Here is a 144,179-nt window from a genome sequence, read left to right on the forward strand (position 1 = left end):
TTCAATTTGTTCCATTTTCGTCGCATTTGTGACGAAATACGATAAATTTCATCACAAATGCGACGACATTTATCGCAACTGCGTTGTCGCATCTGCGACAGGAGCAATTTTTGTCGTAGATGTGATGAAATTCGTCGCAGATGCGACATGAGCAACTATCGATGAAAACAAAAGTGGAGGAAATCGGAAATGAGGGATTCAACGAGAAAACATTCAACTAACCAACTGCATACTTGAATAAAGTGTATGTAAAATGAAGAAATAATACTTACATTAACTTGAATAATGTATGAATATGTTTAAATATTGGGTTGAATTATTGAATTTTATTGTAAGAATTTGAAAGAAATGAAAAGGACAAGGAGGTTGGGGTGTTGGGCTTTTTGGAGACTAATATATATAGGCCCAACTGAAGTGATCCAACTAAAATTTTTGGAGATGATTAGGGTTTTGGATGGTTAGGGTTTTGGACAGTTAGAGTTTCAGACGGTTAGGGTTTCATGAGGAGTATATATGTAACCTTTTTCTCTTTAATCCGCATCTCTTTCATTATAGTAAATATCATGGTTCGGTAGTGCCCCCAGAGGTAGTCATTCATATTGAATGGCGAACTGGGTAAACAATTCTTGTGTGTTTGCTTATTTTTCGTTTATCGTAATTTCAATTATGCCTAACATGGGGGGAGGTTATGGTATTTTTGTCCAAAATGGATGAAAATGTCTAATTTGGTAAAATGGAAGCAAAGTGGGTCAAATATGTTGATAGACCCTTCAGTTGGTCTAGATTTGTAATTTGCCCTATAATGAATGAGTTGCACGTGAGTAAAACTCATAAACAAAATAAACAAATTCTTCACGAGTAGTTCACAAACGATTAATTTCTTTAATGGGCTGAGCTCGAATAGAATTTTAAGCTCGAAGCTTGGCTCGAACTCATTAATTTTTTTCGTTGAAATCAGAAACAAACCAAAACTCGACGGTCGGACTACAACCTAAGTATAGTAGTTACTAGTTAGTGTGATAGCTTTTTTTTCTTTGAGAAATTAAATAACACATTTATTTACATAGCAATAGTTTGGTTATACTTTATCAAATCTTGTATAAATGTATAATTGAAGTTTATGTCATTTCTAATGATCACATAAAAATTTACCTAAAAAGAAAAAGGTTTAATATATCACTAGTCGAAAACCCGTGCGATGCACGGGATATGAAACTTTTATATAATTTAGATAAATAAATTGACATATTATATAATATTAAATTAATAATTAATATGTTAAATTAATTTTATTAATTAGAATCATTATGCTCAACATTTGAGTATTTGAAAAGATTCAAACAATAATAGTTTTTAATTAATATTTTCCAACAACTTATCCTATGACCATGTTTCATTTTCATCTCTTAAAAACTCTTGAAATACTAACAATTTTGTACAAACCACAACAGGGTAAATTACACTCATGGCCACTGAACTTTACCTATTTTCACATTATGGTCACTTAACTTCATTTTTTCCCGGTATGGCCACTGAACTTTACACTTTTTAATACAGGTGGCCACTTAAATTTAACTAACTTCTCAAAATGACCGTTAACAATCCTTAACGACCTCAAAATAAAAATATTCAAGAATTAAAGTTGTTCAGAATGACATTTACCATGAAACCACATTTTTTATTTTCGAAAATCACATTTTTTAGAGCTTTCTCTAAAAATTCACTTTCTCTCTCCTAACCAAACAACACCCAAATGACATCAAAATGAAAATTTTCAAGAATTAAAGTTCCTTAGAATATCATTAACGCTTTGGATTTTTTATTTTTAGCCGTCAACAGTCGTTTTGAGACGTTAAGTGGCCACCGATGTTAAAAAGTGTAAAGTTCAGTGGCCATACCGGGAAGAAATGAAGTTCAGTGGTCATAATGTGAAAATGGGTAAAGCTCAGTGGCCATGGGTGTAATTTACCCAACCACAATATAATAGTTAAAAACTATATAAGTCAATGTTGCAAAAACAATTATCTCAATATCCCATAATTAATATACATTTTTAGGATTTTGAGCATCAAAATTTATTTTTATTTACTTTCATTTTGAATTCGTATCTAGCATAATCCAAATTCTTCAAGAATAAACATCTTATCAAGTGTATTAGACGTTTACCATCTCTTTGTCTATAGAACTGAGAAAAAATAACTTCTTGATAATAATAATAATAATAATAATAATAATAATAATAATAATAATAATAAAAAAAAAATAAAACATAATTTATAATTAAAATAAACTCCATTGTAAGTATAATATTTCAATACCTCTTTAATATTTTATTCAATACGTCTCCAACTTTAATAAACAATTATTGTGTGAAATTTTATATCTATTTGTACCAAAATGCATAAAAATAAAAAATACAATCTATTTCAGTTAGATAAACTCAAACTAAAAATATGAGTGGATTTCAACAGGTTCCGGATTAGAAAAATTAACCTAACTTCAATTAAAGCTAAACATTGAGTTCATATAAAGCTGAAAATCTAAATTTTAGTTAGAGTTAATAATCGAAACGATAACATCTAGCAATATATACTAAAAAAGAATGTAAATATACAAAAATTTTATTTTAATCATTTTGAAAAAAAAAAGACAAATACAAAAGAAAACATGGATAAGGCAGCAAGAGGTATGGAACATGGGTAACGACAAAAATGAAATTTCATCTCTGAAAGATGAAACTATAACAACTATTGTTTAATAAAAATAAAACAACAACACAATTGAGAATAAAAATAACTACAACATATGAAAAAAACGAATAATTACCTTGATAAACATAAGAATTTTTTATAATTTTTGACACTTTGTATTTCCCAATTTTAGTTGTCTACGCATCTTCTATTTCTATCAGATTTCTTCAATTGGAGATATTAGTTTGAAAAAAAAGACAAATAAAAAAGAAAACATGGATAAGGTAGAGAGGTATGGAACCTGAGTAACGACAAAAATGGATTTGAAAGATAAAACTATAACAACTATTGTTCAATAAAAATAGAATAACAATATACAACATATGAAAAAAATCGAATAATTACCTTCAGAAATATAATACTATCTATCATGGCCAATAAATATAATGGTGGAATACCATCTATCATGCTTTATATAGAATTTTATTTGTGACTTTTGGATTTTCTTTGCTTTGTGTTTATTCATCTTCTTGTAACTCTTACTTTCTTTTATTATTTTAATTAATGTGATAGTAATTGTTTAATATATTATAAATATAAATTTGTTATTTTTAATTAATTAAATCTTTTTAATTTGATTTTTTCCTACGTCGACAACTCATCAAAAAAGCCTTTAAAATACTTCTCATTATTTCTCTCTGCTTCCGCTATTATATATAGTATAAATTTGATATCTTAATTTGTTAAAAAGCTTAATTGGTCCTCTAAATTTTTAAAGTGTTTCGATAGCTCATCAACTTACTTAAAATGTCACGGCAACCTCCCGAACTTACTTAAAATATAATAAACTAATCACTCGATTGCAAAACTAATCACTCGATTAATTTCCTTTTCTCGCAAACTCATTTGATTCAATGATCCAGATAAATAAACGATAGATAATTGATAAATCATAAATTGATAAAATACGATAACTTTTCTATATTTTATAAAATATAATAATATAATGGATAAAGTGCAAAAATACCATCAAAGTTTATAGACATAAGTAATTTTACCCTTAACGTCTAAAATATAGCATTTTTACTCCTAATGTTGGCAGCGAAGAGTAATTTTACTCTAACGTTGGCAAGTTGGGTCAATTTCAAACATTATTATAAATTACATTTATTTTGCACCAATTGCACGTAAGTTGATTCTAAAAAAATTCATATTTTTTTTTGTGATTTAATAATAGAATTTGAAATTAATATTTTTAAATCCAGAGAAATATTTGAATTATTTTTGTGCAACTCGTACAAAATATAGTACATTTTTAAAAAAAAATTAAAATTTTTCATGTTTAATCATATGTTTGTGATCTGTTACTAATGAGTAATAAAATCATCATGCTCTTCATATGTGGTGATATTTTGAAACATATTAAATTTATTTATCACATATATTTTTCTTATATGAAATAATTAATTAGATTATAAAAATAAAAACAAATCCTTAAAATAAAATTTTTGTTGTTGATGCATTGGCAAAGTTTGGAGTCTATTCCTCCGTGATCAATTGGTGGCCTCCAGCTCCTGCTTTTTGCCACATGTTTATCAATGATGACATTTGTAGTATTTCACAATTGCGTTTTTCTTGACTTTTCCTATCTTTTCTCCTTCCCCCCTTCTTTTGTTTGTTCTCCTTCTTCTCTTGTTCAATTACTCACTTTTTTTTCCTTTATTTATATATTGAGAGTTTGCCAGTTCTTGGACCATGAGTGCTCACCCCACCCAAGTTCTGTCTCGTCCCAATTGCTATCAAATTTTTTTTTATTAAATTTAAGTGTTAAAATATCGTCACGTGTCAATAAGTTAACAATTTTGTTGAGTCTATCTAAATTGGATAAAATTTTAAAAATTTGGATAGATTAAGGACCAAATAATAAGTTAAGATCTAAATGATAAAATTTTGTATAGATGGAGCCTAAATAGAAATTTGAGACATAAAAATACAGGTGACTTTAATTTCAAGCACCACCTTATTTTACCACTTAACCTTGTATATATATATTTCATCAAAAAAAAAAAAACCTTTTATATATATATATATATATAATACTCTCTTCCCTCATGTGAGAATGGTCTTTATATGTTTTTTTTTTAAATTTACGCACAATGCATTTACATTAAAGAAGAAAGAAAAATTTTCACCAGATCCGAATGTGATTCGAACCCATGACCTCCCTAGTCATAGGTAAACTCTCAACCACTAGGCTAAGAGCTTCACCACAAGAATGATCTTTATATGAGAACAATACTAATAGTATATATATATATATATATATAGGGGTGAGATCCAGCGTGACAAGGGCTTAAGTTGTGACAAGGAGCTTATTGTATGACATAACAAAACTACGTAGTTTTGATGATAATTAAAAAGAGCAAGGTGGCAAATTGGTAAATAAAATGAAAGAGAGGATAGAGAAAATTGTTTTATTTCTTTTCTTTAAAATACATTTTCCCGACATCTCTAACATCGTTTTTCGAAAATTTTTATACTATTAGACTCGTCTAAATTAGACGGTCATTTTAAGATCCCTGAAGCTCAAGTAAAAAAATTTCCGGTGAACGGAATCCGGGTGGGCGTTTTCCGGCGAGAAAAAAAGTGCCCAGAAAATTCTTAAAAAATTCCAGAAAATGTAAAACATTATTCTAAGAAACTTTAATTCTTGGGTCAAAATAGAATTTCTTACGGTTTAATCCCAATAAAATATTTTCCTTAATTTTATCCATTTTACATGCTTCAACAATTTGTTGGGACTATACCGTAAGAAATGCCGCTTTGACCCAAGAATTAAAGTTTCTTAGAATAATGTTTTACATTTTCTGGAATTGTTTGAGAATTTTCTGGGCACTTTGTTTCTCACCAAAAAACGCCCACCCGGATTCCGTTCACCGGAATTTTTTTTAGTTGAGCTTCAGGGGTCTTAAAATGACCGTCTAATTTAGACGAGTCTAATAGTATAAAAAATTTCGAAAAACAAGGTTAGAAATGTCGGGAAAATGTATTTTAAAGAAAAGAAATAAAACATTTTTCTGTTGGAACAATGCAAGTATTATGTTGGAACAAATGGTACACTGATTTGGAACAATGTAAGTAGGACAAAAAAACGTGCCCCCAAAAAATTATTAAAAAATTCGAAAACATGTAAAACATCATTTTAAGAAACTTTAATTCTTGGCTCAAAGCGAAATTCCTTACAGTTTTGACCCAATAAATTGTTGAAGCATGTAAAATTGATAAAATTAAGGAACAAATTTTATTGGGACTAAACTGTAAGAAATCCCGCTTCGATCCAAGAATTAAAGTTTCTTAGAATAATGTTTTACATTTTTTGGAATTTTTTAAGAATTTTCTGGGCACTTTTTTTCTTGCCAGAAAACGCCCACTCGGATTCCGTTCACCGGAATTTTTTTTACTTGAGCTTCAGGGATCTTAAAATGACTGTTTAATTTAGACGAGTCTAATAGTATAAAATTTTTCGAAAAACGAGGTTAGAAATGTCAGAAAAATATATTTTAAAGAAAAGAAATAAAACAATTTTCTGTTGGAACAATATAAGTATTATGTTAGAACAAATGGTACATTGATTTGGAACAACGTAAGTAGGACAAAAAAACGTGTCCAGAAAATTATCAAAAAATTCCAAAACATGTAAAACATTATTTTAAGAAACTTTAATTCTTGGCTCAAAGCGAGATTCCTTACAGTTTTTACCCAACAAATTGTTGAAGCATGTAAAATGGATAAAATTAAGGAAAAAGTTTTACGGGACTAAACCGTAAGAAATATCGCTTCGACCCAAGAATTAAAGTTTCTTAGAATAATGTTTTACATGTTCTGGAATTTTTTGAGAATTTTCTAGACACTTTTTTTCTTGCCGGAAAACGCCCACCCGGATTCCGTTCACCGGAATTTTTTTTACTTGAGATTCATGGATCTTAAAATGACCGTTTAATTAAGACGAGTCCAACGGTATAAAAAATTTTGAAAAACGAGGTTGGAAAAGTCGGGAAAATACATTTTAAAGAAAAAAAATAAAACAATTTTCCTTTTCCTTTTATTTACAAATTTGCCACTCCTTTTGGTTAATTACAAAATTGGTCCTTGTCACACAATAAGGCTTGCCTCTCCAGAGATCAGGTGTGACACATCTCTTATGGTGTGACAAGCCTTATTATGTGACAATGACCAATTTTGTAATTAACCAGTGGAAGGTGGCAAATTTGTAAATAAAAGGAAAGAGAAAATTGTTTTATTTTTTTTCTTTAAAATGCATTTTTCCAACTTTTCCAACCTCGTTTTTCAAAAAATTTTATACCGTTGGACTCGTCTTAATTAAACGGTCATTTTAAGATCCATGAAGCTCAAGTAAAAAAAATTCCGGTGAACGGAATCCGGGTGGGCGTTTTTCGGCAAGAAACAAAGTGTCCAGAAAATTCTCAAAAAATTCCAAACAATCTAAAACATTATTCTAAGAAACTTTAATTCTTGGGTCGAAATTAGATTTCTTACGGTTTAGTCCCAATAAAATGTTTTCCATAATTTTATCAATTTTACACGCTTCAACAATTTGTTAGGTAAAAAATATAAGGAATCTCGCTTTAAGCCAAGAATTAAAGTTTTTTAAAATAATGTTTTATATGTTTTGGAATTTTTTGATAATTTTCTGGACACGTTTTTTGTCATACTTACGTTGTTCCAAATCAGTGTACCATTTGTTCCAACATAATACTTATATTGTTCCAACAGAAAATTGTTTTATTTCTTTTCTTTAAAATATATTTTTCTGATATTTCTAACCTCGTTTTTCGAAATTTTTTATACTATTAGACTCGTCTAAATTAGACAGTCATTTTAAGATCCCTGAAGCTCAAGTAAAAAAAATTCCGGTGAACGGAATCCGAGTGGGCGTTTTCTGGCAAGAAAAAAAGTGCCCAGAAAATTCCTAAAAATGTAAAACATTATTCTAAGAAACTTTAATTCTTGGGTCGAAGCGGGATTTCTTACGGTTTAGTCCCAATAAAACGTATTCCTTAATTTTATCCATTTAAATGCTTCAACAATTTATTGGGCCAAAACTGTAAGGAATTTCGCTTTGAGCCAAGAATTAAAGTTTCTTAAAATGATGTTTTACATGTTTTTGAATTTTTTGATAATTTTCTGGACACGTTTTTTTTCCTACTTACATTGTTCCAAATCCGTGTACCATTTGTTCCAAATCAGTGTACCATTTGTTCCAACATAATACTTGTATTGTTCCAACAGAAAAATGTTTTATTTCTTTTATTTAAAATACTTTTTTCCGAAATTTCTAACCTTGGTTTTCAAATTTTTTTATACTATTAGACTCGTCTAAATTAGACGGTTATTTTAAGATCCCTGAATTTCAAGTAAAAAAATTCCGATTAACGGAATCCGGATGGGCGTTTTCTGGCGAGAAATAAAGTGCCCAGAAAATTCTTAAAAAATTCCAGAACATATAAAACATTATTCTAAGAAACTTTAATTCTTGGGTCGAAGCGGGATTTTTTACGGTAAAGTCCCAACAAATTGTTGAAGCATGTAAAATGGATGAAATTAAGGAAAACGTTTTATTAGGACTAAATCGTAAGAAATACCGTTTTGACCCAAGAATTAAAGTTTCTTACAATAATGTTTTACATTTTCTGGAATTTTTGGAGAATTTTCTGGGTACTTTTTTTCTCACTGAAAAACGCCCACCCGGATTCCGTTCACCGGAATTTTTTTTACTTGAGCTTCATGGATTTTAAGATGACCGTTTAATTAAGACTAGTCCAACGGTATAAATTTTTTTGAAAAACGAGATTGGAAAAGTTGGGAAAATGCATTTTAAAGAAAAAAATAAAACAATTTTCTCTATCCTATCTTTCATTTTATTTACCAATTTGCCACCTTGCCCTTTTTAATTATCACCAAAACTACGTAGTTTTGTTATGTCACACAATAAGCTCATTGTCATAACTTAAACCCTTGTCACGCTGGATCTTACCCATATATATATATAATGACACTTTGTTATTTTTAAAAAACATCTATCGATCACCAACATCGCTCCTATGCACGTTCAGTTATTCGTTACCATTGATAAGTTGAAAGAGGCGGATTGGTCTTTGATCATTTTTTGATTTTTTTGAGAAATGAGAAACCGGTAAGGAGGTTGCGTGGACTTTTGATAGTTTATTTGTCCCTCACTTAGTCAATTTCATGCAATTTTAGTATCTTTTTAGTAATATTTAGGTTAATATATCAAGAGCTTGTCCTTAAAATTTAATTGGCATTTTAAACTTACAAAGTATACTTTCAATTTGTTTAAAATAATTCATTTGTCACTTGAATTTGTATTGGCCTCTTGAACTTGCTTGTAATGGTCTATTTATCTCCTAAACTTGTTTAAAGTGATATATATTTCAATTTGTCTATAAAAAATCAAAACTTAAAAATTAAAAACGTAATACGTAATTCTAAATCTTTAAAGATAAGGGATAAAGTGCAAAAATACTCATAACATTTATAGTCAGGAGCAATTTTACTCATATCTTCTAAAATGGTGCAATTTTACCCATAAAGTTACAAATTGAGTCAATTTGAAAAATAATTCATTAAATTGTTTTCTCGGTCATGGATCTTGTCATCTACACTTCACACGAGCGTCATTTTATCACTAATTAGTAACAGTTCATAAATATTATTAGACGTGAAAAAAATTAAAATAATATACTATCTTTTGTATGAGCATGATAAAAAAAATCAAATATTTCACCGAATTTGTAAATATTAACCTCCAATTTCATTAATATATCACAAAAAATATGATTTTTTTTTAAATCAACGGATATGCATTGATGTAGAATAAGAAATAAAATATTTTTTATTTTATAATAATGCCTAAAAAATTGACTCAACTTATCAATGTTATGAGTAAAATTATTGTTGGCAACTAACGTTAAGATTAAAACCGCATCTTTTTCGATATTAAGGATAAAATTACTTGTGATGATAAATGTTATAAATATTTTTACACTATATCGCTTAAAATAAATTATTTGGACAGGAAAATAAGTCAAAGGAAAATAAGTGGTAAGTCAATGGAAAATGAATGAAGAAATAATTTCAAAAGGATAAAACATTTTCCCCAAAACATACACGTTTAGAGAAAAATGGAGAAAACGTTAAAAAATGTAAAAATACAAAAATATGAAACACGAAAAAACATGAATAACGTAAAAATGTTACAAAACATGAGAATATGAAAAAAAACCCGCAAAAAACATGAAAATGTGAACAAACGTGAAAAACACAAAAACACACAAAAAAAACAAAGACTTGAGAAAGCACAAAACATGAACAACGCGAAAAAGTGAGAAAATACGAATTATACAAAAACGTGAAAAATACCAAAAACACGAAAACGTGAAAAAATACGAAAAATGCTAAAACACAAAAACGTGACAATAAGTAAAAAACGCGATAAACATGAAAAGACAAAAAATGCAAGCAAAACACAAAAACATGAAAAAACGAAAAAGCAACAAAATACGAAAAATAAAAAACGTGAAAAAAAGAAAATGTGAAAAAGGAAAAAACCGAAAAACTAAACGTGAAAAAACAAAAAAATGAAGAAAAAATGCAAAAAATACAATAACGTTAATAACACGAAAAAATGTACAAAAAATACCGAAAATGTGAAAATGTGAAAAAACGTTTTCCGTGGTTTTAACATTAATTTTTTTTCACATTTTCGTGGTTTTTCACTTTTTTTTCCATGTTTTCATGTTTTTAATATATTTTTTTACTTTTCGTGATTTTCGCATTTTTACATTTTTTGTGTTTTTAACAAATGTCAATTTATTTGTGTGTTTTCACGTTTTTAGTGGTTGGAAAATATTTTTCAGTGTTGTTGCCAAACACAGGAAAATATTTTATTTTCTTCCATAAAATTTTCAAGAACACAATATTTTCCTCCAAAACGGACCTTAATTATAATATTTTAAACAAAGTTTAAGAATACACCTGTAATTGCTTCAAAAAAAGAATACACCTGTAAATTCACAAAATCAATCGAGGACAACTGAATTGATGTATTAAAAAAAAAAAAAAATCGATTGAAGCACCGCCTTAGGATAAAATTCCACATGGTCAGGTAACTTTAATTTCCAGCACCGCCCCTTTTTTTTACCGACTCAAAACATATATATATTTCACCGCTACGCCCATATTTTTACAGAGTTACCATCGTCAACCTCAGCCATTTAGAAGAAGAAGATAATGGAGCAGCCACCGTCTAAGAAAAGGAAGTTGTCCACATATATTAATATTAATGTTGCAGGTACTAATGTTGAATGAATAGTTTGATATAAAGAGGATTATGGAGATAGAAAGAGATAAGTAATATCACAATTAATGGTTTGAATCACCTTGGTGATTATGGCTCAGAGGCCTTGTATTTATAGTGAGCCAATAGTAGTTTGTATAGGAATACAATACACAAGTATAATCGTATTAGAACTCTACCTAGCTAGGGTTATAGACAAATTGAAACTCTAACTAGATAAGAATCTATTTACAGAGATAATAGGAACATTATCTCTAACACCCCCCTCAAGCCGATGGCGGGCACGAACAAAGAGGTGAGAGCGTAGCATCGTGAAGCGAGCCGGAGCTAGCGGCTTGGTGAGTATGTCTGCAACCTGATCATCAGTGGGAATAAATCTGACACTGAGAAAACCTCTGTGAACTTGTTCACGAAGAAAATGATAATCTAGCTCAATGTGCTTTGTACGGGCATGGATCCGAGAGAAGAGATTTGAACCATAGGAGTTCTTCTATGGCATTTGCCACTGCCTTGTATTCACTTTCTGTCGAGGATCTGGCTATTGTGGGTTGCTTGCGGGTCTGCCACGATACAATGCTGGCTCCAAGGTAAACACAGAAGGCACCCGTGGATCGTCGATCATCAGGACACCCTCCCCAATCACTATCTGAGTAACAATGGATGTGCTGTATTGGTTTGCTGGACATGACTATGCCAAAGTCTGATGTGCCCTGAATATAGCGTAAGACCCTCTTAACTCCTTTCCAGTGCTCATCAGTCGGACAGTGCAGAAACTGACATAATTTATTAACTGCAAATGCAATGTCAGGACGAGTGAATGTTAAGTATTGAAGTGCTCCCATAATGCTTCGATATTCATCTCCAGAGGTTAAGCTGGTGCCTAGCTCCTTTGAAAGTGTTGGCGTGGTGGCCATGGGCGTTAGTGTGGGCTTGGAGTCAATCATCTTCACTCTATCTAGGATGTCAGCCACATACTTGGCCTGACACATGTGAATGCCATCCTTCTCATATCTGATCTCAATACCGAGAAAGTATTCTGCCTTGCCAAGATTGCGAATGGGAAACTCATGTTCAATGGCTGCAATAGTGTTGGTGATGTGTGCAGGATGATTACCTGTTATGAGTATATCATCAACATAGCACAGAATGTAAGTCTTTTCAGTGTCGGTGCGTCTGATGAACAGAGAGTTGTCAGCCTGTGACATTTTGTACCCAAGGGAGAGGAGGAATGTGCGAAGGCGTGTGAACCATTCTCGCGGTGCTTGCTTTAATCCATAAAGACTCTTTTTCAGAAGACAGACATGATCTGGTCGGTCACTGTCCCGAAAACCCTGCGGTTGCTCCATATATATTGTCTCTGATAAGTTTCCATGAAGAAATGCATTAGAGACATCCAGCTGATTGATGAACCAGTTGTTTGCTGCTGTAATGGCAAATACAGACCTAATGGTTGTAGCTTTGATTACTGGACTGAATGTTTCTTTGTAGTCAATCCCAGCTTTTTGAGTGAATCCCCGTACTACCAAGCGGGCTTTGTGACGATCAATGGTTCCATCAGACTTCTTCTTTGTACGAAAGAGCCACCTGGAGGTGATGACATGCTGATCATGTGGTCTCGGTACAAGTTGCCATGTGCCATTGTCCAGAAGAGCTTGAATCTCTTCAGACATTGCTGTACGCCATTCGGGTTGTTTGTTGGCTTTACTGAAGCATGTGGGATCCACTGTGCCATTTGGATGTGTAGCTAAAAGTCCCTCAAACCTTCCTCTTGACTGAAGAGACGACTGTCGAAGTTGCATATAATGTTGTCGTGGACCAATCAGCGGTGCATTGCGAGGCCTAGGCCTTTCAGTTGGAATAGGAGCAGGTGGTGCAGTTTCAGGAGGAGGAGAATCTGTTTGTGGCATGATGTTCTCTTCATGAGGTACTGCATTCTGTATTTCTGGTGTGGTGATGTTCACAGCATCAACTGGTGTGCCAGGATCATTTTGAGGAACAGGTGTTGATGCAGCATTGACCACTGGTGATAAACATTGACGTGAAGCTAAAGGAGCAGTGTTTGGCTTCAGAGTCAGGGGGAGTAATTGGGGTACCAGGATGAGGTCCAGAGTGGACAGGTGTGATGGGTTGGGAGCATGGAACTAAGTTAGAAGTAGATAATATAGGATTGGGATTAGAGAAATTACCTGGATACGGGCTGAGTAAAGATGGTAGTTGACACGATGTGCTTACCCCCGAGTTGCTAGATGAAGGTGATGATGCAGTGTCTGCTGATGCAGGAAATACTTCTTCATTGTGCTGCACAAATTTGCAGATGTATATGCGTCCGGTGGCATACTCAAGACAGATATCCCCAGAATGATTTTCTGATGGACCAAGGTAGACACATAGCTTGGAGCGAAAATCAAATTGTGCTGATTGTATGGACGAAGAAGAGGATAGATACCACTGCCAAAAATGTGTAAGGCCTTATAGGCAGGCTGTTTCTTGTAGAACAAGAAATAGGGTGAATTGTTGTTCAGGATTTTGGTGGGTAAGTAGTTGATTAGCCTAATGCTATGTGTCATGGCATAGTTCCAGAATTTTAGAGGTAAAGATGCATTGATTAGCAAAGTAAGGCAGGTGTCAACGACATGTCTAATTTTTCTCTCAGCTATACCGTTTTGTGCATGAGTGTGAGGGCATGCAATTTTGTGTATAATGCCATGTCGTTTGAAAAAAGGTTGTAGTTTTTGAAACTCTCCCCCAAGATCAGAGTAAATATTCTTAACCCTTGCACTATACTGATTAGAGATCATGGCATAAAAATCACAGAAGGTTGAGAAAACATCACTCTTATTCTTTAAACAGAAAACCCATCCAAATCTAGTGAATTCATCAATGATTATTAAAAAATAACGGTGGCCAAGACAAGAAGCAACTGGAGCTGGCCCCCAAACATCCAGATGTAAGTTCTAAAAAATAAATGTGCTAGAGCGACTAATAGAGGGTAAAGGGCTTCTAGCAAGCTTGCCTAATGGACAAAAAGAACAATTGCTAACTGGTTTTGAAGAGGATAGATTGTTTCCTTTGAGAACTGAGCTGACTGTCTGATTCTGACAATGTCCAAGCTGTGCATGCCACCTTTCAAAAGACACCTTCTCTCCAACTAGCGCCTCCTTCAGGGTGGGTGTAAGCACATAAAGCCCATCTTTACTCGGGCCCCGTAACAGGATTTCCCTAGTTGTTTGGTCCTTCACAAGAAAATGTTAGGCCAAAATTCAAAGAAACATGAGTTGTCACGGGTAAATTTTTGAACAGATAATAAAGATTTGGTAAGCTTGGGAACAAGTAGGGCATCATTAATTTTCAAATTATTGATATTTGAATTTCCAAAGTGAGAAATTTGCAAACCTTGACCATTGCCAAACTGAACTGTATCATATCCTGGATATGGCTGCATTTGATGAAGTTGAGTCGGATTTGCCGTCATGTGATTGGTTGCTCCTGTGTCTGGATACCACGGCTGATTAGGACCCATGAATGGATTTGATGGTTGTTGCCATGCCATGTGCGCTTGTGGTCCAGGATTGTAGTGTGCTCTTGAATTGTTCTTTGGTCTTTTGCACTTGTCAGCCCAGTGGCTTGGATCACCACAATTGTAGCACTTGCCACTTCTTCTCTTCTTCGGATTCTGCTTCTTTGATTGATTTATTTCTGATAGGGGTCAAAAACCCCTATCTTTGGGTACGGTTTTAGGACGGGTTTTAGAGTTATTTGGTTAATAAGCGAGCAATTCTCGCATTTAAATGCTTTTGTGTGAGTTAGTTAGGAATTGGAAACGTTCTATTTACTTTTCGTCGTTTAGGCTCGTTTTGTGATCAATTTAGGCAAATACGGCCGAAATAGCATGCATATTAGAATTCCGTTATCTTTTGAAGCTAATTGGTCCGTCAAAAGTCGCACCAAACGAAGCGTTTGCTCAAAATAAGCGATTGACGGATCAATTTGGCTTTTGGACTAATGTTTTCCGGAGTTTTTATGCGTGTGCAGGTGTAAGTTCGGACGAAAAAGGGCATAGAACTCATCAAGCTTGAATCGAGCACGCTTCGGGTGAAAACGCTCGGCGAGCAGGGCCCCACGGGCCATTTCTGCTCGCCGAGCAGGCCCCTGGTGGCCTGCTCGACGAGCAGGCTATGCCTGCTCGGCGCGAGCAGCCTTCCCTGCTCGCCGAGCAGCCCTGCGGGAATTGGTCAAAAAGACCAATTCCGCCCCCACGAAGCCACGTTCGGCCCCATGTCTTCCTACACCAACTAGGACACGAAAATAGGTCAAAACGAGGCCCGAGATGCGTCTATAAATAGGATTTTTTCATTGTAATTAGATATCTTTCGTTTTTGTAAATTATTTTAGCTTTCCCCTTGTAATTCCTCTCCATCTTCTCCATCTTCCTCAACCTGCATTGAAGCTCCTTCAAAGCTTTCTACCGAGGAATTACCAAGGTCCGTCCTTAAGATTAAGTCGCCGGCTGCAGAGTAAACAGGTTCCCTGAAAGGGATTTTTGTATCTCCTTTTATCTTTCCTTGTTTGTACTCTTTGATACAGTTGCCGAACTTGACTTATTGTATCTTGTGACAATTATCTTCGCCTTTAATAATAATTTAGCTCTTGTTTTGTTCTATGATTATTTGTCTAATCTCTGTCTTACGCTTTATTCAATTGGTTTAACTCATTCAAAAGTCCCAAAATCTAGTAGGCACATATTGCGAGCTGAATCTGACCTAGTCAGAGCCTAGGAGATTGACGACCTCTTAGTTGATTAAGCGCCAATTTACTGAGCCTTAGACCTAGTTTCGGCCTTAGGGAATCACGCGCTAGGAACCTCAGGAGGGTAAGTAGGGTTAATCGCCTTGAATACAAGTGACTCAGATTAGGTTTTTATTCAATAGACTTGATAATCTATCTTTATTATTATCGTTCATACCATATTCCTTCGAATAGTTTCATTAAAGATCAATTAGGGGTAGAGTAACTTAGTTAGGCGTAGAATAACTTAGATAATTTAGTTAGAATTAGATAACTTAGCTAGGATTAGTATAATTCAACCTAGGAGTAGATTAATTAAACAAACCAAACTCAAAACCCCCTAAGCCTAGATAACATCCGAGACCGAGTAGCTTGATACTTGCAGAAATAAATCCTGTGGACGATAACCTGGACTTAAACCAGAAATTTATTACTTGATAACGACGGGGTACACTTATCCCTTAGTGAGGTTTCGAAGAAACCGCATCAGTTTCCATGGTGGATACATTGGCCTCCCGATGTGTTGATACACCATCGGGCTGAAGCAGAGTTGTCTTTCTGGTTGATTGAATCATGCCCTCAACTATCTTCAAGCTGTGCAAAATCTCTTGATAGTTGATGTTTGTACTGCGCTGAGTTACAAGATTCTGGACAGTGGAGCGATACTCTTCTGCTAAACCCTTGTAAAGAACTGACGATAGTAGATGTCGAGGATAAGGATTCCCTGAGGCAGCCAGATCATCAAGGATGGATTTCACTTTTTGCATATACGCAGTGACAGACATTCCCCCTTGCTCAAGCTCATGCAGTCCGACTCCCATCTGAAACTGCTTGCTGCCTGTAATAAGCCCGTAGGCATCCTTAAGGCTAGCCAAATATCATATGAGTATTTGAGATATGTAATCTCAGAAAACACCTCTTTGGTGATTGAATTTAGGAGCAAAGTCCTAACCACATTTTCTACATCATCCCATTGAACAAACGATGGATTTATGATTAAATCCGCAGCTGATGTCACAAAACCTGATCTAGGAATAAATTTGGGTGGAGGTGGTGTTGAACTAAGAATGTGAGAAAGAAGATGATAGGTTTGAAGGGTAGATTCCATGGACATTCTCCATGCTTTGTAATTGTTCGGGGTTAATTTGATGTTAATGTTGATATTTGTGGGTGGTTGTCTTGGTTGTTCAACATGAGTGGGGTTCTGGATGGACAGGATTGTTTGTAGTGTGAGGGATGGAGGAGGAAATAAAATTGTGTCTAACATTGTTTGACGGTGCATCAACAGTATTATGAAACGAATTTGAGAAGAAAGATGGTGAGGGATCATGGGATAATTGAGTATTGTAACAAAACGGTGAAGTATGAGATTCAGAAATAACCTGATGTTTGTTACTGGCTTCAGCTGCCTGATACGCTGCTAGGGCAGCACGAACTGATGGAGAAAATAGAGTTGGAGGTGTCACGGATTGTTGCAATTGAATAGATGGCTGCTGAACCCGGATTTGTTGATTTTGCGGCAGCGGGACTGCTGCCTGGTATGCCGCAAGCGCGGCTAGCACCGCTGCATCGGCTGTGGAATTCGTTGGAGTCAAAAGAGGCGCGGCTTGCGCGTTGAGAACAGCGGTAGCAGGGATTGCGTTTGGCATGGCCGGCTGGTGCGGCGCGTTCTGCTGCTGCGTGCCGCAACGACTTGCCTCCTGGAATGCGGCAAGCGCATCGCGGACGGCCTGCGGCAGAAGATCGCCTATGGTCTGTTGCTGTTGCGCCGACTGCTAGGGCTGTTGCGCTTGCGTGGCCGCACCTTGCGTGTTGACAGCGGTCGCTGCGAGGGGCGCCTGCGACTGCGGCAGACGGTGCGATTGCGCCTGGTATGCGGCCAGCGCATCAAGAACCGCCTGAGGTAGCGATTCCGTTGCCTTCGGCATATGCGGCTGCGATGCTTGTGGCGGAGGATTTGTTGCCGCGAGGAACGACGATTCACCGGTTACAAACGGAGAGGTGAATCGCCAACCCGAGCTCGGTGCGATTAAACCGCCGGATACGTCGTTCATGGTTTGATCTGCGGCGGCAGAAAGGGCGGCGGCAGCGGCGGCTTTGTATTGGGAATAGGTTGGTGATTTAGGATGATCAGAGGATTCGGAGGATGCGGAAGTTGATACTACTGATACCATGTTGAATGAATAGTTTGATATAGAGAGGATTATGGAGATAGAGAGAGATAAGTAATAACACAATTAATGGTTTGAATCACCTTGGTGATTATGGCTCAGAGGCCTTGTATTTATAGTGAGCCAATAGTAGTTTGTATAGGAATACAATACACAAGTATAATCGTATTAGAACTCTACCTAGCTAGGGTTATAGACAAATTGAAACTCTAACTAGATAAGAATCTATTTACGGAGATAATAGGAACATTATCTCTAACAATTAATTCATTCAACCATCTTTATATATATCTCTCTATTTTATTTATCTTTTTACTTTTTTTTTCTTTAACCAATTTCTAATATGCTATTACGTCCTTTAATTATTAATTAATCTTGGTTCATCTTCTTTCAGACGAAGATCAATATCACGATGATCTCGCGATCGCTGTCGCGGTGGCGGAGGCTGAACGTGAGGCTATCAAACAATATATTCAGAAGATGATATCAAAGCTCTGATTTTGAATTTGGAGACAATGATTATTTAAAAACATTGCTGCTGCTGCCTAATTCAGAGGATGATTTAACACTGGCTGCGGCGGTGGCTGAGGCGGAGATGGTGGCGATGGCTGAGGCATTTTCGGAGTATGATACTGTTTTTTCAATCTTTAGGAAATAGATAATTATTGAATTGTGTTTCATTGCTATTCAATTTCTTTTTTTCTTTTTTGTTAATTTGTCGTTTTATTTAATTTTTATTCTAATTCTCCACTTGGTGTAAAAGATTAATACAATACGATTCCTTACATAATATTGAATTTTTTTTATTTATTTGATTCCATATTTAAAATATTTTTATTGTTTAATGGGATAAGACGTAAAAATACCTCTAACATTTACAACCATCAATAATTTTACCTTTAATATTGGCAGTTAAAAGCAATTTTACCCATAATGTTGATTAATTTGATAAATATGAGACATAATTATAAAACACAGATATTTAGTTTCTTATTCTGCACCAATCGCATAACTATTTTTTTCTAAAAAAGATTTCATATTTTTCGTGATTTAATAATATAATTGGAGATTGATATTTTTAAATTCGCTGCAATATTTGAATTATTTTTTAAAACTTGTACAAAATACAGTATATTTTTTAATTTTTTTTACGAGTAATCATTATATTTGTTACTAAATAGCGATAAAAAAAATGATACACTGCGATGACAAAATTCATCACCAATAAAACAGTTTGGTGTCAACAATGGAGGCTATGATGTAAAGGGGTTGTATCTAACCCTTACGGGGCGTTTGGTATTCTATTGGGATAGAGATAAGGATAAAGGTTGGGATATGGACAAGGATAAATAGTTGGGATAAGGATAAAAATATAATTCGAGAATTATTATTCAATGTTTGGTACGTGGGATAGGGATAAGGATAAAATAATACATTTTACTATTTTAACCTTATTTAAACTACATAACATTAATTTGAGGGATAAGATGGACTTTTCCATCCTATTAAAATCGCAGGAGCTTATCCCACCTCCTTATACCACCCCCTTTCTGGGTATAGGATTTGAGGGATAAGAGACTTATCCCTCGTGCAAACGAGACACTTTGCATATAGGTCCTGCATGTATCAGAGTTTGCTCATCCTAACTAATCTATATTTATCCCCATGCTATTGATCTTCTTCCAACTAGCTTGCATATTTCTTTCAGGGTCATTGGTCGTTTCCACGCAATAAACTACACAAGGATATGCATATATTTTGACTCATCGTGGAACAGTAAGTTCTGATAGATTGATTTTTTTGCCCAGGGTCTGTTAATGCATATTTGCTCCGAAAGGCAAGCATACTCTCTTTTAAGAGCTGATAGATGAGGGGACTGCATTCTGGGAGCTGCCCACTTATTAGAACAGCTATTTTGTATGTTGGAATTGTCACGGAAAGCATAACATTTTAACTGGTTGCTGGGGTTCCTTCATTGCTCTGTTTTTTTTGCTGTCTGCGCCTATAGGCTGTCCTGCTCTTTGCTTTTCCTGTTCTGCTGCTGGCTGGCTATGCTTTAGGGATGATGTTGAATTGAAACTGTTACTTTTCAGAATGTGGTGGAGCAGCTTGAATGCGCTTGATTTTGAGCTGTAATATTAGCCTTCTGCTTCATTGTATAAAGATGCATTTTCCTTTCTCTTGTATATCTATTCCAGTCAAACAGATAGTTTGTTCACATACTGCGTATATGGAGTGTAATTGAGGATCCCAAGTCGTTAAACTGGATATAACGATACTGAGTTCAAGTATATGTAAAATAAATAAATTAAAAAAATAATGTAGTAGAATTGGGACTGATTGTTTCCTACATGCTAAAAAATGTAGTAGAATTGTCCAAATTATTGATCAATGAAGATGATTTATGATATGAATCTTTGAATATCCCTTATAATTCGAGCAATATATATAGACTGTTTGATCTTGTGCTATTTTCTATATTGATTTTGATTTCAACTTTGACAAGTATGGAACTTATGAAACTCATAGGAATCTTCTTTTTGTCATTAACTTATGTAAAAATAGAGTTTTATATAAAACCTATAAATTTTACGTAAATCTTTTATTTTTACACATAATTTTTGTAATGTTAGACTAAATTTACGTAACCTTGTTATTTTAGGAGAAAAAATCCACAAACATTATGAAAATTAGAGTTTTACGTAAAACCTTTGAACTTTACGTAAAGATTTTATTTTTAGATATAATTTACGTATAGTTTGACCAAATTTACGTAACCTTTTTATCTTAGGATAAAAAAATTCACAAACCTTGTGAAAATAGAGTTTTATATAAAACCTATGAATTTTACGTAAATCTATTATTTTTAGACATAATTTACGTAAGGTTGACTAAATTTACGTAACCTTGTTATTTTAGGAGAAATAATCCACAAACATTATGAAAATTAGACTTTTATGTAAAACCTTTGAACTTCATGTAAATATTTTATTTTTAGATATAATTTACATATAGTTTGACTAAATTTACGTAACCTTTTTATTTTAGGAGCAAAAAATTCACAAACCTTGTGAAAGTAGAGTTTTACGTAAAACCTATATATTTTACGTAAATCTTTTATTTTTAGATATAATTTACGTATAGTTTTACCAAATTTACGTAACCTTTTTATTTTAGGATAAAAAAATTCACAAACCTTGTGAAAATAGAGTTTTACGTAAAACCTATGAATTTTACGTAAATATTTTATTTTTAGATATAATTTACGTATATTTTGACTAAATTTACGTAACCTTTTTATTTTAGGAGAAGAAAATTCACAAACCTTGTGAAAATAGAATTTTACGTAAAACCTATGAATTTTACGTAAATCTTTTATTTTTAGACATAATTTACGTAAGATTTGACTAAATTTACGTAACCCTTTTACTTTAGAAGAAAAAATCCACAAACCTTATGAAAAATAGAGTTTTACGTAAAACCTTTGAACTTTACTTAAATATTTTATTTTTAGATATAATTTACGTATAGTTTGATGAAATTTACGTAACCTTTTTATTTTAGGAGAAAAAAATTCACAAAGCTTGTGAAAATAGAGTTTTACGTAAAACCTATGAATTTTACGTAAATCTTTTATTTTTACACATAATTTACGTAATGTTTGACTAAATTTATGTAACCCTTTTACTTTAGGAGAAAAATCCACAAACATTGTGAAAATTAGACTTTTACGTAAAACCTTTGAAATTTACGTAAATATTTTATTTTTTGATATAATTTACATATAGGTTGACTAAATTTACGTAACCTTTTTATTTTAGGAGAAAAAAATTCACAAACCTTGTGAAAATTGAGTTTTACGTAAAACCTATGAATTTTACGTAAATCTCTTATTTTTATACATAATTTTTGAAATGTTTGTCTAAATTTACGTAACCTTATTATTTTAGGAGAAAAAATCCACAAACATTGTGAAAATTGGACTTTTACGTAAAACCTTTGAAATTTACGTAAATATTTTATTTTTAGATATAATTTACGTATAGGTTGACTAAATTTACGTAATCTTTTTATTTTAGGAGAAAAAAATCACAAACCTTGTGAAAGTAGAGTTTTACGTAAAACCTATATATTTTACGTAAATCTTTTATTTTTAGATATAATTTACGTATAGTTTTACCAAATTTACGTAACCTTTTTATTTTAGGATAAAAAAATTCACAAACCTTGTGAAAATAGAGTTTTACGTAAAACCTATGAATTTTACGTAAATATTTTATTTTTAGATATAATTTACATATATTTTGACTAAATTTACGTAACCTTTTTATTTTAGGAGAAGAAAATTCACAAAACTTGTGAAAATAGAATTTTACGTAAAACCTATGAATTTTACGTAAATCTTTTATTTTTAGACATAATTTACGTAATATTTGACTAAATTTACGTAACCCTTTTACTTTAGAAGAAAAAATCCACAAACCTTATGAAAAATAGAGTTTTACGTAAAACCTTTGAACTTTATTTAAATATTTTATTTTTAGATATAATTTACGTATAGTTTGATGAAATTTACGTAACCTTTTTATTTTAGGAGAAAAAAATTCACAAAGCTTGTGAAAATAGAGTTTTACGTAAAACCTATGAATTTTACGTAAATCTTTTATTTTTACACATAATTTACGTAATGTTTGACTAAATTTATGTAACCCTTTTACTTTAGGATAAAAATCCACAAACATTGTGAAAATTAGACTTTTACGTAAAACCTTTGAAATTTACGTAAATATTTTATTTTTTGATATAATTTACATATAGGTTGACTAAATTTACGTAACCTTTTTATTTTAGGAGAAAAAAATTCACAAACCTTGTGAAAATTGAGTTTTACGTAAAACCTATGAATTTTACGTAAATCTCTTATTTTTATACATAATTTTCGTAATGTTTGACTAAATTTACGTAACCTTATTATTTTAGGAGAAAAAATCCACAAACATTGTGAAAATTGGACTTTTACATAAAACCTTTGAACTTTACGTAAATATTTTATTTTTAGATATAATTTACGTATAGGTTGACTAAATTTACGTAACCTTTTAATTTTAGGAGAAAAAAATCACAAACCTTGTGAAATCTTTTATTTTTAGATATAATTTACGTATAGTTTTACCAAATTTACGTAACCTTTTTATTTTAGGATAAAAAAATTCACAAACCTTGTGAAAATAGAGTTTTACGTAAAACCTATGAATTTTACGTAAATATTTTATTTTTAGATATAATTTACGTATATTTTGACTAAATTTACGTAACCTTTTTATTTTAGGAGAAGAAAATTCACAAACCTTGTGAAAATAGAATTTTACGTAAAACCTATGAATTTTACGTAAATCTTTTATTTTTAGACATAATTTACGTAAGATTTGACTAAATTTACGTAACCCTTTTACTTTAGAAGAAAAAATCCACAAACCTTATGAAAAATAGAGTTTTACGTAAAACCTTTGAACTTTACTTAAATATTTTATTTTTAGATATAATTTACGTATAGTTTGATGAAATTTACGTAACCTTTTTATTTTAGGAGAAAAAAATTCACAAAGCTTGTGAAAATAGAGTTTTACGTAAAACCTATGAATTTTACGTAAATCTTTTATTTTTACACATAATTTACGTAATGTTTGACTAAATTTACGTAACCCTTTTACTTTAGGAGAAAAATGCACAAACATTGTGAAAATTAGACTTTTACGTAAAACCTTTGACATTTACGTAAATATTTTATTTTTTGATATAATTTACATATAGGTTGACTAAATTTACGTAACCTTTTTATTTTAGGAGAAAAAAATTCACAAACCTTGTGAAAATTGAGTTTTACGTAAAACCTATGAATTTTACGTAAATCTCTTATTTTTGTACATAATTTTCGTAATGTTTGACTAAATTTACGTAACCTTGTTATTTTAGGAGAAAAAATCCACAAACATTGTGAAAATTAGACTTTTACGTAAAACCTTTGAACTTTACGTAAATATTTTATTTTTAGATATAATTTACGTATAGTTTGACTAAATTTACGTAACCTTTTTATTTTAGGAGAAAAAAAATCACAAACCTTGTGAAAATAGAGTTTTACGTAAAACCTATATATTTTACGTAAATCTTTTATTTTTAGATATAATTTACGTATAGTTTTACCAAATTTACGTAACCTTTTTATTTTAGGATAAAAAAATTCACAAACCTTATGAAAATAGGGTTTTACGTAAAACCTATGAATTTTACGTAAATCTTTTATTTGTAGACATAATTTACGTAAGATTTGACTAAATTTACGTAACCCTTTTACTTTAGAAGAAAAAATCCACAAACCTTATTAAAAATAGAGTTTTACGTAAAACTTTTGAACTTTATGTAAATAGTTTATTTTTAGATATAATTTACGTATAGTTTGACTAAACTTACGTAACCTTTTTATTTTAGGAGAAAAAAATAAACAAACCTTGTGAAAATAGAGTTTTACGTAAAACCTATGAATTTTACGTAAATCTCTTATTTTTAGACATAATCTACGTAAGATTTGACTAAATTTGCGTGACCCTTTTACTTTAGGAGAAAAATCCACAAACATTATGAAAATTATAATTTTACGTAAAACCTTTGAACTTTACGTCAATATTTTATTTTTAGATATAATTTACGTATAGTTTGACCAAATTTACGTAACCTTTTTATTTTAGGAGAAAAAAATTCACAAAACTTGTGAAAATAGAGTTTTACGTAAAACCTATGAATTTTACGTAAATCTTTTATTTTTACACATAATTTTCGTAATGTTTGACTAAATTTACGTAACCTTGTTATTTTAGGAGAAAAAATCCACAAACATTGTGAAAATTAGAGTTTTACGTAAAACCTTTGAACTTTACGTAAAGATTTTATTTTTAGATATAATTTACGTATAGTTTGACCAAATTTACGTAACCTTTTTATTTTAGGATAAAAAAATTCACAAACCTCGTGAAAATAGAGTTTTATGTAAAACCTATGAATTTTACATAAATCTTTTATTTTTAGACATAATTTACGCAAGGTTTGACTAAATTTACGTAACCTTGTTATTTTAGGAGAAATAATCCACAAACATTGTGAAAATTAGACTTTTACGTAAAACCTTTGAACTTTACGTAAATATTTTTTTTAGATATAATTTACATATAGTTTGACTAAATTTACGTAATCTTTTTACTTTAGGAGAAAAAAATTCACAAACCTTGTGAAAGTAGAGTTTTACGTAAATTTTTTATTTTATCAGTCCTTATGTTAAATATCTAATATATTGTTTAGTTCTTGTATTTTAATAATATATTATTTACTTCTTATTTTTTATTTTGATCAACAGTTTTGTCAGTTAAATTTTTAAATTATTGAACAGATTAATCCTTCTAAAAGGAACTAACTGTTGAATAGAGCTAAAATTAAGAACTGAATAGTGTATTATTAAGATATAATGACTAAATAATGATTAGATTAAAATATAGAGACTCATATAACATTTACCTTGTAATTAATCTTTAAAATTTCCATAATTAAATATTACCTGCTATAGCAGGTTACTTTTTTTATTAATTTTAATTAACCTTATTTTTATTAACATATGTCCAATTATTATTGGTTACTAAAACAAAATATAATTACTTTTTTTTTCCAACATAGTAACCATAGAATTTACCATATATATATATATAATATTCTTTTTACATCATAAATATTTATAGACTTAATTTTTTAGGTCTCTTCCAGCTTTAAGCTCATGACCGGCCCTGCTTACTTTTAATGTTTTCGGTTAAGATAAATTTACTTTTATATTATAAAAAAAAAATTTAAAAAAGTTAGTTTGACTATACGGTGACCGTAGACTGCAAGGGGATAGAAATTTCTTTATACATACATAGAGGATAGGTCCTTAGAAGTAAATTTCAAATTTCAACTAAATCGATTAATAGAAACACTAGCATATGGATAAAGTTTCACTTGGGATAAAATTCCATATGGTATCAGGTTACTTTTATTTCAAACACCGACTGTTTTACCGACTCAACGCATATATATTTCACTACCCTACGCCCATATTTTTACAGAGTTACCATCGTCAACGGTAGGGAAAGGAAAGCAATTGAATTGAAAAAAATGGGAAGTTACATTGACAAAAGGACCTGATGAATAAAAGGGATTTGAAAAGGCTTTTACACAATTAGATTTTTATTCTTTACGTTTTCTTTCACAGATAGAATGAAGATGATAGGGGTATAAAGGACAATTAATTTATTGCTAAACAGAAATTTTAACAGTGTTAAAGAAGATCTGTTAGTGGTTAAAATTGGACCAAGTTACCAACGTTAGGTCCTTAATCGTACCATTTTTGACGTTAGGGGTATTATTGCTCTTGACTGTCAACGTTAGGGGTATTTTCGCACCTTATCCCTAATATTAATTATTAAATTTATATTTATATTTATATATTAAAGATTTATTTTAAATATAAATTTTGATTTTTCTTATTTAAAATATATATATTCTTTCTTAGGTTTGCTTAATCTGATTGGGTCCAGGTTTTGATATTTAAACCCGAGTCTAGTCCGAACAAAGCCCGCCTAGACTACCTGCATAATGAGTTTAGGCTGAGCATTTTTAGAGGAAAGCTCGCTTCACTTGGGCAATCCAACTTATCAAATGTATGGTCATGTGAATCCTAATAAGAACAAGGTTTATTATCTAAAATGTTTGATCGGGCCCTTGAATTTTCAAAGTGTCTCGATAGCCTCCTGAACTTGCATAAAATATTCAGTTAGCCACCTGAACTTGCGTAAAATGTAATCAATTAATTATTTGATTGCAGAAAAAGTAAGTTAAATGCGGAATATGTATTGCATACGTTTTTAAAAAAGTAAAACGATCAAAGTCGAGCTATGCGGTTCTAATATCAAAGAAGACAAATTTTATAGTTTAGCAAGTAAGAACTTCCATTTTAATCTATTTTATGAATTATGTAATAACAATCTAAGACGTGTACAATATATATGATAACTAGTGTGGAATTCTTGATCGGATTCCTTCCCTGTGGAGGGTGTCGTTGGGTTCGACGAGGGGAAGCTCCAATGCCAAAGTCAGTGTTTGTATTGAGAATAAACTATAATGACAAAGTAGGGTTTTAGGAATGTGTGTACCTCAATAGCTTGAGATGCAAGCTATTTATAGTCGTAGAGTTGTAACTCCTTGGTTACTGGAAAGCCTCCATTAATGCTCCATTAATGGCGGTTACAGATCTCATTCAAGCATCTCATTAATGGGCTATTAATGAGCTTTATCGGGAATTAACTCAGCCGTTTGGAGGGCGGATCGAGGTGTGATGGCGGGTCTCCCATAGGTTTGACTATGGGTGGCGTGTGGCGGAATCTACGGGATTCGCCACCTGGATGTCTTGCTCGATACGCCATGGCTTTCCGATTATCCTAATACGCTGTCGTTTTGGATAATTACCTTCTTAGTCCCGTGAATTACATTCAGATGTTATCAGAAGCCCCCCTAAATACCGAAAAAGCCCTTTAGGGCGTTTGATCTTCTAAGCGTGCTGTCGACAGGCGGCGCATTAATTGCTGCTCTGTTCCAGGCCATTTACCGATTGACAGGTGTCGGCGATGCTCTTCCCCAGGTAAATGGCGGCGTTTTAAATAAAAGTTTCTTCTCTCTCTTTCATTTCTCTTCTTTTGCTAAGGTTTTTTTAGGTTTTGTTTTTCTAGAGCCCTTTCCGTCGAGAAGCTCCTGAAGTTTTCACTTTCACATGTAAGTGGTCTTCTTCGTTCTTTATTTTACTAGATTTTTATGAGTTCTTCTTCCATTTCTACTCCCGACCTTCTAAGTTCTACTCCTATCTCCGAGCCTTCTTTTAGCTGGTCTTCTTCAGAGAGTTCTGACTCTAGTTCGTCTAGGAGCACTCGTAGTTGTAATTTGTTTGAATTACGTCGTAGGAATTATCGTTCTGGTCCAGTAACCCAGGTCCCCCATACTGTCCCGGCGTTAGATTGTAGGACACTTTCTGGGATGGAGGTTTCTCCTTCGACTCCTGTTGGGAAAAAGAAACCTCGTGCTGAGATTACCACATCTCGTATGAGTGCCGCGGATCTCGCTGCTTTGGCAGATCGATTTTCGTGGATTGCGAAGTATGAGGTTACGTTGGCGGATGTCCATCATCGACCCGCTAGTCCCCCTAAGGGATACCTTTCTGTGTACGCGAGTCACGTGGAAAGGGGGTTCCGCTGTAGGTGTCGCGGCCTAATCTCCCAGGCGGACCGGGGGGTGGACACCGTTGACGACAGATGATGTGATTGGCGCCAAAAACAACCAATCGCGGAATCAAGCTGCTCGGCAGGACCGAAGCCTGAAGTATGGAAGAGTCGCCACCCACGAATGGGAAAATGAACACCGATCCCTTGCGGGAGACCGGTGAGGGTTCGGGAAACTTAGGTATGAGCCGAGAAGGCTAGCTCCTTTCCGGAGAAAGGCTACTAGGCACCCCGACATCGCCCGGTTATGAACCACTGGCCTCCTACTTAGCGTGTTAGGCGATAACGGACTAATCGTATATTTCTTTAAGTTTAAAATTCATTTGAAACCCTTTTCTTTCTCGTTTTGAAAACCGTTTTGAGCATGTCATTGAAAGCCATTTTAGTAAAGAATCACCCATTTTGCATGAATTTAAAGCGTATAGGAGAGAGAGGGGGGTAGAAGAAAGAATTGATTTATTCTTAGTGTGATTTGTGCTTTAATTTACATATTAACTCTAAACTAAGCTCACTTCCCAAAAACGAGTTTATTTACACGGTTCGTACCTTAATCGCCGTTGGAACGATTTAGGTACGTTTCAAAACCCCGTTAATTTACAGGACGTCCACTTGAATCGCCGTTGGAATGACTCGAGTGTTTGAAAATGTGAAGTAAGAAGCTTTAACCGGAAAACATGATTAAGCATACAAGTCCATTTATTTTTGTACAAAACTATTTGGATAGGAAAGCGATTCAAAACTCTATTAATTACAATTAAAAGACGATTTTAATTACAAGGTTCGCTTAATCCGTCGTTGGAACGAATTAAGGTTTTAAAACATGACATTTGAGAAATCATTTGAAAACGATAAAGAAATAATAAAAAAAAACTTTTAATTACATTAGGAACCTCTAAAAAACCTTTAGTTTAAGTAATTAAGTTGAAATCTCGTTTTTATGGATTATTTCCCCTTTTTCACTCAATTTATTCCTCACTTAAACATAATCTCAATAATGAACCAATTAAACCAAAATTTACCAAATAAAACCCTTTTAAAATATATGCCCATAAATGTCCAAAGAATAAGAAAAAGAATATATACATATATATATATATATTTTTAGCTAAAAATAATGATATATCTATAGATTTAAAGAAAAACAAATAAAAGATACTATATGTATAATAATGAAAATAGGAAATACTAAATATAATACATTTTTTTTATCCTAGTTAAAGCTATGTGAAAATAATGGGCAAAACTCCTAAATAAAAAAAATAACATTTACCCCAAAATAGTTTCACCTAATAATAACTAATATAACCCAAATAACCCAAAAACTATATATATATATACAATAATAAATCAAAACAAATTAAACTTCAAACATGAAATAAATAGCTACATAATGCCTAATTAATAGTTATAGGACCCAAAATAATTTTCATAAATATATTACATAATTATATACTTATATATACAAGAATCAAATACCAAAAAGTTGAGAAAATGGGTTTAAAAAGGTGATTTTCGGATTCCAGCAGATTACCGACGGAAAATCCGTCGCCAATCTGCTGTTAGTGACAAAAAGTGGCAGAATATCAACATCAGTCCCTATACTTTCCAGATTTATTCAAAAACCTTAGATTAGATCTATTCTATCGTTTTGGACCTCCGAACTACCCAAATTGGATCATAGTCTATAACGGAGACTCCTAAAACAATGTTTTATTTTTAAAACGTTATTTAGAAATATTTTCAAAACTTATAATTACAACGTTTCTAATCCCGAACTACCTTTGAATCGGATCACGATTCCTATTGGGATGTTAAAACGAGGTTTTTTTTTATTTCAAAACAAAACCAAACGTTTATTTAATACAAGACGAAAATTAAATAAATAAGGAATAATAAATAAAACGTGATAAATAAATAACTAACTAAATAAATAAAAACTATACTATAAATAAATAAATGAATAAATAAATAAAGGAAATAAATAAAACGAGTCTAGTCCTCGGATAATACCTCAAGATCGGTATTGACAGCTCTGGTGTCGGTTGATTCCAATTATGATTTTTTGGTGTTTTTGGTAAAATATTTAACTTTGGAAAATTTGGATTTTTTTGGGGAAAAAAAATATTTTCTCCAAAAAATTGACTTTCTCTCTCTAAAATGTCTAGAGTGAGAAGCTCCAAAATTTTCTCCCCCCCAAATGCATGGGGATCCGTGCCTTTTATAGGCACGGATCCCAAGAAAGTTTGGGCGTCGCCCCACAAGAGTTGGGTGACGCCCAAATGAGTTGGGTGGACGCCCAACTCAAGTTGGGCCGACGCCCAACTCAAGTTGGGCGACGCCCAACTCAAGTTGGGCGACGCCCAACTCACGTTGGGCGATCGCCCAACGAAGGTTGGGCGTTCGCCCCACGGCCCTTGGGCGTTCGCCCAATGGCCGTTGGGCGTCCGTCCGACGTCGTTAGGCGTTCGCCCAATGAGTGCTGGGCATCCGTCCAACGAGCGTTGGGCGTTCGCCCGACGTCGTCGGGCATCGCCCGGCGGTGCCCAACGCGGCCGGGCGATCGTCGAACGGCGTTGATGGTGCGTCGGACCGTGCCTGACGCTCGACGGGAGATGCCCATCGTCCGACGTCCGATGCTCGGGACGTCGGACGGACGTTCGACGTGTCGCGCACCGTTGTTTACGGAGCGACGACCGTCGCCAGCAGCGTCGTTCGTCACCCGCCGGCCGTCGTTTGGCCTCCGAGATCCTTCTCTTACTGTCGTAACCGTGAACGTGCCTGGCCTCGCTCAGGAGATGCCGAATTTGTTAGCGGGGCTTTCAAGCACCGGCTCTCCGAGCTTTTCTCTTTATTTTTAAATTTTCTAATTAACGGAATCAACCGACTTGGCCGTTTATCGTGGGTTTTCGTCACAGGTCCTCCGACTCGGTGTCTACATCCGCCTTCCCCTACCTCGGGCTCTAGGGAACATCCTGGAGTTCTTTGATATCACTGTTAGGCAGCTACACCCAAATGGCTTGCTAGATATAGCTTCAGACTGCTTTCTGGCTTCAAACTTGGGGGTAACATGCACTCCTCGTGTCTTTAGATCCCTTCACAAACCTTCCAAACGTAAGACCGAATCCTTCTTCACGTTTGCGAAATTCCAAGGCTATTCGCCTTTCTGTGGTAAAATGTCAAACGTTCATCTTTGGGATGAAAAGTTTTTCTTCGTTAAGGTGAAGGAGGGCGAACCCCTTGGATTCCCTTTGAACTGGAACTTTAAACCGCAGCACATGACCGGGGATTTGCGTATTTTGACGGAGAGTGATGAAAGGGTGGGGAGTCTATTGAAGAGTATCAAGTCAGATTCCTAGACATACGCCGAGGCTTTAGAGTTCATGATGAACGACATCCCCTTGGTCCACCGATTAGGGGTTGCGATCACCTATATAGAGTACTCTCAACTTGATGAAGGTACTTTTGTTTATTCTTTGAACTTTGATTATTTTATTGTTCCCTTGTCAGGGGTTTATCTGAGGCGAGTCGCGCCCTTGTAGAGATACGTAGGAAGCAGAAGGAGGTAGAGGCCCAAGGAAATGCGCCGGCGATAGAGCTCAGTAAGGGTGATGGGAAACGCCCTTTGGAATTTGTTGCGGATACCCCCAACAAGAAGAAGAAGACTGTCAATGTCAGCGGTGAAAAGCTATTGGCGGGTGCCATGAGATCAGGAAAATCTCTGGCGAATCAGGATCAGGTATATTTTCCTTTGTTTCCTTAGGATTTATTTTGTTTGAGGTAGGTGGCCAGCCGTACCTCAAAATGCGAACCTTTGTGAAGGTTCTGGATGCTTTGTATTCCTTTTGGGGGAATTAAGCTACCTTGAGGGTTTGATCTGCTTCCTATCTTTGAGGTGGATCAATTTGCCATCAGGCATTAAAACTCCTCTTTTGAGACGAGTATTGAAGGATGTAAAGATCTCACGTCTGAGAAATGTTTTAATCCTGGCGGTGATCAGGGCTTGATCCGCCGTTGGGATTTTGTGGTTCTCCTATATTGGATAGAAGAAAGTAGTTATGCTTGTGATAGCATTTGCCTACTATGGGAATGCCTTGTGTTGCCTCCCTTTTTTGAATTTGTAATATTTATATTGCTGCAAAAAATACTTAAGAAACGTGCCTATTTTGTAAAGTGATCCACAAAATCGGCCATTCTTTCTGCGTTTATAGAGGAAACAGCTTCGGCTTCTACCTATTTTGTAAAGTGATCCACAGCTACGACAACGTATTTTCATTGCCTCTTGGTGGGGGAAAAAGGACCAACAATGTCGATACCCCAGGTGGCGAAAGGCCGTCCTTCAATGATGGGTTTTTGGAGGTGTTTAGCCACGTGAGATTCGTTTGCATGGACCTGACAATTATGACAAGTTTCCACCAATTTCTGTGCATCGAGTTCCGCCGTGGGCCAGTAAAAACCGGATAACCTGGATTTTTTCAAAATTGAGGCGGATGCTTCATGGGCCCCACAAGCACCTTCGTGTAGTTCTTTGAGGATCTCTTGCCCTTTGTTCGCCGTGACACATTTTAGCCAGGGATGACCAAAAGATTTCCTGTACAACTGATCATTTATTACGGAGAAGTATGCAGCTTTTCTTACCGTCCGTCTGGCTTCTTCTTTGTCTTGAGGCAAAGTCCCGTTTGCGAGATATTGTTGGATCGGGGACCTCCAATCTTCCTCGGCGGATGTAATAAGAGCAATTACTTCTGAGGCGAATGCCGGTCTGGAGTCGGAGTATGATACTGTTTTCCGTCTTTATAAAATAGATAGTACACGACTCTAAAATTAATTGGTATTCAATTTCTTTTTTCTTTTTTGTTAATTTCTCATTTTATTTAATTTTTATTCTAATTCTCGAGTTGTGGTTAAAGATAAATATTAGTATTCATTACATAGACAAATTTTGGTTTAATTCCATTTTTAAAAATATCCATATTGTTTAATATTTGTTTCCTTTTTTCTTATGCTCTTCAACCAAAATTTGCATTAAGTGTGATAGTTACAATTATTTAATATTTTAAAATGTTTAATTACCTTAAAATTACTAATTAAGGTTATTACTAATTAAGGTTAGTTTTAGTGGTTAAGGATTTTAAGTCGTTTAAACTAAGTGAATCTCGAGAGTCTTAATGTATGCCCAAAACTTAGAAGAGAATCTACCTAAAATACTTGACGAGTCTCGAACCGAATAATCGAAATTTTATAAAAAAAAAACTAAGTTAAAATTATTTTAAAATTACTAACTATTTATTTTTAGTAAACAATTATATAATTTAATATTTTTTAACACTTATAAAATACAATATTTAATTTTCAATTTTATCAATCACAACTTAGTTTTTGGAATAAGGTGTAAAACTATTTCTAACATTTACAGACATGGCCAATTTTATCCTTAACGTTGGCAACTAAAATCAATTTTATCCCTAGTGTTGACAAGTTGAGTAAATTTGAAAAATAATTCATCAAATTGTCATCTTGATCATAAATCATGTTAGCTACACTTTACATCACAGCTATTTTATCACTCATTAGTAACAAATCATAAACATATAATTAGATCTGAAAAAAATTAAAAGAAATATCTAGCGTTTTGTAGGAGGTGGAAAAAAATTCAAATATTTTATCGAATTAAAATTTTATTATTAAATCATAAAAAGCATGAAATCTTTTTTAGAACCAAATGATATGTAATTGGTGCAACATAAAGAATATTATATCTGTGTTTTATAACAATATCTGAAATTAACCCTGTGTAAAATTGCTTTTGGTTGTTATATAAAATTACAAAATTTTAAACGTTAGAGATAACATCTTATCCCTTAACTTTTTTTATAGAGAATATATAGCCTTAGTTAAATGATATTATAGCATGTAGCTAAACGGACTATGTTAAAGTTTTGATGAATATTTAATATATATAATTATTTTTTTATGACAATATTTATATCATTTCATTAAATGAAAGATATAAATAAAATAAGAAATATAACCTCAGTCAGTACAAGATTTATGAATGAAAGAAAAATACTACAAACAGCAAAGAAAATATAAAAAAGGTACAACTAACACAAACGAATGATAAACTATATATTTCTCGTAAATCTAAGTTTGTATAAAGCCAGTTACAATTCAATCTTCATCATTTAGTCATTCCGAATATTTGAATCTGAGTTTTGTTTTTATAACCACGTAGATCTAGTGAAAAAAATCAACCATTTTTGTTCTTGATAAATCCAAAAAAATATAAATAAAACAATTATAGCTGAAATGATAGACGCAATCAGTTGAAAAATAAAATTCGATGAAATATATGGATTTCAAACCAAGCGAAAATATAAAAAGGAAAAATGTGGAGATAAATTTCTTTTTCCTCCAATTAGATCTGATTAAAAGAAGAGGAGGAATTGTAGCGAGAAGAAGAAATAGATTAACATTAACACTAAATAGATTAACATTAACACTACTAAATAGAAGCTAACATATAGATTAGATAAGTTCTAAAAGTAAATTGTTAGTGTGCCCTAGTTCTTAGACATTGGTTCATGTATATTGTATTATGCTTTTGATTATTCTTGCATAGATACACTATTTGTGTTACATTAATAAAGGCATTAATCTAGTTCATTTATATCTTGTGCTATAATATGAATAGAGAATCCATTGATTGATAATCGTAAAACCATATCCCAAGTCTATTCTATCATGGGAATGATTAGGACCACAGACTTGCATATTCGACGACTGTATGGTAGTAATTGATACTAGCCATAGCACTTGATAAGTCAGTTGTGAATATGGGTACATGTTGTATACATGTGACTGGATCGATCCGCTCGAGAAAACTACATGGTGGTTGTGTCATTAGTTTTTCTTAAGTAGGTCTCTAACTGTCTTCAGACCAGATTTCATTATAATATCAATGTGGGATCCGGTTCACTTTGACATACGCCTAACAGGTCTGTAACAGGATGCTAAATACGGGTATGATTGGGTGAACAAGTGAACATGTTGGTATTGATATTGAAGTGATGGAATTACCACTCATGTAACAGTGAGATGATATCACAGGCCACTTGATAAGTGAGATTGATAAGTGTGTGGCCACACCCTGATAAGTAGTTTACTTATCGGATTCATTAATCTACTTAAGATCAAGAAATATCATAAACATCAGAGAGGATGACAGCCGCCGTGCCTCTAGTTTATAATATCGATATCAAATGGTAAAAGAAGTTAAGAGATAACTACAAGGTCTCTGCATCTTTAGAATGCTGAATCTCTGTCTTGGTTAGGGGCAGTAATGGTTTGCTAGAACCCACTTACTGTCTGTGGACCGTGAGCCCACTGCTAGCTAAGGACAGTCCCATAGGATCGTGCACATCGAACATCTGAGTTAGAACTTATAGAACGATACATTGGAGAGATGAAATTAATTAATTGGTTGACAGTAAAATGTCAAGGTAATTAATTGGTGGTTAATTAATTGATTAATTGGTACTTCGTATCAAGGTAATTGATTAATGGTTTTAAGTGTTGGGTATTTAATTGATTAATTAGTTTACGGGATGTAATTAATTAATTTGTAAATTAATGAAATTGCATTCAGTGAATAATTAATTAGATTAATACGTCAATTTATTAATTAGTGTTATTCATTTAATTGGGGTAATTAAATTTAATCTAATCACAACTAATTGCATAGAATAAATACTATTGGTATTTATTTATGTAATTAGATTAGGATTGGATTAGTTTTGTAATTAACCAATTAACCCTAAACCAATTAGGTTTAGGAATACACTATATATATAAATTAAAACACTAAACCCTAATTAACCTTATATACATTCGGCCACCATCCACCTAATTCAATTAGGAATTTCGGCACCTAATTCAATTAGGAATTTCGGCAGAAACATCAATTCCATTGAGAAAGTGGGATTTTGTTGGAAAATTACATAATCTCTCCAGTTCTTCTCCGTTCTTCGGCTAGCACCGGTTCTGGCTCAATAGATATTCGTGCACCTGACTACGGAGATCTTACTACTTTGTGGATTCTTCAGCCGTCTCTAGAAGAGACAGTCCGGGTAAGTTTTTATCCCTAAACGGATCCAAAAAGGTTTTATTCAATCAATGGTTAACGGACAAAGATCAAACTAAAAGGGGTTAGAAATAAATTTTGAACCGCAATTCCGCTGCGCCACAGTTGATTAACTGGCTTTAATCCCTAACATAAATTACATCCATGGCCACTGAACTTTATCATTTTAATATTAGAGTCATTAAATTTCAATTTATAGTAAATAATTAAAAGAAATTACATTTGAGAATAATATTGTCTTTTAAATAAAAAAATTATCAATTCCATTCTATGATACGGATTAAATCGATCTGAGAGTTTTAAATCGTAAACTCACAAAGATGTTCCAACTTCTCTAGCTAAACTAGAAGGAGTGAATCCCAATTCATGGACTAAATCCATAGGAATAGTGAAATCCTCATTGTTGAAGGTGAAAACCTTAACAAAGCTTCTTGAAGAAGAATTATATTTGATTGATAAAAAGTTGAAGCATTACAAAGATGAAGAGATGAATTTATATCATCTCAAAAACCCTAAATGCTAAATTACATAAAAGGGTAAAGAGCTTAGCTAATTAAAACATAAAGATAAGGGTAAATGGGGTAAAGGTAAGTGGAGGGGGTTGATTTGAAAGTGGGAAAGGAGCTGAGGGACCAAATGTGTAAATGACAAGGAAGCTGGAGTAAGGAGCAAGTTCCTGAAAAGTGAAAGTACGTGGGACGTGTCCAAAAGTACGCGGGACGTACTTTGGCTGATGAGGCCTTCTCTGGATCAGTAGCCATTATACGTGGGGCGTGCCCAGAAGTACGCGGGACGTACTTTGAGCTGTTGGACTCCCTCCGGATCATTTCTTCCTCTATGAGGAGCGTGCTTTCTCTCTACGCGGAGCGTGCTTGATCCACGCCTCGCGTGGATGACCTCTTGGGCTTTTCTTTGGCTCAAATCCTCAAGTACGCGGAGCGTGTACTAAACCACGCGGAGCGTGTCCCACTTGTTGTATGGCACAGTTTGGCCTCCTTGCTTGCTTGTTGCTCGTGCTTGATTCTTCCCCCGACTTCCCTCGTTCGGACTCGATCCTAGGGAAAGATGCCCCACATCATACACTCTCTCTCTTAAAAAGAACTTGACCCCAAGTTGCTTGCTATATATTGGTGAGACGTGTTCGTTGTGAATGAACCGAAGCCCTCAAATCGAACCAAAGTGTTGTTCGAGATGAATTCAAGAAATCCACTCCAAATATTACCGGACTCACCTTCTCCTCACGAGACTTTCCCCATACCTCAACAAGTGCTTCACCCCGGACTTCATCTTCCGTGGTGCTCATCTCCCAATCTCCACCAATATCGGATGTTCTACCAACATCAAATGGTATGTCTTGGCGAAGCTTGTCAAACCACTTCCCAATAACTGCTTGGGTGATCTTCCAACGCCCCTCATTTGGTTGAACGGACCACCCATGGATTCTCTTGATCTCCCCATCACGAACTTGAGGAATCAACACAATCATCTTCCGCTCTTGGCCTACTTCAAATGGAAAGTCCCGCTGACATGTATCAACCCAATTAGGCTCAATTCCACAAATGTTCTTCAAAACCCCAACATGGCCTTGAGTCGAATATGCCCGGACCTCAATATACCTCACGCCATCAACCCGGATGCTAGGCTCAACCTCCACTCGCTCATAGCCAACCTCAAGTGACATGTCCCGGCGCCATATATCAACCCAAATTGGAGCAATCCCTTGAGTACTCTTCACAACCCAAACATGATTTTGACTTGAATATGCCTAGACTTCGCTATCACTCATTCCACTAACTCGGCTATCATGCTCATTCTCTCCTTGCCCATGGCCCACATCAAACGGAATATCCCGACGACATTCGTCCACCCATATTATAGTGAGCCCAAGCACACACATAGTAGCTCTTCCCTCACCTTGGGTTAACACTCTCAGAACTTCAAGACTTGCCACGTTACTAACTTGGCTATCACTCTCCAAGCCTTGAATTCCGTCAACCTTCTCAACATCTCTCGGGCGACTATTCCCATTCATCAAAGACTTCATAAAACCCACTCTCTTCACCACAAGCTTACTTCTCATTGACTCCTCATAGGGTTGATGCTCCCTCAACAAGCACCACATATACCCCCACACATCCATGTCAAATAAGCACAAAACAATGAGTTCCGAGTTTACCAAGTCTTGACCTCCTTCCATCTTCTCTAGATTCCACGGGAAGCCATTCCCCTTCAATAAACAATCACCAAAGCCCCCAACAAGATCACCCCTCATGGGCCCATCATAGGGAACATTCTCCCTCAACACAAAGCTCACATTCCTCACAACAAGATCACCACTCATGGGTTCCTCATAGGAAAGATCCTCCCTCAACATAAAGCTCCCATTCCTCATGGCAAGATCACCCCTCATGGGCTCCTCATAGGGAAGGTTCTCCCTCAACATACACAACCAAGCTTCCAACACATATATTTCAACAAAGCACAAGAATAAATTCAGATTTTACCAAGTAAGAGACTTGATTCCTTTGCATGCAGCATGTGCTAGGCGTCTCGGTGCTATCAATAGGCTTCATAGAGCAACCTTCATCCTCCTCTCTAGAGCTCAACTCACCATATATAGAGCTAGGTGCACTATCTCCCGGATCCCATGCTATGTTACGTGGTAGCTTCCTCAAAGGTGGAAGCCCTTTAGGAAGCCCTTTAGGTGGCTCGTTGCAAGATATGTGCTTGTCACCCTCGGACATCGGCTCAACTTCCCTACGTTCAACTTTGCCCTTTCCCTTCTCAATCGCATTCTCTTCTTTAGTGTTAGCTTCATTAAGAGAAAGGCTAGGGAAACGATCCACCAAACCCAAGTCATTGCGAACCGACATTCCTCCCGTGCCACCAAGGCATCCATTCTCACTCAACTTCCCAGTTGGATAAGCTCTCAAGGTGGTCGTCCTCCTCTCCACCTCATTCTCCTCTTTGGATTTGATTTCATTAGGAGAGTGGCTAGCTAATTCCTCCATGGAACCCAAGTCAAGATGATTCAACGTCTCACCCGTTCCACCAATGCACCCATTCACATTCAACTCCCGAGTTGGACAATCTTCCAAAGTGGTCTCCATCTTCTTACTAGGAGAAATCTTCAAAGGTATAAGAACATATCGGATTCCACCTTTGCGTATGGTGTAGGTGTTGCTCCTTCCCGCATGTGAGGCATCACAATCAAATTGTCATGGCCTACCAAGTAGCACATCACAAGCATCCATCTCCACCACATCATACATAGCTTCATCCCCATAAGCTCCAATAGTGAAAGGAACCTTACACCAATGAGTAACTTGAAGCTTTTCCACCCCGTTGACCCAACCAAGGCGGTAAGGTCTAGGATGTGGCTCGAGAACCAACCCAAACTTGCTCATGGCGGACCGACTAATGATATTCACTTGGCTTCCTCCGTCGATCACCATCTCACACTTCTTCCCACGAACTAAGCATCGAGTTCTAAATAGTCGATGACGTTGGCTATGCTCCTCTTCACTAGGCATTGGCACCCTAGTCACCAAATACACATTGTGCTCATTGCCTTCATCATCAACTTCATAAGTGCCTTCATACTCAACACTTCCCGACTCATCTTCTCATTGGAACCGATTCTCATCATCACCATAAGCATCTTCATTTCGGTCCCAGTCTACATTTCCCGTCTCATAGTCATCTCGGAACCGATCTTCCTCATCATCATAAGCTTCTTCGCTTCGGTTCCACTCTACGTTTCCCAACTCATCATCATGATGGAATCTACCTCCATCATACCGATAGATATCTTCGTTGTAGTTCCGTTCAACATCCTCCAACTCATCATCACAATAGAATCTACCTTCATTATCTTCATACGGAGCCCTGTGTCGATCCCACTCAACACACCGACGCCCACTCTCATCATAGTAGACTCTATCTTCGTCTTCCTCATAAGCGGCTCCATATTGGTTCCACTCAATGCCTCGACGTTCATCCTCCCCATGGTAAACTCTACCATCTTCATCATAATCAAACTTATATGCACTATGACAAAGTTCACCATCCTCACAGATTTCATATTCGGAAGCGTGGTCTCTTTCTTCAACCTCATCCTCGAATTTGCCTTCATAATAATCACATTCCTCATTTCTTACTAGCTCATTATCGGTTTGGTTCTCCTCTTCATCAATCTCCTCTACTAACTCATCTTCTTCATGGTCATAATCAAATTCATTTCCCTCTTCATCCATGATCCGTCTTTTCCCATGACCTCTCGTTTCCTTCCACTTCTCTCCATGGTTCGAACCGACTAATTCACATGCCAAGTGTAGACACCGAGTCGGAGGACCTGTGATGAAAACCTGATTAATTGGTGGTTAATTAATTGATTAATTGGTACTTCGTATCAAGGTAATTGATTAATGGTTTTAAGTGTTGGGTATTTAATTGATTAATTAGTTTACGGGATGTAATTAATTAATTTGTAAATTAATGAAATTGCATTCAGTGAATAATTAATTAGATTAATACGTCAATTTATTAATTAGTGTTATTCATTTAATTGGGGTAATTAAATTTAATCTAATCACAACTAATTGCATAGAATAAATACTATTGGTATTTATTTATGTAATTAGATTAGGATTGGATTAGTTTTGTAATTAACCAATTAACCCTAAACCAATTAGGTTTAGGAATACACTATATATATAAATTAAAACACTAAACCCTAATTAACCTTATATACATTCGGCCACCATCCACCTAATTCAATTAGGAATTTCGGCACCTAATTCAATTAGGAATTTCGGCAGAAACATCAATTCCATTGAGAAAGTGGGATTTTGTTGGAAAATTACATAATCTCTCCAGTTCTTCTCCGTTCTTCGGCTAGCACCGGTTCTGGCTCAATAGATATTCGTGCACCTGACTACGGAGATCTTACTACTTTGTGGATTCTTCAGCCGTCTCTAGAAGAGACAGTCCGGGTAAGTTTTTATCCCTAAACGGATCCAAAAAGGTTTTATTCAATCAATGGTTAACGGACAAAGATCAAACTAAAAGGGGTTAGAAATAAATTTTGAACCGCAATTCCGCTGCGCCACAGTTGATTAACTGGCTTTAATCCCTAACATAAATTACATCCATGGCCACTGAACTTTATCATTTTAATATTAGAGTCATTAAATTTCAATTTATAGTAAATAATTAAAAGAAATTACATTTGAGAATAATATTGTCTTTTAAATAAAAAAATTATCAATTCCATTCTATGATACGGATTAAATCGATCTGAGAGTTTTAAATCGTAAACTCACAAAGATGTTCCAACTTCTCTAGCTAAACTAGAAGGAGTGAATCCCAATTCATGGACTAAATCCATAGGAATAGTGAAATCCTCATTGTTGAAGGTGAAAACCTTAACAAAGCTTCTTGAAGAAGAATTATATTTGATTGATAAAAAGTTGAAGCATTACAAAGATGAAGAGATGAATTTATATCATCTCAAAAACCCTAAATGCTAAATTACATAAAAGGGTAAAGAGCTTAGCTAATTAAAACATAAAGATAAGGGTAAATGGGGTAAAGGTAAGTGGAGGGGGTTGATTTGAAAGTGGGAAAGGAGCTGAGGGACCAAATGTGTAAATGACAAGGAAGCTGGAGTAAGGAGCAAGTTCCTGAAAAGTGAAAGTACGTGGGACGTGTCCAAAAGTACGCGGGACGTACTTTGGCTGATGAGGCCTTCTCTGGATCAGTAGCCATTATACGTGGGGCGTGCCCAGAAGTACGCGGGACGTACTTTGAGCTGTTGGACTCCCTCCGGATCATTTCTTCCTCTATGAGGAGCGTGCTTTCTCTCTACGCGGAGCGTGCTTGATCCACGCCTCGCGTGGATGACCTCTTGGGCTTTTCTTTGGCTCAAATCCTCAAGTACGCGGAGCGTGTACTAAACCACGCGGAGCGTGTCCCACTTGTTGTATGGCACAGTTTGGCCTCCTTGCTTGCTTGTTGCTCGTGCTTGATTCTTCCCCCGACTTCCCTCGTTCGGACTCGATCCTAGGGAAAGATGCCCCACATCATACACTCTCTCTCTTAAAAAGAACTTGACCCCAAGTTGCTTGCTATATATTGGTGAGACGTGTTCGTTGTGAATGAACCGAAGCCCTCAAATCGAACCAAAGTGTTGTTCGAGATGAATTCAAGAAATCCACTCCAAATATTACCGGACTCACCTTCTCCTCACGAGACTTTCCCCATACCTCAACAAGTGCTTCACCCCGGACTTCATCTTCCGTGGTGCTCATCTCCCAATCTCCACCAATATCGGATGTTCTACCAACATCAAATGGTATGTCTTGGCGAAGCTTGTCAAACCACTTCCCAATAACTGCTTGGGTGATCTTCCAACGCCCCTCATTTGGTTGAACGGACCACCCATGGATTCTCTTGATCTCCCCATCACGAACTTGAGGAATCAACACAATCATCTTCCGCTCTTGGCCTACTTCAAATGGAAAGTCCCGCTGACATGTATCAACCCAATTAGGCTCAATTCCACAAATGTTCTTCAAAACCCCAACATGGCCTTGAGTCGAATATGCCCGGACCTCAATATACCTCACGCCATCAACCCGGATGCTAGGCTCAACCTCCACTCGCTCATAGCCAACCTCAAGTGACATGTCCCGGCGCCATATATCAACCCAAATTGGAGCAATCCCTTGAGTACTCTTCACAACCCAAACATGATTTTGACTTGAATATGCCTAGACTTCGCTATCACTCATTCCACTAACTCGGCTATCATGCTCATTCTCTCCTTGCCCATGGCCCACATCAAACGGAATATCCCGACGACATTCGTCCACCCATATTATAGTGAACCCAAGCACACACATAGTAGCTCTTCCCTCACCTTGGGTTAACACTCTCAGAACTTCAAGACTTGCCACGTTACTAACTTGGCTATCACTCTCCAAGCCTTGAATTCCGTCAACCTTCTCAACATCTCTCGGGCGACTATTCCCATTCATCAAAGACTTCATAAAACCCACTCTCTTCACCACAAGCTTACTTCTCATTGACTCCTCATAGGGTTGATGCTCCCTCAACAAGCACCACATATACCCCCACACATCCATGTCAAATAAGCACAAAACAATGAGTTCCGAGTTTACCAAGTCTTGACCTCCTTCCATCTTCTCTAGATTCCACGGGAAGCCATTCCCCTTCAATAAACAATCACCAAAGCCCCCAACAAGATCACCCCTCATGGGCCCATCATAGGGAACATTCTCCCTCAACACAAAGCTCACATTCCTCACAACAAGATCACCACTCATGGGTTCCTCATAGGAAAGATCCTCCCTCAACATAAAGCTCCCATTCCTCATGGCAAGATCACCCCTCATGGGCTCCTCATAGGGAAGGTTCTCCCTCAACATACACAACCAAGCTTCCAACACATATATTTCAACAAAGCACAAGAATAAATTCAGATTTTACCAAGTAAGAGACTTGATTCCTTTGCATGCAGCATGTGCTAGGCGTCTCGGTGCTATCAATAGGCTTCATAGAGCAACCTTCATCCTCCTCTCTAGAGCTCAACTCACCATATATAGAGCTAGGTGCACTATCTCCCGGATCCCATGCTATGTTACGTGGTAGCTTCCTCAAAGGTGGAAGCCCTTTAGGAAGCCCTTTAGGTGGCTCGTTGCAAGATATGTGCTTGTCACCCTCGGACATCGGCTCAACTTCCCTACGTTCAACTTTGCCCTTTCCCTTCTCAATCGCATTCTCTTCTTTAGTGTTAGCTTCATTAAGAGAAAGGCTAGGGAAACGATCCACCAAACCCAAGTCATTGCGAACCGACATTCCTCCCGTGCCACCAAGGCATCCATTCTCACTCAACTTCCCAGTTGGATAAGCTCTCAAGGTGGTCGTCCTCCTCTCCACCTCATTCTCCTCTTTGGATTTGATTTCATTAGGAGAGTGGCTAGCTAATTCCTCCATGGAACCCAAGTCAAGATGATTCAACGTCTCACCCGTTCCACCAATGCACCCATTCACATTCAACTCCCGAGTTGGACAATCTTCCAAAGTGGTCTCCATCTTCTTACTAGGAGAAATCTTCAAAGGTATAAGAACATATCGGATTCCACCTTTGCGTATGGTGTAGGTGTTGCTCCTTCCCGCATGTGAGGCATCACAATCAAATTGTCATGGCCTACCAAGTAGCACATCACAAGCATCCATCTCCACCACATCATACATAGCTTCATCCCCATAAGCTCCAATAGTGAAAGGAACCTTACACCAATGAGTAACTTGAAGCTTTTCCACCCCGTTGACCCAACCAAGGCGGTAAGGTCTAGGATGTGGCTCGAGAACCAACCCAAACTTGCTCATGGCGGACCGACTAATGATATTCACTTGGCTTCCTCCGTCGATCACCATCTCACACTTCTTCCCACGAACTAAGCATCGAGTTCTAAATAGTCGATGACGTTGGCTATGCTCCTCTTCACTAGGCATTGGCACCCTAGTCACCAAATACACATTGTGCTCATTGCCTTCATCATCAACTTCATAAGTGCCTTCATACTCAACACTTCCCGACTCATCTTCTCATTGGAACCGATTCTCATCATCACCATAAGCATCTTCATTTCGGTCCCAGTCTACATTTCCCGTCTCATAGTCATCTCGGAACCGATCTTCCTCATCATCATAAGCTTCTTCGCTTCGGTTCCACTCTACGTTTCCCAACTCATCATCATGATGGAATCTACCTCCATCATACCGATAGATATCTTCGTTGTAGTTCCGTTCAACATCCTCCAACTCATCATCACAATAGAATCTACCTTCATTATCTTCATACGGAGCCCTGTGTCGATCCCACTCAACACACCGACGCCCACTCTCATCATAGTAGACTCTATCTTCGTCTTCCTCATAAGCGGCTCCATATTGGTTCCACTCAATGCCTCGACGTTCATCCTCCCCATGGTAAACTCTACCATCTTCATCATAATCAAACTTATATGCACTATGACAAAGTTCACCATCCTCACAGATTTCATATTCGGAAGCGTGGTCTCTTTCTTCAACCTCATCCTCGAATTTGCCTTCATAATAATCACATTCCTCATTTCTTACTAGCTCATTATCGGTTTGGTTCTCCTCTTCATCAATCTCCTCTACTAACTCATCTTCTTCATGGTCATAATCAAATTCATTTCCCTCTTCATCCATGATCCGTCTTTTCCCATGACCTCTCGTTTCCTTCCACTTCTCTCCATGGTTCGAACCGACTAATTCACGTGCCAAGTGTAGACACCGAGTCGGAGGACCTGTGATGAAAACCTGAAAACAAGACGGTTAAAGCGATTGATTCCGAAAGTTTCAAAAATAATAAAATAAATAAGTTACATTCGGTCGCTGTTGTCGATCGGATAGCTCGCGAATGCTTAACGGCACGGTGCGAGTGTTTAGCGGCGGCCGGCGCGCGTTCGACGTTTGTTGGACGCACGCATCCAACCATGCATGGTACGCGCTCGGTGTCCGAGCAAGACACTAGCTTGGCGGCACGGGACGCGCGCTCGTTGGCCACGAGGCGTGTGCGCCCGGCAGTGCGGAACACGCGTTCGGCGGTCACAACGCGTGAACGCCCGACGGCGCGGAGCGCGAGCCCGACGACATGAGACGCGCCCCGGCGGCCGTTGAGCGAGTGCCCGACCGCGTCGGGCAGAAGCCCAACGGTAGGCGGGCGCGAGCGCCCAACCGCGTCGGGCGGATGCCCAACGGCAGTTGGGCGCGCGCACCAACCGCGCATTGGGCGCTCGCCCAACGCTGTTGGGCGGTAGCCCAACGTAGTGTTGGGCGGCCGCCCAACAAGCCTTGGGCGGCCGCCCAACGGCTTTGGGCGACGCCCGATTTTACTCGGGCGTCGCCCATTGTTCCGGGACCCGTTTCCCTATAAAAAGGGGCACGGATCCCAATACAAAGGGATTTTTGGAGAGAGCTTTCTCACTCTAAACATTTTTAGAGAGAGAGAGTGAATTTTTTTGAGAAAAATATTTTTTTTCTCAAAAATTCCAAATTTCCTAAAGTTCAATTTTTACTAAATTTTCATTAAAAACGGAAGATCGTGGTTCGTGGAATCAATCGGCTTCGACTGTCAGATACCGAATTTAAGGTATTATCCGAGGACTATACTCTCTTTTATTTTATTTTATTTATCTTCTTCTCCTATTTATTTTTATGTTATAGTTTTTATTTATTTAGTTATTTATTTATGTTGTCACATTTTATTTAATTAGCGTATTTATTTAATTTTCATTTCGTGTTGAATAAAATTCAGTTTTGTTTTAAAATAAAAAACTTCGTTTTGATATCCCAATACGAACCGTGATCCGATAAAAAGGTAGTTCGGGTATCGAAAACGTTGTAATTACAAGTTTTAATTTAAAAGAAATTTCCGAATAATGATTTGAAATAAAAAACGTCGTTTAGGAACTTCCGTTTTCGACTATGATCCATTTTTGGTAGTTCGGAAATCCAAAACGATTGAATTAGATTTAATTTAAAGCTTTCGAATAAATCTGGAAAATATTGGAGTGCTGCTGTAATTTGTCATTTCTGTCACTAAATGCTGTTTACCGACGGATTTCCCGTCGGTAAATCTGCCAAAACGTAAAAGATGCCATTTCAGTCCCTTTTTCTTAACTTTTAAGCTTTTAATCCTTAATATATATATGTATAGTTATGTAATATATGTTTTCAAATTATTTTAGACTTTTAGTATATGTAATTATTTTAGAATATTTGTATGCTTTTTTATTATTATTCTATTTTATAATATAAGTATATGTATATATATGTCTTTCTTTTTATTCATTTGGGCTCTATTAGATTCTATTTTGAAGATTATTTACTTGGGTATTTTAGGAAATAATTAATATATATTAGTATATGTTATTTTTGATATTTAAAACTATAATAGATATGTATATATGTAGTTTTGGGATATTTGGATTATTTTAGTGGTTATTGAAGGAAATTATTTTTGGATGAATATTATTTTCTTAGTTATAGGATTTACTTACTATTTTCACATTTTTAAAGTATAGATATATTGTACCTACTATTTTTATATACATATAGTTTCTTTTGTATAAACTTTTATTTTCTTATTCTATTTTTTGATTTAAATGTATATATATATGCTAGAATTACTTTCTTTATTCCTTTGGACCATTCATGAGTCCATGTTTCAAATGGGCTTTATTTGAGTATGAGTCTTGGTTTAAATGAGTTTACTATTGCAAGTATAATAGGTAGGGAGTCCATTAAATAAGAGAGGAAAATAAATCACAAAAAGAGAGCTTTCAATATAATTATTTAAACTAATGGATTTTTAGAGTTTCCTAATGTAAGTAAATAGAGTTGTTTTTGTTAACATTTCAAATCATTTCTCAAAACACCACGTCTTAAAACCTTAGTCCGTTCCAACGGCGGATTAAGCGAACATTATAATTAAAATCGTTTTTTTTTTTGTGAATAATAGAGTTTTAGAATCATTTTCTTAAAGGATTTGTACAACATGAAATTGACTTGTATGTTTAACCACGTTTTCTCATTAAAAGGTTTTTATCCTAACGTTTTCAAACACTCGAGTCGTTCCAACGGCGATTCGGGTAAAACTTCATTAAACGGGGTTTTAAAACGCACCTAAATCGTTCCAACGATGATTAAGGTGCGAACCATGTAAATAAACTTGTTTTGGGGAAAATAAGTTAGTGTAGAATAAACACACAGCGTGACATGCAAATGAAGTTGTAAATAAATTACTTCTTTCTCCCCCTCCTCTGTGTATGTATAACATAAATGAGTGATTCTTTACTAGTATGGCTTTCCAATAATATATGCTCAAAACGGTTTCTGAAAAAAGAAAGAAAAGGGTTTCAAATGAATTTTAAACTTAAAGAAGTATACGATTAGTCCGTTATCGCCTAACATGCTGAGTAGGAGGCCGGTGGTTCATAACCGGGCGATGTCGGGGTGCCTAGTAGCCTTTCTCCGGAAAGGAGCTAGCCTTCTCGGCTCGTACCTAAGTTTCCCGAACCCACACCGGTCTCCCGCAAGGGATCGGTGTTCATTTTCCCATTCGTGGGTGGCGACTCTTCCATATCTCCGAGCTTCGGTCCTGCCGAGCAGCTTGATTCCACGATTGGTTGCTTTCGGCGCCAATCACCGCTTACGTCGCCATGAGGTTGTCCACCCCCCGGTCCGCCCGGGAGATTAGGCCGCGGCACCTCGTCTAACAAGTGGCGACTCTGTTGGGGAAGCGAGAAATTTGATTCCGGAAGGCGTGTATTAAGCCCTTAACGGGGACGGATCGTTTTACTTCTTTTCGTATGCATTCATGTGCATTATTGCAAACCCTTTGGGTAATTTCCACGAAACCTCTAGCGAGAGTCCATTCGTCGCTCGAAAGAGGCTAGCGTAAGTTCCCCCTTACAGTAAGGCGCCAGAGGGTCCCCATCCATTCGTTAGGGGCGAATCTGTGCGGTCCTGTGAGGTCCCGCGGTCAGCCGTGTCAGCATATAGTAGCCTTAGAAGTTTCCATAGGATCACCCGTTACTATTTTTGATGTGATAAATGAATCAGTTCGTGTTTTCAAACCGCCATGATACGTGTCTAATCCTAAAGTATGTAAAGAAAATGAGACGATGCGTTAATATATACTCATGAATCGACATACTAATTACCCTAAAACATCGAAACGATTTGAACTAAAGACGACTTAGTTATCTCGTATGAATGAACATGTGCGACTCGCCTTGTCCCTTTCAGTGTCCCGACGAAGGCACGTGTTCAGGAAATACGTTATGACGTAAGCACGTATTAGTATGAATCGGTTCGGTGTTAAGGATAGTTACATTTCGATACAAAAGACTATATTAACAGTAGCCGTTATTCACATTCTTTAGATAAATTGGGATAAAACGAGATCATGACGAAACAAAAACGAAGAACATTTCTGTTTCAAACGACCTTGTTGTAACGTGAAAAGTTTCGCACAAGTAGCCCATCCCTTCCGAATAAAAGACGAGCTCTTACGTTATGCCTTGTGTCATTCTTAAGAGAAATGGACGTGTCCGCAAAAGGTGACTAAGAAAATAAAAGGACAAAAATGAACTAAATGACCAAAATCATTCTGAATCTACGATATATGTTAATCCCACGAGTAGTTAAAGAAAATAAACCAATGTCGTTGAATACGTGCCTCGAACGAGTGTATACCCCATTTAAAATCTCGAAGCCGAATTAAGCCAAACCATATAATTGCGCCATATGGACGAGACTGCGGGTTTTGACTAACGACTCGATCATTTCGACCGTTACCAAAACTGCAAGAAATATGGCCCGATGTACGTGTTTGCTTAATTCGTGCCTAAAGGAAAGAGAACGGTAATATCCTCGCCTCGAATAAACATGCGATTCAACGAAACGTTGATTTTCTATAACCACACTGAGATGATATATCCCGTGGATTGGGAGGAACAAAGAGTTGTAATTAGCCGAAAGATTATCGTGCGCTCAAAATAAGACTCGCCGTCTTTTCACGTAGCAAAATGAGCAAACGAATCCTCGACGCTAAGAACAAACGCATTACGCGATGAGTCCGTTCCCTAAAATAAAATCCAAAAGTGATTCCATCACTAAATAAACACGTGGTTTTGTCTCTCGATAGATCCAAAAGACCCCGTTGTAATCCAAAAATCGAGACACAAACCCGCGCGAACAAAAGGGAACGAGTCATTGACAATAACGAACGATTGGACTAGAAGAATAACTCGTACCACGTCTAAAAACTGAGATGCGCTCAAAGGGAGTCAAAACCCGAACTAATGTGTCTCGCGAAAGGACAAAAGATGAGTTATTCTGAAAGGACAATCCAACTTGGTCGATTTCTTAGTCACCGAACGTGGATACGTCAAAACGAACTGTATTGTCTGATGGATGATTTAATTTCCCGCAATAATCGACGGCATCACGCGTCCCCTGGACCACAATGTGAGCCAAAAACCAAAATCCTAGGAAAGAGACCTAGACCAACGAGTGTGTGGAGGAATAAGGGTGGAAGAGAGATGTTGTGATACGTGTAAATAGAACTAACGTTTGTTTTTCTTATCTTATAATCGTAAATAAAGAAACGCACACACCACGAATCATGCATATACAATCATGCATACATACTAATGGATATCGTTCGCGTAGACGTCATCATTAAGCGGTTGTGGTTTCGCGAGAGTAATCGGCTTGTCAGACAGTTTGATCAGCTACGAGTAGACAGTTCAGAATCAGTAGTTGTGGCTTCTGAATCATCTTCGTCTGGGTATACTCAGTCTTCCGTCAGTATGTCTGCGACCGACGAGAAAGTGGCTGAATTGGAGAATTCTGTGAACAATATCAATGATCAGCTGGCCGCGATCTTGGCCCAGCTAGCTGAATTAGCACTGAAGGACAACAAGAGTGGTAGTAAGCGTGCTGAGAATGAGGTGAACGATGGTCCTCGCTTTGGGAATGAGGAGGATTATCAGGATTATATCCGAAAACAGTTAGAGAAAGAGAAAGCTAAGGAAGAGGAGTGGAAGCAACACATCACACAGGAAGTGCAGGACTTGCGTGGAGGAAGTTCCGGAAGTCAGGACTTCTATAACTTGAAGAATTGTTTGTCGGCAACAGCTTTGCCTTTGAAATTCCGGCTCCCTGACATGAAAAAAGTTCGATGGAACGGGAGATCCCACCGCTCACATGAATCAGTATGTTGCTGTGATGAAGCACACGATCATGACTGAGGATCAAGTCCTAGGGCTGTTTAACACCTACCTAGAGGGGGCTGCCCTCACATGGTTCCATGCATTGCCGATGGTGACAAAGTGGGATTGGAAGGAATTAGCGAAGTCATTCATCGCTCAGTATAGCTTTAACACCATGCTTGAGGTCACCTTGAAAGAGTTAGAGAGCACTAAGCAACAGGCTGGGGAATCCTTTTCCGATTTTATGAAAAGATGGAGGGCTAAGGCCGCAGTGATGAAACAAAAGCCGCTCGAGCAGGATCAGATCCGAATGGTGGTTGGCAACACGTTGCCGTATATCAAGAATGAGTTACGGTATATGCCATTTACTGATTTCAATCAGATATATAGTTGTGCCTTGATTGTTGAAGGGGATGGGGAGCCAAAGAAAGCTTATACCAAGTGGACGAAGTCTGGATATAGTGCCGGAGGGCCTAGTGCGAGTACGGAATCCGCAGCAGTGAAAGTGGTTGATCTTAATGCTATTGAAAAGAGGCGGTTCGCCAAGTTCGATCAGACCTACGCAAAAGTTTTTGAGCGTCTGCAGAAAAAAGGATTGTTGAAAGCCCTTACCCCGTATAACAAAGCTCAACCTACTCCGCAGATACAGGCTAGAGGGTATTGTGAATTCCATAGCAGTTATGGGCATACAATAGAGAATTGTGAGAGGCTGAAACACGAAATCCAAGATTTAATCGAAGAGAAGAAGATAGCTGATCCTTCGTCAGCGAACCCTTCCGTTAGGCGCAATCCATTGCCTAATCATAGGGTGAGCGTGATCGGAGCTGGTTTTACAGAAACTGTAGTGATGGAATCCTTTGAGGAAGATGTAGAGGAGTTGTTGGACTCCAACGAAAAGAATAATGTGGGAAATGGTCTGTATGTGTCCTTCCTTGGTGAAGAACAAGAGGATGAACCAATGGGAGAAGGATCGGATGGTGGAGCACCATATGACGAGGATAGCACCGAAGAGACAGGAGAAGGGTCGTCTCGAACTATTGTGCCGGAATTGGGTCTGTTTAGTGGAGGGGGAAATCCCGAGGTGCACTTGCGTGAATATATGCACGACATGTTTATTGAATCCTTCGGAGTAGATGAAATTGCCCAGTGGTTCCACCATTCGATGGTAGGCGAGCCTCTGGAATGGTTCCATTCATTACCAGGCTCTTGCAAGCATGATTGGGATCGGTTGTCGGATTTGTTTCTAGAAAAGTACCAGAGAGTTGAGGACAGGACTGCGGAGCGCTTCGCAATGTAGATTGGACCTATCAAGCGTCCGTTGCCTAGGGTTAGCAAGTATAACGGCAATAAGGACCCAATGGAGCACCTTCACTTCTACTTGTCGGCTATGGCGCCCTTGGGTTTTAAAGAGGAAGAGATCACTAGCTTGTTTTGCAATTCGTTGATGGGTGAACCGTTAATGTGGTATATGTCGTTGCCAATGTATGTTAAGACTGATTGGGCAGAAATGACGAAGAGATTTATCAAGGAGTATACAGTATGGATGCTAGCAGAGCAAACCCCTGATTCTCCGTCTTACCAAACACCTGATGCGGTGTTAGCAATGCCTAGGTATGGTGGATACCAGGATCCTGTGGAGCACGCGAGGTTATTCCGCAATCATATGTATGACGCCGGATTTCCGCAATGTGAGTTGCATGAACATTTTCCAGAAACCTTGATGGGTGAAGCCTTATTGTGGTATCAGGGTCTATCAGAGGAGGAGATGGGTCATTGGATACCACTCAGAAGTGCTTTTGTGTCAAGATATGAAATGTACATTCCGTGGACCAGGACAGGATTAGGCAATTCCCCGAGGAACCGTTTGTGGATTATGTTAGAAGGTGGAGGCACCGTTATGAGCAGTGTAATGAGACAATGAGCGATAAGGTGCAGCTTATGTGCATACAACGAGGTGCTATTCCGTTGGCCGCCAGAAGGATGAGCAGAGTGTCCCTCCGGGACTATGAAGAACTGATAGGTTGGGCCTTGTATGGATCGGCGGATCCATTTTACTTGAATCCGAATGTTCCTCACGTCATGGATTTAATGGTTGTGGACATTTGGGAGAGTTCCTCGGACGAGGAAGATGCCAATCGAAGGATCCCTATCAACATTTAGGATGAATCGGATGATGAGCCGAAAATTGCGGTAATGACGAGATCAGATCGTGTGGCCGAGGGAAAGGCCCCTATAGTAGAGACTGAGATAGGGGAAGGGTCGGCTCCTAAGCCCGATGACCAAGTTCTTGAGCAGTTGAAGAAGACACAAGCTAAGTCTACAGTCTGGGAAGTTCTATGCCATTCTAAGTACCATCGTGAGAACTTGATGAAAGAATTGCAGAATCTGGTTATTTCCACCGATACTGAGCCGACAGCGCTAGTAAGGGCAATTATGGCCCGAAAGAAGACTGAGATCACATTTACTGACGAGGATCTCCTAGAAGAGGGGAAGGCTCACAATAAGCCTTTGTATATCCGAGCAGAAATTAACGGAAAGAAGACTAGTTGCGTGATGGTCGATGATGGATCAGCCATTAATGTTTGTCCTTTGAAACTCTTGTCGAAGTTGGGAGTGGAGAGAGGAGACCTGATAGCCTCTGAAACTGTGATTAGAGCGTATGATGATAGCCGTAGGCACATTGAGGGAGTCTTCAAGGCCAAGTTGAAAGTAGGGCCACATGAAGAAGAAACTGAGTTCACCGTGCTGGATATACCGGTAACCTTTGCTGTACTATTGGGACGCCCTTGGTTCCATAAGCTGGGAGGTGTGCCCTCCACGCTCCACCAAATGATTAAATTCCCCTTCGGGGAGGAGATAGTGACAATCAGAGCTGAGAAATTGAGCTCGGTGGCAGCATTGGGAATTGAGCCTCAACTTTTCTCCGGATTCCAAGTCTCCGGGATTTATGAGTCCAGCATGACCACCGATGTGGTGAAGATGATGAAGGGAGGTTTCATCCCAGGAATGGTTTAGGAGCACACCATCAGGGGTTGCCAGAATTTCCGGATTTTAAGAGTCAGAAAACCCGGAGGGGTTTGGGATATGAGCAGGGAGGTCCGTCCAATGTGAGTGGTGAAGGAAAAGTGGGCCTAAGTAAGTACTTCGTGAACGAGGGGCATGGAAAGGCGTATTCAGGGACCCCCGAGGCATGGACTAGCACAGAAGGGAAGATTCTGCTGGGGTTCGAAATCTTCAATGATGTTGCCGACTGGGGCAAAGGAAAGGCGAGCTGCTTTGTCGAGGAGATTATGGTGCTAGACTTGAATGCCGAGGAGCAAGTCATCACTAAAGCAACTACGGGAGCGGTGGACGAGCCCAGTACCTCCAAGGTTCATGAGGAGCCCGAGAACCCTGATGATGAAAATTGTATTACTGCTTTGTTTGAATCAGATGATGTAATCACCCATGCTATAAATGAAATGAATTCTGATTTTGCTTACTTGCTTGATGTTGATCATGATCATTCCATGCATTCTCATTCATATAACATGCCTACATTTGAAATCAATACGATAGAAATGTCAACTTTCAATCTTGGTACGGATGAAAATCCTAAACTTATACAAATTGCTCAAGCATTAACTATTGAAGAGAGAAAAGAATTTGAGAGAATAATTAAAAAATACGAAATTGTATTCGCTTGGACATACGAAGACATGCCTGGAATTGATCAATCTATCGTAAATCACCGCATTCCAACTTACCCCGAAGCAAAGCCCGTAAAGCAGAAGCTCCGACGTATGAGACCAGAATGGGCAGATAAGATCAGAGAGGAGGTGAAGAAGCAGTTAGAAGCAGGATTCATCGAAGTGATCGATTATCCCCCTTGGGTCGCAAATGTGGTGCCAATCGCAAAAAAGGACGGCAAAGTGAGGATGTGCGTTGATTACAGAGATCTTAACAAGGCATGCCCCAAGGATGAGTTCGCATTGCCTCATATCGACGTATTGATCGACAGTGCAGTGTCAAGTGTATTACACACGAATGTGGATGGTTTCATGGGCTACATGCAAGTTCAGATGGCCGAAAAGCACAAAGCAAAAACCTCGTTCACAACTGAGTGGGGGACATACTGTTACAGAGTAATGCCGTTTGGGTTGAAAAATGCCGGGGCAACTTATCAGAGAATGGCCACAGCACTGTTCCATGATATGATACATAAGGAGGTAGAAGTCTATGTGGACGATATGATGGTCAAATCAGAGACAAGAGAAGGGAATTTTGCCACGCTCGAGAAGTTTTTGGCCCGAATTGCAGAATTCAAGCTAAGGTTAAACCCGGAGAAGTGCTTTTTCGGCGTTTCGTCGGGGAAAATCTTAGGCTATGTAATCGAAAATAAGGGAATCGAGGTAGATCCTGATAAAGTGAAGGCTATACAGGAGATGTCGGCGCCGAGAAATGAGAAGGAAGTGAGAGGGTTTCTGGGGCAGGTTCAGTATATAAGTCGGTTCATAGCAAGACTCACCGCAATCTGCGAGCCAATCTTTAAGTTGCTAAGGAAAGACCAACCCGCTATTTGGAATGATAAGTGTCAGCAAGCTTTGGAGAGCGTCCGGAGCTATTTGTCTAATCCGCCAGTGCTGAGACCGCCTAAACTGGGAAAGCCGCTTCTCCTCTACGTAGCAATTGAGGAGCGATCTATTGGGGCAATGTTGGCTCAAGAGGGAGACACCGGTGTGGAGCACGCGGTGTATTATTTGAGTAAGAAATTCCTGGAGTACGAGCTCAAGTACAACATGATCGAAAAGACATGTGTGGCAGTGGTATGGTTGACAAAGAAACTGCGGCACTATTTCCAATCGTATAAAGTGATCATTATTTCTCGGATAGACCCCGTGAAGTATCTATACCGAACTCCATCCTTGACGGGGAAGTTAGCCAGATGGTTGTTGCTTTTATCCGAGTTTGACATTGAATATGTGACGAAGAAGGTTATCAAAGGGAGGGCCGTGGCAGAATTTCTGGCCAACCAACCCCTGAATGCAGAGGAAGAAGAGATAAGTTATGATTTCCCCGATGAGTACTTGAACGCAATCGAAGTCATACCGTGGAAAATGTTCTTCGACGGAGCAGTTAATTCGAATGGAGCCGGAGTTAGAGTACTACTTATCTCACCAGAGGGAGAAAGGATCCCGATGGCCAAGAAGTTGTCGTTCCCTCTTACTAATAATATGGCCGAATATGAAGCGTGCACTTATGGCTTAGAGTCATTAGCAGCACTGGGAGCATCATATGTCGAAATTTGGGGTGATTCCAAGTTGATCATCGAACAGGCACAAGGAAACTGGGAAGTAAGGGAAGAAAGGCTACGTCCATATCTAGATCAGCTAGAAGGGTTGGCACAAAGATTCAAGGAATGTCGTTTCTATCATATTCCTCGAGCACAGAACCAGGCGGCGGATGCTTTGGCCACTTTGGTGTCAGTTTGGGACAACCCCCGGAACCTTGCTTCGAAGCCGTTGGTATTGAGAAGATCTCATAAACCGTGCTACGAAGACGTAATGCTGTTAGGGACAGATGAAAAACCGTGGTATTTCGATATCGTGAACTTCATGAAATATGGAACATATCTGGCAGAGTCAGAACCGAGGGATCAAGCTGTGATTAGAAGGCTAGCTCGTCAGTTCGTCATCCATAACGACTTGCTTTACAAAAGGCACATTGACGGATTACAATTAAGATGCTTGGATGCGGGAGAAGCCCGCGAGGCAATGGAATCAGTACATTCAGGAATTTGTGGAGCCCATATGGGGGGAGCAGTACTAGCTAAGAAAATTATTAGGCAAGGCTTCTATTGGCTCACCATGGAAAGAGATTGTAACGAGTATGCAAAGAAATGCCATGATTGTCAAATCCACGGCGATTGCAGTCATCTTCCGGCCATGGAACTACATGTGCTAGCACCTATTTGGCCATTTGCTGCTTGGGGCATTGACATCATCGGCGAAGTAAGACCTAACGCTTCAAATGGACATAAGTTTATTGTTGTCGCCATCGATTATTTCACCAAGTGGGTAGAAGCAGAGTCGTTTAGCAAACTGGGATCCAAGCAAATAAGAAAGTTTATTGAAAAACACTTGATCACCAGGTTCGGAGTGCCTCATCACATGATTACGGATAATGGGGTCCAGTTTCAGGGGGAAGTAAGGAATCTTTTCCGAGAATATGGCATTGAACATCACAGATCTTCTCCGTACCGTCCACAAGCTAATGGGGCAGTAGAAGCAGCTAATAAGAACCTTAAAAGGATTCTCGTAAAGACGGTGGAATCACATCGGAACTGGCATGAGCATCTCCCACTCGCGTTGTGGGCTTATCGCACGATAATTAAAACCTCGACTGGGGCAACGCCATTCTCCTTGGTATACAGAAAAGAAGCAGTCCTGCCGATTGAGATCGAAAAGCGATCGTTGAGAATCGCAGTGGAGGCAGAAATTCCCGAGGCAGAATGGGTGAAGATGCGATGTGAGCAGTTGGCTCTAGTTGACGAGAAAAGGATGGAAGCACTTTACCATGTACAATTATATCAAAGAAGGATGGCTCGGGCTTTCAATAAAAAAGTCAAGACCAGCCCTATCAAAGAAAGAGATTTGGTGCTGAAACAGATCCGTGTGATGCACACCGACCCGAGGGGGAAGTTCAGGCCTAACTGGGAAGGGCCATTCGTTGTGAAGAAGATACTAAGCAAAGGAGCAGTGAAGTTAACTATGGTGGACGGCATGGAATTCTCCGAACCTACCAACCTGGATAGGCTTAAGAAATACTTTTCGTAAAAAAAAAAAAAAAAAAAAAGAAAAATTCCCGATAGGTTGAAAACCCGCAAAGGGCGACCTATGCAACAATGAGGGAAATCCCAATGGGTGAAAACCCAAAAGGGCACTCATTTAAAAATTCCGGGATAGTAAAAGGAGAGGAGAAAAATCGCCGGGATCCGAAAACCGAAAGGCGGGTCCTGGTAACAATAGTTATGACTTGAGCAATTACAAACACAATGTATAAGAGACTAAGTATTTCTGTTGTTTGTAAATAAATAAAGGGCATGAATATATTTGACGAGAATGATTGGAATCATCATAATCTACTGAATGCATGGTAATATGAATCACGAGTTATACATTTCCTATCCTACTTTTCACAAAAAGCCTACCTACTATCCACCCCACTCCCTATACATCAGCTATACATCGGGGAAACTCTAATAAAAGCTACAAAGCAATAATGAAAGCTACAAAGTAATAATGAAAGCTACAAAGCAATACATAACGAGCCTAATACGGAGGGAAGTCCCAATAGTCCTCAAAATCTCTCAGGTGTGATGCCCGCTCCGCAGATAGTGCCTCCTCGGCAGCACGCGCTCTCTCATCAGAAACTCACGCTCTCTCATCAGAGGCGCGTGCTCTCTCATCAGCAGCTTGTGCTCTCTTCTCTGCAGCAAGGCGCCTGATCGACTCATCACGCGCCCTCTCCTCGACGGCAAGGCGACCCTCAGTCTCCCGTCGCATCATCCCTGACCAGTGGTCATTTCTCTCCTGATACACCTGACCAACCCGGGCGTCGGCCTCCTGCACCAACTCGCTCTGCCTCCGCTCGTGGGCATGCAGATCACTCTACAGAAAAAGAAGAAAAAAAAGAACAGATAAAAAGCAGCATAGGCAAAAACATAAATCATGCATACATGCATACATTCCACTACACTAAAGTAAAGTAATGATACATACCAGGTGATCGGTGCAGCGCAAGCTGAGGCGATCTCGTAGGTAACCAGACAGCCCCACGTAATCCGTACAAGTCTCCCTCGTGGTCAGAGAAGCGTATGAGGGATCAAATGGGACCCTCGAGGAGAAGATAGGAGGAGCCGCCTCGAATCCCGCATAAGCTGCCCCGGACTCGTCATAGCAAATCGTGGCATAATCTCTCCCGTAGTCTAGTAGGGGCACGCCTAGGGAAGACCTCTCCGGTCGGGCAGCGCTGGAGGACTCGCCGACGTAGTAGGGCTGCTCGCACACAGACGTCTGAGCTCGAGTACCGTCAAAGAAATCAGATAAATGGGCACTCCTCCAGGACCCCTCCTGTAAAAAAAACACAATAAAAACCCCTAAACATCTCATGAATGAAAGGTAAAATAAGAAGGGGGTGGAACCACTTACCGGGACCTCCTCCTGACCGAAGACTGCCGCGACAGCCTCCCTCGAAAATACATCTGCCACCGGATCCACCTCCATCGCTGCCGCCGGGGCATCCCTCGCGCTCAGCAGAGTAGATAAGTAAGGCTCACGGCCCCCGGCGTGAATCCACACCGCTCTACCAACAAACCGATGGGTCAAGTCCCGACGAACGGTCGATAAGGGCATGGTCCTCACTGCGAACATAGAGACGGGGATCTCACCCGGTGTCCAGTGAGCGTCCCTAACTCCAGTGATGCCTCGATCCCCTAAATACCATGCTCGCACGTAGGGGCCGGTGAGCACACACTGCTGCTCCTGGATCATCGATACATATGTATAATCGGGGCCGAAGTCGAGGTCGTCCCACCTGAACTTAATCTAAAAAATGCACAAAGAGAAAGTCAGAAAGACTCAAACAAAAACCGAGCATGATTAGGCAAAATCTACCTGTGTGAGGGTCAGCGAGTCGATCCAATCTAGGAGCCGTGGCACCATCCGACTCCTTTCGGCGCTCAAGTCAAAATCCCTCCATCGAGTCATGAAAGGCGGCCTCGGTACTCTCGGTCGAGATCGAGACCGGCTGGGAAGGATGTGCCTCTCATACGCCCACACCTGCGGTAAAAACAAGGACTAGGAGTGTGAAAAACGCGAAGAAGATAAGACGGGCGAGTTAAGAAGGCGTCACGTACCAGCAGAGCAAAGGTGTAACCACCGAAATCCTTGCACTTCCGGCAAGTCAGATCCAAAAACTTGTAGAGAAAGGCTAAGCCTGCCCCTGCCCAATCGTAGGAAGCCGCTGCATCCAAATCGCTGAGTGCCTGAATGAGACCCGCATGTACCTTTCCACCCTTCGTGCAGAAAATCATCTCACTCAGAGTATACACTAAGAAGCTGCGAACCGCCAAGTCGATATCGTCTGTCTCGCAGAAATCTCGCCGACTCAAGAGGCTCGTGGTGGAAATAAACTTCGCTGGAGTAGATTTGGCGCAAAGACGAACTCCCAGTCCAATCAAGGCAGCGAGCCTAGCAAGGTCGACCCGTGGTCGCATCATATCGAAATGGAAAGGAACGGGAGTGTTGCTCCCTCGCAACCCTGTCAGCAGTGAGAAATCTCGGGGCAAGATGGTCATCTCTCCAAAAGAAAGGTGGAAGGTGTGGGTCGAGTCAACCCACCACTCACATAAGGCCCGTAGGCCGAAACGATCGCATACCCCGTTGGTGCAGGGCAACGCTGCAATAAAAGGCTCGAAGCCCAACTCACGCACACGGGCTCTCGCTGCGGCACCCAGTCTGGCATACCACGAGTGAATCTCGACAGTGGTCCCCGAAATCTCAATAAACTAAAAAGGGACAAGACAAGAAAATTTAAATACAGCTCCTAAAACATGCAATTGATGAGAACGCGTTAAGTCTAGGTATTCTTTCATTATCTAACCTAGAGACATCCGGTCAGTTAGGACCAATTTTCTGTAAAAACCTCTCCTTTAGGGTCGTCCATGTAAGGTTTAGTCAATTCTTTAACCCACTCTCGTCTGCATAGACGAGGGACATAGATTAGGTTTACACTCACATGCATTAGTTAAGTTTGCACTATTCACGTTTTTTTACTATTCACGTGCACTATTCACGTTTTTACTATTCACGTGCATTAGTTAAGTTTTTACTATTCACGTGCACTATTCACATTTTACTATTCACGTGCACTATCCATGTCTTCACTATTCACGTTGTTTTTTACTGTTAGCATGCATAAATTCGCAGTGTCACTATTCACATGCATATAGCGCGCGTTCTTACAAAAATAAACAAGTGCTACTTGTAAATAAAGGAATTCATGTTTTCTAGCTAAAGTCCTCTAAGGCAGTCTAAGGGTTAGCATGCAAATCCTGTTCGAATAGGAATGTTAAAGCCTAGAGTTCGAATCAAATAAAAGTGAGAAATTACTTACCTCGTTGCAGCGTGTCCTGCTCAAATGCGTCGTAGGGTCGTGGAAGGTATCTACTCTATCCAGGTTTACGTAAACCTCGTCCATGCCTCTAGTGCCATCTCATTCATCCAAATCCATCCCGAGAATAATCCAAATCGAAGTCTAGAGAGAGAAAGAAGAGAGAGAAGGGGTGGGGTTGAAATGAAACCCCACCACCTTATATAGGAAGAGGGAATGACATTCCCGTAAATAGTGAAAAAGGTACGATTTGACATAAAGGTAAAAAGTAAATAATTAATTACTAGGTGCACAGACCTCCGTGGCAGTCCGTTTCAGCCTGCATTTCTCCCAGACAGCGACCAACATTGTCAAGATATGAACTCCAGAAAACAGTCAATTTTTACGGAACAGTGACACCAGTCAAAATACAGACAACAGTCAACAGAAAAATAATCGTTAGTCTATATCATTCCAGACTAAAATACATCCCCATTAAACCTCCGAGATGCTAGCTCCAGTAAGAAAATACAGATAACAGTGTTGTAGAAGAATCCAGAGACAATCCCCGCTTTTGAGCCATCTTACTCACGGTCGCAGACCGGAGTTGCTTTTGAGCCATCTGACTCACGGTCGTAGACCGGAGTTGCTTTTGAGCCATCTGACTCACGGTCGCAGACCGGAGTTGCTTTTGAGCCATCTGACTCACGGTCGTAGACCGGAGTTGCTTTTGAGCCATCTTACTCACGGTCGCAGACCGGAGTTGCTTTTGAGCCATCTGACTCACGGTCGTAGACCGGAGTTGCTTTTGAGCCATCTGACTCACGGTCGCAGACCGGAGTTGCTTTTGAGCCATCTGACTCACGGTCGTAGACCAGAGTTGCTTTTGAGCCATCTGACTCACGGTCGCAGACCGGAGTTGCTTTTGAGCCATCTGACTCAAGGTCGCAGACTTGAGTTGCTTTTGAGCCATTTTACCCGCGGTCGTGGACCAGGGTCGCTTTTGAGCCATCTTACTCTCGGTCGAAGACCAGAGTTGCTTTTGAGCCATCTTACTCTCGGTCGTTGACCAGAGTTGCTTTTGAGCCATCTTACTCAAGGTCGCAGACCTGAGTTGCTTTTGAGCCATTTTACCCGCGGTCGTGGACCAGGGTCGCTTTTGAGCCATCTTACTCTCGATCGTAGACCAGAGTTGCTTTTGAACCATCTTACTCAAGGTCGCAGACCTGAGTTGCTTTTGAGCCATCTGACTCACGATCGCAGACCGGAGTTGCTTTTGAGCCATCATCCTCGCAGTCGCAGACCAGGGTCGCTTTTGAGCCATCTTACTCGCGGTCGCAGACCTGAGTTGCTTTTGAGCCATCCCATTAACGGTCGTAGACCGAAATTGCTTTTGAGCCATTCTTACCCATAACCAACGTACGCTAGATTCCGAGAAAAGAACATTCATCGACGGCCACTCCAAAGGTGACGATGGAAGGAATCAGAGAACGACACCGGAGCGCGCAGCGCGAAGGTCAGGTATGCTCCCTCCTACTCTTTACGTGTCTTTTACTTTTATATGTTTTACATCGCATGTGTTATGTTAGCAAAAAACGTTTTCGAAACACACACATCACTGTCAAAATAGAAAAGTAGGGGCAACTGTAGACACCGAGTCGGAGGACCTGTGACGAAAACCTGAAAACAAGACGGTTAAAGCGATTGATTCCGAAAGTTTCAAAAATAATAAAATAAATAAGTTACATTCGGTCGCTGTTGTCGATCGGATAGCTCGCGAATGCTTAACGGCACGGTGCGAGTGTTTAGCGGCGGCCGGCGCGCGTTCGACGACGCAAGGCGCGCTCTCGACGTTTGTTGGACGCACGCATCCAACCATGCATGGTACGCGCTCGGTGTTCGAGCAAGACACGAGCTTGGCGGCACGGGACGCGCGCTCGTCGGCCACGAGGCGTGTGCGCCCGGCAGTGCGGAACACGCGTTCGGCGGTCACGACGCGTGAACGCCCGACGGCGCGGAGCGCGAGCTCGACGGCCGCGGGGCGTGCACGCCCGACGACGTGAGACGCGTCCCGGCAGCCGTTGAGCGAGTGCCCGACCGCATCGGGCGGAAGCCCAACGGTAGGCGGGCGCGAGCGCCCAACCGCGTCGGGCGGACGCCCAACGGCAGTTGGGCGCGTGCGCCCAACCGCCCAACAAGCCTTGGGCGGCCGCCCAACGGCTTTGGGCGACGCCCGATTTTACTCGGGCGTCGCCCATTGTTCCAGGACCCGTTTCCCTATAAAAAGGGGCACGGATCCCAATGCAAAGTGAGGGATTTTTGGAGAGAGCTTTCTCACTCTAAACATTTTTAGAGAGAGAGAGTGAATTTTTTTGAGAAAAATATTTTTTTTTCTCAAAAATTCCAAATTTCCTAAAGTTCAATTTTTACTAAATTTTCATTAAAAACGGAAGATCGTGGTTCGTGGAATCAATCGGCTTCGACTGTCAGATACCGAATTTAAGGTATTATCCGAGGACTAGACTCTCTTTTATTTTATTTTATTTATCTTCTTCTCCTATTTATTTTTATGTTATAGTTTTTATTTATTTAGTTATTTATTTATGTTGTCACATTTTATTTAATTAGCGTATTTATTTAATTTCCATTTCGTGTTGAATAAAATTCGGTTTTGTTTTAAAATAAAAAACTTCGTTTTGATATCCCAATACGAACCGTGATCCGATAAAAAGGTAGTTCGGGTATCGAAAACGTTGTAATTACAAGTTTTAATTTAAAAGAAATTTCCGAATAATGATTTGAAATAAAAAACGTCGTTTAGGAACTTCCGTTTTCGACTATGATCCATTTTTGGTAGTTCGGAAATCCAAAACGATTGAATTAGATTTAATTTAAAGCTTTCGAATAAATCTGGAAAATATTGGAGTGCTGCTGTAATTTGTCATTTCTGTCACTAAATGCTGTTTACCGACGGATTTCCCGTCGGTAAATCTGTCAAAACGTAAAAGATGCCATTTCAGTCCCTTTTTCTTAACTTTTAACCTTTTAATCCTTAATATATATATGTATAGTTATGTAATATATGTTTTTCAAATTATTTTAGACTTTTAGTATATGTAATTATTTTAGAATATTTGTATGCTTTTTTATTATTATTCTATTTTATAATATAAGTATATGTATATATATGTCTTTCTTTTTATTCATTTGGGCTCTATTAGATTCTATTTTGAAGATTATTTACTTGGGTATTTTAGGAAATAATTAATATATATTAGTATATGTTATTTTTTATATTTAAAACTATAATAGATATGTATATATGTAGTTTTGGGATATTTGGATTATTTTAGTGGTTATTGAAGGAAATTATTTTTGGATGAATATTATTTTCTTAGTTATAGGATTTACTTACTATTTTCACATTTTTAAAGTATAGATATATTGTACCTACTATTTTTATATACATATAGTTTCTTTTGTATAAACTTTTACTTTCTTATTCTATTTTTTGATTTAAATGTATATATATATGCTAGAATTACTTTCTTTATTCCTTTGGACCATTCATGGGTCCATGTTTCAAATGGGCTTTATTTGAGTATGAGTCTTGGTTTAAATGGGTTTACTATTGCAAGTATAATAGGTAGAGAGTCCATTAAATAAGAGAGGAAAATAAATCACAAAAAGAGAGCTTTCAATATAATTATTTAAACTAATGGATTTTTAGAGTTTCCTAATGTAAGTAAATAGAGTCGTTTTTGTTAACATTTCAAATCATTTCTCAAAACACCACGTCTTAAAACCTTAGTCCGTTCGAACGGCGGATTAAGCGAACATTATAATTAAAATCGTTTTTTTTGTGAATAATAGAGTTTTAGAATCATTTTCTTAAAGGATTTGTACAACATGAAATTGACTTGTATGTTTAACCACGTTTTCTCATTAAAAAGTTTTTATCCTAACGTTTTCAAACACTCGAGTCGTTCCAACGGCGATTCGGATAAAACTTCATCAAACGGGGTTTTAAAACGCACCTAAATCGTTCCAACGATGATTAAGGTGCGAACTATGTAAATAAACTCGTTTTGGGGAAAATAAGTTAGTGTAGAATAAAAACACAGCGTGACATGTAAATGAAGTTGTAAATAAATCACTTCTTTCTCCCCCTCCTCTGTGTATGTATAACATAAATGGGTGATTCTTTACTAGTATGGCTTTCCAATAATATATGCTCAAAACGGTTTCTGAAAAAAGAAAGAAAAGGGTTTCAAATGAATTTTAAACTTAAAGAAGTATACGATTAGTCCGTTATCGCCTAACATGCTGAGTAGGAGGCCGGTGGTTCATAACCGGGCGATGTCGGGGTGCCTAGTAGCCTTTCTCCGGAAAGGAGCTAGCCTTCTCGGCTCGTACCTAAGTTTCCCGAACCCACACCGGTCTCCCGCAAGGGATCGGTGTTCATTTTCCCATTCGTGGGTGGCGACTCTTCCATATCTCCGAGCTCCGGTCCTGCCGAGCAGCTTGATTCCACGATTGGTTGCTTTCGGCGCCAATCACCGCTTACGTCGCCATGAGGTTGTCCACCCCCCGGTCCGCCCGGGAGATTAGGCCGCGGCACATCGTCTAACACCAAGTCGCCCGACTCAAAATACATGCTACAACCCAACATGGTAGAACCACCAACATCTCTCCCATCTCCATAGCCATCAATCTCCACAGATAAATGAATTTCACCATGCTCCTCAAAGAGATTAACAAACCCAAACTCCTTCTCCCCCTCTTCAAGACAAATATCTTCAATGTCCCTAAGCATACATATGTGCCTATGCCTAAGGGGCATTTCATCAAACACTTGGGGAGTACCTTTCTCAACATGGGTTTTCTCAATATTACCACACACAAATTCAACCTTCCCCATGTTCTCACATACAAGCATCCCTTCCTCCTCATCCACACATACATTTAAATCCTCATTCACATATTCATTATCAACAACTCCACAATGAGAATTTAAATTGCTAATAACACCACAAACAACCAAATCCTCAATAAAAGTAGGCATACCCACAACTTCCACATCAAGAATTAAAAGCTTTGGATTTACCTTTTCCTTGTGCAATAAAGGACAGATTTGGGGTGAATCCTTAGGAGGCAAAATGGAAGTTGCTTCATCCTTTTTCTGTTGGGCTCGACGTTGTCGTCTTCTACTATTTCGGGTTCCCCTTTGGAGTCTTTCCATCTCTTCTTGCTCCAAGTTCTCTTTTGTCTTTCTCAACATCTCGGCATATTGGAGCACCATCTCTCGTGTCTCGGCTTCAAGACGTTCCTTTAAGGCTTGTGAATAACTCGGTTGAATCATTGTCGAAAGAAGTCTCCGTTCAAGGAAAACGATCGGCTCTGATACCAACTGATATGGATTAAATCGATCTGAGAGTTTTAAATCGTAAACTCACAAAGATGTTCCAACTTCTCTAGCTAAACTAGAAGGAGTGAATCCCAATTCATGGACTAAATCCATAGGAATAGTGAAATCCCCATTGTTGAAGGTGAAAACCTTAACAAACTTCTTGAAGAAGAATTATATTTGATTGATAAAAAGTTGAAGCATTACAAAGATGAAGAGATGAATTTATATCATCTCAAAAACCCTAAATGCTAAATTACATAAAAGGGTAAAGAGCTTAGCTAATTAAAACATAAAGATAAGGGTAAATGGGGTAAAGGTAAGTGGAGGGGGTTGATTTGAAAGTGGGAAAGGAGCTGAGGGACCAAATATGTAAATGACAAGGAAGCTGGAGTAAGGAGCAAGTTCCTGAAAAGTGAAAGTACGTGGGACGTGTCCAAAAGTACGCGGGACGTACTTTGGCTGATGAGGCCTTTTCTGGATCAGTAGCCATTATACGCGGGGCGTGCCCAGAAGTACGCGGGACGTACTTTGGCTGATGAGCCCTTCTCTGGATCAGTAGCCATTATACGCGGGGCGTGCCCAGAAGTACGCGGGACGTACTTTGAGCTGTTGGACTCCCTCCGGATCATTTCTTCCTCTATGAGGAGCGTGCTTTCTCTCTACGCGGAGCGTGCTTGATCCACGCCTCGCGTGGATGACCTCCTGGGCTTTTCTTTGGCTCAAATCCTCAAGTACGCGGAGCGTGTACTAAACCACGCGGAGCGTGCCCCACTTGTTGTATGGCACAGTTTGGCCTCCTTGCTTGCTTGTTGCTCGTGCTTGATTCTTCCCCCGACTTCCCTCGTTCGGACTCGATCCTAGGGAAAGATGCCCCGCATCATTCTACCAACCAAACATAGGAATAGTAATTCTATTCCGTGAACCAAATGGCACCTTAGGGTTATATCACACGAAAAAATCGCAGCCTCTATCTTCACCGCCTTCTCCTATCTTCAAAAAAATCGGAGCCTCCTCATTCATCTTTCACGAGATCCGGCATGCTCCCTCTTCCTTAGCTGGGATTCGCACCATCGAACGCCGCTCTCGTCTCCGTTCTCTTTCGTCGGTCTGTCCGTTGTCTGCCCACCGTAGCCGCCCCGGTCGAGGTAAGATTTTCATATTTATTTTTTCGATCTTTGTTGTTTTATTTAGTTAGATCATAAATATGTATTTTTTCTTTGTTGAGATCCATGATTTTAATTTGAATCCATGATTTTGGAGTTTTGATTTTGTTATTTGTTTAGATCTAGAATGTAATTAAAGTTTTTGATTTTGGGACCACCAGAAATCTCACGCAGCATTTCATCGCCTACGCTCTAATATCTGTTTTCAATTTTTCAAAATTTACCTTAAATGTAATTAACTAACATTAAACAAGCCTATTAAATACTAATGATTTCATGTACAACTGATCATTTATTACGGAGAAGTATGCAGCTTTTCTTACCGTCCGCCTGGCTTCTTCTTTGTCTTGAGGTAAAGTCCCGTTTGCGAGATATTGTTGGATCGGGGACCTCCAATCTTCCTCGGCGGATGTAATAAGAGCAATTACTTCTGAGGCGAATGCCGGTCTGGAGTCGGAGTATGATACTGTTTTCCGTCTTTATAAAATAGATAGTACACGACTCTAAAATTAATTGGTATTCAATTTCTTTTTTCTTTTTTGTTAATTTCTCATTTTATTTAATTTTTATTCTAATTCTCGAGTTGTGGTTAAAGATAAATATTAGTATTCATTACATAGACAAATTTTGGTTTAATTCCATTTTTAAAAATATCCATATTGTTTAATATTTGTTTCCTTTTTTCTTATGCTCTTCAACCAAAATTTGCATTAAGTGTGATAGTTACAATTATTTAATATTTTAAAATGTTTAATTACCTTAAAATTACTAATTAAGGTTATTACTAATTAAGGTTAGTTTCAGTGGTTAAGGATTTTAAGTCGTTTAAACTAAGTGAATCTCGAGAGTCTTAATGTATGCCCAAAACTTAGAAGAGAATCTACCTAAAATACTTGACGAGTCTCGAACCGAATAATCGAAATTTTATAAAAAAAAACTAAGTTAAAATTATTTTAAAATTACTAACTATTTATTTTTAGTAAACAATTATATAATTTAATATTTTTTAACACTTATAAAATACAATATTTAATTTTCAATTTTATCAATCACAACTTAGTTTTTGGAATAAGGTGTAAAACTATTTCTAACATTTACAGGCATGGCCAATTTTATCCTTAACGTTGGCAACTAAAATCAATTTTATCCCTAGTGTTGACAAGTTGAGTAAATTTGAAAAATAATTCATCAAATTATCATCTTGATCATAAATCATATTAGCTACACTTCACATCACAGTTATTTTATCACTAATTAGTAACAAATCATAAACATATAATTAGATCTGAAAAAAGTTAAAAGAAATATCTAGCGTTTTGTAGGAGGTGGAAAAAAATTCAAATATTTCGTCGAATTAAAATTTTATTATTAAATCATAAAAAGTATGAAATCTTTTTTAGAACCAAATGATATGTAATTGGTGCAACATAAAGAATATTATATTTGTGTTTTATAATAATATTTGAAATTAACCCTGCGTAAAATTGCTTTTGGTTGCTATATAAAATTACAAAATTTTAAACGTTAGAGATAACATCTTATCCCTTAACTTTTTTTTTTATAGAGAATATATAGCCTTAGTTAAATGATATTATAGCATGTAGCTAAACGGACTATGTTAAAGTTTTGATGAATATTTAATATATATAATTATTTTTTTATGAGAATATTTATATCATTTCATTAGATGAAAGATATAAATAAAATAAGAAATATAACCTCACTCAGTACAAGATTTATGAATGAAAGAAAAATACTACAAAGAGCAAAGAAAATCTAAAAAAGGTACAACTAACACAAACGTATGATAAACTATATATTTCTCGTAAATCTAAGTTTGTATAAAGCCAGTTACAATTCAATCTTCATCATTTAGTCATTCCAAATATTTGAATCTGAGTTTTGTTTTTATAACCACGTAGATCTAGTGAAAAAATCAACCGTTTTTGTTCTTGATAAATCCAAAAAAATATAAATAAACCAATTATAGCTGAAATAATTCTGATAGACGCAATCAGTTGAAAAATAAAATTCGATGAAATATATGGATTTCAAACCAAGCGAAAACATAAAAAGGAAAAATGTGGAGATAAATTTCTTTTTCCTCCAATTAAATCTGATTAAAAGAAGAGGAGGAGTTGTAGCGAGAAGAAGAAATAGATTAACATTAACACTAAATAGATTAACATTAACACTACTAAATAGAAGCTAACATATAGATTAGATAAGTTCTAAGAGTAAATTACATCCATGGCCATTGAACTTTATCATTTTAATATTAGAGTCATTAAATATCAATTTATAATAAATAATTAAAAGAAATTACATTTGAGAATAATATTGTCTTTTAGAATATCCATTCTACCAATCAAACATAGGAATAGTAATTCTATTCCGTGAACCAAACGGCACCTTAGGGTTATATCACACGAAAAAATCGCAGCCTCCATCTTCACCGCCTTCTCCTATCTTCAAAAAAATCGGAGCCTCCTCATTCATCTTTCACGAGATCCGGCATGCTCCCTCTTCCTTAGCTGGGATTCGCACCATCGAACGCCGCTCTCGTCTCCGTTCTCTTTCGTCGGTCTGTTGTCCGCCCACCGTAGCCGCCCCGATCGAGGTAAGATTTTAATATTTATTTTTTCGATCTTTGTTGTTTTATTTAGTTAGATCATAAATATGTATTTTTTCTTTGTTGAGATCCATGATTTTAATTTGAATCCATGATTTTGGAGTTTTGATTTTGTTATTTGTTTAGATCTAGAATGTAATTAAAGTTTTTGATTTTGGGACCACCAGAAATCTCACGCAGCATTTCATCGCCTACGCTCTAATATCTGTTTTCAATTTTTCAAAATTAACCTGTAATATTTGTTTCCTTTTTTCTTATGCTCATCTTGTAAATAGTGCGGTTAGCATATGGATAAGATAAGTAAAATTGGAAGCTCATCTCGTAATTTCCATATCATCCATATCCAACTCTATGTTCATCAAATTTCACTTAGGATAAAATTCCTACTTTACTTTAATTTAAAGCACCGACTTTTTTTACCGACTCAACATATATATATATTTCATTATTCTACGCCATAGTCATATTTTTACAGAGTTACCATCGTCATCCTCACTCAGTCATTTAGAAGAGAAGATAATGGAGCATCCACAATCTAGGAAAAGGAAGTTCTTCGCAGATATTAATATTGCAGGTAATTCAAACATATATATCTCTCAAATTCATTATTTTTTATATTTTTTTTCTTTAATCAACTTTTAACATGTTATTATATCCTTTAATTAATTATTAATCTTGGTTCATCTTCCTTCAGACGAAGATCAGTATCATGATGATCTAGCGATGGCCGTAGCGGTGGCGGAGGCTGAACGTGAGGCTATCAAACAATTTATTCAGAAGATGATATCAACCTCTGATTTTGAATTTGAAGACAATAATTATTTGAAAACATTGCTGCTGCCTAATTCAGAGGATGATTTAACAATGGCTTTGGCGGTGGCTGAGGCATTGATCGGAGTATGATATACTATTTTTCCATCTTTATGAAACAGATAGATACTGAGGCGGTGGCTCTAAAATTCAATTTCTCATTTTATTTCATTTTTATTCTATTTCTCGAGTTGTTGTAAAAGATTAATATTATTCATTACATAATAATATTGACAAATATTGGTTTAATTCCATTTTTAAAAACATCCATATTGTTTATTATTTGTTTCCTTTTTTCTTATGCTCTTCAAGCAAAATTTGCATTAAGTGTGATAGCTCCAATTATTTAATATTTTAAAATTTTTAATTAAGTTGAAATTACTAATTAATGTTAGTTTTAGTGGTTAAGGGTTTTAAGGGGTAGTTGGTATTTGGTTATCTATTTTTCGTCTTCTATTTGACTTTTCACTTTAAAAAAACAGAGTTTGAAATGTTTGATTAGACATCTGTTGTTTACCTTTTGCAGCTGAAAATAGCTTTTTACAAAAGCAAGAAATCTCTGTTTTTTGGAAAACCTGTTTGAGCAAACATCAAACACGAACAACAAACAACAATTAGCCAAACGGGTCCTAAGTCGTTTAAACTAGTGAATCTCGAATTCGAATCTTAGTGTATGCCAAAACTTGAAAAAGAATCTACCTAAAATATACTTGACGAGTCTCGAACCGAATAATCGAAAAATTTATCAAAAAAAAAAAACCAAGTTAAAATTATTTTAAAACTACTAATTATTTATTTTTAGTAAACAATTACATAATTTAAAAATTGATATTAGGTCCAATTCTGTAAAAACATACTCATTCCATGAGTGGGTTTAGAATCTATAAAAGTAGAACGGGTCGATCTAGTAGGCTAAACACGGGTAAGGGAAATTAAGATTAGGTCCAGGTTTATAAAAACCTGCATGTGCGGACTTGGAATTCATAAAAATAGGATGGATCAATTCAGTTCGGTTCACCATATTAATATTAATTATTAAATTTAAATTTAAATTTATATATTAAAGATTTATTTTAAATATAAATTTTGATTTTTCTTATTTAAAATATATATATTCTTTCTTAGGTTTGCTTAATCTGATTGGGTTCAGGCTTTGATATTTAAACCCGAGTCTAGTCCGAACAAAGCCCGCCTAGACTACCTGCATAATGAGTTTAGGCTGAGCATTTTTAGAGGAAAGCTCGTTTCACTTGGGCAATCCAACTTATCAAAAATGTATGGTCCTGTGAATCCTAATAAGAACAAGGTTTATTATCTAAAAAGTTTGATTGAGCCCTTGAATTTTCAAAGTGTCTCGATAGCCTCCTGAACTTGCATAAAATATTCAGTTAGCCCCTTGAACTTGCGTAAAATGTAATCAATTAATTATTTGATTGCAGAAAAAGTAAGTTAAATGCGGAATATGTATTGCATACGTTTTTAAAAAAGTAAAACGATCAAAGTCGAGCTATGCGGTTCTAATATCAAAGAAGACAAATTTTATAGTTTAGCAAGTAAGAACTTCTATTTTAATCTATTTTATGAATTATGTAATAACAATCTAAGACGTGTACAATATATATGATAACTAGTGTGGAATTCTTGATCGGATTCCTTCCCTGTGGGGGACGTCGTTGGGTTCGACGGGGGGAAACTCTGATGCCAAAGTCAGTGTTTGTATTGAGAATAAACCATAATGACAAAGTAGGGTTTTAGGAATGTGTGTACCTCAATAGTTTGGGATGCAAGCTATTTATAGTCGTAGAGTTGTAATTCATTGGTTACTGGAAAGCCTCCATTAATACTCCATTAATGGCGGTTACGGATCTCATTCAAGCATCTCATTAATGGGCTATTAATGAGCTTTATCGGGAATTAACTCAGCCGTTTGGAGGGCGGATCGAGGTGTGATGGTGGGTCTCCCATAGGTTTGACTATGGGTGGCGTGTGGCGGAATCTACGGGATTCGCCACCTGGATGTCTTGCTCGATACGCCATGGCTTTCCGATTGTCCTAATATGATGTCGTTTTGGATAATTACCTTCTTAGTCTCGTAAATTACATTCGGATGTTATCAGAAGCCCCCTTAAATGCCGAAAAAGCCCTTTAGGACGTTTGATCTTCTAAGCATGCTGTCGACAGGCGGCGCATTAATTGCTGCTCTGTTCCAGGCCATTTACCGATTGACAGGTGTCGGCGATGCTCTTCCCCAGGTAAATGGCGGCATTTTAAATAAATGTTTCTTCTCTCTCTCTTTCATTTCTCTTCTTTTGCTAAGGTTTTTTTTGGGTTTTGTTTTTCCAGAGCCCTTTCCGTCGAGAAGCTCCTGAAGTTTTTACTTTCACATGTAAGTGGTCTTCTTCGTTCTTTATTTTACTGGATTTTTATGAGTTCTTCTTCCATTTCTACTCCCGGCCTTCTAAGTTCTACTCCTATCTCTGAGCCTTCTTTTAGCTGGTCTTCTTCAGAGAGTTCTGACTCTAGTTCGTCTAGGAGCACTCCTAGTTGTAATTTGTTTGAATTATGTCGTAGGATTTATCGTTCTGGTCCAGTAACCCAGGTCCCCCATACTGTTCCGGCGTTAGATTGTAGGACACTTTCTGGGATGGAGGCTTCTCCTTCGACTCATGTTGGGAAAAAGAAACCTCGTGCTGAGATTATCGCATCTCGTATGAGTGCCGCGGATCTCGCTGCTTTGGCAGATCGATTTTCATGGATTGCGAAGTATGAGGTTACGTTGGCGGATGTCCATCATCGACCCGCTAGTCCCCCTAAGGGATACCTTTCTGTGTACGCGAGTCACGTGGAAAGGGGGTTCTGCCTTCCCCTACCTCGGGCTCTAGGGAACATCCTGGAGTTCTTTGATATCACTGTTAGCCAACTACACCCAAATGGCTGGCTAGATATAGCTTCGGACTGCTTTCTGGCTTCAAACTTGGGGGTAACCTGCACTCCTCGTGTCTTTAGATCCCTTCACAAACCTTCCAAACGTAAGACCGAATCATTCTTCACGTTTGCGAAATTCCAAGGCTATTCGCCTTTCTGTGGTAAAATGTCAAACGCTCATCTTTGGGATGAAAAGTTTTTCTTCGTTAAGGTGAAGGAGGGCGAACCCCTTGGATTCCCTTTGAACTGGAACTTTAAACCGCAGCACATGACCGGGGATCTGCGTATTTTGACGGAGAGTGTTGAAAGGGTGGTGAGTCTATTGAAGAGTATCAAGTCAGATTCCTGGACATACGCCGAGGCTTTAGAGTTCATGATGAACGACATCCCCTTGGTCCACCGATTAGGGGCTGCGATCACCTATATGGAGTACTCTCAACTTGATGAAGGTACTTTTGTTTCTTCTTTGAACTTTGATTATTTTGTTGTTCCCTTGTCAAGGGTTTATCTGAGGCGAGTCGCGCCCTTGTAGAGATACGTAAGAACCAGAAGGAGGTAGAGGCCCAAGGAAATACGCCGGCGATAGAGCTCAGTAAGAGTGATGGGAAACGCCCTTTGGAATTTGTTGCGGATCCCCCCAACAAGAAGAAGAAGACTGTCAATGTCGGCGGCGAAAAGCTGTTGGCGGGTGCCATGAGATCAGAAAAATCTCTGGCGAATCAGGATCTGGTATATTTTCCTTAGTTTCCTTAGGATTTATGTTGTTTGAGGTAGGTGGCCAGCCGTACCTCAAAATGCGAACCTTTGTGAAGGTTCTGGATGCTTTGTATTCCTTTTGGGGGGCGTCGTTGGGTTCGACAGGGGGAAGCTCCGATGCCAAAGTCAGTGTTTGTATTGAGAATAAACTATAATGACAAACTAAGGTTTTAGGAATGTGTGTACCTCAATAGCTTAGGATGCAAGCTATTTATAGTCGTAGAGTTGTAACTCCTTGGTTACTGGAAAGCCTCCATTAATGCTCCATTAATGGCGGTTACGGATCTCATTCAAGCATCTCATTAATGGGCTATTAATGAGCTTTATCGGGATTTAACTCAGCCGTTTGGAGGGCGGATCGAGGTGTGATGGCGGGTCTCCCATAGGTTTGACTATGGGTGGCGTGTGGCGGAATCTACGGGATTCGCCACCTGGATGTCTTGCTCGATACGTCATGGCTTTCCGATTATCCTAATACGCTGTCGTGTTGGATAATTACCTTCTTAGTCCCGTAAATTACATTCGGATGTTATCAATATATTCCTCATTTAACTTATTTTTTTACAACCAAGTGGTTAATTGATTACATTTTATGTAAGTTAAGGAGACTAATTGAACATTTTATGCAAGTTTAAAGGACTATCGAGACCTTTCGAAAATTTAGAGGAACAATCAAACTTTTTAAACAAATTCATTGTGCAGATGATGTATTAAGCCTAACAACAATAGACAAAGTCGGGAGAAAATCTGTTGTCCCCATATTAGTGTCCCCTTCCATGTCCCTCTCATAAAAAATGATCTCTTTTTATTGTATGGATCCCATAATTCATAAAACATATTATTTTAATTAAATAGAACCACTTTTTGTGAGAATGACATGTAAAAAAACACTATCAGATTTTCTCCCGACAAAGTCGGTCTCCTAATAATGGTAAAATAAAAGTCTTGAATATTGGTGTAAGGAGGATCCAGACAACCCTATTTTTCAACTCTTCCAGAATAATGGAATAGGAAATTACTAGACTATAATTATTTAAAAACATTGCTGCTGCCTAATTCAGAGGACGATTTAACACTAGCTTTGGCCGTGGCTGAGGCAGAGGCGGTTGCGGTTGCGGTGGCTGAGGCGGTGGCTGTGTCGGAGTATGATACTGTTTTCTGTCTTTATAAAACAAGACAGTACACGACTCTAAAATTAATTGGTATTCAATTTCTTTTTTCTTTTTTTGTTAATTTTTTATTAAGGTGCATTTGAAAATTCCTCTAGTATTTATTACATAGACAAATTTTGGTTTAATTTCATTTTTAAAAATATCCTTATTGTTTAATATTTGTTTCCTTTTTTCTTATGCTCTTCAACCAAAATTTGCATTAAGTGTGATAGTTACAATTATTTAATATTTTAAAATGTTTAATTACCTTAAAATTACTAATTAAGGTTATTACAAATTAAGGTTGGTTTCAGTGGTTAAGGGTTTTAAATCGTTTAAACTAAGTGAATCTCGAGAGTCTTAATGTATGCCCAAAACTTAGAAGAGAATCTACCTAAAATACTTGACGAGTCTCGAACCGAATAATCGAAAATTTTATCAAAAAAACTAAGTTAAAATTATTTTAAAATTACTAACTATTTATTTTTAGTAAACGATTATATAATTTAATATTTTTTAACACTTATAAAATACAATATTTAATTTTCAATTTTATCAACCAACAACTTAGTTTTTGGAATAAGGTGTAAAACTATTTCTAACATTTACAGGCATGACCAATTTTATCCTTAACGTTGGCAACTAAAATCAATTTTATCTCTAGTGTTGACAAGTTGAGTAAATTTGAAAAATAATTCATCAAATTGTCATCTTGATCATAAATCATGTTAGCTACACTTCACATCACAGTTATTTTATCACTCATTAGTAACAATTCACAAACATATAATTAGATCTGGAAAAAATTAAAAGAAATATCTAGCGTTTTGTAGGAGGTGGAAAAAAATTCTAATATTTCGTCGAATTAAAATTTTATTATTAAATCATAAAAAGTATGAAATATTTTTTTAGAACCAAATGATATGTAATTGGTGCAACCTAAAGATCCACCATGGATTATCTAGATAACTACCTCGGTATAGAGGTTCTCTTTAATCCAAAGGCCCCTTTTCATAATTCGCAATCGCGTATCCCGCAACCACAGATTGCTTCGATTTCATAGGATCCTTTGAGAAAGCCTAATTTGGCGGTGCAGGGCAGGTCATTTGCGAAGGTCCTTGCTGGGAATCTGGATCCGACTCCTTGCTCGTCTGTTGTGATTTCTGATATTGGCGGTCTTCGGTCGGTTAGAATTTCTCAATCTACCTATGATAGGCGTGCGGCCCTTTGCTCCTCATCTCTGATTGGCAGGTTAATCTTAAACAAAGGAGATGCCCCATGGAAGGTTCTTTCTCTTAAGGAAACTTTAACAAAGGTTTGGGGTTTAAAGGATTCTTGGCGACTGATATCTATCGGGAGAGGCTTTTTTCATGTGGTTTTGGGATCCCAGGAGATCAAGAATCAGTTGCTAGCGCGGGGCATTATCAATACTAAGCCATGTACTTTCCGTTTGCAACCATGGGTTCCAGACTTTGACCCCTATGCTGAGAAGTCTACAAATGCTCAGGTTTGGGTTAGATTATATTCTCTTCCATGGGAGTATTGGGATCCTCAAATTCTTTCAGATATTTCAAAGGGTATTGGAGGGCTTATACGATTTGATAATACCACTCTTGAAGGTGAGTTTGGTCATTATGCTAGAATGTTAATTGATGTGGATTTGATGAATGAGCTTCCTATTAAAATGGGTATTGAGAGAGAAGGAAAACAAATTTGGATTGATGTGGTGTATGAGAGATTACCAAGCTTCTGTAAAGTTTGTTCAAACATTGGCCACATGGCTTATGACTGCAGGAAAAATAAAAAACCATTGGAAAAGGTTCTAGAGGCTCCGGTTATTGAAAAAAAACGTACAATGGTTTCACAGGAGAGGAAGTTTGTGAAAAAGCCTAATGCAATTCAGACCGAGGTGCCTGTTCAACATGCCACTTCACGGATTGTTTCTGAGCTTAGGCCTCCTGCTGATACTGGTTGTGTGGTGGAGGTTGTTCTACCTGGCAGCCCGCAACTTAGGAAGGAGGATGAATTCAGTTGTGATAAAACTGATAGGCCGGATTCACCTGGAATGGACAATATTCTCACTAGATATGAGGGAGCTGATTCAGCATCTGAATCATCATCCCGTACTAAATCCTGGGCTGATATGGCAGAGGAGGATGACAATAGCTGGAACACAGTTAGCACTAAGAAAGTAAGGCGGAGGGAAAAAATTATGACAACAACGGAGAATTTGCCAGCTCGAAACAAACGAGCCAGTAAACCTCCGATCCGTTTTAAATGATCTTTCTTTACTGGAATTGTAGGGGTATTCTTAATAGGGATACTAAGGGTTACTTGCATCATTTGTGTTCTCTTCATAAACCGGATTTTCTTTGTTTAGCTGAGCCTATGGTGGAGTTCAGTTCTGTTAATGAGGCCTTCTGGAGAAGGCTTGGTTTGTCTTTAATTTCTATGAACAATAAGGAGCTTCCAACTCTATGGGTTTTTGCAAAGATTAATTCTTCCATGGTTACCAATATTTGTTTCAGACATGAACAATTTGTTATTCTGAGTTTGTCTAATTTAAATACTTTTGTCTGCTTTGTTTACGGGAGCATTTAGGCAAATAGACGTGTCACTATGTTTGATGATATTTTGGCTCATCAAAATAGGTTGAATGGGCATTGGGTGCTTCTTGGAGATTTTAATTCTGTCCTTGGATCTCATGAGAAATCGGGATGGGCTCCTGCTTTGCGTCCTTGTAGGGAGTTTCGTGATTTATTGATTCTGGTTCTTTTGTTGATGGTCCTACTCATGGGGCCTTCTTTACTTGGTCTAATGGTAGGTCTGGCTCTGCGCGGGTTGAATGTCGGCTGGATAGAGTTTTATTATCTGCTTTATTCTCGGACTTCTGGGAATCGATTTGCAGTTTGGCTTTGCCGCGACATCACTCTGACCATTGCCCTTTGATGTTTAGCTGCTCCAAGGGGAATCGCCCTATCTCTAGATTCAGATTTCAGTCTATGTGGATTCTGCATCTGGGGATTAGGGAGGTGATTGCTGATTTTTGGAATGGAATGCATCCTAGCTTACCTCCTATGCAAGCTTTATGCGATAAACTCAGGCGACTTCGGCCGGTGCTCCGTCACTAGAATAAAGTGGTTTTTGGTAACATTGATATGTGTCTCACTGATGCTGAGACGGATCTGGCCCGTGTGCAGGCAGAAATCTCTGAGAATGGGTTTACTCCTGAACTACATCATGAGGAGATGAATTCTCATGCACACTTGGATAATATTTTGCATAGAAAGGAGGCTTTTTGCGTGACAAGAGCAGAGTTAGATGGCTTAAGGAGGGAGATCGAAATACCAGCTTCTTCCATCGTATGGCATCTATTCGAGCTACTGCCTCTGGGATTTCGGTGCTTCAAATTGAGGATGAGCTGGTCTTTAATCCGAATCAAATTGGGACACATATTGCTGAATTTTATTCAAGTCTTTTTAAAAATGACGAGGTCTTACCGCAGAATTATGATCTAGTTTATGGGGTTGTTCCACATCTTGTCTCTGACTTGAATAATGATTTGCTTACTCGTTGTCCGGATATGAATGAAGTTCGTATGGCAGTCTTTGCAATGGATAGCAGTAGTTCTCCTGGACCTGATGGGTTTTCTGGGGTCTTTTTTCAGTCTTTTTAGGATATTGTTGGTGCTGATGTGTTTGCTGTTGTCAAAAGCTTCTTTATGAGTGGCATGATACATCCTGGCCTGTGCTCCAGTATTATGGTCCTTATCCCGAAGGTGGAGGGTGCGATATCTCTTGATCAGTATAGGCCTATTGCAATGAGCAACTTTAGTTATAAAATAATTGCAAAAAATTTGGCTGATAGACTCGCTTCTATTGCATCTCGCATTGTTTCTCAGAATCTATTTGGATTTATTCCTGGACGAAGTATTCACCAATGCATTTCGCTTGCTTCTGAAGGCACTAATATGCTTCGTAAAAAGTGTTTTGGAAGGAACTTAGCCTTGAAGGTTGACATCAGGAAAGCTTTTGACACTTTAAATTGGAATTTTTTACTTGCCGTGATGGACGCTTTTGGTTTCTCTATTCAATTCAGAGACTGGATTCTGAATGTTTTATCTGCATCTCGGATTTCAATTTTGAACAATGGAGCCATTAGTGGATATTTCAGATGTTCAAGAGGGGTTCGACAAGGCGATCCGCTGTCTCCTATATTGTTTGGTATTGCCGAGGACTTTCTTAGTCGTTGGTTGCTTCACCTCGTGGATACTGGGCGACTTGCTCCAATGCAATATACTTCTGCAAAGGTGTTTCCGACTCATTTATTTTATGCTGATGACATTCTTCTCTTCTGCAGAGCCTCTTCGGGTAATCTAGCTGTTATTAAAGGTGTATTTGAGTTGTATGGATCTATCTCGGGTCAGTGTGTTAGTTGGAACAAATCTGAATTATTTCTAGGCTCCTTTGTTTCTTCTGGACGTGGTAATCGTCTTGCTGATATTATTGGTATTCGTCAAGGGTCTGTTCCATTTCGCTATCTTGGAGTCCCTTTGTTTTTTGGTTTACCAAAGACACGACATCTGACTAGTTTGATGGATAGGGTGCTTGCTCACTTTGCTAAATGGAAATGGCATTGTTTGTCTATGGCTGGGAGAGTGGCTCTGGTAAATTCTGTAATTACTGGTAGCTTCATTCACTCTTTTAGCATTTATAAGTGGCCCTCTGCGCTGCTTACACGTATGACTAGGCATATGAGGAATTTTATTTGGTCTGGGTCCATTAATTGCAAGAAGCTTGTCATTGTCCCTTGGAAAATTTGTTGTCAAAACTTCAAGGATGGAGGTCTTGGAATCAAGAATCTATCTATTCTAAACAAAGCATTGAATGGAAAGATGGCTTGGGGTCTTCTTCAAGAAAAGTCTCTCTGCTTTAACTTACTTAGAACTCGTTTTCTCAATAAAGCGGGACAGTCACGACATTATATCATGAATTCTTCTATTTGGGGCTCGATAAAATCCATTTATTCTGAAGTTGAGCATCACTGTTTTTGGTGGATTGGTCAGCACTCTGAACTTAATTTTTGGAATGGGGCCTGGATGCGTCCTTCACTGGCTGCACAGGTTGGCCTATCTGCTAGTCAACAGCGTCGTTGTTTTGATTTGGTGGAGGATTATTTGGATGGTAATAATTAGCACAATCTGCACGTGTTACCTGCGGATGTGAAGAATAGATTGCGGAATATTAGGCGGGGTAGGGACGATGTTGATATTTGTGTTTGGAAGTCTGCTACGAGTGGGGTTTTAACTGTTAAGCTCTTGTACGCTTGGCTTAGATCTCCTCCTACTCAACAGCCTTGGAGTCATTTTTTAAGGTGTCAGAGTGTTCCTCCTGCACACTTGCTTATTGGATGGCGTGCTTATCTTGGGTATTTGCCAACACATGATCAGCTTCAGTTGTGTGGCTGTCAAGTTGTTTCTCGTTGCAGTTTGTGCTTGTTAGATTCTGAAACGTTGGACCACCTTTTTGTCTCCTGTCGGTTTTCCAAATTTATTTGGCATGGTGTTAGCTCATTGTTTGGAAGACGAATTAACACAGACTCGACTCTTAAGAATCTAGTTGATCATGCTGTTATTCAACGTTTCAGTACTCAAATCGCTGATTTATGGGCGGCTGCAATTGTTAATACAATTTGGGCTATATGGCTTGCTCATAATAGGTCCATTTTTAAGGATGAGAGGGTTGATACTTCCATCACGCTGAGACGGATTTGGGGAGCTGTTCGTGAATCTGCTCAAACTAGATGGGGCTTCGTTTGGAATTCGCTAGTTGAACTTCAAATCTTAGGTGAGCTCGGGATTGAAAAGCGTCTTGCTAAGGCTCCGCACATTACTTCGATTTTTTGGCAACCACCTCCGAGGGATTGGATTAAGATCAATACTGATGCGTCTGTCATGGGTGCTCCTGGTCCTGCGGGTTGCAGAGGTATTTATCGCTCGCATACTGGCATGTGCCTTGGTGCGTTTGCCTTTCCGATTGAAAGTTCCTTTGCTTATCTTGCTGAACTATCTGCTGCTATTTACGCCATTGACATGGCTATCAGCAAAGGTTGGCGGAAAATTTGGCTTGAAAGCGACTCAATGTATGTTGTGCAGATGTTCAAATCTAAATCTTGTTCGGTCCCTTGGTTGCTTAGACAAAAATGGTTCAATTGTTTAAATCAGATCGATTCTGTGGCTTTTGTGGTGTCTCATATTTTTCGTGAAGGAAATCATGTTGCGGATTCGCTTGCAAATTATGGACGGACGGCAACAGCTTCGACTTGGTGGGATGTTGTCCCAGATTTTTGTGGATCGGTCTTTTTTCATGATCGTGTAGGACGTTGCGTTTATCGCTTTTCCTAATTCTTTAGCTTCATTTTATTCTTTTTTCTTTTTGTATTATGACATTTATTTACTCTTTTAATAAATTTGGTTCGGGGTTTTTTTGGGTTTGTGGTGGGGGTGCCAGCATAGCTGGGATGTCCGCCGCTTACCCTTCCTCGCTAACCAATCTTTAATAAAAAAAATTGATGCAACCTAAAGAATATTATATCTGTGTTTTATAATAATATCTGAAATTAACCGTGTGTAAAATTGCTTTTGGTTGGTATATAAAATTACAAAATTTTAAACGTTAGAGATAACATCTTATCCCTTAACTTTTTTTTATAGAGAATATATAGCCTTAGTTAAATGATATTATAGCACGTAGTTAAACGGACTATGTTAAAGTTTTGATGAATATTTAATATATATAATTATTTTTTTATGACAATATTTATATCATTTCATTAGATGAAAGATATAAATAAAATAAGAAATATAACCTCAGTTAGTACAAGATTTATGAATGAAAGAAAAATACTACAAAAAGCAAAGAAAATCTAAAAAAAGGTACAACTAACACAAACGAATGATAAACTATATATTTCTCGTAAATCTAAGTTTGTATAAAGCCAGTTACAATTCAATCTTCATCATTTAGTCATTTCGAACATTTGAATCTGAGTTTTGTTTTTACAACCACGTAGATCTAGTGAAAAAATCAACCGTTTTTGTTCTTGATAAATCCAAAAAATATAAATATACCAATTATAGCTGAAATAATTCTGATAGATGCAATCAGTTGAAAAATAAAATTCGATGAAATATATGGATTTCAAACCAAGTGAAAACATAAAAAGGAAAATGTGGAGATAAATTTCTTTTTCCTCTAATTAGATCTGATTAAAAGAAGAGGAGGAGTTGTAGCGAGAAGAAGAAATAGATTAACATTAACACTACTAAATAGAAGCTCACATGTAGATTAGATAAGTTCTAAGAGTAAATTACATCCATGCCACTGAACTTTATCATTTTAATATTGGAATCACTAAATTTCAATTTTTAACAGTATGACTACTGAACTTTATATTTTTTAATATCAGTGGTTATTTAAGTTTAACTAACTCCTCAAAATGACCGTTAACGACCTAAAAATTAAAATATTTAAGAATTAAGTTGTTTAGAACGACGTTTGCCATAAAACCACATTTTTATTTACCAAAATCACAGTTTTTGGAGCTTTCTCTCTCTAAAAATTCACTTTATCTCTCCTAACCAAACAACGCCTAAATTATCTCAAAACGAAAATTTTCAAGAATTAAAGTTCCTTAGAGTATTATTAACTCTTTGAATTTTTTAGTTTGAGACCGTCAACATACGTTTTGAGGCGTTAAGTGGGCACTGGTTTTAAAAAGTGTAAATTTCAGTGGCTATACTGTTAAGAGTTGAAATTCAGTAGCCACAATGTTAAAATAGGTAAAGTTCAGTGACTATGGATATAATTTACCCTAAGTTCTCATATATATGTTGTCTTTTGTCCGCATAAAACTTTAAATGAGATTACAAACTTTTTAAAAAGTTTTAAATGACATTTAATAACATTTTATTTCGGATTAAATGCACCATATTGGTTACTGAACTTACAAGATTATCTTAAAATGGTCATTCAACTTCAATTTATTTGAATAAAATCATTCAATTTTGAGTTTTGTCTCAATTAGGCCGCTCCACCAATTTTAGTTGTTAAAAATGCATTGAAATAATGACATGAATGATACGTTAATATGAGTCAACTCACCTCTCTAACTGAAACGAAACATGACGGTGGCTTATTAGAAACCATCTCTAACACTGACATCCAATAGCCGTGACAGTAGCTGTGAGGCTGTCAAACAATGATTAACCATAAATCTTATTCCGAATTTGACCCAAAACGTGTATATATTTGTTTTCCGATCTATTTATTCTTTATTGATAAGTCCCCTAGATATATAGTAGGATCAATTCAATCCAAAATGGAATTCGATTGGGCACTTGAATTTGCAATTTGAGATCGAAAAAGTCTGTTAAAAAAGTGCCGCATGTCACTGTTAGATCTAGGCTTATTAAAAAATTAAAATAATCCCAAAACTTAAATTTAATAAATATAGATCTAAATTGCCTGAATATGTAACATTATAGTCAAATATAAATAAAAATATTGTGACAATTCTGAAACTAAATGATAAATTTAGAAATAAAGGGTGCAATCCATTAATCCTTTCAAAAAAACAAAAGAAAAGAAAAATATATATATTTTTTAAATATACAGGTTGGAGTTCCTTCTTCTTAAATGCTCAACTGCCAAATATCCCTTATGTTGAAAAAGTTTTATATCTTCATTCAATTACATAATTATAGGGTAATTAAACTTTAACTCGACTAAGATTATGGTCATTAAACTTCAAAATGTAGCATAAAAGTCAATCAATTTTACACTTTCTAATATTATGGCTATTAAATTTCAATTACAGTAAAACCTCTATAAATGCATATCCTTGGGACCGGAAAAAAATATTCATTAAGCGAGATTATTTATTTATCGATAAATGAATAAATTATTCATTTATCGATAAATATTTATTAAATATGTAATTATTTTGTTTAGAAAATATATTATTTGATTGATTTGTAATTATCACATTAGCATAATTACAAATGATGATGGAAATGACCTTTCCTAGCGAGAATGATGCAGTTATGGAATCGCTTACAGATGAAGAAATTATTCAGTCAATAATGAACAATGATGATGGAAATGATCCAGAGCCAGATGATAGTTGCGTTGTCGCAAATGTATCGTTAAAATGGGTCTTTCAAGCAATGGTCACCTTAAACAACTACTTGCTACAATGAGCAAAATATACCGGAAGTTGTGTTTGCACTACAAAAAGTTAAGAATAGTATTCATTTTGGTTTAGGTGGAAAGAAAAAACAATCAACTATAGATGCATTTTTTCAGAAGAAATGACTTCTAGTTGATTGATTGAAAGATTTTTGGTGTATATATATATATATATATATATATATATATATATATATATATATATATATATATATTGTATGTAATTCAATAATTATTACTTTATATTTTCATTGGGCCCTTAAGGATTTAAATATTTTTTATTACTTAATGCATTTAGCGAGATTATTACTTTAGTCCATTGGTCCAAGTCGGGACCGGAAGAATTTATTATATAATCGAGGTTATTACTTTATCGAACATTCATTTATCGAGGTTTAACTATAACGCCTCAAAATAGCCGTCGATGACACGAAATAGAAAATTCCAAGAATTAATGATATCCATTCTAACTTTAATTCTTAAACTTTTTGGTTTTGAGGTCATTAGTTGTTGTTTGGTTAATATAAATGTTTAGAGAAAGAACTTTCGAAAATATAAAAAGTTTTTTCATGATAAATGTGGTTTTAAATAACTTTAATTCTTGAAAGTTTCCATTTTGATGTCATTTTAAGGCATTAATTGTATTTGGCTTAAAGCACTATTTGGCCAATGATCTATCCAAAGTTTTGTCATTTGGCCCCTAACCTATTATTTGGCTATATTTGGCTCATGATCTATCCCAATTGGTGAAATTTTATCCAATTTATATTCAAACTTTAACCGAATCGTTATCCCATTGATAAGTACAATATTTTGACACTTGAACTTAATAGATTTTAATTTAGGATTTGTTTTTTTGTTTTTTTAATGTAATTAATTATTTCCACATAATGTGGCAATTTTTTTTTAAGAAATATCATGTTTCAAGTTTAAATGTCAAAATATCGTTACTTATCAATGAGATAATGATTATGTTAAATATTCATACAAATTGGGTGGAATTTCACCAAATATGATAGGTCAGGGGCGAAATGACAAAATTTCGGATAAGTTATGGGTCAAATAAGACTTTAAGCCTATTTTAGTACTCATAGTGTTAGAAAGTGTAAAGTTAAATAACTTTTATATTATATTTTAAATTCTAATAAAAATACCGTGAAATGAGTAAAGTTTCGGTGATTTAAAAGTTATAGAAATAAGGATCAACATAACTGGTTGTCACATGTGAGTCCCCATCTGAAAGCCCCCATCTTGACAACCGAAAAAACCTAATATTTTTGTATCATAATAATTAACAACTGAAAGAGAAACAAAAAGAAAAAGAGTTAGCACTTCATGATATTAATATCGAGTAAATTATATCTGTTAGATATTAGTCTTTAATATTAGTGTTGTGGAAATTCCACATGGAAAGAATAAGAAGGAAATATGTATTTTATTTTGTCTAAAAGACATCTGTATTGTTTAGAGACATCGGTATGTCTAGAGACATCTGTATGTCTGGAGACATCTGTATTGTCTGGAGACATCTGTATTGTCTGGAGACATCTGTATTTTGACAACCAGTTTTTTGGCTATAAATATCTTCAATCCTTCATACCTTTTCTTTTACTGTTTTAATTATTCAAATACGTTCATAGGGAAATTAGTGAAATTGCTATCATTAATTTTATGTTAGGGAAATCCTAGAGGAAACTTAATCAGAAATCCAATAGCAATTGATAGTGGGGGCTAATATTTCCTTAAGGACAGTGATTAATCACGTCCCTATTTTATGTTTGTGATCCCATATTTCTAACAATATCATGGCCGCTGAATTTTAAGATATAGATACCAATCCGCGAATTAGTGAAACCATAAAACGTTTTTTTAAGATTAACTCTATAATTAAATATTTAAAATATTAAGTTTGATTCTTTTTATTTTATTTCGATAATTATCATACAAAACATACCATAATTTTGTTTTGGTTGTTTGTGTTTAAAAAACATTAGTTTTGGTACTTAAAAAAGCGAAAGTTTATTAAAAAGACAAATTTTCTAATAATATGCATGGTTTGCATGAAAATGATTCAAGTTCATCTAAAGCCATGGACCATATAATCAGTTTTGTATGGCTCTCACATGCATGCTATAGGTCACTGTAATGACCTAACCTAGATAATATATATATTTTATTTTGACTTAATTAAAATATTTTTATAACAAAATTTAGGTTATTTAGAAGAATAAATTTATGTTATAAAGATTATTTTTACCATTTCAAGTTATTATTGTGTTCAAAGGCTTTTTTTATTTTCCTCCTAAATAGAGTCCATTACCACCTTAAACCCTATTTACTATTTGTAGATTGGACCTTATTCTTTCTATTAATCAAGTAAGTTTGATTTTAGTTTTTTTTTAATATATGATTTATACATGAGTGGGTTCTTTTTCTATTTTATACAAATCTGACATTTAGAAATTCAACCAAATTGGTCCTAGTTGAACATATTACTTTATTTATATGTAGGAGTAAGATTTGTAGTTTTTGTGTATGAACCCTCTTTCAACCTATTATCTTTTTCTTTCTTTTATTTATATGTAGGAGTAAGATTTGTAGTTTTTGTGTATGAACCCTCTTTCAACCTATTATCTTTTTCTTTCTTTTGTTCTCTGTCAAAGTTTATTTAAAATAAAGATCCTAATTAAAATGGTTTTACTGCACCATTATTTCCAAACTGCTCTTTGGATCGAATAAGTATGGTTTGAAATTTTAGTTTTGTTTAAAACATTAATATTTTTCTTTAAGTGGGTTGTTTGATGTTGATAACATTGTGATATTATCCAAAGGATCAAAAGAGATATTCGTCTAAGAACGCCACGTGTTTATCACTTGATGCGGGAATACCGCGACGTATTGAAGCAAAGGGATCCGACGGGCGGATCACCAAGGATTCACCAAAAGAGATCCGCGGGCGAACCTGTGAGACGAATCTCCATAAACACTTAATCCGCCAACCTAAAGGAAACCTGTAACCGCCATTAATCACTAGTACAGAAATGCTTACTTGTGTCGCACTTTTTTAGGTTGTTGTGTCGCACTTTTGTGCGACACAACAGGGGTGCGACACAAGAACTTTGCATCGCTCTTGAGAGCGACACAAACTACTCATCTGTTGTGTCGCACTTGTCACGCGCGCGATACAATAGAGCGATAACTCTTGTGACGCGCTTCTAGAGTGTGCGACACAACATATGATAATTCTTGTGACGCGCTCCAAGGGTGCGCGACACAAGCTCCCTGATTGATCTGGTACACTTTGTATCGCTCCTTCCTCACGCGCGACACAAAATATTGATATGTAAAAAAAAAATTACAAAATTTTCAAGAATCTAGCATAAAATTTTATAATCAAAATTTAATTGATTCTACATGATATTATAATATTATAGAACATACACATAAAACTACAAGTACCACATAATCAAAACTACTTGATTCTACACTTTGTTTTTTCAAATCCAATTGGGCGACGGTAGTCATCCCACTCTACTGCTTTCACAACACCCGGTTTTATACCTTTTGAATGACCTCGTGCTCTCTTCCTCTTTTTTGAATTTCTCTCAACAGATTGTGAGCTCTCCCGCTCAATGATATCATCGTCCTCCATAGTTAATATGTCTGCAATTTTAAAGAAAACAAAATCATTAGATCATATAATCAAGGGTTAAGGTGCAAAAATACTCCTAACGTTTTGGACCATTAGCAATTTTACCCCTAACGTCTAAAATGGTGCAATTTTACCCCTAACGTTGGAAGCCAAGAGCAATTTTATCCCTAACATTAATAAATTGGATCAATTTGAGAAATAATTCATCGAACTGTCTTCTCGGTCATGAATCTTGTTATCTACACTTCATACGTGTCATTTTATCATAAACAAATCAAAAACATACGTACGAATTAGACAAAAAAAATTCAAAAAATTTACCGAATTTATAAATATTAATCTCAAATTCTATTATTAAATTATAAAAAACATGAAATCCTTTTCTTTAAAACGAATTGTTATGCAATTGGTGCATAATAAGGAATAAAAATATCTGTGTTTTATAATAGTGTCTGAAATTGACCCAATTTATTAACGTTAGGGGTAAAATTGCTCTTGGCTTCCAACGTTAGGTGTAAAATTGCACCATTTTAGACGTTAGGGGTAAAATTGCTCTTGACCCAAAACGTTAGGAGTATTTTTGCACCTTAACCCTATAATCAAATAAAATAAAAAGTTTAATTATAAGAAATAGATTGAAATGATAACAGCAAATAAGTATACCTATTTTCCTAATTATCTTTTGTAACATAAAACCCCTCATTGTAACAGAGGAATCTTGAAATGAACATAATCTAGCTCATATATTTTTTCAAGGGTAAATTCCAAAAAAAACCCATGTGGTTTCACTTATTGACAAAAAAGGATCTGTGCTTTTTCTTTTGTCAAAATGGGGATTGTGTTTAAGACCGTTAACCAAAACGCGGAAAAACAGCTAACCCCGTCAATTGAGCTGACGTGGCAGAGGGTATTTTTGTCCAATTTTTTTTTTCTTTTCATATAAAAGGCATCCCTTTCCATCAATAATCGATCACCAATTTAATTTAGGGTTTTTCCCCAATTTAGGATTTAACTTCTAGGGTTTCTCAATCTATGAAGAAATTGGGGAAAAAACCCTAAATTGAATTGGTGATCGATTATTGATGGAAAGAGAGACATTTTATGTGAAAGAAAAAAAAAACTGGACAAAAATACCCTCTGCTACGTCAGCTCAGTTGACGGGGTTAGCTGTTTTTTCGCGTTTTGGTTAACGGTCTTAAACACAATCCCCATTTTGACAAAAGAAAAAACACAGATCCTTTTTTGTCAATAAGTGAAACCACAAGGGTTTTTTTTGGAATTTACCCTTTTTTCAATGACTCCATAGTAGAAAGAATATACATTGATGTCGTAGCCTTCATATGAGGTGATTCAAAATTTACAACCATATGCCAACCATAGTTCAAAAACTTAAGTAAGCTTATGAAACACAGCAGAACAAATTTTCAAATAAACACAGATTAAATTAGGTGCAAGATAGAGGCCTAAAAAAGATAATCATAAAGAAAAGTCAACAAGATCAAATCAATTAAATATATACCTTTTTCCCTTCCTTCTAAAGCTCAGAAGCTCGGAGATACAACTCTCCTCTAACAGCATACTGAACCTTCTTCACATTTTCATTCAACGATTCGTAGTCTAATGGTTTAGGAGCCATGATGTATAACAGTCCACCTTATTATTGCCAAAAACAGCAAACTCAGTTCCTAGAGCAGAAAGCAGGATTGAAAACAAGCCATTAGGTGAAATACACAAATCAAAACACCACTCAATCATAAACAGGGGCAACAATTACCAGATTTACACCAGCAATCCGACTGACCTGACATGATTAACACAATTATCATTTTCCTTGCATTTATATCATATATAACCCTATGAAACATATAGATAACATAACACCAAAACCCAAATTGCACACCAAATAAAGAAAAACAGAGTGCATAGGTTACTTCCTTTAGGTTGGGAAATATTCATTATCAATGCCAGATAGTTCTCATGGCTCATGATCACTATGCCACAATCAATAAAATACAAAGTTTAACGCATCCCAAACAAGTACAAGGGCCTATGATTGTTGAGTAGATTTCTTCTCTCTAGTGGGTCAGTAGGATGAACATTATGAAGAAAAGAAACACTTAAATTCAGCATCTAGTGAACCCAATAGCACAATAAGCTCATAAGTTTCTATTAACTCAGAAAACTATGCAAGAAAACAACCCAACAAATCCACAAAATATTTTCAAAGTGTATGATCTTCAATGGAAAGAACTTATTTCGCAATGAAGAGTACAAGCCCGTCTTACTACCAACAAAAGACAAAAACCCCCAATTTTCCTGAAAGTTGCTTCAATAATAATACTCACTACCAACAAAAGCAGCCTGACTTCAAATCCATATGCGCATGTAAATTAATAGAAATAGCATTCGCTTTTACACGGGAAAAGGGGGGAAAGAGAGAAATCAATCATACACGGGAATTTAATCAAACACCTTACATGCATAAAGAAGAAAATGCAAAAATAAGTATCGGAAGTACAGAAATTGAGTACTAGCATAATAGAGTGGAAGAAACTAGTAACAGAACCAGAACACTAGCTACATCATCCACATAAAAACCCCTAGTTCCAAATTTCCTGAAACGGGTTTAATAATAATACTCACTACCAAGCAGCCTTACTTTCAAATCCATATGCGCATGTAAAATAATAGAAATAGCATTCACTATTACACCGGAAAAAGGGGGGAAAGAAATAAATCAATCATACACAGGAATTTAATCAAACACCTTATATGCATAAAGAAGAAAATGCAAAAATAAGTATCAGAAGTAAAGAAATTGAGTACTGGCATAATAGAGTGGAAGAAACTAGCAACAGAACCAAAACAATATCTCCGTAACCTTCACGCTGGAGTACCTCCAGAATACGACGGCGATCAGGTGGTGAGAGTGGTCTCTTCATCGAACTGGTGAGAGAGTGTGTGATTCCGGCGGCCGCGTCTCCGTTCTTCTGGACGACGGCGTTCTCGCCTGAGATTTCCTACCGTCGATCGGTTAGTCTTTTTTCTCCTGCGGTTTATTATCTTGCGATTGCTAGTGCGTGATTCTCTGGTTTCCTTTGTGTGTGGTTCTTAATTTTGGTTATTGGATCTGGTTTGTTTTCTGCCTGGTTTGATTTTCGTAATCGTGTTTTGGGTTGTTTTGGAACTGGAAGTGGAGAAGGGCGGTTACAGGGTAACACCAGTGGTGTGTGCGCTTAGATGGGTAAAGAGAGCATATGATTTGTAAATGAATAGTTAACAAAAGAAAAGATTAAAATTCTAATATTTAAAACTTTTAATATTTCTTATAATTAGTGAATAGTTGACCAGAAATAAAATGGGTTCAGATGGTTAAGACATTTGATGGTGTTTTAACTAGTTAGAGGTTCGATCCTCCATATTTACATTTTAAGTATATATTTTTTAGTTCATTTTATTTTTAATTAATTTATATGGGATAAGTTTTTAAGTTTATATGTATGTACAGAATATTTGATTTTCATCGTTTTTTTTTTATTCTTTAGTATTTTAAGAAATATGAAGAAAAGTAAGCGATCTCTTTATCCCTAGAACAATCTCTACCGCAATGGTTGAAGGGTTGGAAACTTTAAAAGTAAGCGATCTCTTTATCCCTAGAACAATTGAATGGGATGTTGAACTATTACAAGAAATATTTTCGGAACAAGATGTAATGGCCATCATCCGGTCAACTCCGCGTGTGTCTGGAAGAAAAGACCAGTTTATATGGAATGCTTCCCGTAATGGATGTTATTCAGTTCGTAGTGCATACCGCCTTGGAATGGAGGAAATACCAAGTAGTACACATCTTAGAGTTGAGGGGGAGTGGCAAAAGATATGGAGAGCTAATGTGCCATTTAAGATCAGACATTTTTGTTGGAGGCTTGTTCGTGACTGTATCCCAACTCGTCACCGGCTTAGGAATCGGGAGATTAATATGGAGGATGATTGTGTTATGTGTACTCGGGACTTGGAGGATAATTGGCATTTATTTGTGTTATGTCCAAAAGTCATGGAAGTTTGGAGGGAGGCGGGCCTTGCTAATTTAATTGAACAATCAAGCCTTGATGCGGATAACTTTGCTGGCTTCTTTTTCTATTTTTGCAGATTAGCTGGTGCAAGGAATTCTGAGATTTTTATGATGTTGTTGTGGTCATGGTGGGAGGCGAGGAATGACTACTTTTGGAATCAAAAATCTACAACCGCTGTTGGTGTCGTTTTGAGAAGCAGGCGTTATCTAGCGGACTGGAAAACGGCTAGGGAGCGGAGTATAATTCCTTCCGCGATACCTAGGGAGGACGAATGTCAGAAACTATGGCACCGACCACCGACTGATGTTGTTTCCTGTTGCACAGATGCAAGCATATTTACTATTCTTGGAAAAACAGGAGGTAGTGCTGTACTTAGAGATTCTCATGGTGCCTTTATCTCGGCCCGGACAAATCTGGTGGAAGGAATTATGGAAGTTAGGGAAGCGGAAGCTTGGGCGGTCTTACACGCACTCGAATGGACCATGGAGGCAGGTTACAATAAAATTCTATTTGAATCTGATTCCTTAACCACTGTTAAAGCTATTACTTCAGGAAGTTTGGATCATTCTGAGTTTGGTGACATTATTGGGCAATGTCGCACACTTTTATCATCTCAAAACGGTTACACTATCCGTTTTATTAGAAGACAAGCAAACGGTTTAGCTCATGCTTTTGCTAGAGCGACCTCTCAATTTGCTAGTCAGTGTTACTTTGATATTATCCCTAGTGGGTTTCCTATTTCTATGTTAAACTTTTACCGACTTTCGGCTCATTAATGATATTTTACTTCAAAAAAAAAACAAATATGAAGAAAAAATAATTATATTCAAATAGTAGTTCGTATTAATTGTGTCGCACTTTTAAAAAGGAGCGACACAAAGATAACACACTACTTGTGTCGCTTTTATAAAAACGTGTCACAAAGATAACACACTCCTTGTGTCGTTTTGGTGAAGGCGCGTCACAAGCTTGCTCTTGTGTCACACTATAAGACATGCGATACAAGAAGTAACTCTTTTGTGACGCACGCTCTTCAAGCATGACACAAGTGATGACACATAATACTTAGTTGTGTCGCGTTTACAGAACGCGCGACACTAGTTACTCTGTTGTGTCGCTTTCTCTTCAAGCGTGACACAAGAGGTGCGACACAAGTGAGCATTTCTGTACTAGTGAATGGAACATTAATGGAGACTTTCTAGTTACTGAAAGTTACAGCTTCATGACTATATATAGCCTATGTCTCAGGCTATCAAGGTACACATTCACTTACCCTTTGTCAATTCAGTTTGCTCTCTTGTTCTTCCATACTAACTTTGGCATCGGAGCTTTCCCCCGTCGAACCCAACGATGTCCCCACAGAGACGAAAGGTCCTCGGAAAATCTCCACTAGTCATCAGATGTGTTTAACATCTAGCTATGGATATTAATATTTTTGATGGAACATAAACTTTATTTATAAGGTTATCTTAATTGAGTTTTGTTTTAACATAATCCTAGGTTGAACTCTTGTTTATACATTATACATTTTGTTAATTTTCATTTTTCCCCAAAAGAATTCTGAACCTCCTACCGATTTAATTCTAATCCTAGCCTTAGATTAATTCGTTGATGTTTTTCCCACTGGAATTTATAGGAGATACTATTCCTTCGGTCGATTGAGTGGTGAGCTGTCAGGACTCTTAGGTTTATCATTCGGCTGGATATCAGGTGAGTGGTAATTATAGTACACGATACTGTTTGATTGAAATATCGGACTTTAAACTGTTTACCAAAAATTAACATTTGATTATATGTTTCCTTTTATAAAAGCGTAGAATTTGAACCTTCTGTTTGCTAAATATCCTTAGTATTAGAGCGTATATTCTGGGAACAGACTTTTATATTTGATTTGTTTTATTATCAGTTACTCTGAAGTTATTAAAATTTGATTTGATATGATCTGTACTTTCTGATACACGATTTATCGCTGTTATTACTTTTATTTTAGAAATCTGATAATTTGTTCAATCAATTATGATTTTCTGATTTATATATGTATATTACATATTTTCAAACTGGTACAAGTGCTCAGTATATCTGTATCTGTTATCTGGCATTAGGACTTTGCATTTGTCTTCGAGTCATGATGTCAGTTGTCAGTTTTGTCGTCAGTTGTGTCAACATTAGAATCATGCATAAGATCGGTGAAGGCAATTATCTGTTATCTGTATCTGTTATTGGTAGCGCGCTTACCATTTATCTGGCCCTGGTGGTGTGCAGTATCACCACTCTGTTACACTGTACCATGTGTTTTAAAAGCTTTTGCCTTATTTTCTGATTATTCTAATTTTGATGTTTTGAAAGGTTTCAGTATTATGTTTGACAATTGATTGTCAACATTTTGAATTGATTATCTTATATTGACCCTGTATTTAACCGAATTTGAAGGGTAATTAATTTATTAGTCCCTATATTTTAACAAAACACACTGTTTAGTCCTTGTATTTTCAAAAACACATGGTAAGGTCCCTAACCTTTTTCTCGATGAACTGTTTAGTCTCTAACGTTTTTCTCGGTGAACTGTTTAGTCTCTGCCGTTAGACTCCAATGAAGATTCTGTTAGTCAATTTGGATTTCAGTCAAAATCTATTTAAAAAATAACTGCCATTTACCACAAAATCAAATATATAAGATCATTATCTTCATTGTTTCTCATTTCTATGTTCTTCTGGTTGATTTAAGTCGATTATGGGTTAGAGATTCAATCCTTTGTCCATTTTTTTCGACGCGAGTTGTGAGAAAAAGACATAGAGGTGTGAATTACTTTTGACTGATAAATAGTTAAGGGTAATTTAGTCATTTCTGAATTCGTAAACGGTAAAAAAACTAACAAACAGATGGAAGGACTAAACAGTTCATTGAGAAAAAGGTTAGGGACCTTATCATGTGTTTTTGAAAATACAGGGACTAACCATGTGTTTTACTAGCTCGGATCTTGTTGGCAGACACAGAGTGCTTGCTCTCCACATCAGATGTCGAACTTTATGAGGGACTTTAATTCTCCAAATGCTGTTCAGAACCCTACCCATCTCAGCCTCTTGAACATTAACATTATTACTTTGTAGGAAGTTATAGCCACTTTTAACCGAATAGGTCCCATTTCGTTCTAACCTCCACCACCAACGATCCCGTGTCTCTCTCTGGTTCAGAGTGATCTTAGAAATAAGTATTCTATCCCTTACCGAGAATAGACTCTGCAAAATCGAATGATCCCACTCACCATTCCTATCAGATCGCAACATAGCCACTGTAATCGATTCATCACCAAGTGGCGCAATACTATCAACATATGGATTGATTTCATTAGGTAGCCAATGATCAGTCCATACATTCACTTCCTCCCCTGAACCGATAAGAATACGAATTTGTGATTTCAACAGTGGAAGACCAATAGTCTATATTTAATTTTATATTTGTGGTTGGTAGTGTATGAAATATATATATATATAACTATCACCAAATTAATACTTAAATTCACTTTTCCCCTAAATTTTCCTTTTAATGTCAATTCAGCTCAAAGAAAATTTTAGGCATCAATTTATCTAAAACTATCACCAAATTGGCCTGTTTCCGATCGAAATAGGGTTTAAACATCGAAGCCCTAATTTTTTTTACTAGTGTTTTATTCTGGTCCGAGTCATTTTGGACTAATTTGATCTCAAATTGCACATTCAAAAACCTAACCTAACAAAAATTGGTTTTGGACTAAATCGATCTTACTTACTAAGGGATTAAATCTAAACGGAATTTCAAATTATTTGGACTATATCGAAAAAAATCGAAAATGTGGGAGGAGAAATTATCACGAATAATAAGGAAGGTATCTTCATTCAAATGAAAAATGTACCAAATTTCAACAATATGTTTATCTGTATCCGTAAATTCTCCAAAAAGTCAAAACAAAATAATCTATATCTGTAATTAGACCTGGCCATGGGTCGAGTTGGGCCGGGCTCGGACCGGACAAGACCAGACGGGCTTTTCTATAAATGTCCTCAGCCCAAACCCAGTCCAGCCCACTAGTAATTTAGGCAGGTTCGAACCGGGCTGGGTTCGGGCTTAAAAATTAAATCCCATTCCCAGCCCATATAAACTCACCTAAACATATATACATAATTTTTTAATTATAAAAAATAAATATTTAATATATAAATATATAAAATTTATTAATTAATATTAATAGGCGGGCCGGCCCGGGCCGGGCTGGACCAGCCCGCACTATTTTTATTAATCTCAAGCCCGTCCAAAAAAATAGACGGGTTTTAGTGGGCCTAACATCAATTAGCATTGTCCAAACCTGACCCAAGGGACACGGACCGGGCGGGTACCCGGACCCGTAGACAAGTCTATCTATAATGCAGAACCTAAATATCTAATGCACATGAGCAGACAAAAATGAAACCTATAGATATAGGATTACACTAATGCAAAACTTTCATCTACAGATGGGCCAACATCGACAATTCACGGGTAGTTACTATTCCCATCAGAAATGGGCCAACCGTCAAAACCCACAACAAAACTGTATGGCCTAACACGAAAAAACAAAAAAAAAACGTGAATAACACGAAAAGATGATAAACCTGAAAAAAATACCGAAAATGTAAAAACATAAAAGCGTGAAAAGGGCGACAAGCATGAAAATGCGAAAAACGTAAAAAAAACACAAAAACGCAAAAAAAAACGTGAATAACACGAAAAAGTGACAAAGTGAGAAAAATATAAAAACGTGCAAAAACACGGAAATGCAAAAACGTGAAAAAAAGGAAAACCGAAAACACAATAACGTGAAAACCGCAACAACACGAAGAAACGGAAAAACGCAAAAAAAAAAAATACAAAAATGTGACAAAACACAAACAATACGAAAATGTGAACAAACACAAAAAAAAATAGAAAACGTGAAACATGAGAAAATGCCAAAAACATGAAAACGTTAAATGCGTATTTTTCACATTTTTGTATTTTTAACATTAAAAATATTTTTCACATTAAAAATATAATAAAGTAGGTGCAATTACGGACGAAATTATATTCCCTCAGCTAAAGTTTTTGTAACTTCAACATATGTCCAACCTTAAAATTTAAAAAATGTAAAAAATGTAAACTTTAACGACAATAACAACTTTAATATACTCATTGATTAATTTCAGACGCAACATACAATCACAAATAATCCATCATTTAATATGTACTTGTGTATGGGGAATAAATTGTTGGATACTCCCTCCGTTCTTAAATAAGTGTCGTTTTAAAAAATTTCACACAATTTAAAAAACACAATTAATATGCAGTTAAATTAATAAATTTACATGTATTAACTAAATAAAAATTCACTTGGAGAAAAAACTTTGAAAACTTAAAAAACATATAAATTAAGACAAAGTTTAAATGCTTAGACCAAAAAACGATACTAAATTTTATTGAAAAACGAAAACGACACTTAAAAAAGAACAAAAAAAATTATCTAAAACGACACTTATTTGAGAACGAAGGGAGTAACACTTTGTTGAAGTTTCTCTGCAGAACACATGAGTAAGAACAACATGTACATAGACTTTTTATCATCTCCCAATGCAAACTGAAATTATACCATACACACATGCATACCACATTATGGTGTGCTATGGCCAATGGAAATGACACATGTGTTTAAAAATTAAACAAGTATGGTGAGATAAATATCAAAAAGCTAATTTTACCCCAAATAAATATATAATTCTTGTCTTTTTCGTAAAAGACTCCCACCGGCCACCACTGCTCAGGTCATGTAACGGGTATGGACTTCAATTAAAGCTAGGGGTGAGCATCAGTTTGGTTACTAACGTGTAAATACACAAAAAAAAAAAAAAAAAACACAAAAACGTGAAAAATAAGTGAAAAAATACGAAAATACGAAATCGTAAGAAAATATTAAAAAATCAAAACATGAAAAAAGCGAAAAACACAAAAATATGAAAATCATTTTTAATGTTAAAAACCTGAAAACGTGAAAAAAAAAACGTTTTAATGTTTTTTCACGTTTTCGACGTTTTTACATTTTTCACATCTTTTCACATTTTTTTTAATTTTCGTGATTGTTCACGTTTTCGTATTTTTTACGTTGTCATGTTTTCGTATTATTCCCTTTTTTGTTTTTTTTTTGTCTTTTTGCGGTTTTCATATTTTTGTATTTTTCTTTTTTTTTCAGCCTTTTCGTGTTAATAAGGTTTTCACCTTTTGTCACTTTTTCATGTTATTCTTTTTTTTTTCATTTTTCCGCGTTTTTTCACATTTTCGTGTTTTCTCTCGTTTTCATGTTTTCTTGTTGCATTTTTTGCATTTCCATGTTTATTGTGTTTTCACGTTGTCACGTTTTACCCCAAGTAAATATACAACTCGTCTCTTGCTCGCGAAAGACTCCCACCGGCCACCAGTGTATGTTATATTATATTTATAGTTATATAGTGGCTTAATATAGTCATATAGTGGCTTAATATAGCAACAAGCTAAATTGGTTTTCTGAAATTACACATGATTAACTTCCTTATGTAGGGAGAAAAGTGGATTTTCATAAATTACACCGAATATCCCAACGACCCCGAATTTATTGAAGAAAACAATGAATAACAAATACAATAAATTCAGCCCGAATGGGCAAAAAATGTCTAACTACACAAACCTATAATTGCAAACACCATTAATATCATCATTGATCCAAACATTGCAAAAGTCGGGCGAAGAGGCCCACCATTGCACCTCCGTTGTATGAAGACCATCATTAGCAAGTTTGGTCGAGTCTACCTCAAGCCACAGTTTATGCCATCCAAGAGTTCCAAAAATTCTGCCTGTGGCAGCAGCTCCGGAGGCACCTATGGCTGCTCCATCCGTGTTTTCCTTGACACAACCACCTTAGGGAGGTGTCCATCAATACTTGTAGTCATGAAAATCAATACCTGATGTCACATGAAAAATGAAAAAAGTAAGAAGAAGAAACCAAAATAAAAGGCAGCTCAAACCCCAAGGAACAAAGCTGACACAAATTCAATGGAACACAAAAAGAGTAAAAGACAATATGATACGTGCAACACCAAGTTCATAATAAATTTGCTCATTGTAAACAACGAAAGAATCATAAATTTCATTATTAGAAAAGCAAAGCCTGAAAGATCATTTTAACATCATTATTTAACAAAAATTGAAACTAGTTCATCCTTTACTTGTTTGAATTGCAAGTGAAAGAAAGAGGAACTGAAAAAGTGATTCAGCACAATCAATTGAGCACCTAGAATTTCAGCAACACGAGTCTCAGATGCTTAACTTCCTAAATCCTATGTGCAGCTTGGTAAACTGACAATTTGCTGATTTCGACAATCAAGTTGAATGGCATATCAATTTAAGTAAGTTTACAGGGCCAATAATTCACTTTAATATATCTGTAGGCCACTTTAAGCAAACTTAAATAGCCAACTTAATTATTTGGCCACAAGACTCTGTACAAGTAGGAAATATATCAAAACTAGAGTCCACATGTAGGGTTAAATTTGAACTATTCCCTATGTTATGGCTAAATAAACACTTCACCGAAAACGTTAGTGTCAAATTTGATAAATGTTAAACTGTACACATAGGAAATCACTAAAACATATAAAAAAAACCACATATATGTAACAAACTCTCTAACCAATTTCACATTTGGCATAAATTGAAAAGAAAATGCACAGAGCTATTCAACTTTTGTCACATTAAAGAGTACAAATTATTAAGTGGCACTTCTATTGATACAACAAATTTATAGATCTTCAATGTAACAAGATTTCCAGAAAATCGGCTCGGCATAAAATAGATCTTCAATGTGCTAACAATGAACAAACAAGAAAAAAATTGAACACAAATACGAATTTCAATAAAAAACTAAGTATATCCTCTCACCCCATCTCAATTAATCTACTTCCACCAATCACCATGCCAAATTACATAGACAAACAAATCTCATCTCATCTCATATAATCTACTTTTACCATAGATAAACTTGGCAGCATAGTTGTTAAAGCCGCACTAAGGCGCTAAAGCATAAACCAAAAAAACACGCTTAATACTAAATCATAAATGTCAAAAACACCAGGTTAAGTTCATACTTCATATAGAGACATTAACATGTACTTAACGTCTTAACATAAGTACCTGACTCATGCTACTAAACTAATAACCATTTATTGTCACTTGATAACATTTGTTTTACACAAAACAGTAAAAAAGAAAAAACCCTAGTGAAAACAAAGAGGCACGCAGTGATTAAGGCTCCCAGGCCAACCCACCCGTCTCGCCCCAAGTCCACTTAGTCCACATATGTTATCTAACTAATCATGTACAGCACCATAAAGTTGGAAAGGATTAGGAGGTACTTTTATGTGACATTATATAATAAAACATGAGGAATTGCATCATAGAACCAAAATTTTTACAAGGAGAATACCTTTTCTTGAATGTTATGGAGGAGGTTATTGTGGTGAATCCTTGAATCCAAACTCTGGAAAACAGGTAAACTGAAGATTAGTTACAGTTAAGAAAACCTCTTAGAAATCTTTCAAGCGAGAGTGGACCTGATTGCAATTTTGATTGAAAAGGCAGTCTATTACTATTCAAAACAACTCTATAAGAACACATTGGTCATTAAACACAATAAACATTTCAATTTTAGTCCATTATCAAAAATTCCAACCATGTAAGCAATTTTCCAAGGTTCCTATGTTTTCTGCTCACAGTAAACATATATGACTTGATAAATTAAGCAAAAGCAAACCATGAATGTCGAGTTAAAAAGAAAAGTTACCTTACCTTGTTTATAGTTGCAACGCGTCACACCCCACTCCCGCCCCCGCCCCAACGCCGCCACCCCCCCCCCCCCCCCCGCCCAAACCCCAAATCCGTGAGATCGTCGAATGACCGCTGCATGTATGAAATAGAGAAAGTCAATATTTTAGAGTCCGTAAACATCAGGAATAACTAAAATAAGAGTATTAACATTATAAATTTTAAGCTAGTTAAGTCATCAATCGTGCAAAACAATAAAGAGATGACAGGAGAAGAAGAATAAGGTTATTGATCTTATGCTATAGAGACATAAACGATGGCATTACTACGGACAACCATTTGAAATATAGACACGTGCATTATGATGAATCAAAAGAAATTAATTGTTTCCCTGACTTTCTGAAGTTTAAATAAATAAACAGTAATTAACTTATAACAACTTACAAGAAGACTGATCTTCTTTGTCTCCACCGATGCAACTGGAGCGCTGACTGATCTTCATTATCTCTCCGCTGATGAAGCTGCAGCGCCGACTGATCTTCTTTTGTCTCCACTGATGAAGCTGCAGCGCCGACTGATCTTCTTTGTCTGCACTGATGCAACCAGAACTGGAATTGACATGGTTAGGGTTTATTGGTGAATAACGGTTTCGGCTCAGTGGGGAATTGAAGGATGGTTGCCTCAAAGAGAAAGAGAGGAACACAAAAGGTTCGAGATTTTGGCTCAAATGGTGAATAAAGGTTTCGGCTCAGTGGGTAATTTAAGGATGGTTGCCTCAAAGAGAAAGAGAGGAACACAAAAGGTTCGGGATTTTGGCACAAAGAGAAAGAAAAGGGTTGGGGTAGGGATTGAGTACCCCGTGAAAATGGGACCGAATCATCCATGACCAAGTCAATTCAATTCGAAGAACAAATTAGTAGCCATTTGAAGGGGCTTGTAGATCAAAGAAGAGATCAAAAGCTCCAGTTGCATCGGTTTCTCTAGGGTGCCGCCATGGAAGGCTCCAGTTGCATCGGTTTCTCCAGGGTGCCGCCGTGGAAGGCTCCAGTTGCATCGGTTTCTCCAGGGTGCCGCCGTGGAAGGCTCCAGTTGCATCGGTTTCTCCAGGGTGCCGCCGTGGAAGGCTCCAGCTGCATCGGTTTCTCCAGGGTGCCGCCATGGAAGGCTCCAGTTGCATCGGTTTCTCTAGGGTGCCGTAATGGATGGCTCCAGTTGCATCGGTTTCTCTATGGTGCCGTCGTGGATGGCTCCAGTTGCATCGGTTTCTCTAGCGTGCTGCCGTGGAAGGCTCCGGTTGCATCAGTTTCTCTAGGGTGCCGCCGTGGAAGGCTCCAGATGCATCAGTTTCTCCAGGGTGCCGTTGTGGAAGGTCTACTTGCAGGTTTCTCTAGGTGCCGCCGTCGAAAGCTTCCAAGTAGTCCAGGAAGAGGCAGAGAGTTAAGAGAAGGATGAGATGGTTGTGCTCCTCTGACGTTGGTATTGTTGTGGTTTATGAACAAGTCTTCTTCAGTTTAGGTTCTGTGGTTGCAAGAGAGGAACAGAGAAAAAGTTTAGGATCAACTTAGTTAGGCTAATATAGAATCCATTTAATCTAAAATGAAACATAGTTATTATTTAGAAGCAAATCGGTTCTAACTTTGTATATCTATTCTAACACCCTGGGTAACGCAACTTTCAGCTTTCAAGGGCCAAGCACTTGCACTTCAGATTTCTGCTACTGACCTCTTTTTTTAAATCTTTACTAACCATTTCAGTTCTAACTTTGTATATCTATTCTAACAAATTACGTAAGTTCACATTTTGTAAATTCTGAATTCTCCATTCAAATTTAACCTAACAAACATATATAATTACTTTATGAAAATTGTCTACAAAGTTTCATTTCTTTCCCAAACTTTCTTCAAGCCTAACTGAACCTAATGGACTTCCTTTTATATAGATTAAACCAATGTAAAGTAAACAAAAACATCAAAGAAAAGACAAAAAATGAACAAATGAAAACACAATAGCCATACATAAATAGCATGTCAATTACAAATTTCCATTTTGATATCAATTACAAACTAAACGCTAAAAAGATCTCTGTTCAATCCAAAATTTTCCCAAAATTAAGAGATACAACATCAAACTATAAGTAATTTTAGTTTTATTCCATGAATTCTTTACAACTTAAAAAGAAATTAATTTGATTTTATCGCTTTATTTAGAGATGAGTAAGTTCTGTAAGCATAGACTAAAATTAGTATTAATATTAGTATTAGTGAATTGTTATTAATTGCTTAATTGAGTAAATAAGTTTATTTTGTGAATTTGTTTTGGGTACAGAATTGACACTGTTATTATGCCCACCACAAAGTTGTACCAAATCTTAAGGTCACTAGTCAATAATATTATATAGTTAATAATATTATTTAAAATATATACTTTTAAAATTACAGATAACTGCAATAAAAGGATTTGAAAGCAGCATGTTTATAGATTATACTCTCAAGTACATTAGGAAGTGTTTATTATTTTTTTATTTGTGGGAATAATTAATTAGTAGGCTAATTTAATGTTATTTAATTATATTTAGGCTTAATTTTGAAAAATTGAAAACAGATATTAGGGCTGGATGTATGCAAGGACACAATAGATTTAAACAAAAAAATATGTAAACACCATAAATAGATTTAATTAGGATAATTAGATTTAAACTAGCGTCGAGGGATTTCTGGATCAAAAGAAGAGGCCAAATTCTCGTAGAAGATTTAAACACCAGACATTTTTACGAACAGACGTTTCTACGAAGACATTTTTTCATGTAAATCAGATCTAAATAAGAGAATAAATAATAACAAAAACAATACAAAAAATAACAAAAAACAAAAATCTCTAACAAAAGAATACATAAAAACGCGAAAAATAAAAAAAAAATGAATATAAAAAACTTACCTCAGCCGGAGCGGCTACGGTGGCGAACGTCGGACAGGCCGGCGAAGAAGAACGGAGAAGAGAGCGGTGATCGGAGGAGCGAATCCCAACAAAGGAAGAGATAGTAGATCGGACGGCGGAAAGATAGAGCTGAAGGAGGCGGCAACCATGGAGGAGGAGCTGCCATTTTTGGAAGGAGGGAGAGGAGAAAAGAAGATGGAGGCTGTTAATGGAAGAAGAAAAAGAAGATGTGTCTAACCCTAATGATTTATTAGTATACTAGTTAGTTTTAGACCCGTGCGGTTTTTTTTTTTTTTTTTTTTTTTTGGATAAGGTGTAAAAATGTCCCTAACGTTTTGGGTCAGGAGCAATTTTATCCCTAACGTTTAAAATAGTGCAATTTTGCCCCTAACATTTATAGTCAAGAGCAATTTTACCCCTAACGTTGGTAATTTGGGTCAATTTTAGGCACTATTATAAAACACATATATTTTTGTTCATTATTTTGCACCAATTGCATATCAATTCATTCTAAAAAAAGATTTCATGTTTTTTTGTAATTTAATAATATAATTTGAGATTAATATTATAAATTCGGTGGATTTTTTGAATTTCTTTGTTAAATTCGTACAAAAGACAGTATATTATTTTTTTTTATTTTTTTATTTTTTTTCTCATCCCAACATATGTTTATGATTTGTTACTGATAAAATGACGCACATGTGAAGTGTAGATGATAAGATTCATGACCGAGAAGACAGTTTGATGAATTATTTCTGAAATTGACCCAAATTACCAACGTTAGGGGTAAAATTGCTCTTAGCTACAAACGTTAGGAGCAAAATTGCACCATTTTAGACGTTAGGGGTAAAATTGCTCCCGACCCAAAACGTTAGGGGTATTTTTGCACCTTAACCCTTTTTTTATATAGCAAATGCATTCCATTAGACTTTGATTGGATGGGGGTTTAGGAGGGTAAATAAAGGAAGAGAAGGGAAGGGAGAGGAAGGAGAAGGAATGAGAAGGGAAACACTAACTTTACCCTTGTTTGGTTGGATGGTAAGGATTTATAAAGGTTTGTACCTTTTCCTTGTGAAAGATTTGTAAGGAAATAAAAAATTATAAAGTGACTAAAATGTCCCACTCAATTAATTATGTATATTAGTTACTTCCAATATAATTAAATCATATTACTTACAATTGTTTTTAATTACATATCTAAATAACAATTATCCAATTTCATATATTATTTATTTAAAAATCTAATAAATTATAGTATAATTTAAATTAAATTATAAAATATATATTCTATTATTTTATTATATTTATATGTTAATAATATTAATAAAAATAATAACTATTTAATTTTTATATCTATTAAATTATAATAAAAATAATAACTATTTAATTTTTATATCTATTAAATTATAATAAATTCTTAATGAAGTTAACTATCAAAAAATATATTGGTATTGGTATGGGTTTATTTGACAACCACAAATTGGCTTTTCTTTTTGCGGTAATACACCCAAAAAAAAATAAACAATGAGATAAATATTGTGTTTGATTTGGTATTAGTTAATTTTAACAAGGGTAATAATGAAAAATGAAATTTGTAACCCTCCTAAACCCTCCAAATCGGTGGGTTTGAAAATTGAAACAAATATACACAAATCAAACCCTTCCAAACCCTTCAAAACTCTTACCCTTCTAAATTTATATCCTCCAAACAAGGGTTTCCACAAACCCTCTCAAACCCTTCCCTTACTAACCCTCCCGAACCCCCCATCTAATCAAACCCTTAATGTTACATATGTGTATTAAATATTTGTTGTAGTAAAAAAAATCATATATATATATATAGGAAACAATTAAAAAATATTGTTTGAAATTAAAAATATAGTAGTGTATTCAAATTATGAATGATTCGTCCATATTTTAAAAGCGTTTTGGAAAATACATTTGAATACAATTTGTGTTTTGTTTTGCTAATCAGAATAAAATTTGGGATACAAAAACATTTATAACATGCATATTTCTCAATTTTTTAATGGAAGCAAAATTTACTTGTCCTAATCTACCATGCCACAAATTAATTGATTCACTCAAGTAAACAGAAGCAGATGCAGTTGCATTAATTCCAACAGAATTCACATGGACAGTGTTCAAGATAAAGAGGCCATCAGCTAGGTACCCTTTTCCCACAAAAGTCTCATTCCTAGTGAGAATAACCTTATCAGTCTCAAAAATAATTTTTAAACCAGCCTTATTTAGCAAGCTACCAGAAATAAGATTCCTACGAAGAGCAGGCACATACAGCACATTATTTAAAGACAAGCTTTTTCCAGAAGTTAACTTAATTAAAATTGTTCCTTTACCGACAACACCAGCAGTAGTGGTGTTTCCCATGTAGACGCATTCCCCATCGGCAGCATCCTCAAAGTGATTAAATAGGTCCTTGTTTGAGCATAAGTGCCTTGTAGCTCCAGTATCTAGAACCCAGTCCGTTTTGTTTTCCACCAGATTAGCTTGAACCACAATAGCAGCAATAATTTCTTCATTTTCCACAGATTGGATTGTGGAGCAGCTCTGTTGTTTGGATTATGATTGGTGTTCTGTTGGTTCTTCCTTTGGTAGCACTGAAATGCCTTGTGGCCAGGTTTACCACACACAAAGCATTCCACTACTTTCCTCTTTTGAATTCTTCCATTCTTCTTGAAAGGCTTGTTCTGGTTCGAGCCTTTTTGGAATTTGGTTGAAGGTCCTTTGTTCCTGTCTTTTGGCACCACAGCAGATTCAACAATATTAGCATTAATTGAAACAGACCTAGAGGAAAGTTGCTTATCTTTCATTCGATTTGCTTCTTCAGTTCTCATGTGGCTGACTAGCTCCTGGAGACTGAAGTCTTTTTTCTTATGTTTCAGATGGTTTCTGAAATCACTCCAGGAGGGTGGAAATTTTACCAGGAGGACATTGGCTTGCAGCAGATCAGACATTGTCATGCCTTCACCCAGAACTTCAGCAACTAGATTCTCATATTCATTAATCTGGTCAATGATTGGTTTTTCATCAACCATTTGATAATTGAGCCATCTTCCAACCACGTATTTACGTTTACCTGCATCATCAGACCCGTATTTTTCTTTGAGGGTATCCCAAATTTCTTTGGGAGACCTTTTATTGACAAAAATATCGAACAGTGGGTTCGACATATGATTTAGGAGATGACCCCTAACTGTTTTGTTGTCTTTTTCGTATTTTGCAGAACGAGTGTCGTACTGCTGAACAATCAGAGACATGGCAGGACCGTTTGGGTCAGAGGGTGGATCCTGGACAACAACATAGTCCAGTTCGAGCTGTTCAAAGAAAATCAGAATTTTCTGCGACCATCTTTTGTAATTAAGACCGTCCAGAGGTTAAAGTTTGGAAAGGTCAGGAAGGGATTTCGCAATTAAAGCAGACATGATTGCGAAACAGAATTCGCTTTTAAAGTGTAGGAAACAAACGAGGGTTACAGAAAAACGAATTGAAATTAAGAACAGAAATCGAACTGTGCCGTGGCGGTGACCACTGCCTTGAAAGCGATTTCGGCAGATCGAGGTGCAATATGTAACTCCGGTCGCTCCCCAAGGTTAACACAGAAAACCTTCGAACCTGTGCACTCAAAACTGTGTGTAGAAAGCTGGAAACTTATTGTATTTATAGGCCACAGAAATATGAACGTTAGAACGTTCATATACACGTTAGAACGTGGAGTGAGACCAGGAGATAAATAAGGTTCCGTTTTTTACTAATTAAAATGCTGAAGAAAAATTCAAAGAAGTTGAAATGGATAAAAAATAAAATAAAATTCGGGTCCAGTCGGGACGGGCGGGCGTCGCGCGAACGAGCGAGCGCGTGTGGTATATTTGCTAAAAACCACTTAACACAATTTAAAGGCTTCTAAAGCCCAATTCTATATATACCCACTCAAAGGGTTATAAGTTTCCCATGTGGGATTGTAAAATTGCTCTTGTGAGCAAAATGCTTAAAGACAAATATACACACACTTTCAAAGCCATTTTTATTCAACACACCAAAGTTTCAAAGCCATTTTTCTAACAGTAACTTATTTGGGTGAAATTAACATCAAAATCAAATGAATTGGCTCGTAGATCAAAGCATATAGCTCGACTTATGGATGCGTCTAAACCAAGAAAAATACCAACTGAACTCGAGCTATGCCTCTTCATTTGTAGCATATTTCCTGAAGATTTTAGTATGCCAGTTGATGATTTGGTTATATATATGATGGGACTAAATTTGTTTAAAGATGTGCATGATATGATTGAAGCAAGACATCTTGTTACATGATTGAGCTTTGCGGTGAGGAGAATAACCGCCTTGGTGACAGGACCGGAGCAAGAGATGAAATCCATCTTGATTTCTCATTTGATAAGGAAGAGATAGAGCAAGACGTCGACAATGCTGGTTGGCTATCGAATGAGCTTCGTCGTGAGAAACACAAGTATGATAATCAGTATGTCAAAATGTTGGCTGATGGACGTGATTTAGCGAAATTGATTGCCACGAAATATGGATTAGTAATTGGTTGTGCGACCGTAACGAATAACTGGCTATTCATGCATGAGTATGAAGATTACAATGCACTCTCTCTTGTGCTTAAAACAGTCAGCAAGTACTCTGATTATGCTTACTGTCCAAAGCTTGCTTTGTTCCATCTTCAACATGGGAAAGATTCGCAAGGCTTTCCAGTTGGCATTTTCAAACAACTGAATAAAATCCAAGTTTTGTCTTTGGACATCCCATCTTTGACACAATCACTCAAAGTGTCGAGGAGTCTACGAACGTTGCGTCTTAAAGTTCTCAAGTTGGAAGATATGTCTTAGATTAGACGCCTTAAATATCTGGAATTTCTTTCGATTTCCACCTTAAGTTTAAGGTATGTCCCAAAGGAGATGAAACAACTTCCTAATTTGAGATTCCTCGACTTAAGAGAATCAACAAACCTTGTGTACATTCCACCGGGCGTATTATCAAGAATGTTGAAGCTAGAAGAGTTGTATCTTCCATTGAGCTACAAAAGGTGGGGATGTAGGGGAAAAAAGGATGATGATTATGATTGTTCAGAATCAGAGGAAGGAGATAAAATCAATGCAAGTTTTAGTGAGATCACATCCCTTTCGTTGTATGCTTGACAAATTAGTCTACAAGAAGCTTCAATTTTGCCTAAAAAGACATCAATCTTCAAAAATATTCAGCGGTTTAGAATCCTCATACATAATGATTTTAAGTATCAACCACTTGGGGAAGGTCGAATGAATAAGTTGCAACTCACAGGTGATGCAGTCAATATCAAACAGAGCGGGATTTGGAATTTGATGCGGAGAGTTGAAGATTTAAGTTTGATAAAAGTGAGAAATTTGAAGAATATCATGTCCCAATTAGAAGACTATGAGTTCTTGCTGTTGAAAAAGATGACTATTACTAAATGCGACCAACTAGAACATTTAGTTGTTACAACAGACAATTGGATTCTAAATAATTCATTCAGTGAGTTGAAGTATCTACACCTATCAATGTTATCTAATCTGGAAGAAATATGGCACGGAACAAGACTGGGTTTTGGATGGTTTGAGAATTTGAGATAGATAAATATAAGGTTCTGTCAGAAATTGAAATATGTATTTCCATTGTCAATAGCTAAAGGGTTGAGGCAACTCAAAAGCATAGAGATACTTGATTGTAATGAAATGGAGGGAGTTTTGTACGGAAACGAAGAAGGGGATGAGAATTTGAATGAGGGTTGCTTTATTGAAGAACTTCATTTGTATTCACTTCCAAAGTTGGTTGGTTTTCTTGTAAACAAGGATCTGTCAATGACAACTAATGAGGTAAAATTAACTAGTATCGTTGTGACAATATGTAAATATTTTTGCGCACACAAAAAAAATGTGTGTATATATATATATGCATATGCTCATCCAGAGGCAGAAGTAGGGGGGTGCAAGGGTCTGTTGCACCCCTGGTGCCGGAATCTAACCTAACAGGGTTGGTTTCAGGCATCTCTCCGTTTTGGAAGAGAGTATGAAGATGCTGCAAGTGCATCCTAAATTTAAAATTCTGACTCCGCCACTATACTCATTCACATTGATGATTGCAGATTATGTCAGCTAGCATTGAGAGGCCAATTTGTGCATTTGATGGCACAAGTAGGATTGATGATGAACAACTTATTTCTCTCCAACAAACTGTTGTTTCCAACAATCAGGTATATATATGCAACAAAGTGCTTTTTAAATATGTTCTGGTGTGTGTGTATATATACACACATATATATAGATATTATATGTCAAATAAGTTTTTTGATAGACAAATGAATTATGAACTTTGCACTTAATTTCATTATGGTTTCTGAGCTTTAAAATCAAACATTGTACCTCCTAAGCTTCACACTTTACTAACATGCATGATGTCCCCTTTTACTGTTGACTAAGTCGAAATGACCGATAACGACCTTAAAATAGAAAAGTCTAAGAATGAAAGTTGTTTAGAACAAAACTTCCCATGAAACCATCATTTTCGATTTTCCAAATCATTATTTTTGGAGCTTTCTCTAGAATTATCGGTCTGCTAACCAAACAACACCTAAATTACTTCAAAACCAAAAAGTTTAACAATTAAAATTGCTTAGAATAGGTTACATGCTATTTTAGTGGTTATCTTGATGAACAGTAAGAAAGGGCCCCATTATGTTAGTGAGTGTAATGTTCAGGGCCATACGACTCGATTTTGAAGTTCAGTGGGTATAATGAAAGTAAGTGCAAAGTTCAAGGGTCATGGGTATAATTTACTCGCAGAAGAGAGAAGAGAGTCTGAATTTGTAATTGTAGCATCCTCAGACTCTCTTCCTAGGTAAAGGGCCGTCTGGAATCACCCCTCTTCAAGGGTAGATTACGGTGGCCGGAAGTGAAACAAACTTTCCATACACCCTCTCTCCCTTCGCCTCTAACTAAGAGTAACTATTACTTGCCATCTGAACTTTTATTTATATATATTTTGCGGAAGGTTTCACATACCAAGATCAAGGATGCCATTAGCCTTATGGAGACATACAGTGCATTTTCATCTAAATTGATGGAAAAGCAGTTCAAAGGTTTGACAAAACTCAAAATAGCATTTTGTGATGCACTGCAAATTATATTCTTATACAAGGAAAACCATGCCACGATTCGGGTGAGTAATTCTTTACGAGTATTGGAGTTGTATGGTTTACAGAATTTAAGGCATATATGGTTTCAAATGCCACCAAAAATCATGCCCTTTCAGAATTTGCAACATCTAGTTTTATCAGAATGTCACAACGTCTTATATGCATTCCCATATCGAGTAGCCCACTACAAGAAAAATCAGTATCACCGACGGAATTGACCGAGACAAGTATATGCGTAGGAAATACCGAGGGAATACCGACACAAAATTTCCATCGGAAATCACCTACACATTCTCCTACACAATCCAATAATGTGTCGGTGATATGTGGCGGGATAATTCCCGCTCACATTACCAACAAAATTAGTCGGTGTTGAATAATGTCGGTGATATCACCGACATATTTATTTTAATCACCGATGAAAGTGTGTCGGTGAATAAAATAATTTATTTATTTATAATTTTCAAAATATTTGATAAAAGGATAATGTGTAAAAATACTCCTAACATTTATAACGACGATGAATTTTACCCCTATAGTCTAAAATGACGCAATTTTGAGCTAGAAAAAAAATCAAATATTTCACCGAATTTATAGATTTTAACCTCTAATTCTATTATTAAATCATAAAATAAATGAAATATTTTTTTAGAACCAACTGATATCCAATTGGTACAGAATAAGGAACATAATATCTGAAATTGACCCGACTTACCAATTTTAGGGGCAAAAATCGCATTATTTTAGATATTAAAGATAAAATTGCTCCTATACAAATGTTATCGTATCCCTTAATAAAAAAAATAAAACTAAAATAAAATAATTTCCTAAAATATTTAAAAAGTATAAAAAGCCCTCCTTTGACTCAAACCGAACCGAAATTTTTACCCTAAAGAAAATAGGGTTTGAGAAACTTCCAGAGATGGTATATAAGCATCTTTTTTTTAGGTTTATCTTTATTTCTTCCTTTGGTGGCTGGCTTGGCGGCGTTCTTCCTTCTTCCCCAACCCTGTCTCCCAAAATCCTCCATTCCACCATTCGATCGACGGTGAGAATTACACACAGTGGTGGTAAACAATGATTCGACTGACCGACAACGACCTTCACCTGGTCTCAGATTTTATCCACAGGTCCTCTCTGAAATCCACCGTCTCGGCGTCACCTCCTCTCTGAAATTTAGTCGTCGGTTGCTGCAAAGAAGGAAATTGCAGCTCCCATTTTCTAATTTTCACTCGTCTACTACAAGCCAATGTAACAAAAGCAGCTCCTTGGCCTCTTCTTCTTATTGTTCTTCTAATTAAGCCTTTCATAAAGATGTAATTGTTCCGATGGTGAGCGAGTAAGGTCAACCCTAAATGTTATCCTGATATAGTACATGATATTTTCACTTTTATTTTATGTAAGCTGAGTTGAATATATGCCATCTTTTATAACCTATTGGGTACTTCATCTGTTCATTGTCCAGTTAGGGAGTGTACCAGATAGAAAGTTCTATTACGACTTGATTGGTGTTCTTTGTGGAGTTGAGAGGGTGAATTTTGCTCTTAAGTTGTTTGAATCCATGAAGAGAAGTGCAATGGGTGGTTACGGGCCAATATATGATGTGCTGATACAAAGCTTTGTAGAGGAGGGAACTATGAGAAAGGTAGAGAGCTATGGGATGAGGCCGTGGCCATGGGAGTCTCTCTTGTTGGTCCTTTGTAAGGTTGCAAATATAGTTCCAAGGGGGGGTTAGGAACTATTTAAACTTTTTCGCAATTAGGGCAGACTTCTTTTTCTAAGGAAAAAGGTTTTAATAGCGGCACTGAGTAAATAGCAAGATACTGGCTTAGTCAACTGGTGACTAGGTCAGTTTCTTAGCTTGAGTCAGGAGATAGCACTTAGAGTCTATTCTTGAGCTCAGATGTTCAACGCGCACAACTCTACTTGACCTCTTTACTTGGTCAGTTTTTGGTTATTTTAAGCAAGCAATATATATAAGGAGTTAAAGGTAAGAAATACTTCACTCAGCAGATTTATCCAGGTTCGGCTTCTTCTAAGCCTACGTCTTGTCCCCAGAACACGTTCCGAGATTTCGAATCCTCTACCGAGCTCTTTAAAGGTAGAGCCTCAAACCTTTTACAATCTTAGCAACTGAGTATGACAAGAGTACCTTCCTCTATACTTCTACTCAATCCTAATCTCTCGCTGAGTACTAAAACCGAGTACTCAACCTCTCATTTCTATCTCTAGAAATGATAAGTGTTTTGTCCTATACAAAGATTTGCTAAGACACTTTAGACGATTGAAACAATCACTCTAGACTTTTACACAGATATAAGAATTGTAGTGTAAGATTTGCTTTGCTTCTTTGCTTGCAGAACTTGTGTAGAAATTTGGTCAGCGTAATGGCTTGATCAAGTTCTGTGTTGAGTGAAGCTTCTGATGGCACTATTTATAGAGACGTCTGGGCATCGGTCATTTCGAATTTCGAAATAACCGTTGGAGGGAAACGGCTACCTGTCGTTGTCATCCAGACTTGCTCAGAGCTCTCGGCCAATCAGAATTGTGTATCTTCTGTCCTCGATCAGGTCAGCAGACTGTCTCTCCTTTTATGGTAAAGTCAACTGGACAGCATATTGTGTCATCTGAACTTTACCCAAAGTAGAAATACTTTATCTGGAAGTTTTCATTTGCCAGCTGCTGTCTTGTACGCTTTGTCGAGACTACTCAGCAGCTTCATCTTGAAGTTGTTCCCGAAGGTCTTCTAGATCCTTCTTTTGCTGAGTTGCGTTTTGTTCAAAACGGCAACGTCTTGACAAACGCGGGCCGAGTTATACTGAGTTGTTTGACTTGGGCCTTGACTTTCCGTATTGGGCTTGGGCCTTTTAATTCTTGTGTCTTATAAACAATTTTAACTCAACATTGAACAAACACATTAGTAGAATAAATTAAAGCATTTAAACTTAGTGTGTTTAGAATATGTATTTTAATTATACTTAAATAATTTTGTCAAATCAAAATTTATGTGGAAAGGTGTTTCAACAAACTCCCCCATTTTGATGTTGGCAAAACTATTCAGCGAGGAACTCAGTATGAGCTCCCCCATGATAGTTGACCTTTTATAACTTGGCAAACTCCCCCGTGAGGGTTGAGCTACTGACTTAGTTTTACTCTAAACATTTAAGGTTTAATCGAGTAAGTCTAAGGTCAGTTTTCAGATAGGTCAGCTAATTCAACATATTCTATTTACTCAGTATTAAGCGGAAGGTTTAATCATATAGAGTGCGCTGAGTAATTTGTTGTTCAATGAGTTCTTAATAGTTAATGTTTTATAAACACATAGGTCAATGTCAAACATGTTATCAGCATTTGATGTAGTCAGTAAGATTTATAAGTATAAAGCATAGCTGATTTAATTGAAGATACATAATGACTCAGTACTTAGTAACATATATCATAACTCAAGAATAGGAATAAAAGATGCAGATATGATATATAGATAGTAGTCAGTGTTTACACAACAAAACTTATAGATAAGGCATATAGATTACATCTGACTTAGTCTATACTGAGCTAGCCTATCTATTTCTTTTTCTTGTGTTGAGACTGACTTCGCTCATGCTGAGCTCTAGCTGTTTTATCTTTCTCCCCCATTTTGTCAGCATCAGGAGGAGGAAGTTTGAAAGCATCAGTTAAGACAACTCGAGTCAGTTCTTTAGACAACTCTTTAAGTTTGTCAGCGCTTTCATTGACGCCGTCAAAAATTGCAACTCAATCAGTTGATACCTCTGCGGGTATGTTGAGGTCAGGAGCACTGAGCATGTTGACGCTAAATGCTTGAGCTTTGCCTTGCCAGATGAGAGCTTCAGTAAGACCAGCAAAGATTTGGTGAAAGGTCTTTGAGAGGGCTGTGTCATAATACTGACGTTGAATATTGTTATGACGGATGTGGTTGAAGGTTTGTTGCATGAGAGACTGCATCTCATTCTGTTTCATTGCGTCAGTATCCATCTCTTGCTTATTCAGATTAAGCAAGCGAATAGCCTCACCTATTTGCTCTACTGAGCACTGATTGTAAGAAACCATTTGCTCATTTGTCTTAAGTTGCTCGGTGTGAAGCTGAGCAAAAAGCATCTTTACTTCAGATGAGGTGGCATAGTCGGTGTTTACAGCTGACAGTTTCTGAACTTGTTGTTGTAAAGAGTTCAAGTGTTGCACGGTTGTCAGCTGAATCTCAGCCAGCTTGGCTATTGAATCCTGCTTAGCTTGCTGTGCTTGAAAGGATATGATGACGTTCAGCAAGTCCTTGTGATGTGATATCAAAAGCACAAGAGCATGGAACAAAGGAGCTTGGAGTTAAGGAGCCTAGTAGAAGCATGAGGGATCCATTGGAGCTGTCAATTGGACCTATGACGAAGAATCGTGCAAAGAAAGACCAACAAATGCTTAATGGACTCATCTTGAGCTTCTTTAAACAAGGAATGAATTCTAGCGAAGTCATTAAAGATGGTGTGTTTTTGTGTTGTATCCAAGCCCAAGCCCATAATAGTGATATGTAAAAAGGTTGATCATATTTTAAGAGAAGCTTTGGACTTGCATGTGTTTGGCATGTGCAAAACCCATTGGGACTCATTAAAATTAATGCTATAACCTTATAGGTTTGATTGGGCTTATTTCTAGCTAATTAAAAGGCCCAAATAATGTTAATTAGTGGGCTGAAATTGGGCTCTAAAGGACAAAAACGAATTTAATGTTTTTCCTTGTCTAATTAGGATTTCTTTTACCTTGGTGCACTAGGATTCAACTTCCTTTTTAGTTTAGGTTTAGGTTTATTTTGTAGCCTATATAAAGGCTTGTATTCTTCATTATTTTTATCAATCAGAAATCAATATTTTTATGAACAAAAGTTCTTCTTTTCCTTTGGGAATTATTTTCAATCCGGGATTGAATTCTTTATTGTGAGCTTGAGAGACCGGGTCATCATTCTTGCAATATTATCTTGATCGTGAACAAGTATTTTGGTAAGGTACTTGTGAATCGCCAAACACTCAGGTTCCAATTTAATTATTCGAAAGTGTAAGGTCAGATCTCCTTTCATTGTCTTTAATTCTTTGGGATTGGTTTGTTATCACCAATTTATGTTTGTTATTTGATTCTATTAATTCCTTAAGATAGATCGGGAAAACTTGTTGATTTGGTTATTATCTCTTTTTCATAACCAATATCACATCAATTGGTATCAGAGCTTTGGCTCTTAAGGAATTTGTTGTTTTTGTTTTGTTTGTCGAAATTAAAAAAAAAAAAAATTACCCCAATCTAGAGTCTTTAATTATTGATCGAGTTCCTCATATCTTTGCATCTAGTTATTTAGGTTCTTAGTTGTAGCGAACTGATTATTTTTGGATTCTATTCTTACTAGCCAAACCCATTTATGTGTGTGAATTTCTTCAATTTTTTTTTTTTTTGCATGCTAAATCATTAGTGCAAGTTTAATTTGTTAATCAATTCCAATCTAGTTTAAAAAAAAAGGAAAAAAAAAAAAAAGGAAAAAAAAAAGGAAAAAAAAAAAATCGGCTCATTGTTTGTACTAAAGTTACAAGTTTTCTAGAATTTGCATGCTAAACACACATTCTTAAAATTTCTTTCAAACATTTGTCTCTTCTTCGAAAATCGTCTTTTATTCTATTCTTAGTGTGCTAAACTTTGGTTATCGTTACAATATTAGTCTTCTTTGCTTCTAGTTTCTGCTCTACTTTATTTTGTCATTCTTTTGCTTCATTGGCATTTATATTACCCGAGATAATCCTTGTGATCTATCAAGATAATATAAAAGAGTGATTGAACCGGTTGTGAGGTACTTCTTTTACTTTCTTTTTCTTCTTTTCTTGCTTTAGACTAGATTTCACTTTTCTTTCATTCTTTATATATTTTGTCATGTCTAACGAACCTAAAAAGGACAACGTTAACGATGTTGATTCTAAAGAATGGCAACAAGCTATTGTAGGTGAGATGAAGAGGTTAGGGGCTATTGTGGCTGATTTGGTTTCAAACCAAAAGAAATCAAGCCAAAAGAAAGGAGGACGCGGGAGATTGAATTTTAATGATGAACTATCCGAGTCTGAAGAGGAGGAGCAGTTTGGATACCGAAAAAGGGGTAACGATCGAAAAGATAGTAATCTTAATGCTATCAAACTTAAAATGCCTACTTTTCGAGGAGCTAGTGACCCAGAGGCGTATCTTGATTGGGTGCGAAAGGTTGAAACAATCTTTGACATACATGAGTATTCCGAGGAGAAGAAGGTGAAACTTGTAGTATCCGAACTAACTGAATATGCGGCTGTTTGGTGGGACCAATTAAAGCGCACAAGAAAAAGAGATGGTGATGAACCCATAAGAACATGGGGTGAATTGAAGAAGGTCATGAAAAAGAGATTTGTGCCGGCTCACTATTATAAGGAGTTGTTGAAAGAACTCCAATCCATGTCTCAAGGTAACCAATCTGTTGAAGATTATCACAAACAATTGGAGATGGCACTAATCCGAGCTGATATACAAGAAGATGAGGAAGCTACCATGGTTAGATTTCTCATGGGAATGAAGAGGGAGATTCGCAACCCTCTTGAGCTACAAACTTATTTCCACATGGACGAGATGCTCCATAAAGCGATAAAAATTGAGAGACAACTTCAAGAGGTTGAGAAAGGGAGATCAAAGTTCAAAGGCACTACTTCCACTCCATGGAAGTCAGATCCAAGAGGTAATTTCAAAACTAAATCTGAATTTAGCTCTAAAAGTGACCAAACGCCTCAGGTTGATTCAAAAGCATTTGGGAAATTGCAAATTGGTGGAACTACTCCAAAATACAAAACTACTGAAAAACCCACAAGAACTCGTGAAATTGTGTGTTTTAAGTGCCAAGGGAGAGGGCACTATGCAAGAGAGTGTTCGAATCAAAAGGCGATGGTTATGAAGCATGGTGAGTTAATATCCGAAAGTGAGTCCGAACATGAATCAGATGATATGCCCACCTTAGAAGATTGTAGTGATATAGAAGAGGTGGATAGTAAAGGAGGACATGGAGTTAACTTAGTCACTCGTAGAACATTGAAGATGGGAGTGAGTGGTGACATTGAGCAACGAGAGCACATCTTTCATACTCATTGCAACATACTTGGAAAAACATGCTTACTAATTATTGATGGAGGAAGTTGTTGCAACGTGGTAAGCAATGTGTTAGCAAGCCGATTAGGGATATCAACAATTCCACATCCCAATCCTTATCGGTTACAATGGTTGAATGATAGTAACGAACTCAAAGTTACTAAACAGGTGCTTCTGAACTTTTCTATTGGTTCTTTTGCTGATGAGGTATTATGTGATGTAGTACCTATGCAAGCATGTCATGTGTTATTGGGGAGGCCTTGGCAATTCGATCGATCAGCACTACATCATGGTCGAACAAATAAATTTACTATTGCTAAGGATGGGAAGAAGTATATTTTGCCACCTTTATCACCTGCTGAAGTGTTTGAAGATCAGCTCTACATGCAAAGAATGTTACAAGAACAATCTGTGAGAAGGGAAAAGGTTAAGGCGAGAGAAAATAAGAGTGATAAAATCAGTGAGGGTGTGAAGAGAGAAGAGGTGAGTGAAAAGGCATTAGTGAGGTCGAGAAATGAGGGTGAGAGGAGAGAAAAAGAGAGGAGCATTAACAAAAGCCAAAATCTATCTTTATATGCTAAATTGAGGGATGTAAAGCAAGCTGATTTTGAAAACAAAAATTTATTATTATTTTATTGTAAGAGTTTTTGTTTATCTTCTGTAAGTCAGTCTAACCTTCCTTCTAGTATTTCCCCTCTTTTGTAGGAATTCAAGGATTTATTCCCCGAAGAGATGCCTAATAAGTTACCCCCGATTCGAGGAATTGAGCATCAAATTGACTTTGTTCCCGGAGCACAAATTCCAAATCGACCAGCCTATAGAAGTAACCCTGAGGAGACAAAAGAACTACAAAGGCAAGTCGAGGAACTAATGGCAAAAGGGTTGATTCGTGAATCTATGAGTCCGTGTGCTGTACCAGTCATCCTAGTACCAAAGAAAAATGGAACTTGGCGGATGTGCATCGATTGTAGAGCCGTCAATAAAATCACGGTAAAGTATCGTCATCCTATCCCTAGGTTAGATGATATGTTGGATGAATTAAATGGGGCTGTTATTTTCACTAAAATAGATCTTAAGAGTGGGTACCATCAGATTCGCATGTCATTAGGAGATGAATGGAAAACGGCTTTTAAGACTAAGCATGGTTTATATGAGTGGTTAGTTATGCCTTTCGGTTTAACAAATGCACCTAGTACTTTCATGAGATTAATGAATCATGTTTTGAGAGAGTTTATAGGTAAATTTGTTGTTGTTTATTTTGATGACATTCTTATCTATTCTAAATCTGAGGCAGAACACATAGAACATGTTAAGGTTGTATTAGATGTTTTGAGAGAACAGAAATTATACGCTAACCTTTCTAAGTGCTCATTTTGCATGGAGAAAGTTGTGTTTTTGGGTTTTATTGTTTCAGCACAAGGAGTTTCTGTTGATATTGAAAAGGTGAAAGCCATTCAAGAGTGGCCAACGCCAAATTCAGTTACCGAGGTGAGGAGCTTTCATGGCTTGGCGAGTTTCTATAGGAGCTTTGTGAAGAACTTCAGTACCATTGCCGCACCACTAACCGAGGTAATAAAAAAGAATGTTGGCTTTAAGTGGGGCAAAGCACAAGAGGATGCTTTTGAGATGCTTAAGGCAAGACTAACTTCTGCCCCCGTTTTAGCACTTCCAAACTTTGATAAATCGTTTGAAATTGAGTGTGATGCGTCGGGAGTAGGGATTGGTGCTGTTTTAATGCAAGAGGGTCGACCTATAGCCTTCTTTAGTGAAAAACTTAGTGGTGCAACCTTAAACTATCCCACTTATGATAAAGAACTCTATGCATTAGTTAGGGCTTTGCAAATGTGGCAACATTATTTATGGCCTAAAGAGTTTGTGATCCACACCGATCATGAATCCTTGAAACATCTTAAGGGTCAACAAAAATTGAACCGAAGACATGCCAAGTGGGTGGAATTTATAGAGACGTTTCCTTATGTGATTAAGTATAAGCAAGGGAAGGAAAACGTAGTTGCTGATGCATTAAGTAGGAGAGTTAGCTTATTGAATGTGATGCATGCTAAGTGTTTAGGATTTGAGTATATCAAAGAATTATATGTTGATGATCTAGACTTTGCATCTATTTATAAAGCTTGTGAACTTACTGCTTTTGGAAAATTTTATAGACATGAGGGCTACTTATTTAGAGATAATCGATTATGCATGCCTAAATGTTCACATAGAGAATTTCTTGTGAGGGAAGCCCACGGTGGAGGCTTGATGGGGCATTTTGGGGTTGCTAAGACTTTGGACATGATTTCTGAACATTTCTTTTGGCCTCATATGAAACGTGATGTGGAAAGAATATGTGCTAGTTGTATTAATTATAAGAAAGCTAAGTCTAGAGTTATGCCTCATGGTTTATACACTCCATTACCTGTGCCGAATGAACCTTGGACTGCTATATCCATGGATTTTGTGATGGCTTTACCTAGGTCTAAGAGAGGTAATGATTCCATATTTGTGGTTGTAGATCGCTTTTCTAAGATGGCACATTTCATACCATGCCATAAAACTGATGATGCTATTAATATTGCTAACTTGTTCTTTAGAGAGGTTGTTCGTCTGCATGGGATGCCAAAGAGTATAGTTAGTGATAGAGATCCTAAGTTTTTAAGCTATTTTTGGAAGACTTTGTGGAATAAATTGGGGACTAAACTGTTGTTTTCTACTTCTTGTCACCCTCAAACTGATGGTCAAACCGAAGTAGTAAATAGAACTTTAGGACAACTTCTTAGGGCAGTTATTCAAAAGAATCTTAAGTCATGGGAAGAATGCCTACCATTTATTGAGTTCGCTTATAATAGGGCTATACATTCATCTACTAACTTCTCACCATTTGAAATTGTTTATGGTTTTAATCCTTTGACACCATTAGACTTGATCCCTTTGCCTGTTGATAAAAGGAAAAGTTTAGATGGAAAGAAAAAGGCAGAAATGGTGCTTAAGTTACATGAACAAGTGAAACAACAACTGGAGAAGAAGAATGAGCATTATGCAAAGCAAGCTAACAAGGGTCGACAATGTGTTCTATTTGAACCCGGTGATTGGGTGTGGTTGCATATGCGCAAGGAAAGGTTCCCCGCTCAGAGAAAATCAAAGCTACATCCTAGAGGCGATGGTCCATTTCAAGTAGTCGCACGAATTGGGGATAATGCCTACAAGCTCGACTTGCCAGGTGAGTATAGTGTGCATGCAACTTTTAATGTGGCTGATTTATCTTTGTTTGATGTAGGAGATGAAGATTTGAGGACAAATCCTTTTCAAGAGAGAGGGAATGATGTGATATCAAAAGCACAAGAGCATGGAACAAAGGAGCTTGGAGTTAAGGAGCCTAGTAGAAGCATGAGGGATCCATTGGAGCTGTCAATTGGACCTATGACGAAGAATCGTGCAAAGAAAGACCAACAAATGCTTAATGGACTCATCTTGAGCTTCTTTAAACAAGGAATGAATTCTAGCGAAGTCATTAAAGATGGTGTGTTTTTGTGTTGTATCCAAGCCCAAGCCCATAATAGTGATATGTAAAAAGGTTGATCATATTTTAAGAGAAGCTTTGGACTTGCATGTGTTTGGCATGTGCAAAACCCATTGGGACTCATTAAAATTAATGCTATAACCTTATAGGTTTGATTGGGCTTATTTCTAGCTAATTAAAAGGCCCAAATAATGTTAATTAGTGGGCTGAAATTGGGCTCTAAAGGACAAAAACGAATTTAATGTTTTTCCTTGTCTAATTAGGATTTCTTTTACCTTGGTGCACTAGGATTCAACTTCCTTTTTAGTTTAGGTTTAGGTTTATTTTGTAGCCTATATAAAGGCTTGTATTCTTCATTATTTTTATCAATCAGAAATCAATATTTTTATGAACAAAAGTTCTTCTTTTCCTTTGGGAATTATTTTCAATCCGGGATTGAATTCTTTATTGTGAGCTTGAGAGACCGGGTCATCATTCTTGCAATATTATCTTGATCGTGAACAAGTATTTTGGTAAGGTACTTGTGAATCGCCAAACACTCAGGTTCCAATTTAATTATTCGAAAGTGTAAGGTCAGATCTCCTTTCATTGTCTTTAATTCTTTGGGATTGGTTTGTTATCACCAATTTATGTTTGTTATTTGATTCTATTAATTCCTTAAGATAGATCGGGAAAACTTGTTGATTTGGTTATTATCTCTTTTTCATAACCAATATCACATCACCTTGAGTCCCTTAACTTCATTGAGAAGCTGAGTGACCTGGGAGAGCTGAGTAGTCTCAATAGATGAAGACCCAGCAGCAGGAGGAGTGGAATGTTGAAGGTCTTTGATCAATGCTTGAACTGAGTCAATGAGATTTTTGCCGGACTCAGCAGCATTCACATAGCTTTGAGAGCCTTCAGGGACATCAGTGTGACCGGAAGGAAGAGGAGTGAAAGGAGTGACCTGGTCAGTGACTGGAATGATATTCTCAATCTGCACTTGAGTTTTAGGGATAGTTGATTGATCGGCAGAGAGTTGAGTTGGAGAAGTGGTAATCCGAATACTGTCTGTGCTGACGGCAGAAGTGTGTGGAGTCAGCACCATGCTTGAAGAAATTGCATGAACAGTAATCGGCTCAACCTGACTAGTTGAGGTGGCGGAAGCATTTTGGTCGGCATGTTCCTGTTGAGAAGAAACAGAGGCTTGCTTTTCTAATGGCGCCGATGTAGTGGAAGTTGGTTGAGGTTTGAAAAATTTCAGCTTTACTGAGGAGGGATCCTTAGTTGTCTTTGAAATGGTAAAGTCAGGAAGAGTTGGCGGTGGCATAAAATTTTCACTGACAGGCTTCTCACTGGCCTTAACCAACTTTCTTCTTCTTCGAGGTGGAGTGACAGTTTGAGTAGCATCTCCTGAGTGAGAAGGAGAAGATTCATGTTGCTCATCATGAGGCTGGTCAGCTTGTTCTTGGACTGGATCAACGTTGTGTTGATCAAGTACTTGCTCATCTTCAGCAGCAAACCCAGCATTGGCCTGCTCAGTCTCATGCTCACTTGCTGTCTCCTCAGCGTCATCTTGACCGCTGGCTTCTTCTTCTTCTTCTTCGGTACTGTCACCATCAAGTTCTTCCTCAACTTGTGAGATGAAGTGATCATCCAGTTGGACCTCATGTTCTTCGGACTCAGCTACACTACCTTGACATTGGGTGAAGTGAGAGTCACCCGGTACAATGAAGTCAGTAGGCATGGCGTTGAGGGGAGTCAGTGTAGAAGGTTTCTACTTCTTCTGAGGTTGCTCAGCGGTTTCCTCAGTTCCAGGCTCACCTTGCCTGCTTCGTTTCTCAGCTGACTTACCAGCTGACTTCTGCCTTTTTGCTGGAGACTCAACATTTTTGGAAGGAGTCTCAGCAGTTTTCCTTTTGCGGGAAGCTGGGGCCTTAGTCCTTCGCCCTTTCTTTGGCTCAGCAGTTCCCTCAGCTTGTCCAGCAGCAGCAGCAGCAGCTTTTCCTTTCTTCAAAGGCTGTCCAAACTTTAGTGCTCTCAGCGAGGCAGCTGTTATCTCAGTTCCTCGAGTCTTCTCCTCACCTCCGAGATCAATTTTATGGTCAATGAGGATTCTTATGATGATTGATCCTAGCCTCAGCGTACCAGTACTTCGAAAGAAACCAGCAACAAGAAAGACTGGCATATTGATCGGTGTGTACGTCAGCATATGCCATATAAAACATTGCTCGAAGTTTGTTGCTGATGTAGTGCAGTTGATCTTCGGGTAGATGAAGTAGGTCAGCAAGTAATGAGCCATCTTCTGGTGCTGACCCATTGATGATGCTGATACTTCTCCTGAGTGACCCTCAGGTTTGCAGAAGTTTTGTTCATACCCAGTGCCATCCTGATCTCCAGATCTTCTCAGCCTTGCTCCCTCAGTTTTTAGCTTGAGAAGATTTCCTAAGTAGAGAGGGTTGATGAAGATGGTTTTCTCTTTCACCACAGTGCACAGGTAGTCAGTGTTGTCATTTGCAACTTTAAGGTTGTGGTAAAACTCCCTTACCAGGTCAGGATAGGTTTCATCCCTAACCGAAAACAGCTCCGTCCAGCCGTTTTGTGAAATCCACTCGCAGAAGGGTTGTTCATTTTGTACGAAGTTTTCTGATACCCATCTTGAGGGCTCAACTTTCCATTCGCGGACGTTCTCAAAGACCTTGGAGTAGGTCCTGAATTTTACAGGTTTTCCCTGACCAGAGGTTTGGCCAGCTTTTCCTTTGCTCGGCGAGGTTATTTTGGTAGGTTCCGGCACAGAGGTTTGCCTGGAAGTGTCATCGGAGCTGGGTTTAGAGTGGCCAGCACCGGAGATATTGTAGGTAACCTTAGTCATTGTTGAGGATGGGAAAGCTTAGAGGGATTTTAGAGAAGGAATTTCTTTGCCTTAGAATTCGATAAGCGTAAAGAATAAAAAATGGGGAAATACCCATTATTTATAGAGGTGATGTGTGGTGTGGATTTAATCGAATCCATGTGTCAGTTTTGCCTTGGGATTTTGAACCGACAAAGATCCTGGCATTTATGACACATACGGCGTATACGTCATCCTAGGGCTATACACATGCTATTGCATTTATTCTAACGGATGTAACACTCAACGTTTAGAATACTAATCGTTTGATATTTTGAGTGGTCAGTATTGCATAAAGGGATGATTTCTAAGTTTAAGTTTAAACTAATTTACTTAGTGTGCAAGTTTACTCAGTATTTGATGTTCAGTCAGTTTCGATGAGTTACTCAGCAAACAATCAATCATTCAGCATAATAATTCACTCAGCATGCATATTCATTTAGTTCAGGAATTTACTGAAGAGGATTAAACATACCAATTGCTTCTCTCAGTATGCTGAACTGCTCACAGGCCAGTGGCTTCGTGAAGATATCCGCAAGCTGTTCGTTCGTTGGGACAAAGGTCAGCTTGATCTCACCCTTGAGTACATGGTCTCTAATGAAGTGATGTCTGATGCTGACATGCTTCATTCTGCTGTGTTGAATTGGGTTCTTTGAAAGATCAATTGCACTTTTGTTGTCACATTTGACTTCAATTGTCTTTGTTTGAACACCATAGTCTTCAAGCTGTTGCTTAATCCATAGGACTAGAGCAACACAATGACCAGCAGCAATGTACTCAGCTTCAGTGGTGGACAAGGCTACTGACGCCTGCTTTTTGCTGAACCAGGATACAAGACAACTTCCTAAGAAGTGACATCCTCCAGAGGTGCTTTTACGTTCCAGCTTATCCCGTCCATAGTCAGCGTCAGTGTATCCGATGAGTGTAAAATCATGAGTATTTGGATACCATAAACCTGCGTTCACTGAGCTTTGCAAATATCTAAGGATTCTTTTTACAGCAATGTAATGAGATTCCTTAGGGTTAGATTGATATCTAGCACAGTAGCATACTGAAAACTGAATGTCCGGTCTACTGGCTGTTAAGTAAAGTAGAGAGCCTATCATAATAATTTGCTGTCTACTGACTTACCATTCTCGTCAGCGCAGAGGACAGTGTCAGTGCCCATAGGAGTGGATATTGGCTTGCAATTTTCCAAATCATATTTCTTTAATATCTCCTTGGCATATTTGGCTTGACTGATGAAGATGTCATTCTTTCCTTGTTTAATTTGAAGACCGATGAAGAAGTTGAGTTCTCCCATCATGGACATTTCAAACTCAGTCTGCATTTGTTTGCTAAACTCCTTGCACATTGATTCGTTAGTTGCACCAAATATTATATCATCAACATAGATTTGGGCCAGCAGGGTATCTTTACCCTTTCTCTTAATGAATAAGGTTGTATCAGCTTTGCCCCTGACGTAATTTCTAGTCAGCAGGAAACTGGTCAGCCTCTCATACCAAGCACGTGGTGCTTGCTTGAGGCAGTACAGAGCCTTTTTGAGTTTGTAAACATGGTTTGGGAACTTAGGGTCCTCAAAACCTGGAGGTTGATTAACATAAACCTCCTCGTTTATAACTCCATTAAGAAATGCACTTTTGACATCCATTTGGAATAATTTAAAAGTTCATGTAAGATGCATATGCACATAGAATTCTAATTGCCTCTAGCCTTGCCACTGGGGCAAAGGTCTCACCGTAGTCAATACCTTCTTGCTGACTGTAGCCCTGAGCTACAAGCCTTGCTTTGTTCCTGACTACATTTCCTTGTTCATCCATCTTGTTTCTGAAGACCCATCTTGTTCCAATGGTCTTTTGACTCTTTGGATGAGGCACTAGCTCCCATACATCGTTTCTTCTGAATTGATCGAGCTCCTCTTGCATTGCGTTCATCCAGAATTCATCGTACTCAGCTTCATCGAAATTCTTCGGTTCTTGAACTGAGACGAAAGCAACATTGCTGAGGTACTTCCTGAGTTGATTCCTCGTCATCAGGGTATTCCCAGCAGAATCAAGGATTGCACTTTCTGAGTGCCCTCTTGGAATCCTTATCTCTTTAGGTAGATTTATGTCTTGTGCTGTTTCTGTTTCAACAATCTCTGCAGAAGTAGATCGGTCAGTAAAAGTAATCTTAGGTTCACTCTTACTCTTGGTCAGCCTTTTCGTGAATGACTCAGTAGCTGGTACTTGGTCAGCGGTGGTTACTGAGTGTGGATCATCTTCGGTCAACGGCTGGTATCTACCTGCAGGGTCAGTTTCGTCGAACTCTACATGTACTGACTCTTCTAAAACTTGAGTTCACTTATTAAAAACTCTGTATGCTTTGCTGTTTGTTGAGTAGCCCAAAAAGATAGCCTCATCAGCTTTTGAATCAAACTTTGCTAAGCTATCTTTGGTATTTAAAATAAAACATCTACAGCTAAAGGCACGAAAGTATCCAATATTGGGCTTTCGTCCTTTCCAAAGTTCATAGGGGGTTTTCTTGAGTATAGGTCTAACTAGAGCCCTATTAAGAATATAGCACGCTGTGTTAACAGCCTCTCCCCAAAAATACTTTGGAAGCCTATGCTCATCCAGCATTGTCCTGGCTATTTCAACCAGAGTTCTGTTCTTCCTTTCTACAACCCCATTTTGCTGAGGTGTTCTAGGAGCAGAAAAATTGTGGTCAATGCCGCTGGCTTCACAGAATTCAACAAACTTTTGGTTTTTGAATTCTCCACCATTATCACTACGGATGTGAGCTAATTTTAGGTCTTTTTCATTTTCAATTTTTCTAACCAAATTTGAAAATGTCTCAAAGGTTTCATCCTTGCTGGTCAGCAAGATGACCCACGTATACCGAGAGAAGTCATCTACAATGACCAAGGAATATCTTCTTCCACCCAGACTCAGCGGCTGGACTGGACCGAAGAGATCCAAGTGTAGTAACTCTAACGGACGTTTAGTTGAGACAATATTTTTGCTATGAAAAGATTGTTTGGTTTGTTTTCCAGCTTGGCAAGCGTGGCATAATTGATCTTTTTCAAATTTAAGTTCAGGCAGTCCCTCAACCAATTGCTTTCTTGCTAGTTTGGCCAGGAGGTCCATGCTTACATGACCAAGTCTCCTGTGCCATAGCCAGGAATTCTCTTCCTTTGATACTAAGCACACAGTTTTTGAAAACTTTTTCTCTAAGTCTAGCATAAAGACATTATCTATTCGAGGGGCAGTTAATATTAACTCATTTGTTTTACCCTCGTATATTTTACATCCAGTAGCATCAAATATAACTTTTCTCCCATTGCCACATAGCTGAGCTACGCTGAGTAAGTTATATTTGAGTTCGCTGACTAGGGAGACAGATTCAATAGTAGGATTACCTCCGATGGTTCCTGACCCTACTATCTCCAAAACTTACGCTCCCGCCTCGTTTACGCTCAAATGTGATGAACTGAGTTTCATCACCAGTCATATGCCTTGAGCATGCGCTGCCAATATACCACATCTTTGACTTCTCGGCACATCTCAGGCTTACCTGCATTGTAACTAGTTACTTAGGTACCCAATTCTTTTTGGGTCCTTGCTTGTTAGGTGCAACAGGTAAAGTATCATATTTTATTTTATGGCGATATACATGGACAGTATGACCATTCTTTCCACAGAAGTCACAACTGACCTTCTGTTTAGGATGTTTCACTGACTTGTCAGCACCCCAGTGCTGAGCGTGCCAGCACACCTTAGTGGTGTGTCCTAACTTCCCACAAAAGTCACACTGGACTTTTCGCTGGGGATTCCATCTCTGCTGAGTACCTTGGTACTGAGTTCTCAGAGGACTGTTTCTTTTATTTGGAACCTTTAGTTGGTTCTGGATAGCTGTGACGTCCTTACTCAGTTTCTTTGAAACTAACTGGACTTCAGAGACAGACTCATGTATGATCTTCATGTTATCATGCAGAGTTGTATTGTCCTGAAGAAGGAATCTGAGGTCACTCAGTTTGACCTCTTCCACTTCGTCACAGCGCCTGCTGAGTGCTCTAACTTTCTTATTACACTTCTTGACAAGTGTATAGAGATCACTCATGGCATTAACCATATCGTTTCTGAGCTGGGGAAGAGAAATTACCTCATTTGATTGCTCCTCATCATCTGATAGGCCAGCATGCTCAGAGACGCATGGCTCAGCAAGTTCGTCAGCCATGAAGCATATCTTCGCTGACTCGGTGGCCTCAGTTTCTGTAGATGAAGACTCATCACTGTCGCTCCAAGTAGCCACCATTGCCTTCTTCCCACTCTTCTTGTCTTTCCTCAGTGTGGGGCAGTTTGACTTAATATGGCCAGTTTGATGGCACTCAAAGCATGTAATGGGCTTTGAGCTGTCCTTTTTGTATTTGCTGTCACTTGAGTCAGCCTTATACTTATCAAACTTTCTGTAAGGCTTTTTAGAGTATTTGTCATTCTTCCTGAATAGCCTTTTCATCTTCCTTGTGAACATAGCCATCTCCTCATCGTCAGTTGAACTCCCGTCAGTGGAGTCAGCTTTCATGACAAGGGATTTCTGCTTCTTGTCTTCAGATTTTTCCTTCACCTCAAAGTTTTTCATGGATATCTCATGGGTCAGCAATGAACCGATGAGTTCGTCATATTTGTAGGTGGTTAAATCCCGAGCTTCCTCAACTGCTGTCTTCTTTGCTTGCCAGTCTTTAGGAAGACTCCTGAGTATCTTTTTGACTTGTTCTTCCTCAGTGAAGATTTTCCCAAGTCTCTTGAGCTCATTAATGATGTTGATAAACCTTGCATTCATGTCTGAAATGCCCTCATCATTGTTCATCTCGAACAGCTCATACAGTCTCATCTGCTGATTCACCTTGGACTCCTTTACTTTATTGGTTCCCTCGTAGGTGACTTCCAGCTTTTTCCAGATCTCTTGTGCCGACTCACAACCTGAGATTTTATTATATTCTGCAGCATCGAGCGCACAGTGAATCATATTGATAGCCAAAGCGTGATTTTGAAGCTTCTTAAGATCATCCTCTGTCCATTTGGCCTCAGCTTTTACAACTGTTTGGCCAGCCACAACTTCGACAGGTACAAATGGGCCTTGGACTATAGATAGCCAAGCACTCATGTTTGTAGCCTGAATGAAATTTTTCATCGTATTTTTCCAGAAGGTATAGTTTGACCGGAAGAATAGGGGATGCCTAGTAATGGACAGCCCCTCAGGCAGTATCTGAGTTGTTTGGTTTCCAGGGAGAAACCAAGTGCTGTTTTCGCCCATGGTAGGGATTAGCTCAAGGTTGTTAGACCTTTTACAATGAGCTTTTAAGCTCTAATACCACTTGTTGGTCCCTTGTAAGGTTGCAAGTATAGTTCCAAAGGGGGGTTAGGAACTATTTAAACTTTTTCGCAATTAGGGCAGACTTCTTTTTCTAAGGAAAAAGGTTTTAACAGCGACGCTGAGTAAACAACAAGATACTGGCTTAGTCAACTGGTGACTAGGTCAGTTTCTTAGCTTGAGTTAGGAGATAGCACTTAGAGTCTATTCCTGAGCTCAGATGTTCAACGCGCACAACTCTACTTGATCTCTTTACTTGGTCAGTTTTTGGTTATTTTAAGCAAGCAATATATATAAGGAGTTAAAGGTAAGAAATACTTCACTCAGCAGATTTATCCAGGTTCGGCTTCTTCTAAGCCTACGTCCTGTCCCCGGAACACGTTCCGAGATTTCGAATCCTCTACTGAGCTCTTTAAAGGTAGAGCCTCAAACCTTTTACAATCTTAGCAACTGAGTATGATAAGAGTACCTTCCTCTATACTTCTACTCAATCCTAATCTCTCGCTGAGTACTAAAACTGAGTACTCAGCCTATCCTTTCTATCTCTAGAAATGATAAGTGTTTTGTCCTATACAAAGATTTGCTAAGACACTTTAGACGATTGAAACAATCACTCTAGACTTTTACACAGATATAAGAATTGTAGTGTAAGATTTGCTTTGCTTCTTTGCTTGCAGAACTTGTGTAGAAATTTGGTCAGCGTAATGGCTTGATCAAGTTCTGTGTTGAGTGAAGCTTCTGATGGCACTATTTATAGAGACGTCTAGGCATCGGTCATTTCGAATTTCGAAATAACCGTTGGAGGGAAACGGCTACCTGTCGTTGTCATCCAGACTTGCTCAGAGCTCTCGGCCAATCAGAATTGTGTATCTTCTGTCCTCGGTCAGGTCAGCAGACTGTCTCTCCTTTTATGGTAAAGTCAACTGGACAGCATACTGTGTCGTCTGAACTTTACCCAAAGTAGAAATACTTTGTCTGGAAGTTTTCATTTGCCAGCTGCTGTCTTGTACGCTTTGTCGAGACTACTCAGCAGCTTCATCTTGAAGTTGTTCCCGAAGGTCTTCTAGATCCTTCTTTTGCTGAGTTGCGTTTTGTTCAAAACGGCAACGTCTTGACAAACGCGGGCCGAGTTGTACTGAGTTGTTTGACTTGGGCCTTGACTTTCCGTATTGGGCTTGGGCCTTTTAATTCTTGTGTCTTATAAACAATTTTAACTCAACATTGAACAAACACATTAGTAGAATAAATCAAAGCATTTAAACTTAGTGTGTTTAGAATATGTATTTTAATTATACTTAAATAATTTTGTCAAATCAAAATTTATGTGGAAAGGTGTTTCAACATCTCTTCAATGCTCAATTGATGTATTGGATCCCTCTGTTACTGAGGTTTTCAAGCCAACAAGAGAGGTAGAGGAAGAGGTTAAGCTTCAGAACTTATTAAGAAACAGCATTCCCACAACCCAAGCACGAATTGGCAAGACTAAAGGAAATTCACTAAACCATAACTGGTAACTTTTAACCCTTCCTTTTAAGTTTCCTTTTGTTATTAAGTTCTACATGCTTCTTATACTTATAGTTTAAGTGATTAATGCTGTCAATTTTTTCAAGAGATTAATGAGTGCATAGGCTGAGCTGTCTGACGAAGTCTTCATTTAACTAGTTCATTTCTTGATAAATCAAGTTGGAGTGTATAAATTATGTATCTGGAACACAAAAGCTACTAAATGCAACTTTAAGTCCTTGAACTTGGCATGTTCGTTCTATTGAGCCTCACAACTTCAGATTTATTACATTCGGTCCTTGAACTTTTATATTTCAAACACAGGAAAGAATGATAAGCTAGGCTACTAACTTTGAAACGTTGATAGGAGAAAGTACCAGGATGTTTGTTTCAGAAGATAATTTGGAAAATATGGGGGAAAGAGAACCTTGACATTGGCATAAAGAAATTGATATTTAGCTAGACATTATACAATTTCTTTCTGGTTTTATCTACACTGCCCCTCTTGTCCCTGATGCAAATAAGTTCCATACCCAATATTTGGACACTGCAATTTTCTAGAAAATTGCTAGTGCAAGGGTTGAGCTTTAACAAGAACTTAGTATACATAAGGTTAGAATGCGAATAAGTTCCATACCCAATATTTGGATACGAACAGGCTGGTTGTTCAAGTCAAGATCAAGACTTTCATTCTCAGTATCAGGTAAGTTGTCTTCACAACTCTTTTGTCTCACATTATCTTCCTGTAATTTTCATATATGGCCATGCTCTTCTCGCTATAGCACACTGACCCTTGAACTATCCTGGAATATTCGTTGTTCTATGGCTTGTGTTTGCCGTTGGCAGTTAGTCATGGCCGGACATTTTTAATCATCAGACCTTTCTAATCTCCTAAAGGCCTTGCTCTAGTTTTGTATTTCAAAATACTTGAACTTATTTTCTATAAAATTTCATCATGTCGCAGATCCGGATATGGCATGTCGCAGCAGTATATCTCCCACAAGAAGCAGTATTAGCATCGGTATAGTTCACATGCCCTAAACTTGTCAATAGTTTGATTTGGGAACTAAAACGTTGAAGAAACAAAGGCACCTTTCAGCTGACTATTGTCCAGGAGGTGCTTTGAAATCTTACCTCATAAAGAACAGGAGAAGAAAACTGGCATTTAAAGTTGTTGTTCAACTGGCACTTGATCTTGCTCGAGGTCACTTTCTCTTGCCTTGCCCCATCATCCCATCTCTCTAGTTTATGCAATTCTTCATAAGATTATTTCATAACACAAGTGTAATGTAATGTAATCTCTCTACTGAAGCTGCTCTTTGTTGGATTTCTCAAATATAGGTTGAGCTATCTCCATTCCGAGATGATTGTCCATAGAGATGTTAAAACAGAAAATATGCTTCTGGACAAGACACGAACTCTTAAAATAGCTGACTTTGGAGTTGCTAGAAAGGAAGCATCAAATCCTAATGACATGACTGGGGAAACTGGGACACTTGGATACATGGCCCCTGAGGTATGCACATTTCTCTCTTATTGGCTACTACTAGTAGTACTAAATTGAAGTTTAGGATCTCAATGTCAAAGTACATGCTATGCTACAAAATATTAAATTTTGATTAAAGATCTGCTGGTGGTGGTATATGGGATAAAGGATGAATTTGGTTAAAAATAAACTTTGGGGTATCACAAGCAATTTTATCAAATTATTCAAAAAAGTACCAAGTGTTAGCATATGGATGACAGACACAATGTCAGTTTCTTCCTTATGTTGTGTCATTATGAACTGATTTAACCAAGTAAGTCATGTTATGTATATACAAGTTTTTCACATCTGTCCTCTCAATAACTTGTGATCTTGCAGGTTCTGAATGGCAGCCCATATAATAGAAAGTGTGATGTGTACAGCTTTGGTATCTGCTTGTGTGAGATATACTGCTGCGACATTTTAGTTTCGAGGTTTCCAATGAGCACGGATGGGGCATCAACAACTTAGAAATAAGAGGGAATCTCATGTTATGGTTTTATTTTGATATTCAAATGACTGGAAAAGTGGTACGGTTTAGTTCATACCTTGAAGAAATTTTCAATCCAATTTTAGCTAAAGATTCGGTATCTCAGGCCTGATGGGAGTTTCATTAAGCTTTGCTTTGTGTGCTTTACTATTAGATTTCGTGTTCTCTTTTGGTATTATCGATAGATGTTTTAATATATATATATATATATATATATATATATTAATTAGAGTTGCCTTCAATCCAAATAAAGTGACTAAAAGAAAATATAAAATATAAAATTAATTTAAAATGATTTATAATTCCCGACGCATTTTGGTCGGATTATCCGTCGGTGAATTATTAAAATAAATATTTCGAAAAAGAAACCACCTACGCATGTGGGTCGGTGATGTTGTCGGAATCTCCGAGGCAAGTCACCTACTAAAATTAGTCGGAATTTCCGACACATATCGCCGACTACAATTTGTGTTGGTGAATTTTTTGTGTCGGTAAAAATTTCTCGCAGCAGCTTACCTATGAGGCCAACGCCGAGACAGGTGAATCTGTCGGAATTCCGTCGGTGATAGTGATCACCGATGCAAATTAGGCCATCACTGACAGATTATTGCCGTCGGTGATATCATTTTTTCTTGTAGTGTTTTTTTGACGTTTTAATTTTTTTTATTGATATGTTTGTGCCCCGGATCATCCGAGATCCTGGTTCCGCCACTGTATAAAAGGTTAAGTGGTAAAATAAGGTGGTGCTTGAAATTAAAGTCACCTGTATTTTTATGTCTCAAATTTCTATTTAGGCTCGATGTATACAAAATTTTATCATTTAGATCTTAACTTATTATTTGGTCATACTTGATCCTTAATCTATCCAAATTTTTAAAATTTTATCCAATTTAGATAGACTCAACAAAATTATTAACTTATTGACACGTGACTATATTTTAACATTTAGATTTAATAAATTTTATTTTAAGGATTTGTTTTTACTTTTATAATCTAATTAATTATTTCATATAAGAAAAATATGTGATAAATAAATTTAAGATGTGTCAAAATATCACCACATATGAAAAGCATGACGGTTTTATTACTCATTAGTAACAGATCACAAACATATAATTAAACATGAAAAAATTTAATTTTTTTAAAAAAATATACCGTATTTTGTACGAGTTGTACAAAAATAATTCAAATATTTCTCTAATTTTAAAAATATTAATTTTAAATTCTATTACTAAATCACAAAAAAATATGATTTTTTTAGAATCAACTTACGTGCAATTGGTACAAACCGAATTTGGGATGACCCGTGGCTCCCTGACGATCATTTTTCATATATTGAAAGTGAAAAATTGGATGGTTTAGGGGTGGAAGTGGCGACTGATCTTATGGAGGAGGGTCGGCGGTCTTGGGATGCTGGGTTAGTTTCAGGTATTTTTGCTCCTCGGGATGTAGATCTTATTCTCCGTATCCCCTTATCTAATCGGGTTGATCATGATGTGTGATATTGGAAGGATGACCGTCGGGGCATCTATACAGTTAAAAGTGGGTACCGAAAGCTTATGTCTGGATTTGGAACAAATTGGTTCATTGATTCTCCACTATGGAATAAAGTTTGGAATCTTAAAGTGCCCCCTAAAGTTAAGAACCTTCTTTGGCGGGTTCTTGCTAACTCTTTTCCTTCTAAAGTCGCGCTGAAAGCCCGAAGGGTTCTTATCTCAGATTTATGCGAGCTCTGTCATGGGGCGGTGGAAGATTCGTATCATATTTTTCTCAAATGTACTATGGCTCGAGCTATTTGGACTATTTCGCCTATTGGGGATGTGGGAACCCAATTTCATAATATTTTTTATTATTGGGGCTGGATCTTCTCTAAACCGGTGGAGCTTGTTGAGCTTGTAGCGGTTTTATGGTGGATCATTTGGTGTTATAGAAATGACATTGTGTGGAATCGGAAGGGTTCACAAGTCTCGATCATGTACCATTTGACCGACTCCTTTCTACAGGCCTGAAAGAAAGCGCAGGCGTCTGTTTCTCCTTCAGGAAGTCCGGCTGTGCCAAGCCTGACGGTGTGGCAGCGTCCTCCAACAGGCTTCCTAAAATTGAATGTGGATGGTGCGTCATTCACGGAGGAGAATGTGGCTGGGTTTGGGTGTATTGTTCGGGATGAGTCGGGCCGTTTTGTTGCGGCTAAAAATGGAACCTTGCAGAATTATCAAGATGCATCGTTCATTGAAGCGCTATCGGTCCGTGAAGCTCTTAGTTGGATCAAAGACCGCTGATGGAAGGATGTAATCATTGAATCAGATTCTTTGATCGTGGTACAGTCTATGGCTCGCCCGTTAGAGGTTTCATCTCCTTTTAACGCCTTAGCCAATGATTGTCATTTTTCATTGAACGAGTCTTTTAATTGCTCTATTCGTTTTGTCTGTCGTTCTACAAACTCTGTTGCTCATTTGTTAGCTAGAAGTAGTATTTTACCTTTACATCGGGGTGAGTGGTTTTCTGTACCCCCTGATTTTATTTGTAATATGCTTCTTCTTGATTCTTAATATATGCTTCTTTGGTTGTCAAAAAAAAAAAGGAACAAAATATATGTAATTTATAATAATGTTTGAAATTGACCCAACTTGCCAACGTTAGAGTAAAATTACTCTTCGCTGCCAACATTAGGGGTAAAAATGCTTCATTTTAGACGTTAAGGGTAAAATTACTTATGCCTATAAATATTGATGGTATTTTTGCACCGTATCCATTATATTATTATATTTTATAAAAGGTGCCTTCTATGCTTACTTTGTTTTTGACAAAGTAAGTTTTACTTTGTTTTTTCTACCATTGGATGAGCTTACTTTGTCAAAGTTCATCACCATCCAATGGTGGAAAAAACAAAGTAATGCTTACTTTGTCAAAAAACAAAGTAAGCATAATCTAACCCTTTATAAAATATAGAAAAGTTATCATATTTTATCAATTTATGATTTATGATTTATCAATTATCTATTGTTTATTTATCTAGATCATTGAATCAAATGAGTTTGCAAGAAAAAGGAAATTAATCGAGTGATTAGTTTTGCAATCGAGTGATTAGTTTATTATATTTTAAGTAAGTTCGGGAGGTTGCCGTGACATTTTAAGTAAGTTGATGAGCTATCGAAACACTTTAAAAATTTAAAGAACTAATTAAGCTTTTTAACAAATTAAGATATCAAATGATATATTAAACCTTTTTTCTTTTTAGGTAAATTTTTATGTGATCATTGGAAATGACATAAACTTCAATTATACATTTATACCAGATTTGATAAGATATAACCAAACTATTGCTATGTAAATAAATGTGTTATTTAAATTCTCAAAAGAAAAAAAAAGCTATCACACTAACTAACTAGTAACTACTATACATAGGTTGTAGTGAGGCGGTCGAGTTTTGGTTTGTTTCTCATCGACTCAAGAAAAAAAAATTAATGAGCTCGAGCCAAGCTTCGAGCTTAAAATTCTATTCGAGCTCAGCTCATTAAAGAAATTAATCGTTTGTGAACTACTCATGAAGAATTTGTTTATTTTGTTTAGGGTAATTTATTTTGTGAACTACTCATGAAGAATTTGTTTATATTTGGCATAAACAGTGTGTTTTTTCAAAATACAGGGACTAATAAATTAATTACCCTTTTGTTTATGAGCTTTACTCACATGCAACTCATTCATTGTAGGGCAAATTATAAATCTAGACCAACTGAAGGGTCTATTAACATATTTGACCCACTTTAGTTCCATTTTACCAAATTAGATATTTTTATCCATTTTGGACAAAAATACCATAACCTCCCCCCAATCTCATTGTCCTTTTCATTTCTTTCAAATTCTTACAACAAAATTCAATAATTCAATCCAATATTTAAATATATTCATACATTATTCAAGTTAATGTAAGTATTATTTCTTCATTTTATGTACACATTATTCAAGTATGCAGTTGGTTAGTTGAATGTTTACTCGTTGAACCCGTCATTTTTTATTTCCTCCATTTTTGTTTTCATCGATAGTTGCTCATATCGCATCTGCGACGAATTTCAACATCTACGACAAAAATTGCTCATGTCGCAGATGCGATAAATGTCGTTGCATTTGTGACGAAATTTGTCACGTTTCCCACAAATGCGACAAAAAGGGAGCAAATTGAAACGATATCGTTACAGATGAAGAAAGAGGCAAGACAACAAGAAAAGAAGGCGTATAAGCTAAAAACATACCGTTTGTACTGGAAAACATTTATCCGTTTTATGTTTCCTTTTCAAAATTTAGAATACTTCAATAATCTCAAAATCGCTAACGAAACCGAACTCATCATACATATTAGATGGTTTTGCTGTGACTCTCTTTGACTTTTTTCTATTTTGGTTTGAGATGGCGAAGAAGACGTTGAGAGTCTGAGGAAGAAGATGAATTGAAATAAGGGTATTCTTGTCCAAAGTGGATGAAAGTGTCTATTTTGATAAGATGAAAGGAAAGTATGTCAAATATGTTAATGAACCCCTTCAAATACGCTAGATTAGTAATTAGCCTTTAATTTTATTCATTAGCTTTCCTCGCTAGCACGTTTTGTTTGTGAACAACTCATTAATTATATTCATAAGCAAAACAGAAAAATATAATAAGTAAAATTTTTATTTGTTCATTCCAAAGATTAGTTTCATTTTGTACAATATCAGTAGATGATTCATTTTTTTTATCTTAATCTATGTACTTTTTAACATTCCAAGATTTATTATCCAATCATTACATGGGAGAAATTCTTTTTTATAAACTAACAAAAAAAAAAAAAAAAAATCTGAATTAATCCTTACAACTTATATTTGCTTTACATAATAATAAATGCCAATTTTCTTACATTAAGCAATATAGCTCCTGTTAAATCTTCTAGGTTGTAGCTAAAATTTATGCAGGCAGACTGTAAAAGGTGAAATATTTAGGACGCGTTTGATTCAATTGTTAGATATTAGTTGTTGTTTTTCTAAAAGCATGTTTTTGAATTTTACAAAACAATGTTTAAAATTAAAAGACAAAAACAAATCGAAATGTAAACAATAATCTCATCCAATATTCTATTTGTGGTTCAAAAGGTTGTATATGGAAAGCATATTTACATAAAATATAAGTTTAATACATCATTTGACTTGAACTTGTCCAGAAAGCTTGATTGACCCTTTCAACTTTCGGAATGTCTCAATAGCCTCTCAACTTGCATAAAATGTTTCTTTTAAAATGTAATCAATTGATCACTCTGTCGCAAAAAAGTAAAATGCATGTGGAAAGTATATTACTTTTGTTTTTGCAACGGAATGATTAATTGTTTGCCTTTTGAGAAAGCTATCAGAACATTTTAAACAAATTGAGATGGTTATCTAGATACTTTAAAAGTTCGGAACACCAATCAAGATTTTTGGACAAATTCAGGAGCAAATGATATATATTAAGCCTAAAATATAGCTTGAAAGCAGCAGACTTCACCAGGAAACGAAGGACGGTGAGGCAAGATCGTGACCAGATTCAGATCAATGGTGCGAATGCCGTCGAGAAACAGAAGGGAAGGAATGAAGTAAACATTCTTTAGAATTTCTGTATCTTATCTTATGCAAATATTCGATAGAGGTCTCGAATAACAGAAGCACCACGAAATCATAACTTATTCTTTAGAGTTTCTCAACCTTCAACCTGAAAATAACATTGTAAAAAAATAATATTTTAAACCACAGGGTGTCGATCAAAAACAGGTGTAACCACAAGGTTTATTTTTGTACTTTTCCCAAAAAATAAATTACTCATATTTGCATATACAAAATGTAAAAAAAGAAAGCAGTGGCAGAGGCAGGTTTCTAAATCTGGATTTAAATCGAAATTAATTGTGCGGTTGACAGTAAATTTTCAAAGTCCAGGGCAAAATTTTTTTAGCCTCCAACGTATTAAAACTGTAAAAATGTTATCATTTTTTTTAGAAACTAGCATTGAACTAATAGAAAATTAAACATGTTTACTTTTTTTAATGGTAAAGACATAATAAAAATGAATATTAAATATGTTTATTTTTTTAAAGGTAAAAACATATTAAAAATGAATTCAAAAGTGTTATGAAAATAAAAATAAAAATAAAGAGTCCATTTAAATTAATTAATAATGATAACATTATTTATAATTATTGAAAAATAAAATTAAAAAAATAAAAACTTTTTAAAAAAAATTAGGTTGAGGGGAATCAAACACAGACCCTCTCAAATAAAAGCAAACATCGTTAACCATCTCATCTCCCTTTAAACATTAGAATAATATTACATATAGTCAATATAATTCTGTCCAAAATATTACGAGACACCATTACTAAAATTTTTTTTTTTCAATTCTCGGCTGGCCGGCCGGGGCTCGAGCCCCCAACCCCTTCTGGTTCCGCCCCTACTTATATATATATATATATATATATATATATATATATAATACTCTGTTCCTTTGTATGAGAATGGTCTTTTATATGAGAACAATATTAATAATATTATATATATATATATATATATATATAATGACACTTTGATATTTTTAAAACATATCTATCGATCACCAACATCGCTCTTGTGCATGTTGAGTTATTCGTTACCATTGATAAGTTGAAAGAGATGGATTGGTCTTTGATCATTTTTTGATTTTTTTTTTTTTTTTGAGAAATGAGAAATTGGTAAGGAGGTTGTGTGGACTCTTGATAGTTTATTTGTCCCTCACATAGTCAATTTCATGCAATTTTAGTATCTTTTTTAGTAATAGTCAGGTTAATACATCAAGAGCTTGCCCTTAAAGTTTAATTCGCATTTTAAACTTACAAAGTATACCTTCAATTTGTTTAAAATAATTCATTTGTCACCTGAATTTGTATTAGCCTCTTAAACTTGCTTGTAATGATCTATTTATCTCATAAACTTGTTTAAAGTGATATACATTTCAATTGTATAAAAGAAAATCAAAACTTAAAAATTAAAGACCTAAGTGCGTAATTCTAAATCTAGGATAAAGTGCAAAAATACCCCTAACATTTATAGTCAGAAGCAATTTTACCCTTATCTTTTAAAATGGTGCAATTTTACCCATAAAGTTACAAATTGAGTCAATTTGAAAAATAATTCAATAAACTGTTTTCTCGATCATGAATCTTGTCATCTACACTTCACATGTGCGTCATTTTATCACTCATTAGTAATAGTTCATAAACATTATTAGATGTGAAAAAAATTAAAATAATATACATACAATATGAGCTTGATAAAAAAAATCAAATATTTCGTCGAATTTGTAAATATTAACCTCCAATTTCATTAATATATCACAAAAAATATTATTTTTTTTAAATCAACTGATATGCATTGATACAGTATAAGAAACAAATATTTTTATTTTATAATAATGTCTGAAAAATCGATTCAACTTATTAATGTTATGGGTAAAATTATTGTTGGCAACCAACGTTAAGATTAAAAGCGCATCATTTTAGATGTTAAAAATAAAATTGATTGTGACGATAAATGTTATAAATATTTTTACATTATATCGCTTAAAAAGACTTAATTATAACATTTGTTATTTAAACAAAGTTTAAGAATACACCTGTAAATCCCTTTCTTCTCTTCCATTTTCATCCGATTTTCTTTCCATTTTTATCAAAGTGCTTCAAATCAGCTTCATCTTTTGTAGATCTATTTTAAGGAGGAAGAAGGAATTTCCTTCTCCCTTCCTCCTTCCACCGAGTTAAGTTTACTGTATTTTCTTTTATTATATTTTCTTTTTAGTCACTATTTATATATTTTATCGGATCTCTTTATCCGTTTGAATTTTTCATCTATATATCTCTCTATTTTATTTATTTTTATGCTCTTTTTTCTTTAATCAATTCTAATATGCTATTACGTCCTTTAATTAATAATTAATCCTGGTTCATTTTCTTTCAGACGAAGATCAATATCACGATGATCTCGCGATCGCCGTGGCGGTGGCAGAGGCTGAACGTGAGGCTATCAAACAATATATTCAGAAGATGATATCAAGCTCTGGTTTTGAATTCGGAAACGATGATAATGATCTAACAACATTGCTGCTGCCTAATTCAGAAGATGATCTAGCACTTGCTGTTGCGGTGGCTGAGGCGGAGGCGGTTGCGGTGGCTGAGGCATTGGTCGGAGTAGATGGACACGACTAAAATTATTCAATTGTGTTCCACTGATATTCAATCTCTTTTTTGTTAATTTGTAATTGTATTTTATTTTTATTTTTGTTCTCCACTCGTTCGTTACATAATATTGAGAAATTTTGATTTAATTCCAATTTTTAAAATATTTTTATTGTTTAATATTTGTTTCCTCCTTTCTTTTCTTGCAAGATTTTGTAGGATAAGGGTCAACTTTAACCTTAACGTTCAAAGGGAAGTGAGCTTTCATCCTAATATATAAAATGATATAAATTTAATCCTAATATTTATAAGTAATATCAATTTTAGTCTGATATTATCAAAAATTCGGAAAAACTGGTTTTTACTATTATTTAATTGTTATTTCACAACTTTCAAATATCGGTTATGTCGAAAATATTTAGTGTTACTAACATAATTATAAAAAAATATGTTAAAATGCTAAAAAAATAAATCTTCCACGTATTGTATGAGATTGTATATAGACCTGGCAATTATCGTGTTCGAGTCGTGTTCGTGTCAAAAATGAGTAAACCCAAACCCAACCCAAAAACTTTCGTATCAAAGTCGTGTTAACCTGTTCGGGTTAGTGTCGATTTCGTGTCGTGGTTTCGGGTTACATGTAATTTTGTTATGCATATATATTAATAATAACTCTTAAAAATATAAGAAGATATGGTACTGTTTTTAAACATTTTATATCATTTTTAGATTAGTATGTTAACAATAATTATCGAAAAGTTCGATAATATCATGTTAGATGGTCATGTAATGTGTTTATAATAATTTAGGAAATTCAAATCAATATTTACAATTAATAATTATAATTTTATTATCTTTATTAATAAAGTGACATAAAAAACACAAGAGAATATAACAATAATTTTCAATATCCATGTCATTTCGTGTCGTTTTCGGGTTCACATATCAACACTAACTCAACTAAAAAATTAGCGTGTCAGTTTCGTGTCAACCCAAAAATGACCCATTATCTATTAAGCTCAACACTAACACGACCTGACCTGCTCAACACGACCCGATCTGTCATTCCAAATATTTTGAACTTTACTTCAAATTCATAATTTGAAAAATTAAAACCTAATAAGTTAAGATAATAAGATAAGATAAGGTTTTTTTTATACTCTTTATATTTATACTTTAATAAATAAGAAAAGTCATGTCTATTTTTAACCTAGTTTATCATAATTTTAAATTTTTTTAATTTCTTTAATTAAATTTCGGGTCAGTTTCGTGTTTTCAGGTTGACACGAAAATGACACGAA

General features: G+C 36.7%; 4 long non-coding RNA genes across 5 annotated transcripts; 1 reads left to right on the forward strand and 3 right to left on the reverse strand.

Annotated features, from left to right (window-relative positions):
• Positions 1-71,172: 71,172 nt before the first annotated feature.
• LOC136209848 (uncharacterized) lies at positions 71,173-71,765 on the forward strand. Its single transcript, XR_010677710.1, has 2 exons — positions 71,173-71,280; positions 71,401-71,765. It is a non-coding gene; the product is annotated as an uncharacterized lncRNA (long non-coding RNA).
• A 17,194-nt stretch (positions 71,766-88,959) lies between these two features.
• LOC136209849 (uncharacterized) lies at positions 88,960-92,492 on the reverse strand. Its single transcript, XR_010677711.1, has 4 exons — positions 92,146-92,492; positions 91,023-91,049; positions 90,768-90,933; positions 88,960-89,259 (listed from the first exon to the last, which is right to left on the reverse strand). It is a non-coding gene; the product is annotated as an uncharacterized lncRNA (long non-coding RNA).
• A 7,437-nt stretch (positions 92,493-99,929) lies between these two features.
• On the reverse strand, positions 99,930-102,231 carry LOC136209372 (uncharacterized). 2 transcript variants are annotated; one of them, XR_010677510.1, is made up of 3 exons: positions 102,178-102,231; positions 101,816-101,869; positions 99,930-100,295 (listed from the first exon to the last, which is right to left on the reverse strand). It is a non-coding gene; the product is annotated as an uncharacterized lncRNA (long non-coding RNA). The 2 variants fall into 2 exon arrangements; XR_010677511.1 differs by having other exon boundaries at positions 102,173-102,216.
• Positions 102,232-102,250: 19 nt separating this feature from the next.
• On the reverse strand, positions 102,251-105,315 carry LOC136209373 (uncharacterized). The gene is made up of 3 exons (XR_010677512.1): positions 105,088-105,315; positions 102,598-103,671; positions 102,251-102,288 (listed from the first exon to the last, which is right to left on the reverse strand). It is a non-coding gene; the product is annotated as an uncharacterized lncRNA (long non-coding RNA).
• Positions 105,316-144,179: the final 38,864 nt, after the last annotated feature.

The sequence above is a fragment of the Euphorbia lathyris genome, chromosome 10 (assembly GCF_963576675.1).
Source record: "Euphorbia lathyris chromosome 10, ddEupLath1.1, whole genome shotgun sequence".
Taxonomy (NCBI): domain Eukaryota; kingdom Viridiplantae; phylum Streptophyta; class Magnoliopsida; order Malpighiales; family Euphorbiaceae; genus Euphorbia; species Euphorbia lathyris.